At 36.2% G+C, this 124,239-nt stretch overlaps 6 protein-coding genes across 21 annotated transcripts in view; 3 read left to right on the forward strand and 3 right to left on the reverse strand.

Annotated features, from left to right (window-relative positions):
• LOC125658218 (F-box-like/WD repeat-containing protein TBL1XR1) overlaps positions 1 to 4,680 on the reverse strand; it is a 33,948-nt gene extending 29,268 nt beyond the window's left edge. Inside the window, exons 1-3 of one of the 2 annotated variants that reach the window (XM_048889382.2) lie at positions 4,391 to 4,563; positions 4,279 to 4,301; positions 3,313 to 3,428 (exon numbers count right to left, since the gene is read on the reverse strand). In XM_048889382.2, the coding sequence (XP_048745339.1) occupies positions 3,313 to 3,370 (58 nt within the window). In that variant the 5' untranslated portion in view covers positions 3,371 to 3,428; positions 4,279 to 4,301; positions 4,391 to 4,563. Of the gene's footprint in view, positions 1 to 3,312; positions 3,429 to 4,278 lie in introns of both variants that reach the window. The other variant, XM_048889381.2, reaches the window with a different exon arrangement.
• Positions 4,681 to 7,935: 3,255 nt separating this feature from the next.
• Positions 7,936 to 14,613, forward strand: LOC125658639 (low density lipoprotein receptor adapter protein 1-B-like). The gene has a single exon (XM_056150403.1). The coding sequence runs from the start codon at positions 13,552 to 13,554 to the stop codon at positions 14,353 to 14,355; it is 804 nt and encodes a 267-aa protein (XP_056006378.1). The 5' UTR covers positions 7,936 to 13,551; the 3' UTR covers positions 14,356 to 14,613.
• Positions 14,614 to 18,049: 3,436 nt separating this feature from the next.
• LOC125658601 (sucrase-isomaltase, intestinal-like) lies at positions 18,050 to 57,534 on the forward strand. Its single transcript, XM_056150831.1, has 46 exons — positions 18,050 to 18,706; positions 21,750 to 21,960; positions 22,679 to 22,833; positions 23,453 to 23,624; positions 23,816 to 23,909; positions 24,546 to 24,664; positions 30,359 to 30,484; positions 30,776 to 30,907; positions 32,192 to 32,326; positions 32,430 to 32,552; positions 33,220 to 33,304; positions 33,419 to 33,551; positions 34,239 to 34,375; positions 35,029 to 35,063; positions 35,144 to 35,278; positions 35,652 to 35,800; positions 36,411 to 36,495; positions 37,519 to 37,575; positions 39,365 to 39,492; positions 39,731 to 39,819; positions 40,028 to 40,077; positions 40,491 to 40,649; positions 40,928 to 40,984; positions 42,363 to 42,447; positions 44,632 to 44,947; positions 46,050 to 46,266; positions 47,539 to 47,693; positions 47,890 to 48,061; positions 48,306 to 48,402; positions 48,498 to 48,616; positions 49,279 to 49,404; positions 49,984 to 50,115; positions 50,429 to 50,563; positions 50,682 to 50,804; positions 50,905 to 50,989; positions 51,140 to 51,272; positions 51,646 to 51,782; positions 51,874 to 51,908; positions 52,259 to 52,396; positions 52,524 to 52,672; positions 53,583 to 53,667; positions 54,054 to 54,110; positions 54,385 to 54,512; positions 54,643 to 54,731; positions 54,840 to 54,889; positions 54,968 to 57,534. The coding sequence occupies exons 1-46, from the start codon at positions 18,399 to 18,401 to the stop codon at positions 55,259 to 55,261; spliced, it is 5,931 nt and encodes a 1,976-aa protein (XP_056006806.1). The 5' UTR covers positions 18,050 to 18,398; the 3' UTR covers positions 55,262 to 57,534.
• A 6,139-nt stretch (positions 57,535 to 63,673) lies between these two features.
• On the reverse strand, positions 63,674 to 71,411 carry LOC125659971 (matrix metalloproteinase-16-like). 2 transcript variants are annotated; one of them, XM_048891808.2, is made up of 10 exons: positions 70,961 to 71,411; positions 70,056 to 70,179; positions 68,465 to 68,673; positions 68,099 to 68,300; positions 67,815 to 67,973; positions 66,830 to 67,003; positions 66,436 to 66,572; positions 65,943 to 66,081; positions 65,337 to 65,509; positions 63,674 to 64,782 (listed from the first exon to the last, which is right to left on the reverse strand). In XM_048891808.2, exons 1-10 carry the CDS (start codon positions 71,099 to 71,101, stop codon positions 64,519 to 64,521), a joined length of 1,722 nt encoding a protein of 573 aa, XP_048747765.2. In that variant the 5' UTR covers positions 71,102 to 71,411; the 3' UTR covers positions 63,674 to 64,518. The 2 variants fall into 2 exon arrangements, with proteins under 2 accessions (XP_048747765.2, XP_048747767.2); XM_048891810.2 differs by lacking the exon at positions 70,056 to 70,179 and having other exon boundaries at positions 70,961 to 71,098.
• An 8,519-nt stretch (positions 71,412 to 79,930) lies between these two features.
• Positions 79,931 to 98,567, reverse strand: LOC125658474 (peptide methionine sulfoxide reductase MsrB-like). 14 transcript variants are annotated; one of them, XM_056150413.1, is made up of 4 exons: positions 98,442 to 98,567; positions 88,212 to 88,439; positions 85,947 to 86,119; positions 79,931 to 82,469 (listed from the first exon to the last, which is right to left on the reverse strand). In XM_056150413.1, exons 2-4 carry the CDS (start codon positions 88,427 to 88,429, stop codon positions 82,330 to 82,332), a joined length of 531 nt encoding a protein of 176 aa, XP_056006388.1. In that variant the 5' UTR covers positions 88,430 to 88,439; positions 98,442 to 98,567; the 3' UTR covers positions 79,931 to 82,329. The 14 variants fall into 14 exon arrangements, with proteins under 14 accessions (XP_056006388.1, XP_048745705.2, XP_056006383.1 ...); XM_048889748.2 differs by lacking the exon at positions 98,442 to 98,567 and adding an exon at positions 89,241 to 89,945; XM_056150408.1 differs by lacking the exon at positions 98,442 to 98,567 and adding an exon at positions 89,248 to 89,392.
• Positions 98,568 to 103,292: 4,725 nt separating this feature from the next.
• LOC125658879 (multiple epidermal growth factor-like domains protein 10) lies at positions 103,293 to 121,340 on the forward strand. Its single transcript, XM_056150402.1, has 10 exons — positions 103,293 to 103,425; positions 103,510 to 103,562; positions 113,158 to 113,316; positions 113,427 to 113,457; positions 115,460 to 115,509; positions 115,645 to 115,773; positions 116,576 to 116,614; positions 118,172 to 118,304; positions 120,323 to 120,369; positions 120,590 to 121,340. Exons 1-10 carry the CDS (start codon positions 103,349 to 103,351, stop codon positions 121,144 to 121,146), a joined length of 1,275 nt encoding a protein of 424 aa, XP_056006377.1. The 5' UTR covers positions 103,293 to 103,348; the 3' UTR covers positions 121,147 to 121,340.
• The last annotated feature ends 2,899 nt before the right edge of the window (positions 121,341 to 124,239 follow it).

The raw sequence follows: 124,239 nt of genomic DNA on the forward strand, positions 1-124,239 counted from the left end.
GTGATGGGCAATCGGACCAAAAACCATAATCGATTATCGGCAATAATCGGACAAATGTAATCGATTAATAATCGATTATAATCGGAATTGGCATTTAAGTGTTTTCCCCTCAAAATACATAACAGAATCATTAAATGTATGGAAACAGCATTTGAATTCTTCTTTGTCTCATTTGTTCACAGCTGAATAAATCAGAATTTCAATATATGAAGTAATGGAATTTATCTATAATCTCAATGTATTAAAGATATCAGAGATAGGCTCCTTTATTTGATTGTTGAATGCCGTTGTTCTTACTGTCCTTCACATCTCCCGCCATTTTGTTTGCTTATTTTTGATCGGGTTTGACATACAGCAAATAAAATTTGAAGAAAGCTGAAGTGATTTCCGGATTTGGTTTGGTCAACGATGTCGGCGACTTTTATTTTGTAATCGATTAATAGCATCGTAGGTCTCTGAACAACCGACAATCGATCATCGGTGACAATCGTTTCATCCCTAGTAACACTTATGTGGGATTTATAATTTACGAGTCAGAATCATCTGATATCTACAGATCAAAGTAGATCTATGCCAAATGTGTGTACAAGATTTCAGAAGTATATTTTCCAAAATGATGCTTTAGAAAATTAACCAGTCCCATTAGACAGACTAAAACAAAAGTCAGTCCACCAGACTTTTAACCAGTCACAGACTGACAGGCATATGTTAATGTTGAGCCCTGGAATTACGATCCTTGAAGTACAAACACTCACCAGCCAGGGCCAAAATAAAAATATTGTTTGTTTCCCCTCGCCCGACCGAGTCTGAAAATTCACACCGACCCTTAAGTTTTTATTACGCCATTCTGGTGAAGTTTTTTTTTTTATTTTAAGAAAATTTCAAGGTCGTTTCTGGTGCAGATCAGTATTTTATAATGACAAAAATTTTCTATATCTTCTTTGGTTTCGATCCAAAATTAAAAAATAATAATACGAATACAGGAGGTGTTCTGGTCCGAAATCTAGAAATTTCGCCGCCTCCAGCTGGAGGCGGCATTCTCTGGCTGATTTCAAATACTTACAAGCCGAATTCAATTTTAAGCTCATAACTAATCAATAAAACGATTCTTCTTGTACTTACTAATATCGATTTTATGGGTTCTTTCATCACATAAACAGTCTCTTGAAAACATTTTATCAAACTGTCGAGCTTTGTTTTGAGTCACGAGACTCGTTTGTTCAAATGGCAGTGAAAATTCGGTTGACTACAACTGTTGGTTTCTGTTTAATATCGAATTTTGGATTGATATTTTCTTTTAATCGATATTAATAAGTACAAGAATCATGATTGTTTTATTGATTAGTTACAAGTGAGTTTAACATTGAATTCGGCTCGCAATTCGGACTAGTGATCTGCAAGATCGAGATGGAGAAATGTTGTCTATACGAGGAGCGAGGAAACAAGAGAATTCGGGGCATCCAGGGTGCAAGTTGTGTTCTTCAGTAGGGGAAAGTGTTGATATTTTGGACGGATGCGATATTTTTGACAGTCAATCAGAAGCATTTTCAATTTAACTTATTTCTGAACTAATGCTATATTTACAAACTGGAAAACACCTAATTATATGCACATGTGTAACTCAGCTCTGATTGGTTGATGTCAGCATCCATTTTGTTTGATCGGCAAAATCAAGTCCCGTTGAAACGTTTTCTGGTAAACTAGATCTACCGATATCATTTAAAAATATAATCAAAATCACTATCATATACAAATTAAGATAATGTGCAAAAAACAAAAGCATAAAATGTCAGTGAACCATAAATAAAAGACAGCAACCGAGTTTACCAATTTTATAACACCATGTGTCCAAAACTAACACCATTGTCCATAGTTGCAACATTCTCCCTAATTTTATTTAAGTGTTAGTATGTGGCATAAATAGCAGAGAAAATTCTGATGAAACCCAATGTTCGTCGAATCAACCAATATGTATACATGTAGTCCAATGCCTAAGTTTAGTGGTTAGATAATGAGCATTTCCAAAATACATGAAGTACTGTCCGAAATATTGACACCTTCCCTAATTGCAAAACGTGGCAATCAAAGCAGAATTTACGCGAGAACTGACTATACGAGTTTGATGAGGAAACATGGATGATGTGCTTCACGACGTTTGGTATCGGGCATTGTTAATGGTTATGGGAATTTCATAATAAATAAAATTCTGCTAGCTAAAAAAAAAAAAACTTTTTACCTACCTACCGACCTTCCTCTGAAATTTAGGGTCGGGAGAGGGGAAACAAACATATTTTTAAATGTGGCCCAGTTTGTTTCTGAGTATTTTCTAGCCTCAAAATTGAAAATAAAAAAATCAATATTAATCGGGATTGGGAATTGTACTGTTCGCCGGTATCAGTTATATAAGAGGGAAAAAAATGCAGAATATTACATAACAAATTATTTTAAAAGCTGTTGATTGCCAATGTACTATATTTGGTTGATTTCAAGTATGTCACACACAAGGCCAAAAATTAAAATTGATTTGTATGATGTACTCCGACCGATTCGTCAAATTTGCTCCTACCCGATCATTTTTTTCAGCAATTTAAAATTTCATTTTTTTTTATTTTTATTATTTTTTTTGGTTCCCTTGAAAAATAGAAAATTCTCCTTTTTTCAAAACAAAATATTAAAAAAATTTCATGACATTAAAAAAAAAAAAAACACCTACCTACCGACCCACCTTAAAAAATGTGGGTCGGAGTACATCAAACAAAAATATTTTTGATGATGACCCAACACGAAAAATTGTGGGACCCAAATAGCCTCTATCAAGACCTAACAGCTCAGCCTCTCTCTCTCTCTCTCTCTCTCTCTCTCTCTATATATATATATATATATATATACTCATCAGTTTGAACACACCTACGACCAGCTCTGTAATGCAAATAAATTAGACCTGAACATTTATGTATAAATATACCCCCTTGGTCCCAAATGACTGTGTGATCAATTCTTCTAATCAAAGCAATAAGCCTCAACCTCCAAAGCCCGAGAGCACATTACTTTCAATCCTACAAAAACTGAAATAGCTAACAGGTTGTTGTGAGCCTATTGCCATTCTTTCTTTAAGAATTAATATGCTAAACTAAGATACAAATGTTGTCTGCATGGGAAGTTTCCTATGCCTAGAAGTAATGACGGTATGGAAGATGTCACAAGCCACTCCTTTTGTTCTGTCTCTATAAAACTGAATCTGTACCATAATGGGAAAGAAAAGGGTGGGTGGGTGTGCCTTAGTAAACTTTTATAGCAGCAGTTAATACAAACCTGACTCCTGAAGATATCTGTATACTAGAAAGTTGACCTCGTCGCTTGTAAAACTCATGATTCTTGGGTTTTAGAAGCCACAAATTTTCATTGCAAAGGCTGCTTTTACAGCCTGCCTGAAAAAAAAAAAAAAAAGATCTCTGAAAAAATTGGTCAGGAGAGTACAGTCTACCTGAATCATCAGGCCATGTTTAAAACATTTCAATTTGTTCTTATGTAAAAGCTTTGGTAGATAGGCAGACAAAATCTCATTCTTCCTCATTTCTATGTTAAAGTTAACATTGATTCAATTGTTTCTCTGGATGTCATTAGACTCTAAATAGTCTAGTGAAGAGAACACATGCTTCTGCAAAGTTATAAATAAATTGGCAAAAGAATGAGTTTTAAACAATGTTATTCCTAGAAAGATCAGTTTGCAAGATTAAATTTTTTTTTCCCCAGTAGAATGCCCCAAGGCAGCTAGGCTTAACAAACTTTATAACTTTTGCCTCATTCAATATCCTTTCTGATTCAAAGTCAGTAGTCACTGCTTTACACTAGTTCGATTTTGAATAGCAAAATCCTGTGTAAATTTAAATGACATGCAAGGCTTGACTGCAATCCGAGGCACAATACGTTCCTAATATATCAAAACAGACTATAAAATCACGTGAAAGAGGGTAGCTGAAATAGACTATACTCCAGGTCACCGATAGCTGAGCAATGCCTTCGCGCTTCCCACCTCTTTCGAAACACACTATAACCCAAAGCATTCAAAACATCTTTTTTAATCAACCAGAAGTGAAATCAGCAATAGAAAATTTAGTATACCTCTATAGATGAATTTACATCTCAAGGTGTTTTTAAAATTAGCATCCGCAATGCCTCTGCCATAAAGATATGTTACACTTCTTTCTTTTACTTAAATTAATTTACCATCAAAACTTATAACGCATTCTTTGTCTTTAATAATAAAATACAACTTACCAAATATAGTTGGGAATCCAAACCTTTAAAAAAAATCGATTGGAAAACTATAAAACGGACTATAACAACATTAATTTACGAATAAAGGCAAACTAGTCGATTGAAAACGTACTCCGTCTGTTCAAACAGCTTTCTTTTGAAACCTTCGATACTGAAAAATCCAAATTATAATCACTTTGATTCAGTAAACCACAATATTCTGCATAATCGTTCCAATTTCTACACTGTGTATTCCGCGACTGCTCGTCCTTCTTGTCTGTTCAATGGCGGAAGGTGTAATAAAGAGTGCACTATATTTTTCACGCGCATCTATATCGTAGTAATATCTTCATATTTATTATCATCAGCTAAACTGTCTTTTCAAATACTTTTTATATGTTATACATGGGACTACATACCAAATGCACGGCAATACATGTCAAAATTCTGCAAAATACGTAAAGAAGTATTCATGCGCATCGATACACGAAAGAAGTCCCCATAAACTGGTGTAGAGAAGAATGACGTCAAGAGTGCGATGAAAAACCAAAACAGTAAAATACATGTATCTATCTTATATATAACCATGATAAGCATAGTAACCAGATATGTCAATCTTGAAATTTTAACTTTTTAAAAACCCTTTTAGTGAAAAAGAGTTCTTCAAACGATGACTCAAGGCAGTTCCATTTTCCGGGGTGCACATAATGTGATTTAATGTTTATATGGAAAGGTAAGACTCAAATGTCCGAATCAAAGATAAATACTGTTTAAAATTTTAATTGTCAATTTGGCATATCATTGCAATTACAACTGTTTTCATATATTTCGATTAATCAGCGGGTACGCTTAACCTCCTTTCCCTTGACATCATATAAAATCGACGATTCCAAGTTGGCATAGATAGCTTTCGAGGCCCAAGACGGGGATTTCTTTTTTAATATAGCCTTGCTTACACCAAATTTGACATCTTCTGAGAAAATTGATTTTTTTTTTAATTTCGTAAGATTATCATACGAGCTATATTTGCTAGTTTTAATGATGTTCTATCTCAAATTCTTTGTGCATTACGTTCTATTTATTTAATTTTGATAACTTGTAACTTTCAAGAACTTTAATTTTAAATGCAAACATTTTATTTCATAGGCCTAGATATTTACACCCCGTATCTCTAGGAAATCCCAATTACGAGTTGTAACCCTTTTAAACTTTATAAATTACATCTAGATCCTCAATGGTAATTTAAATAGACGCGCAGGCTTCATTCGAAATTCGTTCATATTGAGTAGATTTGAATCAGTTTTATGTAGGGTAAGGACAGGTTCTTTAATAGTTTTGCTGGTCCGTAATAAAAAGGGGACAGGAGCTCTCTATTCGAGTGCACTTCCCGGTTCAGCTGGAATGGCCATCTTATTGTATATAATCAGATTTGTATCCCCCCCCCCCCCCCCACTCTGGACACTATTATTAATCAACACCTAATACAATCAAGAAATAGCGTGCGTGTAAATGCGTCCTCACACGCGATGCTCAGAGAACACCGCATCAACTTTATACTCATCAACCCAACGTCATGCTTGGTGATTTTTTTAAAGGGGGGGGGGGTGGGGGTCGTCAGTGTCATATTTTATTTGTTATTCATGAAAAAAATATTTACGTTTACATGAACTCCTAGCGAGAAATGGGCCTCGCCAGTCTTTACTGAAACCGATATTCACCTGACAAGTTCACACATGGAAATATATTACTGAAAGTGGGGCATTCGCGGAAACATGGAGGTCATCCATGATTAATTATGAAAAACCATCTGCACTATAAAATTGTGGAAATGACGACAAACGTGACTGTGTAAGCCATGCTGTATATTTATTGTCATCATTCATGTTCAATACACCGTGTATAATGTGCTCCTAACAAGTGCGACTTGGTGAAATAAATACTTGTAGGAACGGTTTTGGTGAATGCCGAGTGTTGTTCCTATTGTTACGTGCTCCTTACATTAACATAACTTGATTCTCCTTCGCCAAATAAACAGCATTTTCTAATATCAAAATAATTCAAAAAATTTAATGTTGAGAAACTTGACCAGCTAGTAGTACTTATCAGTGCTTCCCACTGTCGGGCTAGTCCCCAGGGAGAGGGGACATTTCAAAGTCTTAACTTTTACGAAATGCACTATATTGTTTTTACAAAGATTGTTCACATGGAGCGTGTAACCTAAAAATAGTTTTTTTTGCCACGCACATTGTTTTGAAGATAACGGGTTTGAAGACTGGTGGCGCATATTGGAGATCTGTCAATTGCATATAAAACTGCAAGCTGTGTGTAGATGCACATGCATGTTAACACACGTTCAGACGATATATAGGATGGTGTCGGAAATAAGAGAATTTGAAATAAAACTGATAAACAGCAAATCATTTATTCTTTTTAAAGAAAAAAAAAGACAGTTTAGTTGTAATACTAGTAATTATCAATTTAACGAAATATATTAAAACTTGAAATCATCAGGCGTTAGAGTTTTGAGTAAACGCAGAAAGAAAATGTTACACCTATTCACCCCCCCCCCCCCCCCCCTCTTAAAATTTTTTTAAAAAAACAACAGCAATTTTTCTAACCTTGTGCAGTAAATTTCAGAAAAAGAAGGAAATTATGGAAAAAGAATTGGGTTCCGCTTTATTGGACAGGCTACCCACCGGCGCCTATTCACGGGCGCGATCCCACTACTGCTCAACACGGGAACTTTTGTCTGCTGTGTTTCCACCCTGGACCAGTACGTCCCTCCTTAGACAACCTGGTGAGCCTGGGCTCCCCCGGGCCCACCATATTGATGCTGAGCTTAGCGCGGACGCCCGATCGACATAGAACACCGATAGGCAGAACCCCTACCCTCAAACAGTCCACCAACTCTAGCCTCCAAGTAGCTGGATTACAGGAGCACGCCACTACTCCCAGCTGACAACTTAGATGATAAAATTTCATTATAAACATCCATTATTCATTACCAAACTTTTATACAACCTGAATTTATTCTTTTTCAAATATTTTTCTTGACATGAAGTATGAAAAATACGTAACACATTAATTTTCTGTAATTAGCGATTTTATTTGGAACGCAGTAATCCAAAGCGCCACCTATAAATTTCCGTATATTGCACAAGGTTAATAACTCCAAACTTTTGTTTGGCCTTATATTTATAGCCAGAGTTGTCTTTCATTTCAAAATACAAATGTCTATGAATAAAAGTACGAAATACATTCCTAACAGCGTCGTCTTCAAAACTGACCAAGTCTGATGAGTAATCATGAAATATAACAAGTATCTTCTTTCTTTTTTTAAATTAAATAGGTTTCATATTTTTTCTTCTTCATTTGTGTCTGTGTGTGTGAAAGTTTCATTTTCTGTGGGCGGAGCTATCTTCCGTACTGTCCGAGCCGAATACACAGTGTGGTATTAGCAAACTACACATAACGATCTAAAATTAATTGGCTATTATTGAAACTAAAAGCTTTAGCTGATGATCATTTCATATTGCATAGTTTATCTGCAGAACACTTACCATTATTGTATTCTGTGTGTGTGTATATATATACTGATAATTGTGTGTTACATGTATTAGGTTATAAGGAGAAGAACTCGTAGGTTGTACGAACTTGCTTCTGGTCCTTTTGTATATATTAGATACAATAAAATACGTTCAAATGAAATCAAATGTCTAAAAAAAAAAAATAATAATAAAATAAAATAAAAAATAAACATAAAACAGTGTATTTGATTTATTTTACGAAATAAATATTCGAAACCACTAGATAGTTCTGTTGCGTGCGTGCGTGCGTGCGTGTGTATGTTTTTTCCTACTTGAAAATTTGAATAAAAATTGAAGTTTGAAATTTTCTCAGTTACATGTATTTTTAATTCCAGACAAAAGGATCCACACATTTACTTCGATCCAAATAAAAAGGAAAATTGGCGGTTATAGAAAACGGGTGTTGAGTTGGATGACACCCACAAAATGGCCTTCCGTGAACTGATCCCGGATCCAGAAAATTTTCAAGGAAAGGGGGGAAGCGATCCAAGTTTGAAACCTTTTTCGTCCAAATAAAGGGGATTGAAGAGACTAATTGGCAAAAATTGACCATTAAAATGTTCAACCAAAGGGGGTGGGTTTACATCCCCCCTAAATCCCCTCCCCTTAGATCCGCCATAGTGTACAGCTTTTTCGCAATAATGATTTAAATACACCGGAATCCTGCCAGCATTCTTCTTCTGGTGTATTTTCACATTCACGCGGTTCTGTGACCGTTACGTTCTGCGATCGTTACGTTCTGCCTCGGGTACGCCTCCTATGCAGTACAGCCGTGTTGCGTCTTCCAATCGCTGTGATTAGCATAATTTCTTTACAGTCTCCCCCTTTTTTGTGGCAAAATTGGCATTATAAAAGTTTTCATTTTTATAAATTCTCACATTCTGTGTGTCGTGACATACCGGATGGTTCTCCGAGGTTCCAGGGAGCAGACGTCGATAAAAAGGTCCCGTGTCGTCTAAAAAATATTCTTAACGCCGATCATCTGTAAATCTTAAAAGAGTACATATGACCCCCCCCCCCCTCCCTATCAATTAAAATATCGCAACTGAATAGTCAAAACAATACGATTAAATATTTACTTACCAGACCTATGTAATGCTTCTTTCATCGGGCCCAAACCGTCCTTGTACGTTTAAGATGCTCTCTCAAGAAACTAGATATACTGAGCGACAATTAAAAAAATGGGGGGGGGGGGGGGGCGGATCAAAGAGCTGCTTTTAATCATTACCAATGGAAAATTGTCCGCATTGTCACAATATTAATTCACCCCCTTCCCTTTCAACTTAAATTGATACATTCCACGTGTATAATCAATACATTATGACAAGTTAACTGTAATCATATGTACAGAATATTGAAAAAAAGAAAGAATCATATCAATTTTAGCAAAAGTAATTAAAAAATCAAAGATACAACGTATTTACAGAAAGTGGACAATGCACGTGATACAAATCACAGAATGACTAAATCTCTCAGACTTATAAACCTTTTGTAGAGGGCGGAGAAAAAAGTCCAGGATAGAAGAGCGTGGACATCTCTAGTCCTTGTCCTATGTGTCCCCGGGTGTAACAAGATAGAGGGGCGTGGACATCTCTAGTCCTTGTCATGTGTGTCTCCGGGTGTAACAAGATAGAGGGGCGTGGACATCTCTAGTCCTTGTCATGTGTCTCCGGGTGTAACAAGATAGAGGGGCGTGGACATCTCTAGTCCTTGTCATGTGGGTCCGGGTGTAACAAGATAGAGGGGCGTGGACATCTCTAGTCCTTGTCATGTGTGTCTCCGGGTGTAACAAGATAGACCCAGGGTGGGGGCCCAGGGGGCGAAGCTCCTGGATTTTGCAGGTTTTATAGAGCTTGAAATATGTCTCCTATTTACTCATTGGTACTATTTTCTATCATTTTTTATAAGGTGAAATTAATAAAAATGACGAAAATTTTTAAGGGTTTTTGGAAAAAATGAAGTTCTCCCAGAAAAATATTTCAAGAAATCAAAAGATTTTGTTATTCATTTCTCCGGGAGTGGAAGAAATTATTGCTTCTGTTATCGTTTAGTACATTTTTCTAAACAAGATACCACGATTTACCTTAAATTTGAAAATTTTAAATCCGCCACTGTATATTAGGCCAATTCAACTTAATTGATAGATTATCATCCCCGCTCGCCCCTTAAAAATCGGACCGCCCCAAATTTTTTTATTTTGCAAAACTTGCGATTTCCAGAAAATGTTCATGCCCAACTCCGGTATAGCAAAGTGAAAAGCTACGTGAACGGTGAAGAAAATATATATATCATATATGTATGGTTTTCTTAATTTCTCGTGTTCTAACGAGTGTAAATCTTGAAGAAGTTTGGTATCTTTCTGTGTTTGAAATTAAAGCTTAACCTGGAATTCGTCTGTGAAATAAGCATAGATTGATATCCATATAGCATTTATGATTAAATGACGCACTTCTGTTGACAAAATATTTTCTCAGAAAATAAAAATAGAAAAATAAAATCCTCCCACCCGCCCCATACTGTTTGGTGACTGTAGATGATAATCTACTAATTAAGTTGAATTGGCCTTATGATCGGTGATGTGACATTTTTAAAAACGGTTTCTATTCGAGATTTGTGTACTCCATTGAAATATATAAACTCTGAAGTTACATATTTTATCAAAAATACGTCCGAAATACCCCAAGGAATTGAACATTTAAAAATACAAGAAGGGGGGTACCGGAAGTCCTATCCACAAGCACCTGTGCTACCATACTGACAAGACGAAACGTTCACATGACGACCATCAGCAATATTTTTAAACACTCATTTTTTGGCAGGTTTACATGGAAATGGAATCTTACAAGTGAGTGTGGGTTCTGAAGAACGCATGTGCAATTTAAAACCCTTTGCATCCGATCAAATTATATGGATGCTTTGAACACTCTTCCCATTTTTCAACCACTATTCCCAATGTTCAGTTGATAATCAGGATGAACACGATTCCCAATGTTCAGTTAATGAAACAGGATGTTCAGTATTTTGAGAGCAAATTTACGCGATCGAGCGAAAACAAAAGTTGAAGGAAGAAGAAAATGCTTCTTTTTTTCTCATGTAAAGCATTAGTTCCAGTCACAACCCTACTCTAGCACCGGCGCTCACGGTGAATGAATTCACACCATGTGAGGATGCTTGGGCATTCATTTGATAGATTATGCCCCTGTGGTTCTTGAGAAGGAGACTTCAAAAAACTTGTCCTTAGCTAAACGTTACACCCCTATCGTGGTCCCGCCCTTGACCCGGGGTTTATGGACTAAATAAGCATGAATATATGCTACATGGCGATACTATATATTCACAAGTACCTTTAGATGTTGCAAGAATGCATATTTACATTTCCATTGTCTTTGCCTTTGGTATCTTTACAAATTGTAATGATAGCCATTTCCTCATGAATACGTAGAAGTTGTAAACAATGCACGTGTGATTCTTAATGAATATAGTGTGTCTATTCTAACAGCTGGGAATTCCGAGAGAAAAAAAGAATGTAAATAAAAAAAAATATCCCTTTTTTGAAAATGCACGAGGGCATGGATTGCAACGTTTAAATTTTGCCGGTACTAAGCGTTGCAATTTATACCTTCATGAAAATATATTCAGAAATGAAAATCATTTCTTAATTTAATCTTTAAAACCCATAATGTGACCCTTGCTGTCAATTTGAATGTACATTTGTACAGTAAATGAGGATGCATATCTAACTGGTGACGTCTCAATAGGAGTGAAAAACTCTCGACGGGACATAAAACAAACAACTAGATCTAATCAACCAACCATTGATATAAAAAAGAAAGACAAAAATTCTAAAATTCTATCCTTAAGAACAACCTTATTTCAATGGTTGGTTGATTAGTGGTTTGTTTCACGTTCCGTCGAGAGTTTTTCACTCATATTGAGACGTCACCAGTTGCAGGTGAAGTACTACAAATTTAGACCTATGCCTAGTGCTTACGGCCATAGCAGAGAGGGTTCTTTACTGTGTCAACGCCTGCCGCGACACAGGACTTTCATTTTTAACGTCATATCAGAAATACCCAATATTCTTACTTTTAAATGGCGAGCGTTTGGCGATGACTGATGAAGCAATAAATCAACACAGGGGTCTATGTTTACGCCATTGGTTTGACGTGGCCATGGCAGGAGCGGGGCTCGAACTCACGACCTGCCTGTTACGATCTACCACTGAGCTGGATCGACCGGTTTTACTTCAATGTGAAACTGTATGTATTCGTAGAGTGACTGTGCATATTGGCCCATGATCTTAACAAACTTCAATCTATACACGAGAATGCTTGCATATAACAATTTGTACCCTTGTGACTTTTAAGAAAATTGATAAAGTAACCCCTTAAAACAGCGGGACATTAATTCGCGAGATTGGAAATATACAGCGTTCATGACTGTCATTTGTTCCGGTCAAAACATTTGACATCACAAATGAAAAACATATTTTCGCTAGCCAAGGGTGACGCTCCACGGTGTTTCTCTTTTCGGCATATATCACGTGTCATCACGTGTCATTCTGTTTGTTTGATACATGTGCTTGTGAAGTGGGATGAAACTTCAAAATTTACAATTTCAATCCCATGTTTTGCACGGTAGTCCGTTTAAGCATTTCAATCAATTAATATTTTAAAAGCGCGTGTACGTTACGGGTATATTTGATTTTGCATTAAAAACACAATACTTAAGAAAGTTATAATATCGCACCAACAAAATAAAAAGCTGCGCTGTCATGCGCACTCGAGTTATATTCGACCTCGTATTGGTTATTCTTATTTCAAATCAAAGGTGACCACGTTAATTCGACGTTTGATGTATAACGTCGATTGAAGTTAAATTGGCGTTTTAGTATTTCAAGGTCAACGTTGATTTAACATTAAGCACAAAAGACTGTGCATACCTGAGATCTTCAAACCTTGGACAATTCTTATCAGTGACAATTTCTTGCATAATATCTTTTCACTGTCAGCTAATTAGCATAATAAAACCTAAACTTGAATAAATGCGATCAGTCATTTGAAAAGGAGAAACAAAAAGCCATATCTAAGGTTTACGAGAGAGAATTTACAACCTACTATCAATCACTACCTGAAATTTCACCTCGTCGAATAAGATTTGTAGATATACAGAAGTCCCCTGTTTAAGTTAATTCAGGGAGATTGAGGACTTTGGGATAGATTCGGGAGTTTTAGATAGTGTAAACAAAAATTAATAGCTGACCGTGTAGTGTCTTTTCGCAGATTGACAGTTTAAAAAGGACCGTTGTCTGCATGATACGGTGTTCATCATCGCTGTGTTTTTATGGCACCTATAATTACAAAATTCATACCACAGCCAGGGAGGCGGGGCCTCTTTGTTTCAGACAAACAGAAAGAACCGGTCGATTTCAGTTGAATACAAATGGTCTGTCGAAGGGTAACTGGCGTTATCTTATCAGACAGCAGTTATTGAAAAGTTTCTACCGTGTTCAAACATGCAAATTATCTTTTTCACGTCACTGAGAGGAAAATCAGTGGACAATCCCGCCTTTTGATATATGGTGCTTCAATTTCACTTAGACAGTGCAAGTGCTTTACAGCGGATCAGAGAAAAGTGACATGGCAATGCAGGATAATTCCATTTGGGGAAGTTAAAAAATATTTATTGTGCGCACTGATCGTAAACAATGTGGAGTGCTACCAAAGTTCGTGCCCGAATCACCGAAACTGACCCGGTCTTCAGGGCCAGGTACATCGGGTTTGCCGAGACGTTTGTTGCCAGTGGGCAGGGATGTACAACCGGCCCCGTCCAGAAACTCTGGGACAATGCCGGGGAAGAAAGGGAACTGAAAAAGATGACCATCATTATAAATACTAGTGGAATAACCATTAAAGGGTCGGACAAGAAAAAAGAACAAGGCAGATTTTATCCAATAGAAAACATTTCATTCTGTAATGCTGACGTCACCATCAATGAGAGAATATTCTGCTGGATTTGTAAGGATTCGGAATCCCCGTCTCTACAATGTCACGCCGTTATCTGTGGTAGCAAAGAGGAGGCCAAGTCCATGGCTCTCGTGATGTCTAGAGCCTTCCAGATAGCTTACAAAGAATGGAAAACATTGAAAAACAGGGAAGAACGCGAAAGCAAAAAAATTGGAACCAAGGGACAAGCACAAAGTAAGCAGTCAAGTTTCCGAAAAGACATCGCCTCACAACCGGATTCTGACTCGATACATAGTAGTGAATCCGGATCCGTTCACGAATCACATTCAAATGGTGGCCGGGAATTGTTCAGACGCGATTCAGAATGTCAGACGGATATGAACGACTTGACAAATGAATTGAATAGCTCACTAAAAATAATGGATTCTGATTTGGACACTGTTTCTAAAAGCAATAACTGCAATGATATTCCTACCGCTCCGGATGTCGTTACGGTTTCTGTAGGGACAGAAGTGCAATTAGCGGAACAGGAAGTGCTCTATTAACACCTTGATATTACTACATGTATATATGTATGAGACCTAGTCTAACTGTGATATTTGTACATAGTATATTTATCGTGTAGGATAAAAGATCACCTCCATACATTGAACCTCTATAAGCGTGGATAACAATGGACGAGGACTAGGAGGCGTGGGCTGTACGCTTTATAGTTTATGTAAATGACAAGGAGAGGTTGAAGTCTTTGTTAATTGTTTTAATTTGCATATCTGATATTAGAATTAAAAGACTCTAAGCAACAAGATGGTTTCAAGATGCACTGTAATTGTATTTTATGTGACTGTAGGTGGACTGAGCAAGAGGAATGCATTCACATCATGTAAAAACTGTCACTCTAATGGCGGATCTAGAGGGGTGAATATGACAGGGTTGTACATATTCGAATCTTGAGTGGCGGATGTAGAGGAGTGTTATGAGATTGTACGCAATCACTTTATACTAGCATCGTTTAAAATTGTTATTCTAGTGGCGGATCTAGGGGAGTGTTATCTGAGTGGCGGATCTAGGGAATCTAATCACGAGGTCTCTCCTCGTCATCGTCAACTTTTCCCTTCCACGATTTTTTAAGAACCATTTAGCCAATTTCACCCTAACTTGCATAATAGGAGGGACAGGTCGTCCCGAAACTTTGACAGTCTGATTAGTCATTAGGGCTTCTTATATATATCTAAAAGATTCAAGTTTATAGCTAGTCTGATGAAGTGTCCTTGTGTGTTGTAGATTCTCCATTTTACTACACCGGAGCTCGAGCGGAGTAAGGCTTCATGGATTTATATGCATGCCTCGTGTTCGTGTGGGTGTATTTCACGCAATATTTACATTACAAATTCGTTTTGTTATTCAATAAAATAACCTTGTTGTCACAATGCCAGTACGTTTAGAATTTTCAACTTGTTGAATAGTAGCACAGAAAGTTCCAGGAAATGAGATATTACAGTATCACATTAAAAAGAAAGATCATATCTAAATTTAGAGTAAATATGAAAGTTACATATTTTTATGATTATTATATCTTTTGTGTTGATAATTCGCAACAGAGTGTAATATTTAATTTATCTGCATTGTGTATTATCGATACAATAGACGTTTCTAAAGGTTTATCTAAGATTCGTTAAATGAAAATACTTTTCGTTGTTGTCCACGACTGAAAACGCGATGCTACTTTACGTGAAGTAAACAAAGGGCGAAATTCAACTGAATTAGCAAGAGATGTGAAAATGTCATTTTAAAGTCGAGATGTGAAAAATGTCATTCTATCTAAGTGGACTCGCCAACATATTTATAAATTAGAGGCAAAAGATAAAAAAAAAACCCATACTGAATAGGTATCCTATATACATTGTATATTAACACTCGGAGATCTTTCAGATTTCATAATTCATGTGACAAGGGTGTCATGTTTCTGTATAAAGTTCAAAGAACACTTAAAATTGATTTACCACAGGGCACTGGTCTAAAGTGTCGAAACTTTTATGGGCTATAATGGGATTAATTGACCATTACAAACTACATGCATGGTAATTTATTCCTATAAAATTTGAATAAAAAGAACCCAAACAAACAAAAAACCGCGCGGTACATCTATCATATATTCATAAATTGTCTGTACTTTCGTTTTTCAAGCGAGTACTCTTTGACGAAATCACCTGTGGGGATGGGAGAGAGAGTGACCTCCCCTAGTGTTGTACAGGTACACATGTAAGGACACGGGGCTACCCTCTGTACAGGAAAATAACTGAATAAATATCGCACATTTTGTTAGCTTACACGGGTATCATTCAACAATGCCCCTTAATGTTGATTGCAGCCATAGAAACTCGGCCCTCGTTAAATCAGTCTTTTTAGCTGACAGTCTTTGAAGAAATTTTATGACCTGTAATACTTGAATCCGGGCTGATTAAGTTCTATCGGTTTGAGTTTAATGTTTGACTGTTTTGTAAACATGGTGTGTAGTAAATATCTTTGTTTATTTAATCTTAAAATGACGACATCGATTCTAAATTGAATCATGAAGTAATCAAACTGAAAGTTGAATTAGCATTTTATGTTGTAAACATGTGTTTATAAAAAAATGAAATGGAATATTGTGATAAGATAGGAATCATCCCATCACTATTCTTCTATTTTATAATTGTAATTTGTTTTTTAAGTTTCAAAGCAAGCAAAATAATAATAATGATAATAAACCGCCCATTCAACTGAATATATATCAGGGACATTGGCTAAAAGACCTCTCTCCTCCTCCATTAAACATTTTCTTCCTTATTATGACATTGTTTACGGGGGGAGGGGGGGGGGGTAACACACGCACACACATGCAGACCACGCGTTCCTGTGTTCTAACACTTGACTTCCCCGTGGACGCTCGACGGAAATTAATGGATTCTCTAAGCGCCGTCTTACTCGTAAAGCTTACCTGAGACCTCGGTATCAAAGATCTTACTACACATAGATAAAATAACTAGAGACCAAAGTGGCGGGATCAATAGGAATCTAAATTTCTCCTGTTCCACAAGTTCATTGATTTAAAGACAGTTTTTACAAAAAGATGAAGTTCAGTCACCCCAGAAACACTAAAATAATATATCATGAGGTGATAAAGAAATAAGCTCTCTCTCTCTCTCTCTCTCTCTCTCTCTCTCTCTCTCTCTCTCTCTCTCATAGCAACGGAAACTCCCTTGCATAGTTATACAAACAGACCCCAGTTTGTAAAAAAGATACGTTAAGCTTTGAGTTTGTAGCTGTTCTTCCTGTGGGCTGTGTTTTACACAGGAATAACACACGTCATTCTCTAACCTGTTTGATATCGTACGTAGGGAAAACTTAAACAGGCTTATCAATGTACTAGCTAGAGGACAACATTCTGGTTGTGTAATTTTTCTAAATATTTTATGTTGGATTTGATCCTATCGCAGTATACAGTTTAATATTTAGACGTTCACTCTTACCTCTCTTAGGACAAGTTAAAGCAATATTAATGAATTTTTTTCGGGGGTGGGTGGGTTCAGGGATGATCTGGTGCCTAACCTTGCTGATAATCTTTGCTGTGAGGAAATAAGACATCGACCCGAGTGATAAACGCTGGTACGTCTACGTCACGCAGTACCAAAGTCATCGGCATTTTTTACCAACTTTATTCCAGATTGCAAACTGAACTGGGTTAATTCTCTCTGAACTGGGTTAATTCTCTCTGAACTGGGTTAACTAACTCTCTCTCTCTCTCTCTCTCTCTCTCTCTCTCTCTCTCTCTCTCTCTCTCTCTCTCTCTCTCTCTCTCTCTCTCGCTGGGGGGGGGGGGGTGACAAAATACTTAAACATGTAAACATAATTAAACTAAACGTTTTATATTTCTGCTGTGTAAGCGATTTTAGAGCCCTTTGATTTACTTTCATGTAGCAATTTATTTACCATTTTGTAAAATCAAAAACTACGCATATACCATGAACTTTAACATAATCTACAAAAATTATGATCATGATAATTTTTTTAAGGCGATTGATGTAAAAGTTCGTCACTAATACATATTGATTACAAGAGAGCCCAACACTTCATGACCGGCTCCATATCTGCTTGTAGTGCTCGTAAAAATTGTCACCTTATTTAAGTTTTCTCTCCGAGTCTCTCTCTCGTTTATCTTCTCTCTCTCTCTCTCTCTCTCTCTCTCTCTCTCTCTCTCTCTCTCTCTCTCTCTCTCTCTCTCTCTCTCTCTCTCCTTCTCTCTCTCTTTCATGAGTCTTTCTCTCCTCCAATTATTTCTTGTTGATGACAGCTTAACAAATATTGTAATCAGGTTGAATGCTGAAATGCGAAGAACAAACAGTAAATTCCGCGATCGCTCTGATGTCCCGCACCGAAGCCACCCGGTGTAAAGTTATCTAGGGCGAAAAAAAAAAAAACCCCAAAAACCCAGGACGATAAAAATGGTGGGTGATATATGAATTGGACAAGTGTTACGTAAGAGTGGAATCACGATTCATACTTTGTGTGCAAACTTGTTTTTTCGCCGAACAACTGAAGCGGAGACAAGATGGCAAAACAAAGTAATTCAGGACGGCATACTTTTTTCATGTGCGTCTTATTTTTGATGGCGGCCGGTGCCATTACGATGTCAGCTATCGTTTTACATCGCATGCTCAACGAAGACGACGATGTACCTACAGCAACGTCAGCACCCACCGGACCCCCGGGATCAGGAGCGGAGAAAGGATCTACTCCCACCACTCCTGGATCCACGCCTCTCCCGGATTCCCGCCGTGGCGCAGTGGTGGATTGTAGTCCTAAAAATTTGAAAGAAAAAAATTATGTGATCAGCAAAGAGGATTGCGAGGCCAAACAGTGAGTACGACTCGTGGTCTCAGGATATCTCAACAATTATCGCAAATGTTTGTAAATAATGCTACCTGCTGAAATGGCTTTTTCACCGCTAGTATGTAGGTTACGTGTGTACATTTAGAAGTGGCGGATTCAGAACTTTCTGAACGGGCGGGGATGGGGGATTGTTGGCGGTTAACGGCTGGGTGTCTGGAGAATGTCCTGAGGTCCCTAGTGGGTACAGGACGAAGCTCTAGTGGAGGACCTCCCTTCCTACAGGAGAATACTCTCGCCTCCCTCTCCATATCTACAGAAGGATACTCCAGCCTCCCTCCCTTCCTATAAGACAATACTCCCGCCTCCCTTCCTACCGGACAATACTCCTACCTCCCTTCCTACAGGAGAATACTCCCGCCTCCCTCCCTTCCTACATGGGAATCCCCCCCTTCCTACAGGAGAATACTCCCGCCTCTCTTCCTACAGGAAAATACTCCCGCCTTCCTTCCTTCCTACAGGGAATCCCCCTCCCTTCCTACAGGAGAATACTCCCGCCTCTTTTCCTACAGGACAATACTCCCGCCTCCCTCCCTTCCTACAAGGAAATTCTCCCTTCCTTCCTACAGGACAATATTCCCGCTTCCCTCCCTTCCTACAGGGGAATCCCCCTCCCTTCCTACTGGAGAATACTCCCGCCTCCCTCCCTTCCTATAGGGACATTCCCTCTTCCTTCCTACAGGAGAATACTCCTGCCTCCCTTTCTACAGGACAATACTCCCGCCTCCCTCCCTTCCTACAGGGGAATTCCCCCTTCCTTCCTACAGGAGAATACTCCCGCCTCCCCTTCCTACAGGACAATTCTCCTGCCTCCCACCCTTTCTACAGGAGAATACTTCCGCCTCCCTCCCTTCCTACAGGGGAATCCCCCTCCCTTTCTACAGGAGAATACTCCCGCCTCCCTCCCTTCCTATAGGGAAATTCCCTCTTCCTTCCTACAGGAGAATACTCCTGCCTCCCTTCCTACAGGACAATACTCCCGCCTCCCTCCCTTCCTACAGGGGAATTCCCCCTTCCTTCCTACAGGAGAATACTCCCGCCTCCCCTTCCTACAGGACAATTCTCCTGCCTCCCACCCTTCCTACAGGAGAATACTCCCGCCTCCCTCCCTTCCTACAGGAGAATCCCCCTCCCTTTCTACAGGAGAATACTCCCGTCACCCTCCCTTCCTATAGGGGAATTCCCCCTTCCTTCCTACAAGAGAATACTCCCGCCTCCCACCCTTCCTACAGGACGATACTCCCGCCTCCCGCCCTTCCTACAGGGGAATCCCCCTCCCTTTCTACAGGAGAATAATCCCGCCTCCCTTCCTACAGGAGAATACTCCCGCCTTCCTCCGTTCCTACAGGGGAATTCCCCTCCCTTCCTACCGGAGAATACTCCCGCCTCCCTTCCTACAGGAGAATACTCCCGCCTTCCTACAGGGGAATCCCCCTCCCTTCGTACAGGAAAATACTTCCGCCTCCCTTCCTACAGGAGAATACTCCCGCCTCCCTTACTACAGGAGAATACTCCCGCTTTCCTCCCTTCCTACAGGAGAATATTCCCGCCTCTACTTCCTTCAGGAGAATGTCAACATATCTCTTCTCCCGCCTTTCCCACCCTTCCTAGAGGGGAATACAGAGTTTGCTGTCGCTGGCTGCTAGGGTTGGGGATTTTCTCATTTACAAATGACAATCTCCTATTAGAATTTGCTGGATCCGCCCCTTCAGAGTTTTGGGAGATGGAAGCTTGTAGGGAAAGGACGTCTTGAAACCTTGCACAGTTCTATTAATCCCTGTTTAACTTTTGAGAAATTCAAAATAAATCCTCAATCCGTCAGAATTTGTTGATCTGTTTATTTTGGATTAAGACGTGACTTATTCTCTGCCAACGCTAGAATTTTATATAACTATGATATCGATTTTAAATGTATTATCGATTTGATCTCTCTGAACACAGATGAACCAAGCAATTCAAAAAGTCTCGAATTTACTGCTTACGGTATTTTTCGTTTCTCAGTATGTACGGGTATATAGAACAAAGTTCAGTACTTATCAGTAATTGAAAATAGAATACGTTTGGCAAATCATTATCATCTAATCATTTTCATCTAATCAGTATCATCTAATTCATCTGATTCAGCTCTGTTGTCATGCTCTGCTATGATTCTGTAGCTATGTTTCTGTTGCTATACTTCTGTAACTATGTTTCTGTTGCTATGATTCTGTAGCTATGTTTCTGTTGCTATACTTCTGTAGCTATGTTTCTGTTGCTATACTTCTGTAGCTATGTTTCCGTTACTATGATTCTGTAGCTATGTTTCTGTTACTATACTTCTGTAGCTATGTTTCTGTAGCTATACTTCTGTAGCTATGTTTCTGTTGCTATACTTCTGTAGCTATGTTTCTGTTGCTATGATTCTGTAGCTATGTTTCTGTTGCTATACCTCTGTAGCTATGTTTCTGTTGCTATGATTCTGTAGCTATGTTTCTGTTGCTATACTTCTGTAGCTATGTTTCTGTTGCTATGATTCTGTAGCTATGTTTCTGTAGCTATACTTCTGTAGCTATGTTTCTGTTGCTATGATTCTGTAGCTATGTTTCTGTTGCTATACTTCTGTAACTTTGTTTGTGTCGTTATGTAAGTAGCTATATGTTTCTTTTCCTATGTTTTTATTGTTAATTCTCAGTGACTATGTTTCTGCCACTATGTTTCAGTTGCTATGTCTTTTCTACTTTGTGTCAGTAATTATGTTTCTGCTGCTTTGTTTTTGTCACTATGTTTCAGTTGCTGTGTTTCTTCTGCTTTGTGTCAGTAATTATGTTTCTTTTGTTATGTTTCTGTCACTATGTTTCTTTTGCTACGTGACAGTAGTTACGTTTCTTAAGCTATGCTTTTATCACTGTCCATTGAAATCATGGCCATCATTGTATCCTTCTATCATCAAGCTACTGAAAATTCATTTTCTTTTCAAGGCTACTTAGAATAAACAGCCGTAAATGTAACACACCATCTGTGGTTTTCTTTCCAGATGTCTATGGAGGGAGGCGGCCAACAGCAGGGCGCCAAAATGTGTATTCCCGGACAGTATAGGTTACCGATTTCAATCGTTGACAGTTAACGGGATCACCCAGCAGCTAAAAATAAAGCGGACGGGCCCTGGGGAAGTGTACGGTAAAGCTGTGTATCTCGAGGTGGACGTCACTATAGAGGAATATGGGGACAACGCCCTCAGGATCTACGTAAGTTCCGGCGGAACATCAGAGACAAATTATATATGGAATTCCTCCAGCATCGCCATTATCGCTCTGGCCTGGAGGTTATAAAACTTTTACTTTATTCAAACTCAGCCATGTTTGCTCTAAGTACAACTCTGAACTCAACTATACATGATCCGTGTCACAGTAGGTGTGACACGCTAAAGAACCCTCACTGCTCAATGGCCGTAAGCGCCGAACAGAGGCCTAAATTTGAAGCCCTTCACCGGTCTTGGTGACGTCTCCATATGAGTGAAAAATTCTCGTGCGAGACGTTAAGCAAGATGCAAGGTGAAGATAACGAACAGTGATCAATCTCATAACTCCTATAAGCAATACAAAATAGATAGTTGGGCAAACACGGACCCCTGGACACACCAGAGGTGGGATCAGGTGCCTAGGAGGAGTAAGCATCCCCTGTTGACCGGTCACACCCGCCGTGAGCCCTATATACTGAGTTATCCGCAGTCAAAATCAGTGTGCCAAGAACGGCTTAACAATCGGTATGAAACACGTCAGACAGCATTTGACCCAATGCGAGGTTGTACTGACGAAGATGCAATCAATCATACATGTATGCATTGTTGAAGGTCTAAGGACTGAATATACGCTGTATTGAAATGACACATAGACAAGCAAACAGTTTCCGTTTTTTGTGAAACTATGAAAATTATCTGATTTTGGTCTTTAATTTCTTTTGAAGTTTCGCCCCACGAATTCCAGTCCATTTGAAATCCCTGACGAGGCTCTGAACATGAACAAGCCACCCCCACCTGAGAATAAAACGTACACTGTTGAGATTGTAAAGGAGCCGAGTTTTGGAATCAAAGTCATTCGGAAAAGCACAAAATCAGTTGTGTAAGTCAAAATTATCAAATCTCTCTGTAGTGTTTATATTTCTCATGTGTCATGTTTGTATTTCTCATGTGTCATGTTTGTATTTTTCCTTTGTCATGTATGTATTTCTCTTTTATCATGTTGATATTTCTTTTTCGTGTTTATATTTGTTTGTCATGTTTGTATTTCTCTTGTGTCATGTTTGTATTTGTTTGTCATGTTTGTATTTCTCTTTTATCATGTTGATATTTCTTTTTCGTGTTTATATTTGTTTGTCATGTTTGTATTTCTCATGTGTCATGTTTGTATTTGTTTGTCATGTTTGTATTTCTCTTTAATCATGTTGATATTTCTTTTTCGTGTTTGTATTTGTTTGTTATGTTTGTATTTGTTCTTTGTAATGTTTGTATTCCTCCTTTGTCATGTTTGTATTTCTCCTGTATTATATATGTAGCTATGTGCAGACAGATGTTGTGCATTTTTTTTGTCTGATTGCGTAGATTTGACAGTAGCCTGTGATTACTGAAATGTTTTGGTACAATTGACAGTAGTCTGTGATGACTGAAATGTTTTCTGGTAGATCTGACAGTAATCTGTGAATTTGACAGTAGCCTGTGATGACTGAAATGTTTTCTTGTAGATTCGACAGTAGCCTGCCTGGTCTCACGTTCTCTGACCAGTTCCTGCAGATCAGCACACGCTTACCCACGGACAATCTGTACGGATTTGGTGAACACAACCACAGGCGGTACCGCCACGACATGAACTGGCGCACGTGGACCATTTTCACCAGAGATATGGCTCCAGTAGACGTAGGGAATATTCTATCACAGTCTAGTTTATTGATGTAACAATTGACTATCTTTTAATATTATTAGTAAGAACATTTTTTGGTGTATGTACGGATATTAGTTATTTACCGCTTAATTTATGTTTTGATTTTGAGTTTTTATTTTACCACATCCTAAGAACTTTTATTAAGGAATAACGTCCAATTTTTTAGGACTGGAATTTGTATGGAGCTCACCCAGTGTACATGAACTTAGAGGATCAGGGAAAAGCCAATATGGTCTTCCTAAAAAATAGTAACGCGATGGGTTAGTATCGGTCAATATTAGAAAAAATAGTAACGCGATGGGTGAGTATCGGTCAATATTAGAAAAATAGTAACGCGATGGATGAGTATCGGTCAATATTAGAAAAAATAGTAACGCGATGGGTGAGTATCGGTCAATATTAGAAAAATAGTAACGCGATGGGTGAGTATCGGTCAATATTAGAAAAATAGTAACGCGATGGGTGAGTATCGGTCAATATTAGAAAAAATAGTAACGCGATGGGTGAGTATCGGTCAATATTAGAAAAATAGTAACGCGATGGGTGAGTATCGGTCAATATTAGAAAAATAGTAACGCGATGGGTGAGTATCGGTCAATATTAGAAAAAATAGTAACGCGATGGATGAGTATCGGTCAATATTAGAAACGTTACATAATCATGGTCATCAATGGAATGCCTGTAGAAAGATGAATTCTAATATGAGACGGTACTTGAAATGATACATGAAGGTTCTTTTATTTTTTAAAGTAAGTCGAATCAATGCACTGCGAATAGTACATGTATTTGTACTGCGAATAGTACATGTATTTGTACTGCGAATAGTATAGAAGCATTCCAATTCCACACCATGTCTTTGTTAAATTAAAGGACAAGTCTATTGTCTTTGTATTTAGAGGTGACATTACAGCCGTCCCCATACCCGGCTGTCACTTATAGAACCATAGGAGGAGTCTTGGATTTCTACGTCTTCCTGGGAGAAAACCCAAACCACGCCCTTCAACAATATATACACGTACGTAACCAAACCACGCCCTCCAACAATATATACACGTATGTAGATAACCCAAACGACGCCCTCCTACAATACACATTTATTGCATGATAGTGAGGGAGATATGAAGATTTATTATATACTTTCAATTTCATCTCTTCTTTTTTCTTTAAAAGTTTGCGGGCATATATCACACGATACATGCCCGGAAACATTCCGGCCAGCAAACATTACGTCACAATCAATACACAAGCAAATTACTACGTCGTTAATTTTCAAATTTTTCGTGTTTTTCATCTTTTACTCAGTTAAACAAATAAAGAAATTGTAAAAAATAAATTATTGTTAAGTTTCTAAATGAAATTGAAAGTATATAATAAAAAGGTTATAGACTTTGTATGGGAAAATATGACAACCTCGTTTTTTGTCGCGGACAGACCTCGCAAGCTCAGTCCGTCTACACGCCAAAAAACTCGGTCGTCATATTTTCCCATACAAAGTCTATAACCTATAATTATTATATACTTTCAATTTCATCTCTTCTTTTTTCTTTAAAAGTTTGCGGACATATATCACACGATATATGCCCGGAAACATTCCGGCCCGCAAACATTACGTCACAATCAAATTTCTACGCCGTTAATTTTCAAATTTTTCATGTTTTTCATCTTTTACTCAGTTAAACCGATAAAGTTATTGTTAAAAATAAGATTATTGTTACTTTCTAAATGAAATTGAAAGTATATAATAAAAAGGTTATAGACATTGTATGGGAAATATGACGACCTCGTTTTTTGTCGCGAACGGACCTCGCAAGCTCGGTCCGTCTACGCGCCGAAAAACTCGGTCGTCATATTTTCCCATACAAAGTCTATAACCTATAATTATTCACCCAAGAAAAATAATATTGCCCGGTCTTATTGTGACGTCACAATACACTTCATCTACCTTGACGTTAAATTTACGGGAAATGCACGAGGCTTCCCAAGGGGTAAATTAGTCTTGTGCAACCAGATGCTCTGCTTTTTCCGTAAATATCCGTCGGAGATTTACGGAGATAGCCGAGCGTCTGGTTGAACGAGACTAGGGGTAAATAAGATAGGGAGATATGATGTTTGAGAGGGAGATATGAAGTTTTATCATCCCTGACACGTGACTGTCTAGACCAATCAGATTACACGTTGCATAGAATTCTCATACTGAGGTATGATAATACATAAACGTATGTAGAAAACCCAAACAACGCCCACCAAAAATACATACAGACCCAAACCCTGATCACCTCCCCCAACAATGCATTTCCGTAGACAACTCAAACCATGCCTTCAAACGATGCATAGAGTAGACAACTCACATTACACCCTCCAACAATACTCACATGTTTATTGACAACCCACACCACGTCCTCCAACAATAACAATAGGTACACGTGTGTAAACCACCCAAACCACGCCCTCCAACAATATGATGCATGTCCGAAGCCAAACTAAATCACGCTTTCCAACAGTACAATCACGTGAAAGGTGAATATGACAAACAGTGATCAATCTCATAACTACTATGATCAATGCAAAATAGAGAGTTGGACAAACACGGACCCCTGTATTATACCAGAGGTGTATATATATATATATATATATATATATATATATATATATATATATATAAGCGCACATCCTCCAACAATATATAGACATCTATAGCAACCAAAAACCACGCCCTTCAACAATGCATACACGTATGTAAAATCTACAAAACTTATCCAAGAAGACACACATATTAAACAACTCTAGCCCAAGCTCTCAAGCCATATATTTAGGTTTGTAATCAGCCGAACCACGCCTTATAACAATATATATGTTTGCAATTAGCCAAACCATGCCCTCAAAAAACAAATGCAAGTCTGTGGCAATCCCAGACTAGTACTCTGTACAGTACATGCATGTCTGTACACAACTCATACGAACCCTCCTCCAACGACGGATAGTTATATACATACAGGTATGTACACAACTCACACCACAAGTACATGCATGCATTTAGAGAAAACCTGATTAATGATGATGGCCTTGTGTTGCCACGAGGCATTCATAGTCCTATACTTCAGTTATAAAGTGATAAAAGAATTAGATAAGTTACAGGAGGAATAGGTTTTGGTTCCAGCTGACAAAGCTAGTAACAACATTGTCTTTGTAAGGCTCATTATTGCAACTTTATTTTAAACGAACATTTGGTAATTTTACTGATACTCCAACTGCCCTTTCAAAAGATGAAATTCTTCAAAATCATGCTTCAGTTTTAAACCCATATAATATCCCAGTCAATGGGACGAATGAATATGCAATGCAGTACTTATCCTGTATTCTTAAATGTCACAAAACCCTTACAAACATTGTTACAGTACTGGATTCAGTAATTGATGTACCAAGCCCCTATCTTTGCTCCTCATGAAAATATTAACTGCTGTGCAGGAGAAACTTCAAACGTATTGTGCCACGACATATGCCAGAAGTGGTGTAAATCAAATGTGGATTAAAAAAACAACAACCATAAAGAACATTTAGTTTATTAATAAATCACAAAAATTTTCTCAAATAAACAACATTAAAACGTTTGACTTTTCAATACTTTACACGACCATTTCTCACGTTAAATCAAAGACTAGACTTTTTGACATCATAGGTAGTAGTCTTTTCAATAAAAATGGAAAAAGGAAATGTTGAGGTCTTGTGATCAGTCATTAAAACACTGCTTTGTTAAGCTCTACTCTGATTGTACGCTCAAGTACCTGAAATAAAAATGATGCTGGAATTCCTCATTCACTATATCTTCGTAGTCTTTGGTGACCAGGTTTTCTAACAGTGTGTTGGAATTCCCATGGACAGGAATTGCTGGTACCTTTTCTCGAAAAATGTCAAGCATGGTGTTTGTCTGATTAAGCAACAATCTCCTAGGCCAGTTGTGTAACTCCCATTGTCTCTCATCAATGATGACAAATATGTCCAATTGTTCAACCATCACTCTAAAATTACTCTCAATCTGGACTCTTATGTGTGAACATTACAATGTCAAAAGAGACAATTACAGATAGTAGGTCTCCAAATATCATAATGGACAAAGTGTTTCTTAATAATCCTTCAATGCACATGTCCTCCATTGCACAGCTACAATTCCCCCCAAATTCTTCTCATAATTGAAAGGTACCAAGAGGAAAATCATAAGTATTAGTATATCAAATATACCAATATTTGTGTATATTATCAAAAAAAACTACATGGATAAAACAATGATGAATTCATTTTGTAGTTCCTAGGGTGAAGTTTTGTTAAAGTAAAAACATGTCCTTTCAGTGCCTCACAGATCGAGTAGAGTGGTAGAAAAATGCGGGAAAACTTTAGTTTATTTTGATAAATCATGCCAGTCTCCCTGTTCAAAATATCGTCTGCTACAGAGCACGTGTAGAGTCAAACATCAGACTGCTGCTTATTCTGATAACACTGTTAAGCCCTGCCCTCTTGCCATATATGCTTAATTGCTGTAGGGGTGTAAATTTTTCTAGGTTACTCCCGGCCTTTAAAGGGAAACTTTAACCTGTTTTGATATTTCACATATAGATGTCTCATAAAGAGACCGTTGTTTTTGGTACCAGACTTTTGACCTAGTGACCTTGACCTTGGACCGTGACCCTCTATTCAAAATTCTATCTTTTGAACCAAAGGGAGTAGAATTTTGATATTTCATATTTAGATACCTTATGAAGATACCTTCAAGACTTTTGACCTAGTGGCCTTTACTGTGGACTTTGACCTATTTATAAAAAACCTTTAACCTGGGCCATATTTTTGGAACCAAGGAGGATAGGGTTTTGATATTTCACATATAGATGCCTCATGAAGAGACCTTTGTTGAGGTACCAAGACTTTTGACATTGTGACCTTGAACTTTAACCTACTTTTTAAAAACTTTAATCTGGACTATATCTTTTGAACCAATAGGGATAAGGATTTGATATTTTACATATAGATGCCTCATAAAGAGACCTTTGTTGTGATACAATAGCGTTTGTCTTGAACTTTTACCTACTGTTCAAAAACTTTAACCTTGGTTATATCTTTTGAACCAAGACTGATGGGGCTTTAATGTTTGTAATATAGATGTCTCGTTAGAAGACATTTCTTTTCTTACCAGAACTGTTGACCTTGAACTTTCACCTACTTCTAAGAAACATTAACCTTGGTAATATCTTTTGAACCAAGGGGATAGGGGTTTGATATTTCATATTTAGATGCCTCATGACCAGGCCTTTGATATGGTATCAAAACATTTGACCTAGTAACCTTGGACTTTGACATATTTTTCAAAAACTTAAACCTTTTGAATGATAGGTTAAGTAGAGTCATGCTTCCCGACGAGCTGTGTTGTCTTCTGACAACTCTTGTTATATTCTTGCGTGGCAGAATTTATTTTTAAAAAACCTACATGAGAAGAAAACATCTCTTGCTGTGGCCGTCTACTCGACATTTAGATATGTCAACGACGTTTTATATATTGACATATGTCGAGACGATGTATCCCAGTGACCTTGAAATAAAAGACACCACAGAGTCGTACACTTCTGCTTCATACTTGATATTATATCAAACATAGATGTTAACGGCAAACTAACAACACGACTTTATGAAAATGGAGATAATTTCAGCTTCTCCATCGCCAACTTCCCATATTTATGTAGCGGTATTCCATCTTCACCTGCATTTGGTGTTGATGTCTCTCAACTGATTCGATAGGCAAGAGCTTGTTCTGCGTATGGCCAGTTTTTAAATCGATGCAGACTATGGACAAATAAGTTAATATCACAGGTGTTCCAACAATCTTGTTTGAAGTCAGGATTTCGCAAATTTTATGGTCGTTATAACGATCTAATTTACCAAAACAACCTGTCATTGTGTAAAATGTTTCATACCAATTGAGGCCGTTCTTTGCATATTGATTTTGATTACGGATTTCTCCGTTTACCCGATCGATATATTGGACTCACGGCGGGTGTGACCGGTGGACATGGGATGCTAACTCCTCCTAGGCACCTGATCCCACCTCTGGTGTGTCCAGGGGTCCGTGTTTACCCTATTCCTATATAGGAGTTATGAGATTGATACCTGTTCGTAATCTTCACCTTTTCACCCTAAATCTTAAAGTTTTAGAAATAATACTTTGATGCTGTGTGTTGATGTTTTACAGGCTATAGGCTAATGCTGTGTTCACCTTTTACAGGCTATAGGCTAATGCTGTGTTCACCTTTTAAAGGCTATAGACTAATGATGTCTTCACCTTTTACAGGCTATAGGCTAATGCGTGCTGTATTCACCTTTTACAGGCTATAGGCTAATGCGTGCTGTATTAACCTTTTACAGGCTATAGGCTAATGCGTGCTGTATTCACCTTTTACAGGCTATAGACTAATGCTGTGTTCACCTTTTACAAGCTATAGGCTAATGCTGTTTTCACCTTTTACAGGCTATAGGCTAATGCTGTATTCACCTTTTACAGGCTATAGGCTAATGCTGTGTTCACCTTTTACAGACTATAGGCTAATGCTGTTTTCACCTTTTACAGGCTATAGGCTAATGCTGTGTTCACCGTTTACAGACTATAGGCTAATGATGTCTTCACCTTTTACTGGCTAAAGGTTAATGTTGTGTATTTTATGTTTTGCAGGCTATAGGAAAACCCGCCATGCCGCCGTACTGGACGTTAGGATTTCACATCCTACGTTGGGGTTATTTAACTTTGGATCGAATGAAAGAGATTCATGAAAGAAATGTTGATGCTCGGGTACCATTTGTGAGTATCTTTCTATACCCCTAGCAGTGTAGTCCCCGAGGTTCATTCTAATCATTCCACAATGCAGTTTGTGAGTATCCTTAACAGAAGGCTTTCGTTATGTGGAGGCTGCCAAAATTAGAAGGGAAAACAATGCCTGACTTTCAATGGGGAAGTCTATCTTCCGCCATACAGACAATTATTGAATTTGATTTCTTACGCTGTTACCAATGTTTCTTCAGCCTTGTAACCAAATTATTGACCACTTCGTCATGCAATTTTCGTAAATTTGAAGCAATGTCTCCATTACAGGATGCACAATGGGGTGATATCGACTACATGTACAAGAAATTTGATTTCACGTACGATAAGCACACGTTTGGTCGTCTGCCTCAATTTGTGGAACAGGTTCACAAAGAAGGGAAGAAGTTTGTTGTCATTGTGGTAAGAGACAGTACATTCTACGGAGGATTCTTCATACCCTAGATCTGGGATATTGTATGTGGTGGTATTGTATGTCTTCAACCTCGGTTATTACATTTGAACTATACAATTTTAACCTCGGTTACTACAGTACGTGTGAACTATGCAATTTTAACCTCGGTTACTACGTGTGAACTATGCAATTTTAACCTCGGTGATTACGTGTGAACTATACAATTTTAACCTCGGTTGTTACGTGTTAACTATACAATTTTAACCTCGGTTCTTACGTGTTAACTATACAATTTTAACCTCGGTTACTACGTGTTAACTATACAATTTTAACCTCGGTTCTTACGTGTGAACTATACAATTTTAACCTCGGTTGTTACGTGTTAACTATACAATTTTAACCTCGGTTGTTACGTGTTAACTATACCATTTTAACCTCGGTTATTACGTGTGAACTATGCAATTTTCACCTCGGTTATTTCGTGTGAACTACAAATATAAATACATTGTATATAAAAAAACATTTATGTATGTATCTAAGCAGAATACTTGATCTAGACAATATTTTATTATATATAGCAAAGCAGAATAATTTATTTAAACAATATTTATTATGTATCAAAGCGGAATAATTGATTTAAACAATATCTATTATGTATCAAAGCGGAATAATTTATTTAAACAATATCTATTATGTATCAAAGCGGAATGATTGATTTAAACAAAATTTATATATGTATCAAAGCAGAATAATTGATTTAAACAATATCTTTTATGTATCAAAGCGGAATAATTGATTTAAACAATATCTATTATGTATCAAAGCGGAAAAATTCATTTAAACAATATTTATTATGTAGTAAAGCAGAATAATTAATTTAAACAATATATCAGTACAAAGCGGAATAATCGATTTTAGCAAATTATTGTGATTATTAAAGCTGAATTTAAAAAACAGTATTTTATATCATTTCGTAGAATGTAGGAGCCGTTTTTGATGTTTTAAATTATTCATCATATAATTAAAAAAATCATTGACATGTTCCTGATCAGTGCGATACTTTAGTTACATCGACGTATAACTTTCACCTCGTCCTCCGGCCTCGGGAAACATTGTACTTCTCACGTAACTATTGTATCGACTGACCTAAATACATGTATATCAATTATTGTATTATATAGCATCAGTCAAATGTCTACTGCAGTGCACTGCTTGATATCATATGTTATTGTTAGTACAGTGCATTTTGTTACTTCTGGTTACAATGACGTTTGTCTAATTATAAATCGCAGGACGCAGGTATTGGTTCCAATGCCACGCTCTACAAAGAAGCACAAAACAATAGCCATGGCTACAGAATGTATGAAGATGGGATTGAGAGGGACATTTTTGTTAAAAACGCAAGCGGTCAACCTTTAGTTGGACAGGTACAATAATGAAAGAAATCAGTATGATAAATTTGTTTCAGTAATATTGATAATTTCGTTTTAGGTTTGGATGTGAAGTAATGTGGGTTTTTTTTCTTTTAAGGTGTGGCCAGGAGATGCTGTGTTCCCAGACTTCACAAATCTTAAAAACACAACACTCTTCTGGGAAAAATGGATCAACTATTTTATTGACACAGAGAAAATTGGTGTGGACGGGCTGTGGATCGTGAGTTCTGATAACAGTCAAAAACAGAAGTCTCTAATTCTAATCAGTTGCCTCGGTAAACGTTGTGTAAAACTACACGCATGATTTGATAATTCTTATAACATTTATCCATCTAAACATCCATCTCCACCCATCCATCCAAACGTCCATCTCCGCCCATCCAAACATCCATTCCCACCCATCTCCACCCATCCATTCCCACCCATTTAAACATCCATCTCCACCCATCCAAACATTCCATCTCCACCCATCCATTGAAACATCCATCTCCACTTATCCTCCAAACATTCCATCTCCACCCATCCATCGAAACATCCATCTCCACATCTACATCCAAGCATCCATTTCCACCCATCCATCCAATCATTCATCTCCACCCATCCAAACATTTATCTCCAAACATCCATCTCCACCCATCCATCGAAGCATCCATTTCCACTAATCTATCCAAGCATCTATTTCCACCCATCCATCCATCTCCACTCATCCAAACATCCATTTCCACTCATCCATCCAAACATCCATCTTCACCCATCCAAACATCCATCTCCCCCTATCCATACACACATCTTAAAGCCTCCAACCATCCAAAATTCATCTCGAAACATCCAAACATCCATCCCTAATGTTGCTAGATATAGTTAATGATTTTTACTCGTTTTTGTAGGACATGAACGAACCGGCAAACTTCGTCCAGGGGTCAAAGTCTGGCTGTCCAGCAAACCAATGGAACCACCCCCCGTTTGTTCCCCGTAAGCACCGATACCAAACGTCTCTAAATCATCATCACTTCAGTTAATTATAATGGAATTTAATCCATTTCTATAGTTGAAATGAGTTATCTAATAATGAAACCTCCTCTCCAGAAATCTTTGAAGGAGACAAAGACAACGGTAGTCTGTATTACAAGACTCTGTGTATGGACGGGAAGCAGCACTGGGGGAAGCACTACGATGTTCACAGTCTGTATGGGCACAGCATGAGCATGGTTACTTACAAGTAAGTCAATATTGTGTAATGTCACTTACAAGTAAGTCAATATTGTGTGGTGTCACTTACAAGTGAGTCAATATTTTGTGGTGTCACTTACAAGTAAGTCAATATTGTGTGGTGTTACTTACAAGTAAGTCAACATTGTGTGGTGACACTTACAAGTAAGTCAATATTGTGTGGTGTTACTTACAAGTAAGTCAATATTGTGTGGTGTCACTTACAAGAAGGTCAACCCTGTGTGGTGTCCATTCAAGTAGGTCAACAATGTATGTTGTCACTTACAAGTAAGTCAACATTGTGTGGTGACACTTACAAGAAGGTCAATATTGTGTGATGTCACTTACAAGTAGATCAACATTGTGTGGCTACACTTACAGGTAGGTTAACATTGTGTGGTGACACTTACAGGTAGGTTAACATTGTGTGGTGTCACTTACAAGTAGGTCAACATTGTGTGGTGTCACTTACAAGTAGGTCAACATTGTGTGGTGTCACTTACAAGTAGGTCAATATTGTGTGGTGTCACTTACAAGTAAGTCAACATTGTATGGTATGCATCTAATAAAGTCTGTAAAACTAACATTTTTAATGTCACTATTCATTTAAATATCACAGCTACCCGAAATCCATGCTGATTCATAATAAATAATCAAAGCTACATCTGAATTATTGCTGTATTGATAACTTTTTCAGAGCTTTGATAAATAGAAATTCTACGAAGAGACCGTTTGTGATGACGCGCTCCTCCTTCGCTGGAACCTCTAAATACGCCTTTAAGTGGCTAGGGGACAACGGAAGTCAATGGCGGCAGATGCACTGGTCCATTATCGGTAAGGGCGGAAGGGGTTGTTTTGTCTGGTGTTGAATAATTTTCATATATATGTCGATTGTAAAGTATGACGTATGACATACATATATATATAAAGTTTAATTAATTCATAATTATACATTTTACAGAAATTTTGTTTGGATTTTATGTGATTTCTTTAGGTTTTAAACTATTAAGAATTAAAACACTTTGAATATCAAAATTGAAATTTTGAACAAATTCGTAAATAAATTTCATTATGTAGTTAAGAAATGAATTTCATTTTTGAAAATACATGAGGGTATGAACTATGGCGCTTTACTGCGGCATAGTTCATCAAGCGCATTAGCATACAGCGTTGCAATTTATGCCCCCATGTATTTATTTCCTGTATCTACATTAAACTTCCATTTCTGTCGAAGTACCATCTTCGCTAGCCAAGGGTGACGATACACATTGACGATACACGGTTTTCCTCTTTCAAAGAGGAACACCGTGTATCGTCACCCTTGGCTAGCGAAGATGTCGGAATACCCAATCGTTAAAATAGACATTCATACCTGCATTGTTTACAACGACAAGGCATTCATGAGTAAATGCCTATAGTTGTAATTTGTAAAGATACCAAAGGCAAAAAACATTGGAAATGTAAATATTTCTCTTTATCTTAACCAGGTATGCTGGAGTTCCAGTTGTTTGGATTCCCAATGGTAAGAATTGGGGCATTTTATCCGACTTTGGGTAATTTATTTTTGAACACCTTTGACAGGTGCACGTTTCTATTTTGCAGATCGGAGCTGATATTTGTGGGTTCTGGGCTCAGGCAGAGTACGAGATGTGCCTGAGGTGGTACCAACTGGGAACATTCTACCCCTTTGCTAGAAGTCATAATATATATAAAAACGACGACGTGGTATTCGCCAGGGTAAATTCACCTTATGTATAGAAAATGACGAAACGAAAAGACTGGAGTGAAAAAAATAATTTGAATTTGTATTGTTCAAAATGATAAAGAGGTATTAAAGCGATAAGTGAAACAGAACATAACTATGTTAACCTCAAATGATACTACCATAAGTCTGAAAATTTTTGGGTAAATTTATTTTTGCGAAATTGGGTCAAATTGCTTTAGATTAATTTTTGTATTCTTAAATTTTGAGAATTCGTTTTGTCATTGGAGAGTTTAATTTTGCGAAAAATATCTTTGCAAATTTCATAGACTCGAAAATTGTCAATATTTTGTCTACGGCAAAAGTATCCAGGTTTATGGTCTGTTAGAAAATGATTTTCTGTACTAGGACCAGGATCCGACTGCTTGGAACTCAACCTTTACAGACGTTGTCAGACATTATATCTTGGTCCGCTACAAGTTTCTACCCTATATGTATACACAATTTAAAGAAGCCCACATCGAAGGCAAAATGGTTCTCCGTTCCTTGATGTTTGAGTAAGTGTTATTCACTCTTGTTAATTGGAGATGTCTAGGACGTAAGATGCCGTCTGTTGTCATTAGATACAGACTCTTTGTAACTCAGATAACCGGGACATAGAGATTTCCAATCGGAACACGCTCATCCTTTTTCGTAACCGGAAAACGGATACGGAAATAGTCGAGTAGTTACGATTGATAGACCGTCTTTTGTCAGTAGGTACATACTCTTTGTAACACAGACGTCCGGAATATAGACATTTATGTAACAGCCATTTTAAGAAATGATCCTTTATATTTGTTTCTGAAAATTTTCTGACATTATTATGTCATCAACAACATCATGTTTTCTGTTTGTGCTTCAATGTATTATTGCTTTCATTTCCAAAAAATATATAAATAGATAAACTTTATGTAAAAATAGTGATGATGACAGTAGTTTTTATTTGAAGATTTTGATGATGACGGTATTTCATCATTGATAGATTTTGTGTGGAGATTTTGATGAAGACTATACATCATTCTTGATAGATTTTACGTGACGAAAGTAAATCATTGATTCAGGTATTTCATGCTTGATAGATTTGATTTTAAGATATTATTGATGACGACTTTTTATTTTTGGCAGATTTCCAGAGGACAAGAACACGTGGTCGATAGACCGACAATTCATGTTCGGCCCCTCTCTTCTTATCTCCCCTGTGTTAGATCCCGTGAGTACTTTTCATGTTCGACCCCTCTCCCCTGTGTTAGATCCCGTGAGTACTTTTCATGTTCGACCCCTCTCCCCTGTGTTAGATCCCGTGAGTACTTTTCATGTTCGGCCCCTCTCTTCTTATCTCCCCATTGTTAGATCCCGTGAGTACTTTTCATGTTCGGCCCCTCTCCCCTGTGTTAGATCCCGTGAGTACTTTTCATGTTCGATCCCTCTCTTCTTATCTCCCCTGTGTTAGATCCCGTGAGTACTTTTCATGTTCGATCCCTCTCTTCTTATCTCCCCTGTGTTAGATCCCGTGAGTACTTTTCATGTTCGGCCCCTCTCCCCTGTGTTAGATCCCGTGAATACTTTTCATGTTCGATCCCTCTCTTCTTATCTCCCCTGTGTTAGATCCCGTGAGTACTTTTCGAATTTGAATAACACATGGCGGCTTTGAGTATATAAATATGAATTTTTCCTGATTATATTTTCTAAAATAAAATATCTACAGTAATGTATGTAATAAAATCTTATATATGTTATACATAAGTCATGTCTCCCAGTGAATCTGATTGACGAAGACAATAATAAACAATGTGAGATTTTTTTCATTGATAGATCTTTTATACTCCTTATTGAAGTTATGAGATTGATTACTGTTCGTTATCTTCACCTTTATAAGAGTTATGAGATTGATTACTGTTCGTTATCTTCACCTTTATAGGAGTTATGAGATTGATCACTGTTCGTTATCTTCACCTTTATAGGAGTTATGAGATTGATCACTGTTCGTTATCTTCACCTTTATAGGAATTATGAGATTGATTACTGTTCGTTATCTTCACTTTTATAAGAGTTATGAGATTGATCACTGTTCGTTATCTTCACCTTTATAGGAGTTATGAGATTGATCACTGTTCGTTATCTTCACCTTTATAGGAGTTATGAGATTGATCACTGTTCGTTATCTTCACCTTTCGCCTTGTAATAATTGATGTATGAGACAGTGAATTGAACGATCTGTGTCTTCTATTTACAGGGGCAGACAACTGTGGACGCATACTTTCCGAAAGGCAGATGGTTTGATTATTATGAGGTTAGCTACAACGTCATAAAACATTGGGTCAAGGTCACCAGTGACGTTTCTCAATAGTGTATAATTTGTCGTGACATTTCAGGTGCAATTCACTTGCATCCTTAATTGCTGTTGTAGGTTGTTTTTTTTAAACCAACAAGTTTTCAAGTTAGCTTATTTTGATCTAGTTCCTGGTTGTGGCAAGTATAAATGTAAAGTAAACTCATATGTATTACTGAAGGTTGTATATATAGACATTACTAAGTAAGAATAATCTTTGGATCAATCAAAGCCTTGCATTGCTAGTTAGCTGACCTAACCACTGCTCTAACCAGGCCCACATACAAAGCATGATAATATTACTACAGTTATTACTACAATATAAAACTTTAATTTTAAAAAGGTCAGAAACGTCGCTGTGACCTAAGTATGAGAGACTGGGAAGAATTCAATCTCTCATACAGAATTTATACAGAATCCTTACAGTGCTCACAAGGATCGACAACTCTGCATGAGAGACTGGGAAGAATACGGAAGTTCCGAGTTCCTCAAGAGTTATTTCCCTTTGTCGAACTCTTCCGTAAATTATGACGTAAAATATGATGACAGTGGGTACATTTGCTAATTACTATCGTTGTATTATTTCTTAAAAGATGATATCCAGAGTTTCTGAGACCATCCTATCTCAGGGAAAAGGCAACTTTAGTGAGTTTATGAGTATTGGATAACAAAATGGCTCAAACAAATATTGTTAATTGCCATCTTTCTTTGATAAAAGCGTCACTCATGTAGAAGAGGAAACGAATAATGATTCAATAGCAAATTTGATGATCTTATTCAAACAAATTATGCTTGATATGGCCAGAATATGCATACCAGTGATTGATATAAACAAAAGTTACACTTTTATTACATTAATCGTACGTAATCGTTATGTACAATGCCAGTCTACGATATAATGCATACATTGAGTACCCACCATACGTCATAAAATGCAAAAGAGTTCGACAAAGGGAAATAACTTTTGGGTAACTCGGAACTTGCGTATTCAGTGTAGCCCCCTGGATTCTGTTCGTCTTGCTTTCCGAGCTCTGTGGCTGTGCAATTCGGGCACAATTATTCTAAAGTTAAAGAAGTGTAACCTTTCATCATCTTTGTCACCTGCATATGGTGTTTATGTCTCTCAACTGATTCTATACGCGAACATGTTCTACGTATGGTCAATTTTAAAGCGAGGAAAGCTGCTGACAAAGAAGTTGATTCCACAGGGGTTTCAACAGTCTTCTTTGAATTAAGCATTTCGCAAATTCTATGGTCGTTACATATATGTATAATGATCTCTGGGTCCAGTTGCACAAAAGTTAGTTAGTTTAACTGACAATTAACTTCAAGTTAACACCATATAAATGTTAAAGTTAATGACAAGTTAACTGTCAGTTAAAGTTAACTAACCTGCGTGCAACAAATGCTGTCTGACGTGATTCATATCAATTATTAACCTGTTCTTTACATATTGATTTTGAGTACGGATAGCTCCGTTTACCTGATCAAGATAGAGGGATCATAGCGAATGTGACCGGTCAACAGGGGATGCTTACTCCTTCTAGACACCTGATCCCACCTCTGGTATATCCAGGTGTCCGTGTTTGTCCTATTTAAATTTTTATTCTGAGTGGGATTAAGAGATCGGTCACTGTTCGTTATCTTCACTTTTTCATTGGTCCCAGTAGAACTAAAATTCTCCGTATAACATCCTGGTCAACTGAAACGTGCAGTGCAGCATCTGAACTTTAACCTTTCTTCCAATTAGGGACGTGAGATTAGCTCGTCCTACGGCAAGACTGTCAACCTCCCCGCTCCTTTGACGTTCCTTCCGTTTCACGCCAGGGGCGGATCCATTATCCCTATACAAAATGCAGGAAACTCCACACAGTATAGGTAGGGATTAGGATTGTTACATCTTAGATAACACGGTGTTACTAATCTCCAACACGCAGTACTGAAACATTCCATTGCAACAGAGAAAGAACACGTGGTTGTTTTGAAAGATAATTTGCTATTGTAATGTAATTTACATGTTAAATAAGAAATTCTCCATTTATGACAATTGGAGACACGGCTTACCTGCTGATCAGAGAAGGACGGTTATAACTTTTTTTCTGGTTCTTTTCTGAAGCCGCCTGAATCCAATGGGTCTTTGGTGTGCCTTAAATGAAAGTAACGGTGCTTCCGGTTCTCTTTACATGGACGACGGAGAAAGCCTAGGTATTTCTTGTTCTAGGGTATCATTCGTATCATTGAAGGTGGATATATCATGATATTAGTAAATGCCAATAATTCTATGATATAGATATTATCATTCATGTATCAAGTATTGTATATTCATGACCATTTAGTTATGAAATATTCATTTGTAATATTTTAAAAGTTCCCTTAATTTGTCTGTTTTATAGTTGCCATTTTTTATTTACAGATTCATACACCTCTGGGAAATATTTAGAACTGAAGTTCGAACTAACAAGGGTTTGTAGCCATAGATATTTAATGAACATGCCTGGATTATGGCTCAAAGTCTTCAGGGCCGTAAATTAACCTTCAATTTGGAGGAGGCAGGAAATTAGGCGGGGGTCTGGGGGCCTGGGCGGCCCCCAGACGCTGAGCACATTTTGTGCACACTGAACACGTTTCGTGCAAAATCCTTGATTCTAGGGCCTTCTAAGATGTTACTTGACTAACTCATTCTAAAAGAAAGATTTGGAATGCTTTTTAAGGGAGGTATCATGTTCTTAGTTATTGGAAACAACATAAATTCTAATGAACTTTAAATTTTAATTTTTTTTGGCTCAAAAGTTGGAGGAGGCAGCTGCCTCCTCCGCCTCCATGTAATTTACGGCCCTGGTCTTTCTTTCATGTTTTTTCAATATTTCATTTTTTAGGGAGAGCGATTGGACATAACGGTGGTGCATGATGGGTATACACCCCCGGGCAGACTGAACTTTACCATCATAGAATTCTACGGGATGATAAGTTTCCCAACGGTTCTCTCTATTAACGGGGAATCCCAGGAAGCCCGTCACATACGTCACAAATATAACGTACGTCACTCAAACCTCCCAAAAGTAAATACAGAATTATATTCTCTCTATTAACGGGGAACCCCAGGAAGCCCGTCACATACGTCACAAATATAACGTACGTCACTCAAACCTCCTAAAGGTAAATCAGGAATGAAGATACAGGATTATATTCGAGAAAATTTTATCCAAGACAAACAGGAAATGGGCATTTTAAAAACTTCCTATTACATAACATAGATAAGAACAGATATTGAAAGAATCTTTGGAAGTTTTTCAGTATTTTCTTTTCCTTTCAGATCGTACAACTCATTGACATTAACCTGGACGTAACGAAGAACCACACCATAGAGTGGGTGATTTTCTGAAACTAATTTTAAACTTTGACCCACTGCGTCAGTTTTCTCCATTCTTTCTAAGAAATTCAACACACATGTTACCTGTATTTCAAAATGATGGATCGGTTGGTCAGTTTAGCTTACGATATTGATCGTTTATAAAGAAGATTAGATCCTCTGGTCAAAAGAAAAATCCCAGCATTTTGTTAGAGAGATGTTCAGAGTGTCTGTGTGTTATTTAAAAAATAATAAATATTCTTTTGATACATTTGTATTTGAAGTTCTTGTTCGTTAATGATATGTTTTTTTTAAATTTTCAATATGTATGCATGTATATGAAAGATTTTAGCTAACACTTTATAACATTTCTAAACCTATGCAAATACATTGACCAAAATCCAATCTATGTAATTAAACATAACATGTCAGAAGAGCGGATCCAAAACATTTTGAAAAGAGGGGGGGGGGGGGTGTAACTCGAGTTAAAAGAGATATTGAAGACCCAAAATGGCAAAAATGACCCTTTTCTTTAAAATGTTCAACCAAAGAGGAGTTTCAACCCGCATACCCCCTCTAGATCCGCCACTTTTGTCATATACATCATTAATACGATGTGGGTATACTTTCTTTCGTTTTTTTTAAATGTTTAATTTAGCTTTTTATAATGTTGAGTGCTTGAAAAGGAAGTTTTGTTATTTGATTTTTTAGGACAAAACACGGTCTGTAAATAAAAAGATACTCTTCGTTTTTGATCGCAAATAAAACACGCTCCTTGTATTGAAAATGAAACACCTGTATATGTGTATTCAGACCCAGGTGAATAAAACAGTCTGTAAAATACCTTTCGCAAAATTCATGATTAGGTATCATTTTGAGGTATCGGGAGAACTCGTACCCAGGAGAACTCGTTCCCAGAAATTTGGGTACGAGTTCTCCAAGAGAAGTCGTACCCATCAATATCTGGGTACAAGTTCTACTGGAGAAAAAACATAGTCATTTTATCTGATAAATCTGAGTACGAGTTCTCCTGGAGAAAACCTTTGTCATTTCTGTCATAAAAATTTGGGTACGAGTTCTCCTGGAGAAAAAAATTGTTATATAGTAATCAAAATTTTGATACGAGTTTATCTCATTAAGAACTGTACCATTTTAGGTATTGGAATTTGGGTACAATTTCCCCTTGAAAAAATCGAGGATTTCAAACATCATACATAAATGAACATGCCTTTCAATTGAATAAAAAATAGTAAATACAATAATCATACTTGTTTTTTTGTTTTTGTTTTTTTTGTTTTTTTGTTTTTGCATTTGAATTGCGGTTTGGCGTGAGACGATAATTAGTATAATTATCGCAATTAAACACCAATTTTAAACCTGCGACATTGTATTTTTATAGCGGACCTCTATTCTCCGGCACATAAAGGAGAACTCGTACCCAGATTTATATGACAAAATGACAGTTTTTTTCTCCTGGAGAACTCGTACCCAGATTTTTATGACAGAAATGACGAAGTTTTTCTCCTGGGAGAACTCATACCCAGATTTTGATAATACAATTGACAAGTTTTTCTTTAGGAGAACTCGTACCCACATTTCTTTTTGATAAAATGACAAAGGTTTTCTCCAGGAGAACTCGTACCCAGATATTGATGGGTACGACTTCTCTTGGAGAACTCCTACCCACATTTCTGGGTACGAGTTCTCCAGAAGTCCATTTTGATAATTTTTCAAACGAGTGTAAATTGTCGTTTCGATTTAAAACAAATCAGTATATGCATGTGCATTATACTGGAGAACTCGTATCCAGGTCGCGAGAACTCGTACCCAGGCCGCGAGAACTCGTATCCAAAAATTTGGTGCGAGTTCTCCAACTCATCAATATCTGGGTACGAGTTCTTCTGGAGAAAAAAAATCATCATTTTATCAGATGAATCTGGGTAAACATCTGGGTACGAGTTCTCCAGGAGAGAAAGTTAAGTTGTCATTTCTGTCCTAAAAATCTGGGTACGAGTTCTGGAGAGAGAGAAAAATCGTCAGTTTATCAAATGGAAATTTTTATATGGGTACGAGTTCTCCTGGTGAAAAACTTTGTCATTTTATCATATAAATCTGGGTACGAGTTATCGACGTGCACGTACCGGAAAATAGAGGTACCCTATAAGAATATTGTCAGAGGTTTAAAATTAGTGTTTAATTGCAATAATTATACTAATTATTGCCTCATGCCAAACAGCAATTAAAAAAGAAAAAAACCCAAAAACAAAAAAACTAAACCCCCCCCCCAAAACCCCCCCCCCCCAAAAAAAACCCAAAAAATAATAATAAAAAACAAAAAAAACAAAAACAAAAAGACAAAAAAAAACCCACAAAAAAACAACAAAAAACACCCCCCCCCCAAAAAAAAACAACAACAACCCACCCCCAAAAAACAACATTAACAACAAAGAAAGAAAGAAAAAAAAAAACCCAACAACAAGTATCATCATTATATATATATATATATATATATATATATATATATATATATATATATAATTTAATTGAAAGGCATGTGTATTGTAAATTATGTACATGAAATCCTCGATTATTTTCAAGGAGAAATCGTACCCAGATTTCAATACCTAAAATTGTACAATTCTTAACAAATGTATAATGAAAATGTTTTTCTCCGGGAAAACTCCTACCCAGATTTATGACAGAAAAGACATAGTATCCATTTCATAAAATGACACATTTTTCTCTCCTGGAGAACTCGTACCCAGATTTTTATGACAGAAATGACAATTTTTTTCTCCAGGAGAACTCGTACCCAGCTTTCCATTTGATAAAATGGAAAGGTTTTTTGTTCAGGAGAACTCGTATCAAGATTTTTAGGACAGAAATGACAAAGTTTTTCTCCTGGAGAACTCGTACCCAGATTTTTATAATAAAATTGACAAAGTTTTTCTCTAGGAGAACTCGTACCCAGATATTGATGGGTACGACTTCTCTTGGAGAACTCGTACCCGGGTACGAGGGGATCAAAGTTTTGCATACAAATATATAGGAACAATCTTTAAAAATCTTCTCAGGAACCGCTGATCCAGAAAAGCTGAGAATTACATGAAAGCTTTTTGACATAGTGCAGATTCAAGTTTGTTCAAATCATGGCCTCCAGGGGTAGGTTGGGGCCATATTAGGGACTAAGGTTTTACATGCAAATATATATGGAAAGTCTTCAGATATGGGCCAAGGTGACTCAGGTGAGCGATGTGGCCCATGGACCTCTTTTTTTTTTTTTTTTTTTTTTTTTTTTTTATCTCTCTCTTTCTCTGTTCCATATTTTTTTGAAAAGGCGGTGATAGGCTTTGTAATTTCGCATATGATTATAGCCTACATGTAAATTTGTATTTTTATGGGAATGCATCATGGAAGGACATGTAAAATCACCCCCGTGCGTGAATCAATATAAACAATATTAGTATATTGAAGACATACCGCAATACTGGATATAGAACTTTAAAGGCTGAGGTGTCTCGCGATTTCCCGTCAGAAAGTTGACATGACTTTGATCACCGTGAACAAATTCCCCCATCTCTTAGGACCGTACAGTACCGACAAGTCAACTCTCGCCATTTTATCGATTAGTTCCTGAATTATATTTGGACATAGTGTATATTGACTAGATTTATCTCAATCAAAAATGGCACCACAACGTTCAAACTCGGGTAGGCAGACATGTTTTATGTGTATTTTATTTTTGATGTCGGCGGCGGCAATAACCATGTCTGCCATAGTCCTTAATTGGATGTTAAACGACGACGAGAAATCGTCCAGTCCATCGCCGAATGTGGCCGGGCAGAAACTGGACACCAGCACTTCTGTGCCCTCACAAGGACCTCGCCCTGTCCCAGACTTCCGGAAGGACTCGGTGGTAGACTGTGACCCCCCAAACAGCAAAAATCCCGTCCGTGTGACCGAGGAACAATGCCAACAGAAGCAGTAAGTTCTAAAGTTAGCAATACTTTATGTACGTTCTAAAGTTAGCAACACATCTAAAGATAGCAACACGTTCTGTAAGTTCTAAAGTACACGTTCTGTAAGTTTAAAGATAGTAACACGTTCTGTGAGTTCTACAGTTAGTAACACGTTCTGTAAGTTCTAAAGTTAGTAACACGTTCTGTAAGTTCTAAAGTTAGTAACACGCTCTGTAAGTTTTAAAGTTAGTAACACGTTCTGTGAGTTCTACAGTTAGTAACACGTTCTGTAAGTTCTAAAGTTAGTAACACGTTCTGTAAGTTCTAAAGTTAGTAACACGCTCTGTAAGTTTTAAAGTTAGTAACACGTTCTGTAAGTTCTACAATTAGTAACACGTTCTGTAAGTTCTAAAGTTAGTAACACGTTCTGTAAGTTCTACAGTTAGTAACACGTTCTGTAAGTTCTAAAGTTAGTAACACGTTCTGTAAGTTCTAAAGTTAGTAACACGTTCTGTAAGTTCTACAGTTAGTAACACATTCTGTAAGTTCTAAAGTTAGTAACACGTTCTGTAAGTTCTAAAGTTAGCAACACGTTCTGTAAGTTCTAAAGTTAGTAACACGTTCTGTAAGTTCTAAAGTTAGTAACACGTTCTGTAAGTTCTAAAGTTAGTAACACGTTCTGTAAGTTCTACAGTTAGTAACACGTTCTGTAAGTTCTAAAGTTAGTAACACGTTCTGTGAGTTCTAAAGTTAGTAACACGTTCTGTAAGTTCTACAGTTAGTAACACATTCTGTGAGTTCTAAAGATTGCAACACGTTCTGCAGTTTTTCAGAAGTGGTCAAACTCCAAGGTGAAGGTCATGAGGTAAAAAAGTATTGTCACCCAAAGAAAGGTCTTATCACAAGGAATATACATGGGAAACATGAGCGCCCTCACCTAAGCGTTCAGAAATTATGGCCCAAGGTTAAAGTTTTTACAGACAAACAAACTGACATTTATATGCCCTCGTATCTCCGATTATGGAGGATTAAAAAACACAAACATAAAAAATTCGCATAATATTTATGATAATAACTGTGTAATTGACTGAACTCTTGACCTCTAGGACTTTATCTAAATCTTAAAGGTGCACATGGATAAAGCATTCTCACGAAAGAGCTCCACATTGCATATTTACAACATCCGTCGGATACACAATGTATGGAAACGTCACATCCGCAGAAAGTTCCCTGATGACTGCACGGATCGAGAGACGGGGTCCTGTGGCAGTGTATGGTAAACCTGTACATGACGTGGTAGAGGTCACGGTGGATGAGTACGGGGACAATGCTCTCCGAATTTACGTAAGATACATACAGATGTTCTGTATAATGCATAAAGATATCGAAAAAATACATATTGTATACATTCATTTGTAACAAAACGCAGAGAAATTAAATACAATGTCAGATATAAATTTAGAAAGGTACAGAACTGTACCTGAAATTGTAACTATAATATACATACATGTATGTACAACATTAATATTCAATCTGAGAGAGAGAGAGAGAGAGAGAGAGAGAGAGAGAGAGAGAGAGAGAGAGAGAGAGAGAGAGAGAAGAGAGAGAATTTACACAATCATAAAAATTTCACAATTAGAAAGTTAAAAAAAATTACACAATCATAGAGTGTAGAGATACCACACAATTAGAAAAGTAACGAATTTACTCTGGTATGTCCAGGGGTCCGTGCCTAACTCTTTATTTTGTATTACTTGTGGGAGTTATGAGATTGATCACTGTTCGTTATCTTCACCTCTCATACAGAGAAAGCAGTGTTAGAAATACAGGGAGTATAGGGGTACAGAGCATTTATACACAACGTTTTAGAAATTATAGCAATATTACAGATACATACAGAAAAAGGTAGAGGATATATCTATACAAATGTTTTTTTTTGTTTTTTTTTTTTTAATGAAACACAGAAAAATACAAAATTCCAGATTCACAGAAATTACGTACATCGTTATAGAAATATCATTTTTTGTTCCGTTTTTTTCAAAGTGACTTAAAATAAAAATTTTCACTTATATTGAGACGTCACCAGGTATACATATGAAGTGCCACAAATTTTGACCCAATCGTTGTCCTTAGGACCGAAGCTGTAAGGGTTGTCTATAATGTCGACGACTGCCACAACACGGTTTGTAAGGTCCCAAGCGAAAGATTCACGAGTCTAACTTCTAAACGACAAGCGTTCGGTAACAGAGCAGTCACTACCTAGTTTTTATGTCTAGTTCAAGGGGCGAGTAGGGCTCAGACTCACCACCCATAAATAACGCAATGTTGTAGAAACATCGACAAAATATACAAACAGTGTAACATGCAACCATGAACGGAGAGGTTATATACAATGGTTGTGGCATCTGATTCCAATGAAGTGTGTTTGCCTTTGAGATTGTTATTAAATAATTGTTTCAAACTGAGCTTAGAAATAAAAACAGCTTATCAGATATCTATATAACATTTTATTGAAGATTGTTTGTTTGGGTTTTTTCCCGCCTCATTCGAGAATTTTTCACTCAAGCAGAGGTGTCAGCTGCTTCCGGTGAATTAGAATTTCTTTTTCTTTTCAAGTTTCGTCCCACCAACTCCTCTCCCTTTGAAATACCAGACGAGGCTTTGAAAATAAATCGGCCCTCTACATCAAGCAGCAAACTTTACTCTGTACAGTTTGTCAAGGAACCGTCCTTTGGCATCAAAGTCACGAGGAAGAGCACTAATACCGTCATGTATGTACAAACTCTTTCCTTTTTCTGGCTATGGTTAGAAATCATAGCAAAATCACATTCACATACCCTGTGATGACTGAAATGTGTTCTGGTAGATTTGACAGTAACCTGTGAATTTGACAGTAGCATGTGATGACTGAAATGTGTTCTGGTAGATCTGACAGTAGCCTGGGATGACTGAAATGTTTTCTTGTAGATTTGACAGTAGCCTGCCTGGTCTCACGTTCTCTGACCAGTTCCTGCAGATCAGCACACGCTTACCCACGGACAATCTGTACGGATTTGGTGAACACAACCACAGACGGTACCGCCACGACATGAACTGGCGGACGTGGAGTATGTTTGCGAGGGACTATGCACCTAACGATGTAAGTGGGAGATTTAACGAGCAAATGATGCCTGTTCATTATCGGTTTGGTAATCAAATTTTGTCAGATTAATTAACAGCTTCATACAGAAAAAAAAAAAAGATCAACCAATCATTATGATTATAAAATTATTGTTAATCCATACGATTGATTTCTTTCAATGTTAAACATGATTGATGTGATGTAATAAAATTGTATATAAACTTTACCGCTTTATAAATGATCCTTCATTCTTTGAAATTAGGAACCCTGGAATTTGTACAGCGTCCATCCCGTGTACATGAATGTTGAAAAAGATGGCCGGGCAAATATGGCGTTTCTGAAAAATAGTAACGCCATGGGTATGAAAATGGATTATGAGTAGAGAACACAGACATGAATAATGTTAAGAGAGTGCATGTGTGTGTTGTTTATAGCCATTTTAACTGTTTTTCAGAGGTGACATTACAACCGTCCCCATACCCGGCTGTCACTTATAGAACGATAGGAGGAGTCCTGGATTTCTACGTCTTCCTGGGAGAAAACCCAAACCACGCCCTCCAACAATACATACACGTATGTAGATAACCCAAACCACGCCCTCTAACAATACATACACGTATGTAACCAAACCACGCCCTCCAACAATGCATATACGTATGTAGATAACCCAAACCACGCCCTCCAACAATACATATACGTATGTAGATAACCCAAACCACGCCCTCCAACAATACATATACGTATGTAGATAACCCAAACCACGCCCTCCAACAATACATACACGTATGTAGATTACCCACATCATGCCCTCCAACAATATTCTTCAATGATACATTAATTGTAGTATTTACTGATACAGAATTGTTGAAAATGAAATAAGTTTTCAATAGAATATGAATTATGATATATTTTGATGTAATGTCAATCGACCAATGAAATTGAAAATTGAGTGTTAGAAATGAAATTTATTGTACAAGTGAGTAGAAAGATCAAACCACGCTCTCAAACAATATGTAGAAGCAACAGTTTCCTTCAACCTTGTTAAATTTTCAAAACTGAGCATTTCATTTCTATTTTCTTATAATCAAAAATTTATATTTAACATGTGGCCCATTTCTTCCCCAGGCGATTGGAAGCTGTACTGAATGTATATTTAATATGTGGCCAATTTCTTCCCCAGGCGATTGGAACCCGTATTGATTGTATATTTAACACGTGGCCCATTTCTTCCCCAGGCGATTGGAAGACCGGCTATGCCGCCGTACTGGTCTATGGGCTTTCACATCTGTAGATGGGGGTATGGAACTTTGGCAGAAATGGAGAAGGTCCATCAGAGGAACGTTGACGCAGAGATACCGTTTGTGAGTTTTTTTTTCAGTTTTAAGTTGAACAGTAAATTGAGATTAATTTGAAAGTGAATGATTATCATAAATAAGGTGATATTATTTTATGAATTATCATGATAAATTATGCGATAATACAATCTATTTTGTGAATGGTTATAATAAATTAAGAAATATGATGATGCCTTTTGTGAATGATAATAATAAATTACACGATATTACGATACATTTTCTGAGTTTTTTTTAAATTACGCGCTACTACGATCTATTCTGTGAATGATTATTAAAAAAAAAATGCGCAATACTACGATACATTTTGTGAATGATTATAATAAATTACGAAATACTACGATCTATGTTGAATTACGCGTCACTACGATGTATTTTGTGAATGATTATGATAACTTACGCAATACTTCGATGTATTTTTTGAATGATTACAATAAATTACACGATATTACGATCTGTTTTGTATTATGATAAATTATGAATTTTTTTTAATCTATTTTGTGAATGATTATGATAAATTATGAGATTTTTCTATCTATTTTGTGAATGATTATGATAAATTATGAGATTTTTCTATCTATTTTGTAGGATACACAGTGGGGCGACATTGACTATATGTACAAGAAATTCGATTTCACTTACGACAGAAACACATTTGGTGGTCTACCGATGTTTGTAAATCAGGTCCACGACAGAAAAAAGAAATTTGTCGTCATAGTGGTATGTTAGATATCACATAAGTATCATCAATTTGTCCTCATAGTAGTATGTTAGATATCACATACGTATCATCAATTTGTCCTCATAGTAGTATGTTAGATATCACATCAGTATCATCAATTTGTCCTCATAGTGGTATGTTAGATATCACATAAGTATCATCAATTTGTCCTCATAATAGTATGTTAGATATCACATAAGTATCATCAATTTGTCCTCATAGTAGTATGTTAGATATCACATAAGTATCATCAATGAGTATTAGAAAAATGTATTTATATATGTATGGAGTCTAAAACTTGGTATACAACAGGACTCAGGCATTGGTGCTAATCGGACGCTGTATGCTGAGGCAAGAGCAAATAGTCCTGGATATAACATGTATGATGACGCAGTACAAAGCGACATCTTGGTGAAGAATGCTAACGACGCCATATTGATCGGGAAAGTATGACACTTTGTTCCACGAAGCTTTTAATTTGCAACATATCGTTTCTACTGAATTTTTCTGAAGTCAAAATGTAGAAAAAAAATATCTCTAAAATTCAGCAATTTTTTTATTCAAGGTCTGGCCGGGACAGGCAGTATTCCCAGACTTCACTAACGTCAACAAAACGACTCAGTTTTGGTCTCGTTGGTTGGACTTCTTCATTAAGAACGAATCTATTAAAGTAGACGGACTGTGGATCGTAAGTTTATCATTATCACACGATGCGTTGAACTGCAGATTTTTTTGTCAGTGAGGAGGATTTTGTACATACCCCTTTTGATTCTCTGTCTGATTTTCAGGATATGGACGAACCAGCGAGTTTTATTCCGAGATCAGAAAATGGTTGTGAGAAAAATGATTGGAATAGTCCTTCATTTATTCCTCGTACGTCACATGATAATTCTTGGATTTAGAAATGTAGTGGCTGAAAATAGAAATATAAAAGAGAACATGCTTTTGATTTGTCCTCTTTTAAGCAAAGACAACGAACTTCAGTAAAGCTTACAGCAGCGTATACTGTTTTTTCTTCTTCAGAGATTAAGGATGGGGATAAAAACGGCGGGAATCTGTATTATAAGACTCTATGTATGGACGCCAAACAGCACTGGGGTCGGCATTATGACGTACACAGCATGTACGGTCACAGTGAGAGCATAGTCACATACAGGTAATGTGATTCACGTCATCATGACTGCCTACGAACAGCTGGGGTTTGTGATTTAATTAAGAATGGAAATACAGTGAAAACTGTCTCACCTACACCTGCTTAATCCGACACCTGTGTAATCCGTTTCACTGGACAATCCGACCCTCATTTTCATTCTCAATTTCATATCTGCATTGCGTTTTTATTTTACACTGTTTATGCTGACACGCTGTGTATTCCGACAAAAAGTCTCCCAGTGCATGTCGTGTCAGGAAGGTTTCACTGTAACAGAGAAAAACCAGAGAAATGAGAATATATATCTATATATTTCTTGAATTGTAAGTAATCTAGGATTAATCAGAAACGTTCAATTGCCTGATGTTTTCTCTTTAAGGGCTCTTGCAGAGTTGAGGCCGACCATCCGGCCCTTTGTGGTGACGCGCTCGTCTTTCACGGGGACGTCTCACTACGCCTTCACGTGGCTAGGCGACAACGACAGCCAATGGAAACACATGCACGACTCCATTGTAGGTAAGTCGAGCAGTCTAATGACGAAAACACAAATCCATAATCACATACGTGTCTTGTCTCGCAGACTTACGGTGATTATTTCTAACTACAGGAATGCTGGAGTATCAGATATTTGGATTTCCTATGGTATGTAGAAAATAACAGTTTTATTTCATTAGTAGCAAACATTGTATGCTATTTTATATACAAGATGTAAAAAGTCGACATTTCTAGTTTGTATGCTACTCACAAAAGTAACCTCGTCCAACTGAAGATTTTACCAACTGTTTATATACAACTGTTTATATACACAGAACTAACTGAACGCAATATAATCACAATTTGAAAACACAAGTTCAATTGAATGAATTAAGGCAAAATATAAATGGGACATTTTTTTCTGGACAGCAATGAATGCATTCTTAGAATTGCATTTGACCGTTGATATCACGAATCAGTTGACGTACCTAATTTCGTTCATTCGAACACGCACACAGGTGGGTGTAGATATTTGTGGATTTTTCGGAGCCGACTCGCGCGAGCTTTGTCTGAGATGGTACCAGCTAGGAACTTTCTACCCATTCGCAAGAAGTCACAACGGCATTTACAGCCCAAACAAGAACTCATTTGTAAAGGTTTGACAAATCTGTGTTCATGAAATGTAAAAAATGGATAATGTTTTTGGGAGAAACGTTTTCAGTTTCAAAGATACTTCTCTGTCGCTTCCTGCATTAACGTACACATCAATATACTGAATTTTAGGACCAGGATCCAGCTGCTTGGGATGAAGATTTCATTCGCATTGTCCGCAATCACCTATTGCTTCGATACAAATTCTTACCGTACATGTATACTTTGTTTAAAGAGGCCCACACTGAGGGTAAAATGGTACTGCGATCCCTGATGTTCGAGTACGTATCAACTTTGTATACCAATATTTGTCTGTCTATCCTTCTGTTTGTCTTCTTGTCTGTCTGTCTGTCCTGTTGTCTGTCTATTTTTCTATACTGCTGTCAATCTATCTGTCTATTTTTGTACTCGACTGTGTCATATCCGTATGTCTGTCTATCTGTTGAAATATTTGCTCTGGTCAAACTTTGCACTGGAGAGATGTCAGAATTTCAGTATTTGCAGAGAGTTTGCTTATGGCTAGATGACATGTCGAGGTCATTTAACCAAGGTTAAGGTCATGAATAAAATAAAATTGACATTTCTGTAAGGGCTATAACTCTGTAATGGAGAAATGTCAGAAGCTCGAATACTTATTACAAAGGTTGCCCATGACCATATGGCGTGTCATTAATCCAAACCAAGGTCATTTGGCCAAAGTAAAGGTTACTAGCGAAAAGTTTTATTTTTATTGATTTTGTCTGGGTCATAACTTTGTGATAGAAAGACATTTTAAGTTCATACCTGGAACAGAGATTGTTAAAACAAACTTGTATCAAGGTCATTTAACCAAATTTAAGGTTGCTGGGAGAAATAGTCTGTTCCTCGCCCCCGCCACGCCTTGGTCACTCGAGGGGACAGGGACTAAACTTTAGAAGGAAGGGTGAATTTAAGTTTGAATTAGTTCTGGTCATTTACTTTTTACTGTTTCGAACTAATATTGTGCATACTGTGTACTTCAATATATATTTTGTTTAATCATTAATTAATTTTGCATCAATCTACGGATTTGTTTGTAAGCTGCTTGTTTATAAAACCATAGGGAAATGATAGTAAATAGTATTTATATAAGAATTTTTTAGTGGGAAAACAAGTGGTAATGCAGTACATGCCAACAAAAAAGTTCTCCTATATATCTATACTTACTTACAGGTTTCCTGATGATCCGAATACTCTGGATATTGATAGACAATTTATGTTAGGGCCGTCTATTCTGGTTTCACCAGTTCTGGAAGAAGTGAGTATTTGGATTTATTTTAAACATAGATTCTACATATCGCAGTGTCTTCTTTACGTCACGAACTGTCATGCCAACCTCTGGGCTGTGTACATTACTTTATACACAAAGTATTTCAGAGTTTTTATTCTGGAAATTATCACATGAGTAGATCAGAATTTTAGAGTTGGGCTAGGACTCGGTGTCTCCTTTTACCCTTTTCCACGAATTTAGTTCAAACTTTTATCACTCAAAAAACTCCTTATTCAAAATGTAAGTTATACTTGCTGAAGTCTTAGTTAATTCGTTTTTTTTTAAAGAAATGAATAAACGTTAGTCAGTGCATATGCACATATGCAGGTACATGTATATATAATTTCAAAAGAACAACTTTTTTCTATTTTCAGAATATGACGTCGGTTGATGCATATTTCCCCAAAGGAAGGTGGCATACATACACAGGGGTAACATTGATTATTGATAGAAAATAGTGTCATATATATATAGTGAAACCTGCTTAATCCGACACCTGTGTAATCCGTTTCACTGGACATTCCGACCCTTATTTTCATTCTCAATTTCAAATTTTCATTGTTTTTTTTACACTGTTTATTCTGACACACTTTGTATTCCGACAAAAAATTGTCTGCCAGGAAAGACAGGTTTCACTGTATCTCAGAATAATGTAGTTTGAGTTGTAAGAACTTAGTTAACACGGTTGTTTTCTTCATTCTGAAGGACAAGGAAGTGAACTCTTGGACCGGGAGACATTATACATTGGACGCCTCCCTGGATATGCTGAATTTTCACGCCAGGGGTGGATCCATAATTCCTCTGCAGGACCCAAGCAATTCCACTCATTACAGGTGCTGTTCATCAGAGACGATTTTGAGATCTCCCTCATCTAATTTTCACTCGTTAGACACTCATTCATAGACGACCCTTTTCATTTCTTCTTCAAAAGGTCGCTATTGACATCATAAATGTTTATTCCAGTCGCCAGAACCCCATGAGCCTGTGGTGCGCTTTGGATGAGAGTGACAGCGCAAACGGAACTCTGTTCATGGACGACGGCGAAAGTATAGGTAATATGACGTCACTGATAACGTACAATTTTCTGATAATTCGGACGAGAGTTAGTTGAACATTAATGACACCATACAAAACTGCGTGTATACATTATGTCTCCTCAGGTTCTATCTCCAGTGGACATTATTTGGAGCTGAAGTTCAGTCTAAACAAGGTACGTAAAATCGAATTAATCAGAGACAGCCAGGCAAGACGAGAGACGTCATTACTTATATCACGTTGCTTTATTAAGGGGACACAGCTAGATATAACAGTGCTTCATAATGGCTACACACCACCAGGAGGTCTGAGGTTTACGTCGGTGGAGATTTCCGGTCTTTCCGGCTTCCCCTCCGTCTTGTACGTTAATGGCAAACGCGAAAACGCAAGTCGTTTCAGACTCAAAAGAAACGTAAGTAAACGGAAGATTTCTGAAGGTTTGAACTATCATTCTATTTTTCGGGGAATATACCTTTGTACTCGTGTGAACTGCATTTGTATTTTAGCGCCGTTGCACGTGGTCTGTGAGGTACAATTAAGAGAATAAACTGAAAGTAAATTCAAAAGCTAAAGAGGAAATCTCTAACATCAAACGAACTCTGTCTTAAAGTACAGCTGTTCTTCAAAATATCATAAAAATTCTTTCAGATTCTTCAAATTGCTGACATCGACTTGGATGTAACGAAGAATCACACCCTAACATAGAATAGATCATAGAACTGAAACCGCACGGTTACCCTAACATGGAATAGATCATAGAACTGAAACCGCACGGTTACCCTAACATGGAATAGATCATAGAACTGAAACCGCACGGTTACCCTGGGGGTCTTCCTATTACACAGGGAAAAGTGTCTCACATGAAATTCGCATGAATTGCATGTGAATAATTCACGTGAGAAGAAGACGTCAAAATAAGATGCGTGATATTTGTATGATTGATTGATTGAATGTTGTTTAATGTCCCTCTCGAGAATATTTGACTCATATGGAGACGTTACCATAGCCAGTGAAGCGCTGCAAAATTTAGGCCTAAGCTCGACGCTTATGGCCTTTGAGCAGGGAGAGATCTTTGTCGTGCCACACCTGCTGTGACACGGGACCTCAGTTTTTGCGGTTTCATCCGAAGGACCGCCCCATTTAGTCGCCTTCTACGATAAGCAAGGGGCACTGAGGACCTAGTCTAACCCGGATCCCCACGGGATGATATTTGTATGAATTTTACGTAAAATACATGATCCGTCACCCGTTGCAGTCCATTTTCGGATTTTCTTTAAAGATATAGATACTTGTGATCACACTCACAATATTTGAATGAATGTTGATCGTCCGCTTCGGTAGATCAGATTCATTTTCACCAGCTATTAGCCTCCGAGTTCAAACGGATCAACCATATTTAAACTATGAATATCTGGTGAAGTTCCACAGCAGAAGTAGTTATATTGTCCGATCGCCTTGCGTCTTTTAAACTTGTGTCATTCAGTATTGAACTCCCATAATGCATTTCAATATGATCGACCCGTTTTCACTCGAAGGCAAATAGCTGTTGAAAATGAATCTGCTCTCCCGAAACGGACAATCAACAGTCATTCAAATATTGTGAGGGTGACCACAAGTACCACAATCAACAGTTATTCAAATATTGTGAGGGTGACCACAAGTACCTATGTTTTAAAAAGTAACCCTAAGATGGACTGAAATGGATGACGGATGAGGAAAAATAAACGTAATGAAGGAAAATTCCATGGAGAATATGGGATATAGTTAACGACGGCGACCTAATTTTCAGAAGTTGGACTTATTTTTTCAAAGTTTCTGTGAAATCAGGTTAACGACTTATGTATGTCAAGAAAGAACAGCATTCTGGCTTTCAACTGAGAAAACTTTTAATGCATTATCACGATTATTACCGAAGTTCTGAAAGTTTGAAGGGAACAACCGAGAATTTAACGACAGCTTTGTTAGCCCCCTTCACTGTATATACTATATATACTAGTTTTCTCAGATTACATCTCAAAACCCTGTGATATCATATGTTTTAATGCACAGTCCAAGAAAACTAAACATACGTGGAAGAGGGTTAACTTGTCTGTGGATCGCCATGTTTGTTTACGTGTATATCGATCTCGGAATGCAGACGATTGATTGAATATGCTTCAGTCATTTATAGATTTATTTTGCAACATACATTGATTAATGTTTATGATCATAAGATATCGACTTTATTGTTGTATTAGCAAAACAAGAAGTGCAAGTGAAATGAACATGAATTTTTTCATAATCTGTTATTACGTATGACGGTATATCGCAGAATAATGACCGTGGCATTCCTTTGATCTTTGCAATAACCGAGATAGAATACACGACATAAAGTGTGATTTCGAGCAGCATTAAAATAGTAAATGAAGTAATCAGAAACATATATCATAAATGATGTTATTTTAAAACAGGGAAATATACAAAGTATTGTTTGATAAGCTTTATTGGCCCTTCATTTCTTCGTCGTTCAATGTAGCATAAATTTTACAACATTTCCATGCGAATATTGTACGATTATCACGTGAAAATCGCCGAAAGCTAATATGTAGAGGCCTAATAAAATATACGAAAAAATCATGCCAAAATGATGCGAATAAATTTGCTTGTTATTTTTCATATGATTTTCGAACAAAAAGGAATGAAATTCATGTGAAGCACTTTTCCCCGTGTATGTAGAATAGTTAAGATGGTTAAATTAGACGTTTACTTTGAAAATGTTAACATACAGATAAAGGTTTTGTAGATGTTTGACAGATCTGAAATAAACAGATATATTTTCTCTCTGTTGTTTTATGTCCTTTATCCTGCTCCATACATTGCATCTGATTACTCCGGGGTGACATCCTACATTACCCTAAAAGGGATTCCACCCTGTACATACTGACAGTTCCTATCGCCGATCAGAGAATAGATTTGGGTTTACCGGTACAGTGAAAAGTTTACTTTCATCGAGCGTTTATAAGCAAATACTGCAAGTGAAATGACCATTGTCCATATACTAACTATTTATATTTCCAATATATGTGTCCTTGATTATTTTTACAAATTGTGATAATAGCCATTTCCTCATGAATGTGTTGCGGCTGTACACAATGCGTGTATAAAACTTGATAAATACAGAACGTCTATTCTAATGGCTGATATAAATATGGAATATAAATCCAAAAAGTAATACTCGAGGGTAGGGACTCCAGCGCTTCACCCCGGGGATACCTCTGGCGCTAACACGCTTCATGAAAAGTACGCCGGCGTGAAACGTCACAGCTCATAACCTCGTGTATTTTCAAAAATGAAATTTAAAAGTTTTTTAATTAGGTAAAATAAAGAAGTCGTTTCAATGAGCATTTCAACAGAATGGTATATATGTAATAAAACAACGCTTCGAGCTTAGACTTGCTAAACTGTTTTTTTTTATTTTTTTTTTTTTTTTTTTTTTTTTATAGATGTATCCTCTTGTTATTAAGACGATGTTTAAGCTGCAGTCATATTTTCTGTCGGTAAAGCACTTCAGACTAGTATACATACAATGCACCGAATAAATGCTGAATACGCATAAAATGTGTATGTTTTAGTTAGCACATGACAAGATACAGTAAAAATAGCATCCTTCAATGCAAAGGCAAAAAGTTTTTGAAAATTATATATTTCAAGTTGAAAGATTAATCTATGCAGAATTTGGAATTGGTAAGTTCAAAACTGTTATCTATTTCTGAAGCCAATGCGTGTAGACGTATCTTTATCGATGAATTGGAGAGTCATATATCAAGAAAGGTTTGTAACGTTCTCAGGTATAGGTGATATTTGTAACTTATTATATACTTTCAATTTCATCTCTTCTTTTTTCTTTAAAAGTTTGCGGGCATATATCACACGATATATGCCCGGAAACATTCCGGCCCGCAAACATTACGTCACAATCAAATTTCTACGCCGTTAATTTTCAAAATTTTCGTGTTTTTCATTTTTTACTCAGTTAAACCGATAGTTATTGTTAAAAATAATATTATTGTTAGTTTCTAAATGAAATTGAAAGTATATAATAAAAAGGTTATAGACTTTGTATGGGAAATATGACGACCTCGTTTTTTGTCGCGAACGGACCTCGCAAGCTCGGTCCGTCTACGCGCCAAAAACTCGGTCGTCATATTTTCCCATACAAAGTCTATAACCTATAAGTCTTCAGGTATAGGTGATATTTGTAACGTTCTCAGGTATAAGTGATATTTATTTCTCACATTATCACCAGTGTGAGATCGACTTATATCATATACCTAGTAGTGTATCAGCCCTGATACACCTATCTTGGCTAGGGTGAGACAGCTGCAAGTAGGTAGGGCTGTCTCGCCCTAAGGGCCGAGATATCTCTGTCTCGGCCCGTTGTCAAGGGGCTGTCTCGCCCTCAAATTTCAAATGGCTATTTCTTCTTTAATCTTTTGAAATCTAACATAACTACATGAAAAAATGATGTTAGAGACAATTTTTTTTCAAATATAATACTTTCTTCCACGACAAAATTTAATTTAAGCAGAAAAATTAAATAAAAACGTTTTCAAAAACAGCGCTAAATTGTAGCGAGTATCTAAGCAAAGGGGGGTAACCCAAGTAACAATTATTTATTTAGAACAATAACACGTTTAACTTCATTTTAAAACAATCAACGTTCTAGGCGACAGAAAACAGTAGGAGGATTATGGAGGGTGATACTAAAGCATTATTAGAAATTCCCGGTCCTAATGGAGATCAAAATGTTAATTTACGGTAATTTTGATGTAGAAAATTAAAACGATTTCTGAAATCTAAAATCCCGAGGACTTGGCAATAAAACGAGAAAAGCAGAACCAATATCTTCCGACGTTTTTCAACGACTTATAGATGCTAAACAGATGGGAAACGGTAAAAAAAAAAACTTACTTCAGTATAAGGTAACATTCCCTAAGCAAATAAATAGCAGCATCAGATCTGTAAACATTCCCGTTCATACGATGACGCCACGTAAACAAAGTTCTACAACTCTTACAAATTATATGAAAACGGGCGAGTTTGGTAAATCCGAAAAAAGAAATAAAAATAATTCACTTATTTCCAATTTTAGTATTCATTAGTAGACCCCTAGGAGCTGCTTAATAGTATATACATGTACATGAACAGCACAGCGATAGATATGACGAGTTTCTCAGCCAAGCAGTTCAGTTAATTGAAACGTCCAGATTCTAGACTACATGAGGGGATGTCCATGATTAATCATCCAATTATTGTGACCAACAGTGGAATAAAGCTACAAAACCCAGACTTTAGCATGTTTCACAATGCCAATAGTACTGGAAACATAACCATTAAAGTAAACTCACCGAAGGAATAAAATAGTCAAATATCGTTGTATAGTATACCATGTATATATGTTAGGGTCAATACCCCCCCCCCCCCCAATTTAAAAAAAAAATGTTTATCAACTTGTTGTGTTTTAGGTATATGATATAAACAATATCACACTCTAATGTTGATCTCGGACCTGGGATTGCCCCTCGAGTGATCTCGGCCCTCGCCCTACGGGCTCGGGCCGAGATCAACTCTCGGGGCCAATCCCAGGTCCGAGATCAACATTAGAGTGTGATATTCTATGGGCCGAGATCAACTCTCGGGGCCAATCCCAGGTCCGAGATCAACATTAGAGTGTGATATTCTATATGTCTCACACTGCTGCGACGTCATTTGATTGTGACGTCATATATTTTCTATGATTTACGTTACACGGTGAAGATTTACGTTACACAGTGAAGTAAAAATATTTTGCATTGTTATCTTTAAATTTTAATGTAGTATAGCTTTCTGGTGGACAACCTTGGGTTTTTTAGTTTACACTTTTAGTGTAAACCATTTTCGGGTATGCTCTTTCTGCCTATCTAATTAGTTTTTGCATCGAAGTTCAAATGAGGATTTTGATAATCTAAAATTTTCTGAAAGCTCCTAATTTTATGCACTAAACTGTAGTTAAAATGTGAGAAAAATAATCCTTCATTATTTACTCGTGCGGGATAGGGAAATTCCACCTCTGGAACAAAATTCGCTGTCTAGGACTCGGCAAAGCATCGTCCAAGACTGCGAATCTTGTCCCCTCGGTGGAATTTCCCTATCTCACACTCGTACTAATGAAGGATTCTATTAATCGTTTTCAGGTATAAGTGATATTTGTAAGTCTTCAGGTATAAGTGATATTTGTAACGTTCTCAGGTATAAGTGATATTTGTAACGTCCTCAGGTATAAGTGATATTTGTAAGTCTTCAGGTATAAGTGATATTTGTAACGTTCTCAGGTATAAGTGATATTTGTAACGTCCTCAGGTATAAGTGATATTTGTAACGTCCTCAGGTATAAGTGATATTTGTAAGTCTTCAGGTATAAGTGATATTTGTACCGTTCTCGGGTATGTGATATGTGTACCGTTCTCGGGTATAAGTGATATTTGTACCGTTCTCGGGTATGTGATATGTGTACCGTTCTCGGGTATAAGTGATATTTGTACCGTTCTCGGGTATGTGATATGTGTACCGTTCTCGGGTATAAGTGATATTTGTACCATTCTCGGGTATGTGATATGTGTACCGTTCTCGGGTATAAGTGATATTTGTAACGTCTTCGGGTATAAGTGATATTTGAACATTGGGTGTATCTTTTTGAATTCTAAGGACTATACTTAGCTAAGAACTGTGCTTTGCTTCCTTATAAATTGATTCTTATTTTTTAAAGCTAAAAATTGTTTTAATACTTAAGGTATTCAATGCATAACGATCATACTTCATTCTTTATGTCTAGTAAATGGATGGTGGGATTTTTGTAATCATGGTATCATTTTGAAGGGTTCTGATAAAAAATAATTCACCATAGTAATTTTCAGAATTTAATTTGATTACTGCTTGATTTCATCTAGAATTTCACTATTTCACATAGAATTTTACATTGAAGTCTACATGGGAAGAGCATGTTTTAACAAAATATTTTTTATAAGAAATTGTATTCTCATACAAATTTCTTGGTAAAAAGTTACATACAATTTCTCTTTATGAAAATATGAAGTAAATGTAATCATTTACCGACATATTTTTAGAAAATTGTTTTTTTTCTTATTTTAACCAAAGGCAGATAATTCTTTAAAAAGCCTTATGTGCAAAAAATACCAGTTTCTAATCCTGTACCAGTCATGTGAATTTGATCTCAAGTTCACTTTCTTCATTATTTAACAATAAATAATTATGTTGATCTATATCATTCAAAATTGTCAATTACCCTTTCGTTATACATTTCATACCTCAAAATATATAAAATCTAAGAAAATTCTTACGAATCACGGTCCTGAACGCACTTGTAAGGATATATCGTGACACCGAACAAATATAACTTTATTTTATGGGTTATATTTATTAGGTCAATAAAGGGGGAATTGCAGGATAAAATTAATCACGTAGATATGCCCTATCTATTTGACGTCATTGACCTTGGACGACATGTGGCCGACGTTCCTACGGAAATACGATAGATGATGCCCCACATAGAAGACAACTTAGCTAGACGACAAAGATATTGAAATTTTAAAAAAAATATTTGTCAAGAACTCAGCATTAATATCCATTATTATTATATAGCTAATAAATAGTCTATTATAAAATCTGCGCAAACTCCAGAGAATGTTAGCGTTCAATATCCTGAGAATTTATTGAACGCTAACTTTGTATTGCGTAAATTGTATGCGCCCGAAACATTCCGAGTATGAGCGTTCAATATTGACGTTACCGTAACGACGTAAACAAGCCAAAATGGCAGACGACGGTCCTCCGAATCTGACAGAACCGGTATTTGATATTTACTTAAGCAAAATGTTTTACTGTACATAAATTATGATGTCCCCATTTACAAAATCAGTTTGCTTCATGCATTAATGACGGATTAAATATTGAACAGTTAAGAAATGCATGCTGTTTTTGCACACCTTCACCTTAAATGCCAATATTGATGAATTTTCGTCTATTTTGGAGTAGTTTGAGTGAAAAGGGATATAATTTAACAACTAAATACTTTATCTATATAATATGTTTTACGGCGTGATCGTGTTTGAGGGCGAAGCAAAAAAGTGTTGGCATTAGTATCTATATCTAAAACAGGACAAAAATAACCCGAAGTTAGCAGGAGGACAGAGCTGTATCCTAATTTTGGACATTTGATCCGCCTATATATTGAACGCGGGAAATATAACGCAATCGGTGTACAATCAGTACATTGTGACATCATATTCAGCGTCGTTATTTAGCAAATTTATAAACATAGCGTTTGAACCACAAACAACAAAAAACATGGCGTTAATCGTGGAGTGATTATATATGATTAAGAAAATAAGATTTAGATATATATCTACATGCTTTTATGGATTTTATGTAACATCTCAGAACGACGTGAACTAGGGTAGACGAGATTCAAAATGGAGGAATACATGTCCACGCGCTAATATTCGAATCGACGCCATTGGTACCAAACTTTTCAAGTTCCATAGGTATGGTTTAATTTTTCATTATTTTCCTTTTAAACATGTATATACGTGTTACCTATAGGGAGAGATCCGCTCTCACGGCCCTTCGGGCCGTGAGAGGCATTCGCCCTCTAATAAAAGGGTTATTGAACTTATATAGGTGAATATTGGCACTCGCAAGCTCGTGCATTTTCACAGCCAACTCGTGCCAATGCAATATTCACCAATATAAGTTCAATAACCCTATATTATTGTTGAAAACATATTAGTTCAATAGCTAAAATATACTCGAGGAATCATCAACGACTTAACGCTGCCATGGTAAGACAACTCTTTCACGTGATAAACAAGAACTGTCGTGGTACGAATAACCTCTCTTTGAAAATCATCACAAGAATGGAAGATTTGATATTGTAAAATTTTAATAGTAAAAAAGTATAAAACATTTCTATGATAACGCATGTTAATCATAAACATGAGGATAAATATGTTTAAATATCTGTGAAATGTTTGTTAAATGAACAGTAAACTTCATTGTAGTGACTGTATTATTAACAACACATTTTGCACAATGGAAATACAATGTATACACATTTCAGTGTTAACAGGGCGACTAGAATAACGAAAATGCGGATTGACATATTTATCAGGAATACATTAAATGACAGGCAGACCTCGTTTGTCAAATATCAGACAGACGACTTTCATCTTGCAGCAGATAATCACACGTTCACACAAATCATTCATTCCGACATCTTAACATCACACACACAGGCTTGAAATAATGCACGCTAATCACAATGTATTTATAACACTGGTAGATAAGTTATTATTCCCCCCATAATGATTTATATTAAACTCTATTCTGTTTGGAATGATTCTTGGATTATCTTTAACGTTTATATCGTTTACATGACCTTTGTGTACTTGTGGTCGATGTGGAATTAACTATACATGTAAACAAAGATGAATTTCGTAAAATGTATGTAGCACAACTCTAGTATCACAGCTCTCTTTATTCTCACGTGACAAGGACGGATTAGGGCGTCATATTGATGGACTTTTTCCCGCGGAAAAGTTCAGTAGGAATGTACACAATCCCGACTTTCTCAATCGTTAACGACCTTTAACATACAAATGGCGGAATTGATCAACAATTCGCCCGTCTGTCTGTCTTCAGAACTTGCTGTTTCGCGTCGTACGTTTCTCCTCGCCGAAACCTTTTTTCCCCTTATCCTCGTCATCATAATCAAGGAAATCGCCATCGACTTATATGGAAAAATGCTAAACACAAAATGACAGAATAAGCAGACGATAAGGGGTTAAACAGACGATAAGAGTGGTTAGCCTGTGGTTGGGGAGGACTGACGTTTTCGTCGTCAATAATGATCCACTGTTCATCCGGGCGATTGGTTTCGATCTTGACGTAAGGGTCTTTGATGTCGGCGTTAGTTCCTTGATCCGGGCATCCCAGCCACCATGTTGATATTTCTCTGGGATAGGAGGTGTCAGTCTACAACGACAGATTAGATAAAAGTAGATTTTAGATTAGATAAGAGTAGATTTTAGATTAGATTAGAGTAGATTAGATAATAGTAGAATTTAGATTAGATAAGTGTAGATTGTAGATTACATAATAGTAGATTTTAAGATTCGATAGAGTGAATTTTAGATTAGACAAGAGTAAATTTTAAATATGGTTTCACGTGTATTTTGGTATCATATGTTGGTTATCACATTTAACTACAATGGTGTGTAGCTGTGGTTTTCAGGCAGAGGAGAGAGATGATTTCCAGAACACAGTTTTTACTTTGTTTGTGTAAAACAGAATGTCGCTTTTATTGGAACCACCTTCAACGAAGTGATAAACACGACTAGTGTATTATGTATATTTATATCATAGACTGTCCATTCTGCAGACAGGCATCAGCATAACGAGAAACCACAAACTAATGATGCATGACCATGTTATTGGACCCATGACGCACGCCCCTCGGTCACCGGTCAGTCGTGACAATATTATAGATCTCAAAATAACCCCCACACCCTACATCTATGACAACATACCATAAACAGCTGGTCGTTGAAGCGGTAATATTTTCTCCCACTAAAGAAGTACGTTCTTCCATTGGTCCATTTGAAGGCTGCCGTGATTTTCCCCGGAAGTCCTCTCCAGTGTGTTGTGGGTCTGGGGTAACCGAAATCAACACTGCGACCTGAATATCTCCAGTATTGGCCTCCTTTACACGGAAAATTAAAATTAGTGAGATAGTTTTTACACTCACGTTCGATAAACTCGGTGTTAGATGATTACAGTGATAATTAGTGAACAGATAAACGTAATATAACCCAGATCAAACCATAAAACCACACCAAGTGTTTAAAACCATGCGTGATAACTTTTATTTACTTTCTATTTTAGTTATCCAAGTCAAAAGGCCTTGAGAGTTGATTTGATTGTAGAATGCATGGAATTTTACACTATCAAATTGGAGGAATCCATTTAACAGAAAAACAGGATTTTTATATTGAAACAAATCTGAAATATTCTCATAAGATGGTCACGTTTGTTTTGGGGACAACTACATTACGTATTCGTTTGCTTGACGGTTTTGAATAGCAGAGAGAAATCTTGAAGGGACATCAATCAATCAATCAATCAAAAGTGTATACCTTTGTAGAAGTAGGTTTTGCCGTTGCCTCCCCACACCATGGCGGCCTCTATGTTGTTCGGAACTCCCTTAAACCCGTCTTTTATTTCATTCGGTCCATATATTCGCCTTCTATTTAAAAACTTCCAGTATTTCGTACCCTGTCAATTGATAAAAACAAACCCTCAACAAACGACCTTCACAGTGTCAAAAATCAACATGTATTATACACACAATTGTTGTAGAGGAAATTCTGCCATTCAATGATACTTGTTACCAAAAAAAAAAAAAATTCTATGATGTTAAAAAGTTGAAATATATTACCCCTTCCTATATAACGCTACATAATTTTTCCTCACTCTTTAATTTTTACTTAACTGAGAAATCATAGGAGTAAATCACATTCAATACGGTAAACGGTATTAATCTGACTTATTAATAAAATTAGTTTTTTATCATTTAAAATAAAGTTTATTCCTAGCAAATATCGTTAAAGCTCTGCAAGATATACATGCCTTAAATATAAAAGTAAATCCGTTTTCCCAGGTGAGGACTGCATCCACCGGACCCTGGACTCCCTTCCAGTCCCAGGAAATGAGTCGTGGGTAGCCCTTGTCTATCCCCTTCCCGTTAAGTCGGTAGTGGTGCCTCCCTAAAAACAGCTGACATTAGATATGTTTTCTCTGTATACAACACAATACGATATTCATATGAACCAAACTAGGTTATATATTTTCAAGGGTATGAAGTCAATCTAAGATATGCAAATTTTATTTCAAGGTTTTGTCTTAGAAAATGTTTTAAAAGATCGGTTTTTACCATGACTGCATATAACTGCTATCAATTCAGTGTATATGATTTTCGTGGTGTACATATTATATAATTCAATGACGACCTCCTGGTCTCTACCTTTAAATACATAGGTACTGCCGTCTTGGGTTTTTGTTATGGCGTCGATAGAGGGGTCCCTGCAGATTTCCGGAATACTAGCCACTGTCGCCTTGGTCGGCCTTGGCAGGACCGTCTTCTGGGTCGGTCTGGGTCTTGGTTTGGATTTTGGCTTTCGTCTTGATGCAGGTGTTCCTGAAAGAGATATACACAGTACAAATTATCTACTGAGCTGCATGTCAAGAATTGTATTGTTATCCTGCGTGTGCCAGGGAAGCCATTAAGTAAAATAGCGTGACAAATGGCGAGAAGGAAAGGAGATAGCTGTGTGATAACGCCCTGTACTCTCGCCTTCAACACGGCATCTGCTGCTGTTACAATAACCGGAAGTTCCATTCCGTGTACTTCATTTGGATAAATCTAAACAGTCATTTCTTTTTTTTATGTCCCCATAATCGGAGATTCGAGGGCACATAGCTTTTGGTCTGTCTGTCCACAAAAGAATTAACCTTGGCCATTACTTTTGAATGGATGGTGATATGGCTTTCATATTCTACATGCGTATTCTTTTTTGACAAGACCTTTCTTTTCGTACCAAAAGTTTTGACCTCATGACCTTGACCTTGGCCATACCGGGGCATCAAATACAAACCTATCTTGTGTATGTACATGTATTTGATTCCTACTCTGGCTTGTCCAGGGACCCGTGTTTGTCTTTCTCTTAATTTAGTATGCTTTAAAGTATTTATGAGATTTATCTTCACTTGTTCATTAAACAAGTTAACTAGCACACAGCCACATGAAGCACAATATTACAAAATGATAATACAAATGATAAAACAGAGAATTTACAGTTCTATTTCACAATTTTAGTAGAACATTATACACTAGAATTTCTTTCAAGTGGGCTACTTTTAGTATATATTTGTAGGTATTTACCAGTTAATTACATAAATACTTTATATGAGTCCTTTGATTCTAAGAAAGGAATTGCATGTATACTCACCATACAGGGTCTGTATAGCCTCGATGTCGTCTCTGTCCAGGCGGAATTGCTGCGTGTAGCCTTTGTAAAACGGGGCCATCAACGCCTTGTAATCATCCGAATGGGCGAGGCCCAGAGAATGACCTATTTCATGAACTGCTACTTGAAAGAAGTTCACACCTACAACGAAGAATGTATTCAGAGTAACCGCAGGTGACGATTTTATCAACAAGGAGATGAATATAATTTTTCACAGTTTACAATGAACTTACATAAGATAGGCGATTTACTGAATATCATATTACCTCTAGGAATATTCAGCGTCCATCTCTCATCGTCATCAAAGTGGGCGTCACCCCCATATCGAGGGAAATACGCGTGCGCTAAAGTTTGACCCTTTCCATCAAACGGGTTATTATCTCCATGATATCTTCTCTCAAATCTGATATCCATATCCGCTTTTCCTGTTACAAGGGTGAAGGTCAGAGGCGTCACATTGGCCCATTCCTGAAATTCCAGAAATTCAGGTTATCACGTGCTTCATTTCCTGCTTATACTGAGGTAGATATGATTTTGGTTAAATGCAGCGACATAACAAAGGAATTATTGATAATAATTACTATTATCTAAATACTACACCATGATAATTACACAGCCCCGTGATAGCTTACGTCAAATGCTCGTTGGAGTTCTCTTTCCACCTCCTCTTTCGTCATTTGGTCACTGTATTTAGAAATTCGGTATGTGAGGTCTTTTTCTGACCATTTGCTTCCGTGTAAAGCATAGCGGCGCTTGCGCGCTTTGTTGGCGTTTCCGACATTGTCTTTGACTCCACAACGAGGCTTCTTCATCATTTCAACTGTCGCCGTGTCCAGGATTCCTTTTGAAATATAATGTGAAAATATGAATTTTAGATTCCAGAATCCAAAATCAACAAAAGATATCCAACAAAATAAAAACTCTAGAAATTAGGAAAACTCCCCGATTCGATACTTCTTTTGGATAATAACAGCTAATTATTGAAATTGATTTTATTTTTACAATCATTGGTGTAAATACTTGATCTAAGTCTTTATTCAGATGAAGTGCCACCACACAAATATGAACTCTGAGATTACATGATTGCTAAATGATTCGTCTTGAATAAGTTTAACTTTGCAATATGATTAAATTTTGTCTCGTATTATTCCAGTTGTAAACAGGGCATGAGCTATATCAAACCCTTATGCAATGTGTCATAGTTACTAGGTGCAAGAATGTGCGAGTTTCAGGGACAGCTGTTTGAGGGGAGTTCGTTTATGTGAAAATTAGAAAGTGACGTAGTTTGAAGGCCTCGGTGGTTTTGTTTTTGTTTTGGCCATTTTTTTTTTTTTTTTTTTTTTTTTTTTTTTTTTTTTTTTACATTGGAAGGTGATTCACTGATGTTGGTAAATTAAGAGCTCATAAAAATAGATAGATATTGTAAGCGCGTCTCTAAAAAACCTGACCGATGTCAATTACACGAACACGTGGTTCTATACCAGAGAAAGATGCCAGAATTTCACCACCAGCACTGACAGTAATTGAACTGAGTTTTTCCCAAAAGGTTACGATGAAGGTTCGCGCCAAATTGTTCATTCTAAAAAAAAGTCAGATACATGTCGGCTGCGTGGGAAGCTTTTAATTTCACCTTTATCTTGTATCACGGGGCGGTAGTTCTGTCATGCATCAGACCGGCCTCTATGTTTCAAGGTTGTCATTCGCTGAAGGTCACATTTTGAACTTGTAAACACTCGAACCGTATTCACGAAGACATTGAACTTTTACTTGAAGGGTGCACCACTTTGACGGTACAGATAAGGGTGCACCACTTTGACGGTACAGATAAGGGTGCACCACTTTGACGGGACAGATAAGGGTGCACCACTTTGACAAGAAAGGTGTTGGGAGTTCGAGTGGGGTTGGTCGTATACTAATTAACGAATTTTTCACTATATAGAGCATCACCATTGCCGGTGATATAGGTCTAAGTTTGGCGCTTACAGCCTTTGAGCAGGTTTTCTTTATCGCGTCACGCACCTGTTGTGACACGGGACCTCGGTTTTTTTTGGTCTCAACCGAAGGTCCGCCCCATTTAGTCGCGTTTTACGATAAGCAAGGGGGTAATGAGGATCTATTTTAAGTTTCTAACCCGGATCCCTACGGGACGAGAGTGGGAATGTTCTTATCTGTGAGGGGGTGGGGAATGTTCTAACCTGTGTGGGGTGGGGGGAATGTTCTTACCTGTGTCAGGAAGCCCCGCGAATCTCTGAAATTGTTGGACGGCTTGTTTGATAGACTCGGGAGATCGGAGCGACCCAGACCGCTCGTCATCAGGGGGAAAGTAGCCGTACTTCATCAAATAGCTCTACAAAGACAACATTACGGAGGACCTTAATTAAATGCTGATTGTAAAACTTTAGGAGTTTAAACCAACCTCTTAGTCCTTCTCATAATTCTTAAAGCGGTTTCGTTTCATATTGTTATCTTTTTAAATAGATTTTTGTTCAGCTGTCTCCCATTATGTTCAATCAAATACCAGAAAATATCTATCCTATTCTTCTATCTGTCTTCAACAATGAAAAATTCATACAGTTTGGGTTCTCTCAGGGATCAATAACAAAGAAAAAATTGCTGTAATGTGCAAACGATGGTGCGGAGTAATTACTCATTCTGGCGCCGGAGCCAAAAGTTGGCCTTCAGTGGACGTTTATGTGTTTCCAGGGTAACGGAAATACTGCATTAACCTTGCAAGTCATCACTGGTTAATTTTCGACTGCTCTTCAGGGATATAATATTCTGCACACTCTTTTGGTGGTATATCAATTTTTTAAAGCACCGTCTGTTTAAATAAACTCTAACTGCACTTGGTAGTTATCTATCGATTGCAGACCCGTGTCTGGGTGGGTGATATTTTAACATAACATTTTATTATAGTAATAATTTACCACTATTTTCCGAATCAATGAGATAATTTCCCGTTTTATTTCTCTTTTTTTTTTCTTATTGGAAAACAACATCTATTCATTATAAATTTCTCAAAACACCAGGGTAATAAATGCACACAATATAAATGTAGGTTGCTGGTTGACAGGCAGTTTGGACTGATATAGGTATTCACGACAAGTCGAATTTAGCAATTTACTTACCGCGCTGTCCACCTTCTGCTGGATGTCGTTTTTGGCGGCCCCTGTCAGTCCAAAAAATATATTATAAAAGATAATTCCAACAAATATCAGCCTTTTCGGAACCGAAAAGCGTCGTCTGCATGCTTCACAATCGCCAGCCATTGCAGTGTTACTATGTCACCCACTATGACTGAGACTGGTAATTTGAGCTGTCACAAAAAGATACTCTTTTTAAAGAGGACTGCTTCTGTTCTTTTCAGGCGGTAGTATACTCTTCTTTACCGATTAGCGAAATAACTATTGAAATCTGTGATAGATATCCGGTGATTTTTCTTCTTTTGGACGATAGCCCTGAGGTACAGCTGAGTCAGTCTTCTATGTACATCGCGTGAAGTTAAATAATAGAGTGCGGGGTTTTCTGTCATAGGACGATAGTACTGCAGGATAACTACTGGTCCGCTTAATCATCCCCCGGTTTATTTATACCACAGCTCAACAAATGGACCTGAACGACGAAGTATGCGTAATATTTTTGTGAATGAACGTGCGAGGTAAACACAGTTAATTATCTGACCTGGACTTGAGTGCATTGATTGGTTATCAATTCAATCAAACGTAAATGCAAATTAAGTACTGGCCAATGAGCATGTTAGCGCGTTCGTCTAGACCAATATAATAAAGAAGGACATTCGAATATGAGTTCGAGATTGCCTTTTATATTTAATGTAACCATGCTTACGAAAATGCAATATTTTCCGATCATGTTTCAATAATAAAATAGTTAATAATACCCAGTATATAAAGGTTAGTTAACATCAGCTGACAGTTAATTTGTCATTAACTCTTACATTTGAATAATGTTCATTTGACAAATGTCATGTGCTAATCCAAAATGGTTATTTTTGAAAAATTAATGAACTTTCTCTATTTTCTCTCTCTCTCTCTGTTTCTTTCTCTATCTGTTTCTCTCTCTCTCTGTTTTTTTCTTTCTCTCCCTTTTCTCTCTCTCTTTTTCTGTCTCTCTCTTAAGTTGTGTATTGAGTTCAGTGGGTAAGGACTAGTACAGATTTTTCTGTGGCACTAGGCGTCAGACGCGGGTCAGTTAAGGAGGAGTAAATATGACGTAACTGTAGTACCGCTACTGCCTCTATGGTGGAGAGCTGCTCCTCGAAATAAAGTTTGTTGTTATTTTCAAAGCGCACTTTAATGAGGCAATGCACCGAAATTATCGAATTCTGAATCAGAGTGACAAAGGGTACGATATTTTAAAGGATGGAAATCATAAGAAAACACTATCGGTAAATCTCTATAGTTTCCCGAGAGAATATGAAACTTGTACAAAGGATTTCATTCTAAGTCTCGCGAGATCTTAATCTTTTTTTTGTATGATGCTGATACGAAGAATAATAGATATTTCTTTTACAACTTCGATTTTTTTCTTTGGAATTTAACTTTGATATTTATGTTTTAAAAAGAACGCAATACATGCAAGAAATTTGACTGTTCTACGAATGTAAAAAAAATATATTATAATTACGTTTGTTTTAAATGAAGCAGGAAAACTACGAGTCGAGTGTGTGATTGGTTTCGCGTGTTGTATGCCAACGACAAGAAAACTGGGTAAAAGTGAGGGAAAGTCACATTCCATTCCAGCATTTATTTAAAAAGCAGAATTTTTTTAAGGATGGAAAATACAAAAAGAATTCGAATGGTTAGGTTTTATACATGTTTTGTCAATTTCAGTTTTCGGTCACTGCGCTGATTTGTGTGTAGAATGGCTGTCAAACGCTAACTAGTGTTTACTTCGGTAAAAGAGGGCTATTCCGGATATCAAATTGAAGAATTTAAATTGCTTCCAAATCGTCCGTCAAATCATTTTCATTTGATAGCTCTAGTCGTTGGTGTGCTAGTATTTAAAGAAAATGTTCCATGATTAAAACTTGTATTTGATAGGGGCATTGCATTAGCAGTGAAGATTATGTATATTTCAAAATGAATGTATTAAAAAGTGAATAAAACAATTTACACAATTCATATTCCATAATACAACGAATAGCCATGTGCGCTTGACTCACGATGACTGCGTAAAAATGATGTCACTTAGAGGTGGTCCTTTATCTACTTTTTCTATCTCCTTATATAGAAGAACTTCCGAGAGTCAGCCCCAAGCTGTCTTACAGATGTCTTACATCTTCTCGTCTTGAGCGAGATGTATTGGCGGTTTTGTTATAGGTCGCCGTGACTGTCAAGTTTTAAGAGCTTTTAGAAACTGTGTCCTAGAGATCCCCTGTTAATAATACTCGATATGCCCGGTCAAGTTACGCGTTACGATTTTATTTATAACAAAACTTGTCATTTAGGCTATCTTACAATACACAGGGGTGGTTTCTTGTTTCATCTCATCCTTCCTTGGATTTTGTATATAAGTTTAAGATGATATGAAGTCATTAAACAGAAATTAGAGCTTACGTGACAAATTGCTTATGGGTTGTTATGTATAGAATTTGAAATACTTTCTAGATAAGATCTATATATCAGATTATAAACAGAATTTTAGTAACACGACAAGGGGTATAAGATGCTCAAGTCTAGGCCAGTGGGGAAAATATTTATCAAAAAGTATAAACGAATAGATGCTTAAAAATATTCAAATAAATGCACTCTGTTTACATTAATATCCACTTAATGTGTTTTACGATTAAATTAACACTTTGTATGTGAAAGGAAATAACGATTAAACATCTGACTTTGTATCAGAATGGACTCGGCCTATCCTGGTTGCGGCCGTTTTAATGACAGGGTTCTTGTGGACCCTGGTTGCGGCCGTTTTAATGACAGGGTTCTTGCGGGTCCTGGCTTCCGGGGGGTGGAGCCCTACCCCGTTGTACTCTGTTCTTTTAATTGTTTTATACTTCTGTAACCTTTACAAAACTTACCTCATCCGCTAGTAGTAAAACTCATTTATTAATTTAAAGAATCACGAATGATGTAATGCGATGCTTCAAACATCTAAATACATGTATCTTTCCTTGACTGGAGAGGATTTGTAATGAAGGAAGTCCACTTGATTCTAAGAATTGAGTTTTCTTGAAGCTTGACATGGTAAAATCAACAAATCGGTCTTACGATTAAGATATGTATTAAGACTAGATTCTATGGATTGAAGAAGGCCAATTTCATGTTTGATTGTTTTTGCATTTTTTCCTCATTTGAATTTAAAATTCATTTCAATATGTTAGAATGTTGAAATCCTTAAAAGAAAAAAGAAAGAAAGAAAAAAAAAAACCAAACAAAAACAACTTGTTGGTTGTACATTCACGTATAGATTAGGAATGATTTTGAGACTCGTACTATTTTTTATATAGGCTTAGATTTTCAAATGTGAAACTATCCAGATAATGATAATGAAATATACAAGGGTTGTCTGAAAAGCTCGTGGACAGTGACGCTTTTATCATTTTAAATGGTTTTAGATCTACATACTATATACCAAAATATTTGGTATGAAAATCAAGTCAAAATAAGTATTGAATGTTTTCACTTAAATCCATTAAAAAAAAAATCGGTTTAAAGGGTCACAGATAGCACGCACAGCCCAGGGTAAACATGTTACAAACGTCAAAATTGAGTAAAACATTTCTTTCGATATTATTTTGTATTTCCTACATTTACATATCAAAAGGGAAGCCGCTTTTAATACATTTCATCGTCTACCTCGTTGACTGTAGGTCCACTCTGTCCCACTTAAGTCATTCAAAGTTACACTAAATGCACCTCTTACACAGAAGAGTTCGTATCTCGAAACTGGCGTATTCAAATGATAATATTTTTCGCAAAACATGTCAAAACTATAAATAAATTTTAATTGTGACGAAACAAAAACAACTGACATCATATTCTGATGTCGTTAGTATCATTTGTTTGACGATTAAAAGAGGTACCATGTAAACGTTTCTGAAAAAAAAAACAACCCACCACACACACGGAAGTGACGTCATGGTTCCGAACGGAACAGCGTGCAATGATAAAATCCTGTGTTGAACTGGGAAAACGCCGATAGAGAAAATGTTTTGGAAATAACAGGGAACAGTCGGAATATATTCAAATTGCTGATTTACAAGTGTGGTCTAAACGGTTTTCCGAGATTTAGGAGATATTGCAAGAATTGGAATGAAGATACGAAATCTCGTACTAGTAATTTACTTCTGACGGTAACGTACAGAAACGTTAATCTGGCTTCACATTGGACTGAGCCGTGCGGCTTGCTAATTATATATATATAAAGTATTTATGCTGATAACGCAATTAAACTACGGTGTATTTGTCTGAGTTTTGTATATCTACAGTATCATGGTCTATATTGAAATATCATTTCACACTAAAAAGAGAAAAATATCGCGTGTCCACGAACTTTTTAGACAGCCATTGTACAAGTTTAAATGACAATGACGGATTTGAAATGTAATTATAGATTCACCCGTCTTTCACCAACATGATATTTATAAGGGTGTTCAAACAACGCTCTCAGCAAGTTTTCTTTACGATACTATCCTGCGGGACTGAGGTTTAGTCAAACTTTACTAATGTATATACATGTTTACATTATTGTTAAATTGATATACAAAGAACCTCTGACATGAAGCCTCGACTTGACATTTCGTCACCCCTGACCTCTTGGTGTTAAGGTGAGCGATGAAGCTCATAAACATATATTTTTGGGGGGTATTTTGCATACAGTAACCCATCTTCTTTAAATCTTTTACCAATGAAACCTATTCTGCAATTAATCACTAGTACTACATGAATATGAATGGACAATAAGTGGGTTATGTACTGGTAGATATATGTTTATAAAGGAAATACAATATTTCAGCAATGCGTTATTTCTTTTATCACAGGGACACTGTCCCTTAAAACCAACCACAAGATGTGTACATACGATTCATCCTTGGTCAGATATAGTCGGCTTTCATAGGTTACAACAGAACACTGTAGAAAAAACTTGATAGACATTGATCTGGGATCAAACTCACGGATACAAACTAAAGTTTGCGAAAAGTTATATTGGGTACTGCGATTTTCATACGTGTAAACTGTTTAATAAAGAAGATAAAACAGCCGCTATTTTATACGTGTAAACTGTTTAATAAAGACGATAAAATGGTCGTTATTTTTGGCCGTTTACTTCATTGTTGTTGTACGTCTCTTTCAGCATTTTTCACTTACATACACGTAGGATAATTACTTACTTACACGTAGGATCATTACTTACATACACGTAGGATCATTACTTACGTACACGTAGGATAATTACTTACATACACGTAGGATCATTACTTACATACACGTAGGATCATTACTTACATGTAGGAACATTACTTACATACACGTAGGATAATCACTTACATACACGTAGAATCATTACTTACATACACGTAGGATCATTACTTACATACACGTAGGATAATCACTTACATACACGTAGGATAATCACTTACATACACGTAGGATCATTACTTACATACACGTAGGATCATTACTTACATACACGTAGGATAATTACTTACATACACGTAGGATCATTACTTACATACACGTAGGATCATTACTTACATACACGTAGGATAATCACTTACATACACGTAGGATCATTACTTACATACACGTAGGATCATTACTTACATACACGTAGGATCATTACCTACATACACGTAGGATCATTACTTACATACACGTAGGATCATTACTTACATACACGTAGGATAATCACTTACATACACGTAGGATAATCACTTACATACACGTAGGATCATTACTTACATACACGTAGGATCATTACTTACATACACGTAGGATCATTACTTACATACACGTAGGATCATTACTTACATACACGTAGGATCATTACTTACATACACGTAGGATCATTACTTACATACACGTAAGATAATCACTTACATACACGTAGGATCATTACTTACATACACGTAGGATCATTACTTACATACACGTAGGATCATTACTTACATGTAGGAACATTACTTACATACACGTAGGATAATCACTTACATACACGTAGGATCATTACTTACATACACTTAGGATCATTACTTACATACACGTAGGATCATTACTTACATACACGTAGGATCGTCACATACACGTAGGATAATCACTTACATACGCGTAGGATCATTACTTACATACACGTAGGATCATTACATACACGTAGGATCATTACTTACATACACGTAGGATCGTCACATACACGTAGGATAATCACTTACATACACGTAGGATAATCACTTACATACACGTAGGATCATTACTTACATGTAGGAACATTACTTACATACACGTAGGATCATTACTTACATACACATAGGAACATTACTTACATACACGTAGGATCATTACTTACATACACGTAGGATCATTACTTACATACACGTAGGAACGTCACATACATGTAGGAACATTACTTACATGCACGTAGGAACATTACTTACACACGTAGGAACATTACTTACATACACGTAGGAACGTCACCAACTTCAGGTAAATTTACAACAATTTTGGACCTATGTTTGGGGCCTGAGGCCATAGCAATGAGGTGTGTGTTTTTGGCCTAGTTCAATCATAGTAGTTGTCTAGTTGACTTCCGAAACTTCATTGTGCATGCCTAGCTTGCTTTCGGACCCTCAGTGCGCATGTCTGGTTACTAAAGTTTAACCATTCTGACTTCGTTCGATCATTAACTATAATAACTAAAGTTGAATCAAAGTAAGTTCGATCGTCAACCATACTTCCAAAACTTCATTGCGCATGCCTAGCTTGCTTCCGGACCTTCAGTGCGCATGCCTGGTTATTAAAGTTCAGTATAGGTTGCTGTGTGGTAGATCAGACATGCGTAGTGACACATCTTCCGGTTTAGACCAAAGGCAGTTCGATTGTACTTTGGTTCAACTCTAGTTACTTCATATCGTTGATGATCGAACTAGGCCAAATCGTGCCAACACCTACAGGGACCTCCATTTGAGGTCATACCCGAAAGATTCGTGGCTTTCATTTCTAATGCCGGGCGCTTAAGCTAAGGAACAGTTACAATCTTAGGTTTGACAGAATCGAAAATCAAACTAAAAATAGAATTATGACTAAGACCAAAATTCTGTTTTTAAAATTTATTTTATTATTTATGTTGTTTAAATTGTGAATAAGAATTAATCAAGTATGATCTCATAGAATTAATTTGACGAGATTTAGAACTATGTAACATTTTTAGTCTTTTGTAAAAAAAAAATTTCATCCCCCCCCCCCACGCTTAAGTCAGTGCACGACAAGATCTAAGTATACACTGCAGTACACAGAAACGAAATCCGGTCCCCTAGTGAGATTGTCTGCGAGGGAACATTCCAATCAATAATTATCTTAATTAAAGATATATCCAAAATAATATCTCATGTCACCAGATTGATATCAATCACTAATTATCTCAATTAAAAATATATCCAAAATAATATCTCGTCACCAGTTTGATATAAACCAAGACCTTGGAATGGCGATCTAGTAGATGAAGACTTATTAAATAGGATTTTTGAAAAGAGATTTTATATCTACGTCAATCTTCCTTTTACGTGGACAAAAAGAGCAATTTTTTATCAATATATAAGTGGGTGTATATACTAAGTATTTTATATACATACATGTATTGCTTAATGTTCGGAAGCTCGGTAGCTGACAAAGTGCGTGTTAAACTGTGCTTGTAAGAGTAGATATGTCAAACGGAATTCAAAGTTCATTTCTAAATTACAGACCACCATCGACACATGTCTGCATGGGTGTTGTTTGTAAAATTACATTCATTGCGGTGCATAATACATTATGCTTTTGATAAATGATACCACGATCTTAGTTTATAAATATTTTATTCAATTCTATTTGCAGAAAAAATCGTTTCAATCTGTCTCTTACTCTTTAAGCAATTGCTTCGTTGGAAGGGGTATCTTTGACGAGGCGTGGCTCTAGAAAGGGGAGGGGTTACATCAGAGGTCATGTTCTTCAGAACACTTCTTTATTTTGTAAACATTGAGTGTTGGCAGGCAGTTTCAGTACATACATAAGATTTACGCAAGTCATCATCTCCACCCAGTTACAACATTCCACACCATGCAACACCAACACTGTCTAGCTCCGATTACACTATATCCCTTTTTGAGTCTTTGACTCTTTTGGGGGGGGGGGGGGGGGGTTACACATTTTTATAGACTAGGAAATGTGTAAACTTTCATCCTTCTATGAGTACTACCCATTAAATCACGACTATCAAAAGTCGAATATCAATGATCACCTGTACATAAAATCATTTAACCATTCTCAAGTTTTCAAGCACTTGAAAGGGAAATTTCTTAAAAACATTATCACAACACGCAAAACTGAAATTTCTAAAGGCTTTGTGTTCTTCAGTTTCGTATCGGATAGCTCTTTTAAATATCATTTCGTGTTCTTTTAATATATGGACCGAATTTTGTGAAATCCACCCCCTTATATACCTGGACTGTCATCTCGGCGATGAACGAGGTCTTCTCATTGTAAAATGAGCGTTACAAAGATCAGTATGCCGAAACTGATGCACATGAGCTCATCCAATGTCAAGCAAAATTAAGGCTAATGCTGGGCGACCTTGGTTAACATGGTTATCTCCCTTTAATTTATAGGGGTAATAAATTTATCTCTTTCACGCATAATTCGAGTTAAAAACTTAGGGATCTTAGTCATTATATACTATTACGCGGAGTTTAACCCAGTTAACAAAATAAAAGTACATCATATAAAAAAATCATCAGATTCCATCAAAACAACTTTATAAACTAGGGTGCATTAGCGAGTCACCAGCCACTCTGTACTAAGAACGCAATGTAAAATGACTCCGCCCTGCAAATCTAATCCAACCCCTTACAAGCAGAATCTCTGGAAAGCAAAACGAAAATAGGATTTGAAAAATAACAAACATTTTATTACTAAAAGAAAAAAGATATTGCCAGTTAAAAGTGACAACGTGAGGAAAATCATTTGGAGGTGAAATGAATATGACTGTTCAACCATACGGCATCATTAAAAAAAAAAAAAAAAAGCCCCGGAGCAAATATTTATAAATAGCACATAAAATCACTAGGACGAAATGTTAATGGCGAACACTCTCCTGTTGTAAATATAAATGATTTTACAGGTTTTCGAAAGAATTGAACATTACAAAACTCAAAACGTATTGAATTGAGATTCAAATAATATCATTAACAAATATACATAAATTATCAAACAAAACACCTAAATATATCACAGCTAGAAAACAAAAGTAAGAGAATTAATTTCCCGTTAAACACTACAGAAACAAATGTACAGTTAGATGAAGATAAATACAAGGACTCTTGATTACTAGGTTCTGTATAAATATTAATACCGTTATATGTCGTGTGCTTACATCACTTCCGCTCGGAGACCGAATTCGAAATTCTTACGTTCAATAGTACTTGTTCAATTTTTATACTTCATTCTACTTAGACATAAAAAAGTCCAAAGCCCCCACCCCACAATACTAATAATAAAAAACCCGAAAGAGGCAAAACAAGGGAAACTCTCGAACTTAATGCTAAAACCATAATTTTTTTTGGGTGTAAAGACAGCGATATGTGTCATGACAACTGATTAAAACGAGGTGAATATCTCCAAAATACAAAAAACACTTATGTCATAAAAAACACACACACCTACAAAAGGAATATATATCAGTGATTCTGAAATCAATAACAAAAACACATACAAACATATGTAGAGGCGTATTCTGTAAACGGCAAAACAATACTATTCCTCCTCAATTCAATTTCCCTATGCACATGAGATAAACTTGCTTTCAGAATTTTAGAATTCATTAAAAATTGTACTGTTGGTATTTGTTCTCGCTGTAGAAATTTTCGTTTCATGCAGTTCCTTGTAACAAGGAATTTATGTACATTGTATGCAATACGCTGTGGTAAATATATCTAAACTTACAGAAAATAACTGGATATAGAAGTAATTTGGTACCGTTTGAAAATATGAAATCCCTTGTTTAGAGAAGAATAGTTTTACAATTTACAATAATAAACGAAAAACATATAACAAAAATGTTTACGAACACGCCACATAATCAAATAAAATGGCAAGATATACTGTAATATTTTTTTTTCTTCACCTAAGAACAATGATTTACATTATATGTATTGATCTACAATCTCCCATAATACTTTTTCAAGCGGCAGAGAAAAAAACCTAACAAAAAGAAAACCTTTGTATGGTAAAAGTTGAAGGAAGAAATCACGTGATCAAAAACAGGTATGAAACTTCTATTCAAACAGATTAAAAAAGAAACAGATCTAATCACTGCTACAAAAGAAAACGTTTATACTGACATGTTCATAGTTCTGACGGACATTACCATCACACAACAGCGTCCCGTGTTAGTGCTTTTTGTTTCTTACCAAAATGATGCCCATTGTTATATACAAAGTAAATCTATAATATCATAGCACAGAGTGTTGGTGTATCTGTCAAACTGCGAGGCTATAAGATCTACACAAAATATGAACTGTGTTTATGAGCAATAAGATTAATAAAACATTCCATAACACATAGGTGTACACATATATTATTATTATTATTAGCTGATAATGAATCCAAAATAAAGTCCTAAGATTGCACAGCAATTGTAAATTCCAAAAGGGTAAAAATTAGAGACAGTCAATTTCAACACGCAATAGGAGACAAACGTTAAAAAGACAACGTCGTTTTAAAAAATTCCAATTGCCTGTAATTAATTGTGTGTGTGTTAATTGTCTGTAATTAATTGTGAGTGTTAATTACCAACAAGAAAAACGCAAATATGAAAAAATAACCTCTGTGACTGGCCATTTTTTAACAGTCGAGCTAAAGCATATTTGCCAAGAGAGACAACTCTTTAATGGTATTAGCTGCAGAACTGAGGCTCTCTGAAAAAATATTTATGTCAAAATATTTTTTCAGAGAGCTACAGTTCTGCAGCTATAATGGTATCACAACTTACTAGCACCACGCACTGAACATTCATATTCATAATATATTAATTTCATTTTTAGGAAGTTTCTATAACAACTGTGTGTAAATATAGTAAAGCTAAAAGAATGAGAAAAAACCTAATAAACACCGCATACTCGTCAAGGGAAGAAATAAAATTTTGAATACCAGTTTAACGTAAAAATTAAGATTGTAAGAAAAAGATTCAAACCCAATCCGTTCAACATTTTCACAAACTGCTTACTGCAAACTAGCAATACAGCTACTAAACAACATTAAAGCCAGCAGCATCAATATAATCCACATCAGACTGTTGTTTGCTTTTTGAAGCTTAAGGCAGCTGAATTGACACAATACCGCAGTCCTGTGGGCTTTGGACCATCGTCGAACACGTGACCTATATGCGAGTTACAATCAGCACACTTTGCCTCCACCCGCTGCATACCTGTAAAAATACAAATCTCCAAATATAGAAACATCTTTTGTATTCAACAAATACAGGGTTATCTTCACAGACTCTCGACGTTTTAAATATAATTTAAAAAAAAATTTGTCTTCCTGTAAACAAACTATTCAATAGTTCGATTCCAGGAAGACAACTTTATAAATTTATCATAGACATTTGAAACGTCGAGAGCCTGTGTGCTATTTTGCGTATTCAACAAATACAGCGTTATTTTATGTATTCAACTTAGTACCATTTACTGACTCGTATCTCCGCATTTGTTTTTTGCTGGAATTATTTAATAACATAACAGACCATTAACTTCTAAATAAGATTTGTATAATGTAGTTGAGGTGTTGGAAATTTACAATTTCGCCAAATGTAGCAAGAAAAAAAATTTGGCAACTTTAGTACAGAAAAAAAAAATTAAAACCCCTGCAGGACTCAAACATGCGATCTCCAGATTGTCAGCCAATTTTTTTTTTTGCCAACAAATGCACTTCCGTTTGAAAACTTGTGACACTGTGCTATTCTTTCTGAATAAAAAGCATTGACAGCTGATTTCTATGACATCACGCAAAACATCAACAGCGAGTCATAATATTAACAGTCTTGCATAATATCTAAAGAAAATTCTGAGCATTAAATTTGACGATGTGACTAAAAACACTTCTGCATTTATTTGCATATATTGGAATATTTGAGTTAACATGGCAATAAAAAGTTTGTTTTCTTCTTTCATAAGCATTGCGGGGGCACATATTGTGGCCAGTGTCCTAGATAGAAAGAGCCAAAATGAAAAGATGTCATTAATACGTAAAGAAATAATATTCATGCAACATGTATATCTAGACCCGAATTTCATGTACACAAGTGTATTTTGTCTTCAATTAAAGTAAATTACATCAATGATGTTTAGTATGAAACTCTTCAGTATAGAGTCCTATTTTTGCCTATCTTTTCCCTACATATAAATATATAATATATTTGTCCCAGTGACAGATGAAGTGTTTTTGGAAACAGGTTAAAACTTGCACCACAGTACAGGATTTTTGTCAATTTGATTTTAGAAAAAATGCTTAAGGAGGAATAAATGATATGGATTAAAAGTGGAGGAAATGCACAATCATATTCTGAAATTGAAAACTTTCAAATCTACTTTATTTAATAAAAGAAAAGCAGGTTTAGTAGAAAATACATTGTAATTTGAAGAAAAAAAAATCAAAACCCCCGATGGACGATGTACCCACGATGTACAGATTAGCAGTCGATGTATTAACTGACTGAGGCTACCCAGCGAGGCAATTAAATTTAAAAGGGATATACAAATATTTCTGATATTTATACTTCTTCCATGTAAGTTTGCAATAAATTTTTCTTCTTAATGATTTCAATGTAAGCATATAAAAATTACAAATTATATTGCTTCTCAGAATTTCAATCTCTGTTAATTTTGGTTTTTATTTTATATTCTCATAAAGAAATCTTAAGATTACAATCAAATTACCTGACTTCAAAACAAATATGACTGAAAATGATTTTTGGTCATTTTTATGACATCACAACGCATATAGGTGAAATGTATTAGGATTTAAAAGTGATATAATTCTATGATAATCTGGAAAATTTAAACACTTTAGACATACAATGTGTATGCTGCTTTAGAGCACCCTCTTTTCTTGGAACAGAAGCATTGTTATTCAAATGCAAAAAAGGTCAATAAAATTGACCTGGTATATACATATAGAAAATTATTTTGTGGATATAAAAGAAAAATGACTGATGTTTTTTCCTCATCTTTATTTCAGCTTTCTGTCATTTACAACTTTGTATGTATTTCATAAAGTTCATGATCAAAGTTCCGATTTGATTTTGACATCTGATTTAGGTTGAAACTGAAGGGCAGCAGAATTGATGCAGTATCGAAGACCTGTTGGATTAGGGCCATCATCAAAAACATGCCCTAAATGGGCCCCACACTTTGTACAAACAACTTCTTTCCTGTGCATGCCTGTTAATAAAAACCGGACCGTCAGGATTCAGAATATACACAGAACCTAATACTTGATCCCCTGAATTTTTACCTTTTTTTTTACCCTGCAAAATTAAAAAATTTACAAAGTTACAGTTTTTTCTTCTTTTTTTTTCACCCTGTGAATTTTCAAAAATTACAAAATTACAATTTTCATTTTTTTTCACCCTGTGAATTTTCATTAATTTTAAAAGTCCACGATTTTCACTTTTCAGGGTATGATTTAGAAAGTATAGTGTGATTAGAGCATCACTTCCATGGTGTAAATCTACAGTAGTTATGATGCCACAAAGTGCTTCATTGCAGCTATTTTGTCCAATTTTACTTCAGAATAATCAAAAAAGTAATTTCTGGTATACAGAACTTGCATTCTATTATTTATAGTAATATTTGTCAGTCAGCATGCTTAACTGATGACTAACACGGATTTTCTACACCTACCCAAAATTCATCAATCAATTTCCACCCTTTGCGACTTATTTCCCCCCATTCATGTACTCTATAGTTAATTATCATCCAGTCTTAAAGTTCTAAAATCTGCTTTGGTTTAAAATATGTACAACCAGTCAGAAATTTCTCATGTAACAGCATCAGCAACAGGCTGGTACATATGTTGCTATCTTTAGAACAATATAAACCTGTATATTTCTATGAATGGGGACCTACAGTTATGTTGCCCTAATTCGATTAAATTCGTTTACCTTGACAATTATCTAAACAAAGTAAAGTGGTGGATCCTGGATCTCACAACAGTTTTAAATTGTTTTTCCCAATATTGAAAAAGCTGGGGGTAGGGATAGGAAAAGCACGGGTGTAGAAAGAGCAGGGGGGAATAAGGGTACAAGAAAAAAAAAAAGGGGGGGGGGAGAGAATGAGGAAGGGAAAGAAAAGCGAGGGTGTAGAAAGAGCAGGTGGTAGGGCAATAGGGGTACAGGGGGGAGGAGGGAGAGAATGAGAAGAGAAAAGTGAGGGTGTAGGAAGAGCAGGGGGTTGGGGATAGGGGTACAAGGGGGGGGGACGGACTCTGAGAGAGAATGAGGGAGGGAGATGAGGAAAAGGAAGGTGACTAAAAAGGAGTGAAGGCAGGAATGATCAAGGCAGAGGAAGGGAGGAAAAGGAGGTGGAGATGGAATTTACAATACTCTTATCTAATTCACATCAAAATTTTACTTTACATCAAACCTTATGTGTTGAAGATATCAGTATAAAATCACTGTGAATGGATACTAACAATTTACTTTAAAAAGTACAGTAACCCATGAACAACTAATAGCTTGCAGTTATATATACATGTATATATACATGTGTATCTACATATCTACACATGTTGTTTACTACACATATTTTCCATCATTTCTTCCTCACATTCCGTTCCTGATGCTTTAAGCACCACATGTCTACTAACAGGTACACAAACATTTTAAAGATTGTATAAAATAGATTACCATGCGACACATCGTCCTTAACGGTGATCTGCTTTTTGCTGACGACATCATAGAAGGACGGCCAGCCTGACTTGGAGTCGTACTTGGAGTCGGAAGAAAACAGCTGATTTCCACACACCACACAGGTGTACAGTCCCTGCTCCTTGTTATTCACATATTTACCAGAAAAAGCTCTGTCAAAAATGAGAAAAACTCAATGAAAAATTCATAAATCTTGATAGCATTTGCAGATTCAACACAGTAGTGGAATTTGAGGTCAAAGGTCAAATGTTTTCTTTCTACTTTAACTGGACTACTATATGGTACAATATGGTGTGGATTTAATAGGGTTCCCTGAATTGACTTGTAATTTTTCGAAGAATAGTTTTACATGTATTACTTTATTTTGATATAGAAGTATTTTAATGCATGTTGATTAAAAAAAAAATTGCTGGTTATCTGTAAACATACAAAGTAATGGATGTTTAATTTTTGAGGGATTTTTGAAATTTGGCTGAAAATAGTGCAGTTTATCTAAATGATTTCCCTTTCCACAAAGAGAGAGCACCTTCATGAATAATATTCATTTATTACATTACATGTATACAAATGGATAACCTGTTTTAACAAGTATCTTAAAAATATCCCCATCTGTTAGAAATTCAGTGTTTTTAAATCAAAATAATGTTTTCAGTCAAAATATGACTAAAAAATTGCTTCCTATCCGATTTCAAATGTTGGTAGATATCAACATCATTTATCACACAGGAATTGAAACTTCTCAAAATTAAATTTCTATCTCAGAATATTTCATTTGAATTTTTTACTTTTTAATCCTATATTACACATTATAATGCACGTCTACAATCCTTCTCTGTGATGACAAACGACTTCACAGACTTTCACCATAGTTAGGATATAGACAGAAAGCTAGACTGTCAATTAGGTAAAAAGAAAACGAGTTAAAGGTAATGTTTTCAATCTAAACTATATATATATATTCATATTGCTTGTCTAAAGGACCATCAGTCATTCTAGTCGCCAGCTTGAAGAAATTCTGCCTTATAGTTCATCATACTGCATTGATGTACATGTATGCATTTAATTTGTCAGTGAAGTACGAAAATGTATGAGGTTTCAACAATTAATTGGACTTTAACTCCATGACTGATTGGACTCAGTATAAGAACGACAATGATTACTATCAACACATTACAGTAACACATCCTCAGGAAACATGTCTCACATACACAGGTCAATATCAGTCCTTGTAAAATCGAGTGTTTATCAACTTAGCTCGGCGGATTTAGTTGTAAGACCGCTGAAATGTACATGGTTTGATTCCCAAAGGTATTAAAAATGTTTTGTCTATTGATTTTCCAAACTGGAAAATTGACAAGTCACAAAAGACCCCATGATAAATTTGAAAATTGAAAGACGTCTTCTTCTCATTAATCCAAGTACTACATGTAGTATTAATTAATTTAAACAGTATTTCATTATTATAAATCATGACAGGATCGGACAGTAGGCACTGCCTATGTAAGTCCTCTCCATAATAGTTCTAGTATCATGTAATATATACGATTTTCTGATCTAACCTCTCCGTGCCTATAGCATGATTTTCTGATCTATAACCTCTCCGTGCCTATAGTACGATTTTCTTATCTAACCTCTCCGTGCCTATTGTACAATTTTCTGATCTAACCTCTCCGTGCCTATAGTATGATTTTCTGATCTAACCTTTCCTAGCCTATAGTACGATTTTCTGATCTATAACCTCTCCGTGCCTATAGTACGATTTTCTGATCTAACCTCTCCGTGCCTATAGTATGATTTTCTGATCTATAACCTCTCCGTGCCTATAGCAAGATTTTCTGATCTATAACCTCTCCTTGCCTATAGTACAATTTTCTGATCTAACCTCTCCGTGCCTATAGTACGATTTTCTGATCTATAACCTCTCCGTGCCTATAGTACGATTTTCTGATCTATAACCTCTCCTTGCCTATAGTACAATTTTCTGATCTAACCTCTCCGTGCCTATAGTACGATTTTCTGATCTATAACCTCTCCGTGCCTATAGTACGATTTTCTGATCTAACCTCTCCGTGCCTATAGTACGATTTTCTGATCTAACCTCTCCTAGCCTATAGAACGATTTTCTGATCTATAATTTCTCTGTGCCTATAGTACAATTTTCTGATCTATAACTTCTCCATGCCTATAGTACGATTTTCTGATCTATAACCTCTCCGTGACTATAGCACGATTTTCTGATCTAACCTCTCCGTGCCTTTTTCCTGAGTCACATGGTATTCTACAGAAGAGAGGCGTTTCTTCAGCTCAGCTTTCGGGAAGTGGACCGGACACTCAGCCCCGCTGCTACATGTGGATTTCAACTTCTTTATTTGAGGAGCAGCCTCCCGCTTGGCTGAGGTCACAGCATGGAGGATATTCATCCAGGAAATGATCACAACAAGGTCAAAGGTCAACACATTCATAGGCTTTCATCTAAAGGAAAAAAAAAAAACCAAACACCATTAAATAATGAAATTCACTCCTGAAATTTAATTCTACAAAAAAAAAAATTTCATGATAAATTCTAGTAAGGAATAACAGGTAGGAATCACAACCATAGACTTAAATAAGTTTCTATCATTTAAAAAATGAGCAATTCAAAATTCTTACAAATTTCATACCACCACATTTCTGACAGCAATGTAAATGAAATCAACAAACCACAAAACCATGAGGCGTATCGCTTTAACCAGAGAATGATATTTTCATGTACACACAAGGGGCTCCTCTCTTCCTCGATTGAACTAAAACCCCACACAAATTGCTCAATTCCTCCTAAGAAAAGCACCCCTGCCTACAGTTCTGTAGATGCAATCTCTGTGTTGGCTGTGGAGGTACAATATTATCATATAATCCCACATTTACACAAACAGCACACAAGTCAACATTGTAGCTTACTTCTTCTCAATATCAACAAACAACCACGATATGAAGAACTTTCCCCTATCCAAACACCCTTCCAAAAACCTCCCTGCGTATAATGCCAGTGACACTTTCTGCTTTTTGGTTTGTTCATTAACAGAGATACACATGCAATTACACCTGCACATCTGAGCCAGCGCATCAACAAACAGGTCGTAGTGTCTGTAAAATTAATGGATGAGAAAACGAACACGCCAACCACTATATTACATGTACAGCAGAAGCACAGCTTGCCAGTACACCAAAAAAAAAATCTGCTGAGAAAATAATGTTCCTATAAAAACTAGTACAGAATAGTAGAGAAATATTTACCCCGTGCCTTCAATGTTTATAAATCCCACTATTAATCCACTGAATTACATGTAGTTTGTATCGTGAACTGGGAATTTCTCATCTCAGATCAAGGACAGCCATCAGTTGAACTGACACTTGATAGATGCACACATAACACTGAGTGGGTGTGAAAGCAGAGACTATAAGGATTTAGAGAGGGCTATTATCAGTCATAGTCTATCCTGTCTCAAGGTGATTAGTCATTTATTAAGTGTTTAAACCTCAATCTATCGTACTGTGTCTTCCTAGATAATATACAGCCATTATAATGTCCTTATCTTGAGATTGAAAAAAAACCAAAATCCACGAAAAACATTTGAACTGCTGCTAGATGCCTTGTGAGATAAGGTTAACCTGCACACTTCCCCTCCTCTTCCACAGACTCTCTCAATACAATGTCAGTATTTAATTCTCACAGCAGATTTTTGTTGATATTAAAAAGATGTATAAATCACAGTGAATGGACTCCTATATAGATGTATAAATCACAGTGAATGGACTCCTATATAATGCACCAAAGTTCAATTGCATGCATGTTTAAAAAGAAAAGCACAAAACATATAGCATTTACACTCGGATTGATTGATTAATTATTGTTTAACGTCCCTCTTGAGAATATTTCACTTATATGGAGACATTATACACTCAGATAATAAACGATGATTGGAATGTTACCTACAATAATATCTTACAAAACATAAATATGACCTTGACTTTAATTCCCCCATTAAACACTTTCAGAAGTTGTTCTTTTATTGGGCCTGTCCTCACAAGACTAACATTCACCTAAGGGTCTCATCCAAAGCAGGGGGTGTTCTCTAATACAAATTCCTACAACTCCTACCTTACAGAACCAACTTCTTCTGACCTTAATGTCCCCCATTACAAAGTTACTGCCTAGACAAGACTTTCTCTTTCTCTTTATTTTACCAGTGACCTTGACCTTAGCAAAATTACTTAAGTTCAAGGTCAAGATACACTACCTCACCATAAGCAACCTTTGTGCCATGTACGCGAGTTCCTAATGCCTCTTATTTAAGTATGATAGACAGCCAGGCAGATTAATGACCTGCATTCCTCCACACATTGTTTAAGGAGGCTGTAGAGTTTCAATGGTAAAGCACAAACAGAATTCCAGATTTAACAAAACTGACACCTGGATATCCACATGCCATTCTGTATCAGCATCACAATAATTTTCACACAATAGACTAAATAAAATTAACCCACAAAAAAGGACATTCATACCAATGTGACAAACCATTTATGTTTAATAAACTTTTAGTTGCCTGGTGAATCCTATGTAGATAATATTCAGAATATACAGGGCGTCAAGTGAATTTTGGTCCAAAAAATATAGGACATACCTCAATCAAAAATAGCACCTTTTTCTCAGAAATATAGGAAAATATAGGACAAGAAAAACAAAGAACTTCTGGACTTTTAAGCCTCCTCCTCCACTCGCTACACTCTCCTTTTATTCACAAGTTAACAGGAATTACAACTTTTATTGTTTCAATAAAATAGTGTCAATTAACAAACTGACACATTTGGCAAGCTAACATCTTACGACTGTAACCTGTGTTAGTTTGAATCTACTTCAGTTAACAGCGTTCCTGAAACTTTGTTTTATCCTAGACATTTTCACACTAAGTTTTGTTAAAACTCAACCTGAAACAAAACACTTGTTAGAACATGGGACAGCTAGAGCTCTTCATCTGCAAGATTGTTTGACTTCCCGCAAGGAAAAGAACAACAAATCCAACAGCTAAAGCTGGAATAGCTGGGCAGGGTCACTACATCCAGGCTGTCCAGCACTCTCTGACAAAAAATAAGGGCTAATTTTAGGGCTATAATTAGGAATTTCATAACTAAATTAGGGCAGTTTTAAAAATTTAAATGGTCTTACTTTCACAATTTTAACAATGAAGAAACCCACAAAAAATACTCTCTGTGCAGGAATAATTGGTTATAACCTCAGTCATACCTTTGTCACAAAGTCACAAGCAATAAACAGCTTAATTGACACATGGATTCACTGGTAAAATTTAGTTTGATTGCATTTTCAAAATTGGTAGAATAAAAATATAGACAGCCTGCTGACACCTGAAAGACAGGTGAATTTTGAAGTAAATGTTGTATAGTTACAAAGAGATGACACAAATTGTTTGTAATATACAGTAATGGTTTTGCTTCAGAATCCAACATTTCTTGCTTACCCTAAAACATAGGAATAGATAGTAATTTCACAGAAATATAGGAATTTTTGGGGAAATATAGGAATTTATAGGAATAACCCCCAAATATAGGAATTTATAGGAAATTTATGCAACCAAACAGGCTAGGACATCCATGGGTCACAATGCTCTCCTGAGCTACAATGGTCACCTGATTACAAATTAATGCTCACCTGATCACAATGCTCACCTGATTACAATGCTCTTTAACAGAATTCTTTGGGGGGGGGGGGGAATTCAGTTAACTGTGTGAATCAATAGTCATTTAAGAATTTGTACTCTTGCTTTTCTTTAGAACAAACGCTTCAAGGACATTTCATATTATACGTTGTATGAATATGGCAACTCTGGATTCCTCCTGTGACACTGCCCCATTCCTATGCAGGGTCAAAGGTTAGGTTTGAATAACATTACATCTCATACAATTTTGTCAATTCTGGTCTTGGTGGTGGTGAGATTTTTTTTTCAAATGACCAATCTCGTTTTCACTATTTACAAATTATCTCCCCTGAGAAAGAGTACTCTGTATATTGGGAAACTTTTACCTGAACAGATTCTAAAACAAATTGGTTTCCATTTAGAATTGCCCAGAGCTAACTTGCTTCTTTAGAATTATCAGGGATTTATCCAGCTTTTAGATGTTACTACCCATTTTTGAGAATGCAGTCGTGAGCCTCCAGGGGAGGGTGTAGGGTGGAGGACGTCCTCAAATTATAATATCTCAAAACTGGCATTGATACACGGAGGTACATGGTACCTACATGGATCAATACAGAAGATTTTCTTCCGGGATGATCCAGGGAAAAAAATTAAGAATGTTTAATTCCCCCCCCCCCTTTTGGCTTCACCAAGATGGTCCCGGACGCTGCTGGATGCATAAACGGTTTGTACATGGTGATGACGGATTATCACAGACCATCGTGGATTGACAATACAGGATGATCCAGCGTCTCATCTGCGAATGTGTCGAAGGGGTTTTAATGTTGAAAATGGACAAAACTCAATCCTGCCTATCATGTTAAACTTTTGTTGGATTTTACGTACATTTCCTGTTGAATTTGAATATTTTCTTGAATTTCATGCACTTTATTTGGAAAGAATCTATTTAAAGGACAATATTAATATTTGTATTAATTGTCCCAGAAATATTCAGTCATTCTTTTTGCATTTGTAATTTTACCTTGTGTAATAAACAATATGCATATCGCAATATAAAAATGGAGGTTACTTGATTATTTCATTAATGATTCACTCTCTGTAATGAAAACCTGTCTGGTGACAAATAACAATGCATAACTTAAATCCAAGTAATGAAACTGCCATTACATGTTGATGGTACTCATATAAGTTACTCACACAAGAATGAAAATGATCTGGACCTGTCAACTAAATCTCCTTAGTATCTCCCACAACAAGTCCAAGTTGGACGTACTCTGGGGATATGACAGACAGACTACACATACTACACCACCAGCCAGCCTACTCTTGCTTTTTCTGATATTTTAACAAAATGTGTAGCGAAGACCTGGATACACACCAAACGTTCAAATAGACTATGCAAAAATACCTCAAACCAGACAAACAATCAACAAATATTGTATACATATATGTATACATGTTCTTGAACGTAATCAGCTTAATGGTTTTGTAAATTCATACTGGTGGGTTTATGGTGTGATGCTTGTGTATTTATTTGACAGACAGTATTACCTTGTGATTCTTGAGAAAAGGAAGAATTTTTAAACAATTATTTCCATTGTGTTCCCATTCTGCTTCCAGGAGTGATATATTAAAAACTAACTCAAAAGTTACATGTACACAGGAGTGATATATCAAAATCTAACTCAAAAATTACATGTACACAGGAGTGATATATCAAAATCTAACTCAAAAGTTACATGTACACAGGAGTGATATATCAAAATCTAACTCAAAAATTACATGTACACAGGAGTGATATATCAAAATCTAACTCAAAAGTTACATGTACACAGGAGTGATATATAAAAAACTAACTCAAAAGTTACATGTACACAGGAGTGACATAGTAAGAACAAAGTTACATGTACACTTCATGAAGGTGTTTGCACATATCCATTTCACAAGCACAATACCCTTATAAGGAGATTTACTGAAAAAAAATTCCAATACACATGTATTCTTGTGTAATCCCTGAACCCTCACTGAGGACCTGACTTGCCCCTTCTGTAATCCCTGAACCCTCACCGCGAAGACCTGACTTGCCCCTTCTGTAATCCCTGAACCCTCACCGCGAGGACCTGACTTGCCCCTTCTGTAATTCCTGAACCCTCACTGTGAGGACCTGACTTGCCCCTTCTTTAATCCCTGAACCCTCACTGAGGACCTGACTTGCCCCTTCTGTAATCCCTGAACCCTCACTGAGGATCTGCCTATAAATGTCCATTTTGTAATCCCTGAACCCTCACTGAGGACCTGACTTGCTAAATGGCCCATGTTTGGAAAATATGGCTCGAATCAGACATCCTCTGTAACACTTTAAATCCCCACTTTGTCCCTAGAGAACTTGAATCTTCATTAATACCTAAACTTTAGGAGGATCTGAGAAAAATCTATATTTCGTTTTAGATATCACCTTCAGCAAAGGAGGGTGTGTACTTTCATTTGAACGAACTTAAACCCTCTTTTCCCATAAATACTATTGTGGCAAGTTTAGTTACAATTGCATGAGATTGATCACTGTTCATTACATTCACCTTTTCATAGTCTTGACTGTAAGAAGTCAAAAATGTGAAAAACTTACTAACAGACAACATACTAACTAACTACTATCATTTCTGCTCAGATGAGCAAAAATAAGTTAAAAGATGATACAATAATTATTCAGTAAAAGCTGGCTTTTAATTTGAGATAAAGTATCTTAAAAATATGAACAGTTAATGGATTCACAGAGTGTCGATCTACCATACTTACAAAATCCCACGTAACACCAATTGTATACCAACAGAATCCAATCATGCATTACAAATCAACACACGGTTTGTTTGCTACCAAAGGCTTTTTTGATAATGAACCCTCGTTTTCTTTTGTGCTATACAGTAAGGATTATTCAATAACAGAAACTAATTAACCAATGAGATTTTCTGGGCTCAATGCTAAAAGTTTTATCTTATGACCAAAACCTTCCTGACCATGCCCACTGTGAAATATTCAGTAAGCATTGGGTGAATTTGAGAGTTGCTCAGATGAAGTAATCACTCAGAAGGACTGAATCTAATATAAATAAAAACCAGTTCTTTCTTCTAATCCCTCTGATACTCATATTGCTCCGATTCTCTCATTAAATATTTGTAGAATGTAGTTACACAAGAAAACAGTGTTTGAAATTCATAACTTTTTGCCATGGGACCAAAGGACCCATAGGATAAATGACCCAAAGGATTAAAGGACCCATAGGTTAAATGACCCACGGGATTAAAGGACCCACAGGACTAAAGGAGCCCTAGGTAAAGGGTCAAATTAGTCCTTCCATGCAGTATAGGCCAAAGAGTTACCATCACTGACACATATTTGGAAAAATAAAGATGACTTAAAAATAGTTTTTATCACTTTATTAAAATATCTCTGTGAATTACAGCGCAGATTAATAATAATTCCCCCCCGAGATCGTCAGCTTTATACCTGAGAGGGAGGTTGTGACAAAATGTCAGTGCAATATCTGACACTATAATGAGAAAAAGTCGAGGAAATCATTTGGCCTACTTTTAGCCCTAAAGTAGGTCATGGTGCACCAATTAAGTTGAAATGTGAACTGATTATGTATTTCTCTGAGAAGGAGGTTGTAGTAAAATTTTCAGGCAATACCTCTATCCATGACCCCAAAAAAATCTGGAAAACTGACTTACTTTTACCCATAAAGTAGGTCATGGTGCACATAAAGTAGAGATGCTCACTGAACTTTAACTTCTCCGAGAAGAAGTATGTGACTAAATTTTAGGACAATATCTGTATCCATTATGAAAAAAGTTTGGAAAACTGTTTGACCTACTCTTAGCCCTAATGTAAGTTATGGACGGATTGACCAATCCAGCTGGAATACAAATTGGACCCAATAGTAACACAGTCAAATTAAAGAGAGAGAGAGAGAGAGAGAGAGAGAGAGAGAGAGAGAGAGAGAGAGAGAGAGAGAGTAAATTAGTTCTTGGATTATTCCAATGTCAAATGCTTCTGATCTTAAATCATGTAGTTAATTTGCCCAAACAAAGATCTGTTTTTACAATGTAAAATGTACAGAGTTATGACCTTTGCTGCCAGCTAACAACATGCAAATATCTTTGTTGGTTGTATGTGGTAGTGCGAGTGATATGGCATTCCTACTAGCTCTGGCTAGTGGGTTAACCATTTAGCTCAATTGGTAGAGTGCTGGACTTGTGTGCCATAGACCTGGGTTCAAATCCCATCAGACACATAAAAATGTCTTTATAACTATAAGCATTTAATGTCATTAAAACCATCTATTCATTTCACTTGTAAAGCTTTTCCAGACTTTCAATTTCTTGAATAATTACTTGAAACTCTCTTTAATCCAAATGTTTGGATGACTTGCAAACTTTTGTTTTGATGCCATCAAGTTTTTTTATATCCACAACCATGTACAAATGTAGCTGCTGGTGAGATTTTTGCAAATCTGTAATTTATGCCTCCATTTCATTTTTGGCAAAACTGGGTCAAAATGCTATCTAGATTAAGCGTTGGTGTATTAGAATTTTGCAAATCATCATTGATAATAAAGCATTTTATAAAAAAATTTATCTAGCTAAAAATAGTTCTTGGAATATCTAATTCTATCTAAATAAAAAAAATAATCTGATTATGGCTAATCAACTAATTGCATGGTAGATCATTACCATTTTAACCAATGTCTACATCCACATTGCACGTTGAGCCATCAACCACATTGATGACTCTTCAACAGATTGTTAATTATTTTATATAGCGTACAAAAACTAAGACTATGTATGCAATGTTTACAGCATTTTCCCCCCTTATATAACTGGTACTGATAAACGGTACCATTCCCAATGCCAAAAAATGTTGATTTTTCCTAATTTTGAGGTCTGACTAAAAATTCCCAATTCACTTGCTGAAAAATAGACTGCTGACATCGTAATTTACTCAAGTCTGAAATGTTGTACAAGTTAACTAAAACGTTCACTTCTGGTATTTAAAAATTGTACAGATCATGGCATTGTGTTGTAGAGCTACGACAATTCTATAACGAGCTTACAACAATTCCTAATATCTCTTGTTCTTTATTTTTTCTTTTAGTTGAAATCATTTGCCAATACATTGGTAGGAAATTCCCAATTTGTACGATTTTGACGTTATTTTTCCCAATTGAATGGGTACCGGTACCAGTGGGTAGAAAAAAACCCCGCTGGTTCAACTAAGAGGATAGAATACTATTCACATTTGTCTAAATTGAGATAAAAAAAATGCTAGTTCTGGACCACAGCTCTGAACTGTTCCAGAGAGATTCTATTAATGACTGAATTTGGTAGGAAGTTCCAAAGACAACTGTACAGGTGACGAAGCCATATTATTGTAGTTTGTTCATGTCCTGGTGAGCATTTGTGCTGCGTGTATAATGTTAATTTCAGCGAGATTCGTCGAGACTGGATATTTGAACTGACGCCTCTTCCAAATTCACTGTGGGATTTATACTATGAGATTCGGATGAGGCGTCACTCCAAATATCAAGCCTCGACGAATCTCGCTGGGACTACCATGATTACGTGTATGTGTGCAGTCTATGCGAAAGACATCGGACCGTCGGACCTGACCGATGTGCAGTGCCTCAGGTCCGACGCATCATTTTTTACACCGGACCGGAATGTCCGATGTCTCAGTGTCCGGTTTTGAGCTTTACTATTTTGATGCGGAGTCATTTAAATGTTTGTTATAAGTAAAAAATAGCACACAAATCCAAATACGTAAATGAATGTGATTAAAACCGCATGGACTGTCTAAAGTATTATACGGGAGGGATCCCTGGTATAGTATTACTAGTATAATAAATTAAGATTCCCTTGGTTTTGCATTTTCACATGTTTCACTTTTTTACATTAGGTTTTTCGGTCTGACAAAATTTGGTTCGGTCCGGTGTGTTCATTGATTACACAGGACCGAATGTCCTGTGTGGTCCAAAAAACTTTCGCATAGACTGATGTGTGTACAGGTAAGATGTAGTTCAGGTTAGTTACCACTAGATTTAAGATTGTGAGATACTACTGCGTCCAATACACCATTTCATTCAAGGAAGTATAGTTTGATTAAATAACCAATCATTTAAAAGGGCATATAAGCTGTGAAAGTGATGGCAACCTTTTTTTTCTCAAATGGGAATATACATTAATAATTAATCAAATCATTTAAAAACAAGAGAAACCTAATAAAACTAAGTTAGACAACCGCTTTAATCATATTGTAAAGAAATAGAAGGAAGATTGTCTTGCAAGACAATAATTATTTATCAACAAAATTACATATTCGTGTGCCTGTTTTGAGTTATAAAAGTCTTTGAAATAATTAAATACTGGTGTTATTACTGAAATATACATAGCAATTTTAATTGAATTCAATTTTTGGTGACAAAATGACAGCTAATGCCCCTTTAGAATAATTTTGTCATAAAACCCTCATTTAGCCCATTTGTAATTAAATATAGGCCTAGATTATTTACAATTAACACTAATAGTATTAATCTATTATGAACAAGTTGTTTAAAACAGCTGATGGAGAGCCAACATTCACTAAGATTACAGCTTTAACTTGTAGCTGTTGTCATTTTTATAGAAAAGTTCAGTAAGCAGTAAGAAAACCCAAATCAACATGAATACAGTCCAATATCAATGAAATAAAACACTATTTTAATTTAGGAACTCGAAGAATATTTCTTACTTACCGATATTCTATCCGGAAGTTCTAAAGATACTATGACAACTAAAATGATTAACTGTGTCTTAGTTAATTCCGGATAGTATTCGACTAAATTATCATGATACGCTCATGTCATAAATATCATCAATTCATTCTGCTAAGAAAGGGGGAGGCTTATAAAAGTTGAGGAAGGACACACGTATTGTATACACATTTTCAAAAGGGGGAGGGGCTTGAGAAAACTCGACACTATTCAAAGCATTGATAGGCCTAAAGCAAACTAAATAAATATGACCATGATTACTCATATTCTTGTCAACAGTGTGCCACAGCTTGGTGATCTCGTGCTAAATAAGAACCACCTAATCTATTATTTTAAACGAATTTTACATGCAAGGCACACATAAAAAAGTGACATACATGTAATACGTCAAAAAAGAAAAAGGGGGGGGGGGGATCCCTGCCTGTTATGCATGTACATATATTATCATAAAATAGTCTTCACAACTGAAATATACATGCGTTTGTAAAAGAGTAACTCATTCCAATTTTATCAGATAACATATGATATATGCGATAACATGTTTTTAAAACAGTGTGATATGATTTCATTATAAAACAAGATAAATTTTACTAATTTATCGATATTCGTTTTATGAGCGTCTAATAAATGGTAATAGGTACCATGCACACATGCAGAAATATTCTCAGTGAAAAGGGCTATAATTTGTAGTCTACCACTTCATTTCCCCAGATATTATGATACTTTGCCGGGGTTACATGTACTGTATTGTATTCTCGTGGAGGAATCAATGCATTGTCATAAATAACTTACAATTAAGACACAGACAGAGGTCTACACGTGAGCGGAGCAGACTATATGCCGACAAAGAATGGCTTAGTTTATATACATTGACCCCGGGCAAGATCATTTCCCAATTATTTTTATTTGTATTGGGAATATAAAACATAATTTGTATTGTTATTTTTTGCGTACTCTTGGGAATATAAAACACAATTTGTATTGCTAACTTTTGCGCACTTGGTTGTAATTCTTTTCGTTTGTCCTGGGGAAGGGACGGGTCGTCCAGAAAATTTGACAATCTCGTTGTTCGTGTCGTTGGTCATTTTAGTGCTTTGTATAATTTTTTTGTATTTGACCTTGTATCCATGTTGTGGATCCGACACTCTGAGGTATCGGGTGTTGTTGGAACTTTAGTGCTTATATATATATATATACACATGCTAACAGAATAAGAACCTATAGATGGCTGGGGTAACTGCATCAGCAGCGGAGGAGATCGTTTTTGGAGAATATCTCTTTTATGTTGTTTGTTCACGATTTCAATGCAATGAAAATACAATAATAATAACAGTAGTAAAAAAACAACCAAAAAACAAAAGTAACGCAAACGGTATGTCTATCAGACATTGAAATTCCCCCTAGAAGCATATTATGCACTCTGAATACATATTCTGAATAGAAAAGCTTTAAAGTGGGTCATGGCGCACCAACCCATCTGACGTGAACTAATTATGTGTTTCTCTGAGAGGGAGGTTGTGGCAAAGTGTCAATGCAATATCTGTATCTATGCCGAGGAAAAACTCCAAGAAACCATTTGATCTACTTTTAGCCCTAAAGTAAGTAATGTTGCACCAATGAAGTTGAATTTTTGAGATGTGAACTGATTATGTATTTCTCTGAGAGGGAGGTAGTGTTCAGCTGGATTGGTGCACTAATGTCAAAAAAATTCTCGACGGGACGTAATTCTACCAATTTTAAAACCCTTGTGACAAGACCTTTGTTTGAGTACCATGATGACTCTGCTGCCAAATGGGGACATCCATGTTTCACAAACACATCTTGTTTTGAGTATAATACACCTAGAAATATATTATAACATTTCCTCCGACCGAATGGTTTAACGATCTGTTATCAAACTGTCTACTATCAACGCTAACACAAGAATCACGTGCCTGTGACGTTACACAGTGCTAAAACACGTCATAACGGCATTCACACAAAATCAGTTCATCATAATAAGGCTCCGACCGTTATGATTCAGTATTTCCATAATATGACTTTAATCAAAATCAATGTACGGACCGTGATATACAGACTTCTTGCTTTACTTTGGATATTTTATTATGAAGGGCAAACTAACAACTCATCTTTATGACAAACAAGACGATTTCAGCTTCTCCATCGTCAACTTCTCATATACCTGTAGGCCTATTTATGTAGCTATATTCCATCATCATCTGTATTTATGTAGAAATATTCCATTATCATCTGTATTTAGTGTTTATGTGTTTTAACTGATTCTACACGCAAGAGCTTGTTCTACGTATGATCAAGACAGGGTACAGAAAAACAAGTTGATGTTACAGATGATTCAAAAGTCTTGTTTAAGGTCGATCGATCCTCATGTGACTTATCAAAAATAATGATTAAAAGTGCAAAAACTGTATTAATTTCCATTCAATATAGTTAAATTTAAACAATAACCATAGAAAATGTGTATGTTGCCACATTTTTAAAGATGTCAGACATAAAAAAAACCCAGAAGTATATGTTGACATCAGAAAATCACACATTTTCGTTGTAAAGAATAATTAGAATAGATAAAAACTTTTTGAAATGACAAATTTTAAATGTCAACAGTTAAAAATAATTGTTGATTCATAAATATGTATAAATTAATTGTGGATATTAGGGAAATCATGCATAATAGACATGCAGTAGAAGAAATACCAGCATAGGAGTTATTGCCCTTGACAACATTTTTTTAATTATAAAGAATTCATTATCACTAGAAAATATACGCTTTTTCAATATCAATAGTTTACCAAACTTTTTATTTTATGCAGTGAATAAAATTCCTCTGAAATATATATTTCTATCATGCGCAAAGTTTAATTTGATAAAGGTTTTGCAAAAACCTATGACATCACACGAGGATCGATTAACCTTAAAGTCAGCATTTTGCGAATTCTGTAGTCGTTAGAACGATCTAGTTTGCCAATACAATCTGTCATTGGGTGAAATGTTGTCTGACGCGTTTCATACCGATTGCTAGGCAGATTTTGACTACGGATGATTCTGTTTACCTATACTAATCAAGATGTAGGGCGCACGGCGTGTGTGATAGGTCGACATGAGATGCTCACTCCTCTTAGACACCCGATTCCACCTCTGCTATGTACAGGGGCCCGTGTTTGCCCAACTCTTAATTTTGTATTCCTTATAGGAGCTATGAGATTGATCACTTTTCGCTATCTTCACTTTTACTTTTACCAAATACTGGACTTTTAAGTTGTGACTTCATTTCTTTCCGTTGGTGTTAGTTATATTTCTCTCTTGAACATATTCTTTGGATTGTTTGTCAGTAACTGGACTCTTTGTTGAGGTACAGGTGTTTGTCGATGGAATATTTGTTGAGGTACGGGTCCTTGTCAGTAACTGGAATATTTGTTTTCGAGTGTTTGTCAATAACTAGAATATTTGTTGAGGTAAGAGCGTTTGTCAGGAACTGGAATATTTGTTGAGGTACTGGTGTGTATCAGTATCTGGAATATTTGTTGAGGTACAGGTGTGTGTCAGTAACGGGAATATTTGTTGAGGTAAGAGCATTTGGCAGTAACTGGAATATTTGTTGAGGTACTGGTGTGTGTCAGTATCTGGAATATTTGTTGAGGTACAGGTGTGTGTCAGTAACGGGACTATTTGTTTTCGAGTGTGTTTTGTGTGTCAGTAACTGGAAATTTTTTGTTGAGGTAAGAGTATTTGTCAGTAACTGGAATATTTGTTTTTGAGTGTTTGGCAGTAAGGGAAATGTTTGTTGAAGTACGAGTGGCATGTTTCTTAAGGTACATATTTTTGTCACTAGGTTTAAAAACGGAGATCCAGTTGAATGTGAGAATGGATTTCATTTGCCATTCCTTGAAAATTTTGACGATCGTCCTCTGTTCTCCCCTCAGATTCCAAAAATGTCATGAAAATAGCAAAGATACAAATCTGGTTGCTTTTCCCCGCATTCTTCCATGTACATGCATACATTATTCCGTTCCAGCTTAGACGGATGTAGAAATTATATATAGAAACGACTGCCTCCAGTTCTCCTTAAGTTACAATATCAAGTCCTAGTCACTAAAACACATTCCCTGAGTATCATACTATCATTCTGACGCTACAGGAGACCAGCATACGTTAACGAGGAACGGGAGGTCAGTCTATTTTATTCCATAATGCGATACAACATGCTTATATTGTACAAGAAAACATTGTTGGTGGAAATATCACATGTTTAGATGATAGTCTTAGTTGAATTTGACTTGGAAAACGACATTTTCCCTATATTACCTTATTTGAATATGGAGAATGGGTACAAAAACCCCCCAAAACCTGATATGATTTTTTCCCCAAAACCTAGACAGGAATCTAAATTACTTAAATACAATTGTTGAATTTGATGTGTTGTTGGTAATTTGACTCTTGATGCCCCTTCAGAAGGAAGATCAAACCAGAGAAATCAAATATGGTGGAAAATGGAGTATATACAATAATATTTTAGAATTCAAAAACTTTCAGATTGACTTTATTTAGTTAAAAATGCAGTTTTAGCAGAAAGCAATCTGAAAAGAAATAAAACCCTGCTGATATTTATATTTTCATTCACGCTTTCAAAAGCAAGTCAGCCATCATGGCGATGGGTTATTCGTCCTTAAGTTGCCAGCCTTTGATACTACGATTTCCCTGTTTAAGTTTTTCTGACACAGGATTTTCTATAGAAATGAATTGGGTCCAATCAATGCGTGCTTTCTGTGGATGTACGTGTGATCCACTTGTATTTAAAAGTGGTCCTCTTCAAGTGTCATATTCGATAATATTGGCAAATTTCAATCATTTCAGTTGATATTGTCCGCAGCAAAATGCGTTGTCTTGCTTTTCTTCTAATCTCGTTGGACCTAATAAAAGCAAGAGAATCGGGTGATTGTGGTGTGAAAGGGTATGTATCTATTGGTTACCATTCTATCAGATCTGATAGCCTATATTGTAAGAATCTATTTAAAATATGCAATGTTCTCTGTAGGGATCAACTGCAATGTTGCGACAATTACATGTTAAAGAACGGAACGTGTATCGGTAAGTTATATCTATTTTAAAAGAATGTATGCATGAGGGAGAAATTTAACACAAGGTTGCCTCATTGTAAATATCGGAATTACAAAGATTATAAGGAGATTGCTTCCTCATTACAAGTATACTAACATCCATGAGTAGATTTGAATGAAATATCACATTCGAAACGAGAGAGAGAGAGAGAGAGAGAGAGAGAGAGAGAGAGAGAGGTCAAGATCGCATAAATCATGATATGAAATGAAAGGTCTTGTCATAAAAATTCTATAACAGAATATGATCATTCTCTCTTATATACTTCAGGAGATAATTTTAAAAAAAACGAGTCATACTCAAAGGTCAAGGTCACAAGGTCAAACACCATAAAGAGTCTATATACTTAAAGGACACATCTCGTGTTTTCAAAGTATACAGAATTATATGCATTTTGTCTTCCTTATGCTTATAGAAATTAATTGTAATAGTTCGTTCGCTGAAGTATTGCGATAATTAGCCACAATACGGACTTAAATCTAAACCCCGATTTCAAAAAGCCTAGTTAATTAGATAGGTAGTCACGTGGTACAGTGACGTCATATGCGACCTTCGTCGATCAACTTGTTGTAAAAGTAGTGTTAGATATTTTTAAAAGCTCGGGTTTTAGGGGCCAATAATTATTTACCATGGATAACATTTATTTCGATGTTGACAAATTTCCCGAGTCTTATATCTTTTAGCCACCAGTGCATACAAATAGCGACCCAAATGTAGCGAGAAAAGCGAGTATGAAATCTGCATAAATTTGCGAGTAAATAATGTTTACATGGGATCACTGTCTAAACACAATTTGGTAATGCCATTTCTGTAAACAACTGTAATTAGCGTTGTTGCTTTTCTAAAATAAACAGTGCAATTATTATTAAATTTATTTTTGGAGAAGTTAGATAGGCCTAAATTATGATACGAAATATAGGCCTACTGTCACGGGTACATTTCGAAAAATAAATAAATAATAATGATCAAACTTATTGTGAAAATCACAATACTTCTAAATTATTTTATTAAAGCAATTTTATTAGGCCTAATCATTATTTTTTGTTATCAACACGTTGTTACTTAGGAAGTGGGAGCGCGGCGTGCTGTTGTTGTAAACACGTACGCGTTTCTTAAAAAAAATGAAAGCATTATAATTCAATTCAAAGTCGGGAATTATTATATTTTATTATTTATAATTGAAAGTTCAATTATCTTTTATCTTTAAATTTCTTTTTTAAAACTACCAGTTGGTATACACTGCTAGCAAAGTTCTGCCTATATGTTGTTACAAGGTGAAGGTCAGTTGGTGCGAGTGTGTACTGCATTCGAGAGCAGAACGGAAAGCATATGCCGTAGGCCTATATGTAACAGTGCGTAGCTTTGATAGAACCATTTTCTCGCATTTTATCTACGTCTTTGTCCAAGTGCTTGTTTGAAAAAGTACAGGGACAAATTCTACTAGGGGTTTTTATGGCAAAGTCGTTGTGCCGACAAAAAATATTCACGTCTTGTCCCTCATACCTTCCTTCGAAAATTGAAAAAAACACAGTCCAAATCCTCTCTACTGACAGCAAGTACACCCTTAAACGGCACAAAACACCCTAATGCAGTGTTATTTACAAGCTGTTGATGTGATAATTGTTTGTTTGTCAATTAAATCTAATCTGTTTATGAAATGGCTATCAACTGTTTTCAAATCTTCTCGTTCGAGGTCGCATATGACGTCACAGATAATGGCGGGTAAACTATCGAAGAAAATATGCATATCGCAAGATTTGAATTTCATCACTTTCAAACTCGAAAACTACGCAAACTGTTTCATTTAGAACACATGTAAAGTAGTTTTAGGCATGAAATGAATTAATTTTGCTGAAAAAATTAAAAAGTTTAAAAACATGCGATGTGTCCTTTAATGAAAGATGAAAGCATCAGTTTGATTTAACTTTGCCTTTTGGACACCCCCAATCCTTGTTGGTACATGCCTGACAAATGTAAAACATATACGGTACCAATTTTGATGCTTATACCACATGCTATTTTCCCTCCAATTTTTGGATTTGCGCATGCCTAATTAATATTTAGCTCTTTTACACGTGATCTAGCGTACTGAATTTGGTATAATAGGTCTTTATTCCTCTATCTGCAGTTGATGAACTCGATGTAGAAACTAACCATGATTTATTTATTGTATATTTTATCTTTCTGTAAATTAACAAATAAAATTCCTAAATATTACTTGCAGAAATTAAAGATCCTAAAAGATCTAATGCTAAGTAATGTAAATTTGTACGGTATAAAATTTTATGATTAATTCAAATATTTCTTATAACTTCTACTTATACGAGGGTCTCTACAACCCAGTAGCTAAGTACTTCGTTACTAGCTTGAAAATACGGATGTATATTTAATTGCTGTTATAAAATTTAGAAATTCATTTCAAAATTAAGGATTATCTCCCTCATGCATAGCTCTTATCCTTGGACGAATTTGGCTCCACTTTTTGGCACGCTGTTTTTGGCTATATTTAGCTCTAAAACTTCATAGTTATTTCGGATTTCAAACATTTCGGTTGAGCATCACTGAAGAGACATTATTTGTCGAAATGCGCATCTGGTGCATCAAAATTGGTACCGTATAAGTTTTACATATATTGAATGATAAATGTGGTGCTAGCATTCTTACCTGTTTTAAAAGATAGGTTTTCCCAAATCAGGTTAGTGGAAGATGTCCGAGGTTTCATTAGTCAAGAATGAACTTAAAATTTCGACCTATTGCTTTCACCCTGGATAAAATGAAAGATTTTGCTCTACGTAGATTATTATATAACACCATTACAGATACATGAACTATGTCACTTTGGAAACCATTTTTTAAAGTAAAATGTACCTTTAAACAGCATTGAACAAACTTTAAAACACGTGTTTTCGAAAATTTGTATAGTAATTGGATCCTTGAATATATTTCCTCAAAAATCGAAGACAGACTCATACATTTTGATATAAAAATCACCATCACGATTAATCAAAGACTAGATTTTATGACATCAAAGGCAGTTGCTTCGTCATTAAAAATGCAATATCTAGTCATCAGTTATTCAAAAAATTCCTTTGTTAAACACCATTCTGATTCCACGCAGAAATACTATGAAGTTGAAATTGAAAAGTTGCTAGAGTTCCTCATTTACTATATATTCATAGTCTTTGGTGATCAGGTTTTCCAACCAACTTATTGGAATTCACATGGACACGAATTGTGTCCCTTTAAAAGCTGACCTTTTTAAAGATATTCTGATGAGGCAGAATTTATTTATTCAAATAAAAAAGATTTTTTCAGTTTCTCCGCCATCAATTTCCCATATTTATGTAGCAATATTCCATTATCACCTGCATATGCTGTTTATGTTTCTCAACTGATTCGATACGCAGAACTTGTTCTGCGTATGATAAGTTTAGAAACCGAGCAGGTTACTCACAAACGAGTTGGTGATGCAGTGGTTTAAAAAGTCTCGTTTAAAATAAGATTTTCGCAAATACTATAATCTTTATCTCGACCTAGTTTGCCAATACGACCTGTCATTGGGTGAAATGCTGCCCGAGGTGTTTGATTGTAATACCGTTCTTTACACACAGTTTCAACTACAGAATACTCGCGTTTACCAATCAAGATCTAGGGCTCACGGCGAGTATAATCGATCGACAGGAGATGCTTACTCCTCCTAGGCACCTGATCCCACCTCTGGTATGTCCAGAGATCCGTGTCTGCCCAACGCTTAATTTTATATTCCTTGTAGGAGTAAAGAATAGTCACTGTTCGTTATCTTCACTCTTTCTGCTAAACTTTTTTTTATCAGTTTGGATTTGTGTGTAGGATGTGTATTGCCTTGGGAAGATACCTTTTGAGAAGGGTTAAGCTGATCTCGGAATGTATTAAAATCATGTCAAGTAGGCGGAAAACAGCTGAACAAATTCCACAATGAGGAAGTCCGTGAATATCTGTTGAAATATTCCTTTGTTTCGCAAAACAAGCGGGAAGCAATTGAGCATTTAACCTGAAACCTGCCTGTTCTGCTCTCAGCTCCTTGAGAATTTACACGTGTGGATGTTTTTTCCTGTCAATAAGGCATTTTGACTTGATGGATTCTTCTCGTTTTTATTGGACACTTTGAGATGTTTTATTTTGTCTGCAACAACTATAGAGTACCGGTACATGTATATACAGTCTTTTGACTGGCGCAAAAAGTGAGTACCATGGTGCCTTTTCGTGTGTTAATGTCATTTCAAGGTCACACTCTTTTTCGAATAAAAAGACCCTAGAAATTCCAACAGAGCAGATATGAATTGTATATACAAGTGATTCATGACAAATTTGTCTGAATTTGCAGCGTAATTCATACATACATATTTATGTCTGTTTGTATAACAGAATTAAAATGAAATATTGGTAAACTCAATAAAATATATATCATACACCAAATTTCCTCTGATGGTTTTAGATTTCTTTTGGCATATCAATCGTTTTTTCTGACATATTTCTACTACTTAGATTTTTGAAAGGTTTTATATAACACTGGTGTAATAAGATAAAGGTTTTATATAACACTGGTGTAATAAGATAAATGTTTTATATAACACTGATGTAATAAGATAAAGGTTTTATATAACACTGGTGTAATAAAATAAAGGTTTTATATAACACCGGTTTAGTAAGATAAAAGGTCAATATCTATTGGGGTTGGGACCGATACATTCCATATTTCCATTTTTAAAAACTCTATGTCCTATCTTTTTAGAATACAAAAAAAGTTGATGCCCTACATCAGATGTGTAATAAAAAGTGTTTGTCCTATCTAATACATAAATATTTATGTATGATTGAACAACATTTTTACTTCATTTTGAAAATCTTTGGAGTTCTTCACAATTATCATTTGAAATGTTATATCAACTGAGGGATTCAATTTCCTCTGAAACTTTTGCTCACTTTATCATGTTTGTTCCATAATTGATCTAGTTAAGTTACAAATCTTATTATTTTCATCTTACTTTTTTCTCTTTTAGGTTAAGTTGTTTAAAGTGCTACATTTTGCATATTTCTAAATTACTGTTTTACTTGTATTTACAAGTATTTTTCACATCTTGGTATTCTATATGAAAGGTGAAGGTAACGAACAGTGATCAATCTAACAACTCCCATAAGCAATATAAAATAGAGAATTGGGCAAAGACGGACCCCTGGATATACTAGAGGTGGGATCAGGTGCCTAGGAGGAGTAAGCATCCCCTGTTGATCAACCGGTCACACCCTCCGTGAACCCTATATCTTGATCAGGTAAACGGAGTTATCCGTAGTCAAAATCAGTGTGCCAAGAACGCCCTAACAATAGCTATGGAACAAGTCAGACAGCATTTGACCCAATGATAGGTTGTATTGGCAAACTATCAAATTATCAAATATGTGTTTAAACTTTAGTTAAATTCTGGTTTGTATCCTTCAAGTTATGATATACCATTTTTATTTTCTATAATTGAAATTCATACTCCATGTAAAACTTACATGTAATTTTTGCAATTTTATTCACAGCTGAATACTCATTTTGTGATTTTTAATTACATGTTTTGGTATTAAATATTTTCAAAGGTCCAGTTTTTATTGCAAATTGTCTCTAGTATATTCAACTTGGATATCAAATAAAGCATGCATACAATTATCAATATATGTAAGATAGTTGAATTAAAAGTTTGAAATACAATGTACTTTATAATCTTATTTTTTCAGTGACACATTTCCAAAAAAATATAGCTGTCCTATCAGTGTTGAAAATAAAAAAAGTTGGGAGTCCTATTAGTATGTAAGTCAAAATGAATGTGTGTCCTAGTGCATTTTGAACCGCCCCCGACCCCCCCCCCCCCCCACAACCCCCAATAAATATTGACCGGTCCCTTAATACGGAACTTTCGGGATGTGCCGGAACGACCGATTATATTTGACGTTTATACATCACGGTCACGTGATAATAACCAATTGTAGGGCAAAGTTGACATTGACACAAATGGTGTTTCGCTAGCGGACAGCCCGTAAAGAGCTAATCGCTGTCTTACGATGACGATCCAAGTCACTATTGGTGCTTAGTACCTGGGAGTAAGTTAGATGGAAGGGGAAAGGCGTATATAGACGCGTATGACTGGATGCAAGGCGTGAAGTTTTACCGACATCCTCAAGATATTCCCTATATTTATTTCCCTCGCCAACTCACATTATTTAATCAAATGCATTTTCCTATAAAATGGTTGTAGTGATTCCTTACTTTCAAAGATAGCATTTAAATGCAGGAATTTGATAGTAAATGAAGTATTCCATGCTTGTTTACTTAGTTGTTATTGTAATCCGGAAGTGACATGCCCTACAAATTACGTTCAACGCGCGATAAAAGTCAGAGTGGATCCGTATCTCGAAAGTCCCGTATTATATAACACTGCTGTAATAAAGGTTATATAAAACACTGGTGTAATAAGATAAAAGTTTTATATAACACTGGTGTAATAAGATAAAGTTTGTATATAACACTGGTGAAATAAGATAAAGGTTGTATATAACACTGGTGTAATAAGATAAAGGTTTTATATAACACTGGTGTAATAAGATAAATGTTGTATATAACACTGGCGTAATAAGATATATATTTTATATAACACTGGTGTAATAAGATAAAGGTTGTATATAACACTGGTGTAATGAGATAAATGTTGTATATAACACTGGTGTAATAAGATATAGGTTGCATATAACACTGGTGTAATAAGATAAAGGTTTTATATAACACTGGTGTAATAAGATAAAGGTTGTATATAACACTGGTGTAATAAGATAAAATAAAGTAAAAAAAATTTCTTATGTTTTCTTTATGAAAAGATCAGGTACAGAGAATGTAAAATGACCCTAGAGTGATAGTAAGTTCAATTTATTTTCTCCCTCAGTGCCCTCGTCCGAAAATAAATATTTTCTTGACTATTTGATAATAAAACAAAACAGAAAAAGTGAATAGGTTGGTTGCGTTCTTACAAGATCGCTTTTAATAAGCAAAAATCAAATCAACAAAGCTGAAAAATCACTAATGAAAGCATATGAATTCAAAGCTGAAAATGGGTTGGGAAGGAGGGAAAGCTAAGGCACAGAAATACAAAAGCGACCTTTTTGCTGGTAACGAACTTAGCTCTGCCCGAAAACTGACCAGTCGTAGTTTATATACTAAGCGCAAAAGCGCTCGTGCATGAGCTCAAACATCCGCGAAATGCATTTACGGAAAATAACGAAAATTGACGAAATTTAAAACGTAAAGAAATAAATATATCTTAAGCTCAAATTTACAAACAAAGGAATGGATGCCGTCAACATAAGCAAGGTGAAGATAACGAAGAGTGATCAATCTTATAACATTCTTCGTCATAACAGAATTCAGTCGTGTATTCCAACTTATTTCAAGTTCAAATCTACACCCAGTATTTCCTACAAATATACTTCTACTATTGCATCCAAACTTTTTAATTCTAAGCAAACTTTGGAGTGCTTAGATATAGACCACCTTATACTTAATCCACCTACGTGTTCTTGTTCTTCATCTTCTTTCAACTATAGTCCAGCTGGACATGTTATTACTGGTGATGTTGATATAGTTGAAAATGAGGACTTCAAATTACTTATTCTAAAAGGTCCTAAATACAGAAAACCTCGGTCTTTCAGTTGGCGACAGAACTTCATCTCTATTATGAATTATGTCAAGGACTATGCCAGACGATGTGCTAAATATGAAAAACAAAAACTTGATACATTGTCAGAATGGATTAAAGTATAAGATAATTATCAAAATCCCGCATTAGACATATTAAAACAAAAGTACATACCATATATCCTTCTGTGTTAAGTAAACCAGAAGTGATCAAATAATTCCAGCTGATAAACTTGTAAAAACATTGTCTTTGTTTGTGAGGCTCACTATTACAACTGTATTTTAAACGAACTTGGCATTAATTTCACTTTTGGTAATCGTACTTATACTCCAACTGCCCTTTCAAAAGACGAAAGTCTTCAAAACCATGCCATTTTTCAGTTTTAAACACATTTAATATCACAGTCAATGGGTAGGATGAATATGAGTTACCGTACCTATACTGGATTCCTAAACTTCAATAAAACCCTTACAAACAAAGATACATTGCTGGTTCCAAACAATTCTGAAGAACGTTTAGTAAACTTGAAATCGCAAAACTTTTCTCCAATCAACACCAAAAACGTATGACTTTTCAACACTTTACACGACCATTCCTCATTAGAAATTAAAGACTAGATTTTTTGACATCATAGACAGTTGCTTCTTCAACAACAATGGAAAACGCAAATATTCATATCTAGTGATCAGTCATCCAAAAAAATGACTTTGTTAAACGCCACTCTGATTCCACGCACAAGTACTCTGAAGTTGAAATGATAAAAAATATGCTGTTCCTCATTGACAATATTTTCGTGGTATTTGGTGATCAGGTCTTCTACGTGAGAAGAAAAAATCTCTTGCTGTGGCCTTCAATTCGACATTTAGATATATCGAAGACGTTTTATCTATTAACAATGTTAATTTTTATTCATATGACGATTCCACAGTGAACTCAAAATTGAATACACCACAGACTCGTCAACTTCTGCTTCATACCTAGATATTTTATTGAAAGTAAATATTAACGGCCAACTAACAACTCAACTTTATCACAAACGGGATGATTTCAGCTTCTACATCGTCAACTTTACATATATATGTAGGAATATTCCATTATCACCTGCATATGGTGTTTATATCTCTCAACTGATTCGATACGCAAGGGCTTGTTCTTTTATGGTCAGTGTTTAAATCGAGGCAAGCTACTGACAAACAAGTTGATGGTGCAGGGGTTCCAACAGTCTCATTTATAGTTAGCATTTCGCAAATTCTATGGTTGTTATAACGATCTAGTTTGCCAATACAACCTATCATTGGGTCAAATCCTGTCTGGCGTGTTTCATACCGATTTTTAGATCGTTCGTGGCACACTGATTTTGACTCGGGTAATTCCGTTTACCTGATCAAGATATAGGGCTCACGGCGGGTGTGACCGGTCGACAGGGGATGCTTACTCCTCCTAGGCACCTGATCCCACCTCTGGTATATCCAGAAGTTCGTGTTTGCCCAACTATCTAATTTGTATTGCTTATAGGAGTTATAAGATTGACCGCTGCTCGTTATCTTCACCTTTCATCATACACATTTACTATTTCCCGTTACTCTCGTCAGTTACGACTTAGTCTGGTAGGTTTATAAGTCTTTTTTGGTTGATTTTGTTTTACTTGAGACAAAAGTCAATACTTTCATATTTTTTCCCGTTGATTCATCGTAAATATTGTTCCCTACACATGTAATTACACAATACTACTTCATTAGCATGATGATCCTGGTCTCATTTGATATTCTTGGCTATAACAACTGGTAAGGGATAAAGTTGTTGATTTTCTTTTCTTTATTGTCTCTCAGTCTTCCATTAACATATGTTCAAATGTTATACAGAATGTCCACCTGGTAAATTTGGCGAAAGCTGCTCGGAAAATTGTCCAGATGGGTACTATGGAAAGTTCTGTACCAGTAAGTGCACTTGCTCTGAGGGAGATATTTGTCACTACGAGAAAGGCTGCATCCAGAGTCCAGAACGTTCTAAAGCAAACTATGGTAATGTAAATTATACATTCATTTTTTAAATTAGATGTATCTTTCTTAGCATGAATCAGTCAAAAATATTTTCAGATAACATATTTCTAATTCCTTCATCAACATTTCAGATGATTGTTTACAGAACGAACCGAGGATGGGGTTAGATATTTTCTCTCTTTTAAATGAATTTTTTATAATATGTACACTATGATTGAAAACATGTTTTTCTGTTATTTTATAGAACTTTAGTGCGAAACTTGTAAAAATTTTGAAATGAAATTATTTGCGAAATTACTTTGAGCATATGTAAGGGAGTGAGATCAAAAGTTAGATATCTGATAGAAACCTCAATTTACATAGTTTTCATCAAGACACACTTAAAACAATTATAATGTAATTACACAATAATTCTGATTGAATATGCAAATATAACAAACAGTGATCAATCTCATAACTCATTTAAGGAATACAAAATTACGAGTTGGGAAACACGGATCCCTCGAAATACCAGAGTTGGGATGAGGTGCCTAGGATCAGTAAGCGGACACACTCGCCGTGAGCCCGATATCTTGATAAAGTAAACGGAGTAATCCGTAGTCAAAATCAGTGTGTAGAAAAGAACGGCCTAACAGTTAATATGAAACCCGTTTGACAGCATTTGACCCAATGATGATAATTATACCATTATAATGACAATAGAATTTGCGAAATACATGAACTGAATTTAAACGAGAATAGATGAATGAAACCCTAGTAACATCAACTTGTTTGGCAGTAGCCTGCCTCGATTTAAAAACTGATCATATGCAGAACAAGCTCTCACGTAACGAATCAGTTAAGAGACAAAACACCATATGCAGGTGATAATGGAAAATAAAGCTACATAAATATAATAATGATGATGGAATATTGCAACATAAACATGGGAAATCGACGACGGAGAGGCAGAAGTCATCCCGTTTGCCAGAAAGTTGAGGTGTTAGTTTGCCGTTCAATTTTCAATAAAAATATCTAAGTACGAAGGAGTTTTGGAAAACTCCGTGGTGTCTTTTATTTCGAGTTCACTGGGATATATCGATTGATTGATTGTATATTATTTAACGTCCCTCTCGAGAATTTTTTACTCATATGGAGACGTCAACATTGCCGGTGAAGGGTTGCAAAATATAGCCCTATGCTCGACGCTTACGGCCTTTGAGCAGGGAGGGATCTATATTGTGCCACACCTGCTGTGACACAGGGCCTCGGATTTTACGGTCTCATCTGAAGGATCGCCCCATTTAGTCGCCTCCAATTACGGCAAGCAAGGGATACTGAGGACTATTCGAACCCAGATCCCCACATGATGGGGTATATCGAATCGACATATGAATATCATGATTGTTAATACACTGTAGATAAAACGTTGTCTTTTGATTGAATGAATCTTGCATAAATATATGCATACTGGTGCTTGTGCAGAAAAATACTCTGAGCAGATGCCCCTTTCTCGTTTTGATTTTCTCTCATGTGGGCAAAATATGCACCACCCAAACTCCACCGGAGTACTTTGCGACAAAGTTTGACACTGCGCAATCAAGAACTCAATCAAGAGTCATCCACCTTCCCTCTCACCTACATACCTTTTGCTGGACCATGCACGTTTTCACCAAGCAATTGACCATGTGTCTTAGTTTCGTAGTTGCACCTATCTATATGCTAGGAGTCATGGTGGAACCTCCATGTTGTATATCAACTTTCAGCTACACTTGACATATATTCTAAAACTATTTTATTCATTTTTACACATTTAATATCACTTCAATCATGGGATATTTCCATTTCATAAGAAAAATTAACGGGTCATTCTACATAAGAACGTTTCAAAAGGTTATCTCGTACCGAAAGGTATTTGTATTATAATAAAATCCATGTCGGATGACCAAAACTTCCGGGAATTTTTACTCACACCCCACCCCCAAACTATCTGAATTAAGATTTTCCCTCGACATTGATCTTTTCATCTCGCCCCTAATACATTCACTTTCTATCGCTTAGAAATATTTTCAATACATGCATATTTAAGTCAATCATTTTGAAATTTTGATAATGAAGTGTGTTTTGGTAATGAAACAAAGCCATCATTCTATTCCAAATTAACCTAAACATTGATATCTAACAGGAACAGAAGCTGTTGCGTGAACGAGAGAACTGTGGGAAATCAATGTCAAGGTATCAAAGTTACATAAAACACTTCTATATTTAGAGTTAAATTTGATTTGTTTAACCGTTAAATATATTCAGGAATGTAATATGAATATAGAATTAAATTCTATCATCTTTGACAACTTACTTTTTATATCTTAGAGTGTTGGAGAGGGCGGTATGGCAAAGACTGTAAATACCCATGTCCTATACGTAGATATGGGCGATTCTGTCTGGGGACGTGCAACTGTACAATGAATGAAATCTGTAACCGAGAGACGGGTTGTATAGGTAACAGTTTTGTTGTTTAAAGGTGAATCATTCTGATTTCGATCGTAACATAATTTGATTGGGTGATTGGCGTTCATCAAATTGATAACGTACATAACGTATAATACATCCGGTCGACAGGGGATGCTTACTCCTCCTAGGCACCTGATCCCACCTCTGGTGTGTCTAGTGGTCCGTGTGTGCCCAACTACATGTATGTATTTTGTATTGCTTTTAGGAGTTATGAGATTGATTACTGTTCGTTATCTTCACCTTACATTTTTGCGCCATAAAACGAGAAGAATACAGATTTTCAGAATATTGCCAGCATAGTACTAGTAACTATATTGCTCCGCGTTACATCAGATTAACATTTTCATGTTGATAAGTATTACATCAGATGTTTAAAAGAAAGCACATTATAGGAAAGTGAAGATAACAAACAGTGATCAATCATAATTCCTGTAAGCAACACAAAATAGAGAGGTTGAGCAAATACGGACCCCTGGATATACCAGAGGTGGGATAAGGTACAAAGGAGGAGTAAGCATCCCCTGTCGACCGGTGACACCCTCCGCGAGCCCTATATCTTGATTAAATGATTAATTAGAAAACGAAGTCTACATATGTATTCCACATTTTAAATTTTTTAAAAATGTTGACATCCAGAATAGATTTCATTTCCATATGTTGCAATTACTTTAGAAACATTTTTAAATGAAAATTAAGCTAAATGAAATATTTGTCTAACACTTTCTTTACAGTACGTGTAGTGCATAAAATGAAGCACTGAGTTTCTGAACAGTTTTTATTCATTTTACAGATACAACAGATGCTACGACGAGTAAAAGCCCGGATGTAGGTAATATGATGGTGTTGTTGACTGGGGTTAATGGAAGTAGTTTGATCCCGTGGGAACGGGGTACATTCTGCATTTATTATTACTTTCTACTGGTGAATCCTGTAACACATCTCCAGATAAAACCCAGAATGTGGTTGTAAGCGACCTCAATCTAAAAAGCAAAGATTATTTGTTCCGTAGTCATCAACCTCTGTAGCTATTGCTAACTTGTTGTACTTTTATTACTTTCAGACGTCAACAAACAAATCACTATTGGTTTACGTCAATCACGCGGAGACTACTATATCTATTCCGTACACATTTAGTGGTAGCGATTAGTCAACAGACGAGTTATTTCCCTTTTCATGCTTACTTGCGGACTGGACAGTAACTCCCTTAGAAATTTTTAAAAAAAAAAATCCATAAATGCACACCACACAATGAACGGAAATCCGTAAGCTACTCAGTTTCTGATGTTACTCGTGTATGACGACGTCATATAGTTTTTCAGGTCACAGCGTATTCTACATGAGTGAAATCATACAAGGGACAATCCCAATGAAGATTTCCTATCAGTATAGAAACATTCTGATCCCAATATGTTTCTATGTTTTGGTATAGAAACATGTTGATCCCAATGCGGTTTGGTATAGAAACATTCTGATCCCAATAGGATTTGGTATAAACATGTCCTGATTCCAATAGGGTTTGGTACAGAAACGTTCTGGTCTGGAGGTTACAAAACTTTTACCGTACTCATACTTAAACTCAACCTTGTTTGTTTTGAGTACAACTCTGAGCAAGCTTCCAGCACGTACTCCATATGAGTATGAGAATGATTTTATAAAAGTTTTATAACCTTCATGTTTGAGTATGAGTAGGATTAATCATTTAGAGCACGGAGTTTGAGTATGAAAATGTGCTTTAATAAGCTTTATAACCTCCAGGCCAGATCCCAATGCGGTTTGCTATCAAAACGTTCTGATCCCAATATGGTTTAGTAAAGAAACGTTCTGATCCCAACACCGTTTTGGTATAGAAAGGTTTTGATTCCAATGTGGTATGGTATAGAAACGTTTTGATCCCAAGACGGTTTGATACAAAAACGTTTTGATACTAATAAGGTTTGGTGTAAAAGCTTTTTGATCCGAATACATATACATGTAGCATTCCAGATTTCCTAACCCCCTCTTGATCTAACTCAAATTTGGTATTGACAACGTTTGTGAAGATTCATTAAATTTGTGAGAGCTAGTTTTCGTGGATTGTCAAGATTTGATACTTTTGCTGCATGTAATTTCCCATTTATGATGTTTAGACTGAATTGAAGTATTCACGAAAATTGAGCCCCACCAAATCTAATGATACCACAGTAATGAAACAAAAGTAATTAAAGATCTTATCGCTTTTGCTGCTATAAATTTCTGTTAGATAATAACATTTGGTACGATTTCGTTATCTTCACCTTTCGTATTAACTTTTGGTGTATTTTAACTCAATAAGATTTGATAAAATATTAACTTTCCGTAGGATAATAACACAAGATAGTAACTTTTCGTACGATATCTTTACTTGTAGATCATGAAAACACCACAGGAAGTTTTGCAGATATGAAACAAGGATTATCTGAGAAATCCTTCTTGATTGTTATCATGGGTGTCAGCATTGGGATAATTGTCACTGGCATAGTGGGGATTGTTGTACTAAAGAGGTTTGTTACCTTTATTAACTACAATAGAGTTACAAAGCAGATACGAATGCGATTGTGTGATTGTTTGTGCCAGTACGTTAGACTGATACGTCGTATGATACAAAACAATTTTATTGCACAATACCGTACTTTGTATATATACGAAAATGCGAAGGCAACAGTGATCAATCTCATGAATTATTATATATTAAGAATAAAAAAAACGAGATTAGGGCAAACACGAACTCCTAGAAACAACAGGGATGTATCAGGTGTCTAGGATGACTAAGCATTCCCTCTCGACAGGTCACGCCCGCCGTGGGTCCTATATCTTGATCAGGTAAACGTAGTCAAAATCAGAAGAAATGGTTTAACAATTGCTATGAAACACGTCAGACAACATTCGGTCTAATGACAGGTTGACGACAATATAATTTACGAAATGTTGACTTTGAAAGATACTGTTAAAACCCATGTAACATCAGCATCTTACCTAGATTTATCAACTCAACATCATGATAAACAATATTACTTCAGCTGCCTCTGTGTATGTAGCAACATTCCATTATTATCTGCATATCATGGTGTATATGTCTCTCATCTGATTCGATATACAAGGGAAATTCTGCGTATGATCAACTTAAAAACCAAAATAAATTGATATTACATGGTTTTTCTCATATTATGGATATCACGGATGCAACGACAGTGTATATTGGTTCACTAGGAAAAAGCATGAATATGATGGCACTTTTCCCAAATGCACAAAGACGTAAACACAGTCATGGACATCGTTCATATTAAAGACCAAATATACACGATGTCACACTTAATAATAGATAAATAGGTCCACATCATATACACCAAAAACTTTAATCTGTTCCATTGAGACTTTGAATACGTTATTTGAAGAAGCCAAAGCTATTCCATACTTGAATTTTCTACAAATATACTTCTACTATGAAAGGCGAAGATAACGAACAGCGGTCAATCTCATAACTCCTATAAGCAATACTAAATAGAGAATTGGACAAAAAAGGAATCCTGGATGTACCAGAGGTGGGATCAGTTGCCTAGGAGAAGTAATCATCATCTGTCGAGCGGTCACGCCCGTCGTGAGTTCTATATCTGGATCAGTTAAACGGAAAAATCCATAATCAAAATCAGTATAAAGAACGGCCCAACAATAGATTGGAAACACATCAGAAGAGATTGATCTGCGTATGATCAGTTTTTAAATCGAAGTAAGCTACTCACAAATCACAAATTCCACCTCTGGTATGTCCAGGGATCCGTGCTTACCCACCTCTCTATTTTGTATTGCTTATAGGAGTTATGAGATTGATCACTGTTCATTATCTTCACCATAAAAATAAGTTGATGTTACAAGAGTTTCAATAGTGTCGTTTAAAGTCAACATTTAGCAAATTATATAGTCGTTTTAATGACCTAGTTTGTCAACACAATCTATTATCAGGACAAATGCTGACTGTCTTGTTCATGCCGATTATTAAGCCGTTCTTGGCACACTGATTTTGATTTCGGGTTGCTCCGTTTACCCGATCAAGATATGGTTCTCAAGGCGGATGTGACCGGTCGACGGGTGTGCTTACTCCTCCTAGACACCTGATCCCACCTCTCACATCTAGTATATATTCAAGGGTCGGTGTTTGCCTAACTCTCCATTTTGTATTCCTTATAGGAGTTATGAGGTCAATCACTGTTCGTTATCTTCACCTTTCATTGAGAATAATAAATATTCCTGTCGACATTAACTCTGTTGTTAACATACATTTATGTATTATAAGAGTTAAGTTTTAACACACAGAATAGCATGACCTTGAATCGAAGTAATCATACCGTAAGATTAGTATGTCATGTTTCAAACTGAGGTTATTTGTTATGTGTTGTGTACAGGTGACTGTTAAGGCCCATGGGCCTCTTGTTTTGAAACTCGTGGTGTCTATTGGTAAGATTTTCAACTAATATTAAAATTTGCATGGTGATTCTTGTGATTTTTAAAAAATATTTTTATTCAGATTGACAATGTTCAGATGTGGGGAGACAGTTTCTAAAGAGCATAAAGGTAGAAAAAACTATAGTAATCTTTGTGATCATTTTTACTGATTTAAAAGATAAAAAGATTTTTACGCTTATGCGTCATGCAGAATTGGCATCAATTATCCTTCATTATCAAAACAGTATTTTGTGGTGTACAAATATTGTTCTTACGTATTTAGGTTTACAAAATATTCATCCTAGAGAAACATTTGTACAACATTTGCGTCGTGTATATTTTCTCACAGATAAGCGTTTGCCAAGCAGGGACGAGCTTACAGCGACAGCGTTATCGTCGACAACCATTACCGACCACAGAGAAAACCCAGCAGTGAAAGTGTCTAATGAACCTCGTCTGACATCAACAAAGAGCCGCACATTAGGTCCTAGTACATATAGCACATTGCAGAATCCCTCAAGTTCACAAGACCTCAAAAACACGAACAAGCAAAAAAGACCCATGCTTATATTGGAAGAAAGTTGCACGCATCGAATGAATGGGAAAGCATCCACCTTGCCAATATCTGGATTAAAAGAAACAAGAGTTCCATTTAACATCCAAGATAGGCGACCAAGGGAGGATTATTTGGAGGAAATGCAATCAGAAATTTTGAAACCTGAAGGGGGAATACTAACCTTTGAGACTGATGTCGAGAGTAAAAAATATAATCGTTCAAAATACACAATTGATAATGAGATCAGGGTAAATTGTGAACTGCACGATTTTGTTTCTACAAAGAATGAAACACCCAAAACGTCTGACGATCTGAACTCCAACAGATATAGCCTAGTGAAACGCATGTAAGGTTCCGTTGTTATTCTCTACACATTGGAGGACTTTCACAGCAATGTATTTTCAAGGATAAAATGTCCTAGTGCGAATTTGGGAGCAAATCTGGTTTTGGAATTCTATGTAAATTAAAAAAAATGTTTTCAAAGGAGTAAGACCTTTATTATATATATGCATTGCATACATTAAATTTCATACATTTGACAATACCGGACCTCTACATTTTTCCTAGGAATGGAATACTAGATTATGATATGATTTTGATATGTGTCTACCTTGAGTTTTCAAATTGTACCATTATTATATTATTCCAAATTCTTTCATGTAAAGTCTTTCAAAACAGTGTTTCAACATGTAACTCGGTTTATTTCGATTCAGTCTTGAGTATCGATAGACCTTGCGTTTCTAAATCGTACGTTATTAAATCTTTTCCCGTATTTCTGTTTTTTTTAAAAACAACATTTCAACCACAACTCATTTAACTTCATTTCGGCGTTTACAAAACATATCCAATATTGTAATGTTCCGGATTCTTGCACGTCATTTTTGTACTCCTAAACATTTAGGGGTAAATTTAAATCAACGTTCGACTTATCTTATCTGGCTCACGGCCGGTGTGACCGGTCGGCAGGGGATGCTCATTCCTCCAAGATATCTGATCCCACCTTTGGTATATCCAGGGGTCCGTGTTTGCCCAACTGTACATTTTGTATTCCTTATAAGAGTTATGAGATTAACCACTGTTCGTTATCGTCACCTTTCACACATAATGCAGATATTTGGGAAATGATACTTTTAGTTCCCTATGCATGCGTAAAGATCGATCTGTAGCGATACCAATACTAGAATGTGTAAAGATCGATCTGTAGCGATACAAATACTCAGCTCACTACGTTTACACATAAATTCTAGTTCTCCAGTACAACCTGTCATTGGGTCAAATGTTGTCTGACGTGTTTTATACCGATTGTTAGACCGTTCTTGGCACACTGATTTTGACTACGGATAACTCTAGTAATCTACGGATAGCCCATCGTCTGACACAATCCTCGTACAATAGTGTGTAGCATTATCTATATCTTCTCAGTATAGCAATGTTATACACATACACAACTTCCCATGTTTATGTAGCACTATTCCATTATCACCTGCATAATGTGTTTATACATTTGTATCTCTCAACCAATTCGATACGCAAGAGCTTGTTCTGCGTATGGTCAGTTTTTAAATCGAGGCAAGCTGCTGACAAACAAGTTGATGATAATGGGGTTTCAACAGTCTCGTTTAAAGTCACCATTTTGTCAATTCTATGGTCGTTATAAAGATTCAGTTTGCCCATACAACCTGTCTTTGGGTCAAATGCTGTTTGGCATGTTTCATACCGATTGTTAATAAGTCCAGAACTATATAACCACCACTGATTATTATTACATGGTTTATTGTAAACTTACAAAGAGGTAAATATATCACAGAAAACGTTTTGTTTTAAAACTAGATGGACATTGTTTATAGTGTTTAATCCTGAAAACATTTACAATATTCATGGATTTGAGAGAAGAAATATATATACTTGTGTGCATATATATATATATATATATATATATATATATATACTGAACATAAGTTTTGACCAATGTAAAAACTGGTTCCTATGTAAAGACTGGTTCCTATGCCATAAAACTTGGACAACTCTGATTTCAGTTTCACTTTTTAATCATATGTTCCTTCTGTTAAAGTGAGATTTAGTTCAAAAGTCTGGCTGTGATGTTGACATATTTAACAATTTTTAGAGAAACCCCCCAAAAAATCACCAACTCTGTGATGTCATATTCCAGAAGAGGAATTATTTTTGGGAAATATATAATTCTCATTTCTGTTTCCGACTAATTTTTCTCGGGAAACTGATTCCAAGAAATCAAAAGAAAGTTTGAATTTTAGGGCCAGACATACATTGTAGCTATCATCAAATCTTCAGACTTTCCAAGTATTGCTTGCAAACTATGTACCACAAATATACAACATTTTCAGTTTTATAAACTTTGCAAAATGAAATCAACAAGTTTTATTTTGCACAACTGATAATGTAACAAATCTGCTCTCTAAATTTCTCTCATAAAACACTTTTATACACTCACAATCCCACAATCTGGGCGGAGCTGAGTTTTATACACACTCACAATCCCACAATCTGGGTGGAGCTGAGTTTTATACAAACTCACAATTTCACAATCTGGACAGAGCTGAGTTTTATACATACTCACTATTTCCCAATCTGGAAAGAGCCGAGTTATCAACACACTCACAATCTCACAATACACAGAAAGTGGTACATCAGTTCTCCGACACATCACCTCAACGTAATCACATTCACAGGCACCTCAATGTAATCACATTCACAGACACCTCAATGTAATCACATTCACAGACACCTCAATGTAATCACATTCAGTCTTGTTTAAACAGGCACCTCAATGTAATCACATTCAGTCTTGTTTAAACAGGCACCTCAATGTAATCACATTCAGTCTTGTTTAAACAGGCACCTCAATGTAATCACATTCAATCTTGTTTAAACAGGCACCTCAATGTAATCACATTCAATCTTGTTTAAACAGGCACCTCAATGTAATCACATTCAGTCTTGTTTAAACAGGCACCTTTATGAAACAAAATCGTCAATTTTTTTGTCTTTACAATGTTTCCTTCCTTCACACTTTATTCCATCAGTACATGTCATCCACAGCAATGTTTATAGTCGGTGGCTCCCCCTGGTGTGTTCCCTGTCCTGAATTATTCCCCTTTATTCCTCCTCCTCCTCCCCAAACCCACGAGGCGTAGCCTGCGCACCGTACAGGATTTCTGACAGTGTGTCCTTACTGTGCTTAAAGACTTGCAGACAGCTTGGTGAACAGGCTCGAAAAAGAAATGGAAGGTTCTTGATTCCGTGAAGTTTGCTAACGGGACGGATAATTCGCAGACCCGGTCCATACAGGGCTCCATGGCAACAATCACACACTGATCGACTGTAAAGACACAGCGATACATGTATACAAAATAATTCATGTTCCTATCTCGTATATTATACTGCTCATTTATGTTTTTCAGTCA

The sequence above is a fragment of the Ostrea edulis genome, chromosome 9 (genome assembly GCF_947568905.1).
Source record: "Ostrea edulis chromosome 9, xbOstEdul1.1, whole genome shotgun sequence".
Lineage (NCBI taxonomy): Eukaryota > Metazoa > Mollusca > Bivalvia > Ostreida > Ostreidae > Ostrea > Ostrea edulis.

Bases quoted from the DNA above. Each gene is read 5' to 3' on its own strand.
- LOC125658639 (XM_056150403.1), top strand. From the start codon at position 13,552: ATGTGGAGTGCTACCAAAGTTCGTGCCCGAATCACCGAAACTGACCCG.
- LOC125658601 (XM_056150831.1), top strand. From the start codon at position 18,399: ATGGCAAAACAAAGTAATTCAGGACGGCATACTTTTTTCATGTGCGTC. The intron at 21,961-22,678 runs GTAAGTTCCGGC...TTTCTTTTGAAG, and splicing joins ACAACGCCCTCAGGATCTAC to TTTCGCCCCACGAATTCCAG. The intron at 24,665-30,358 runs GTACGTAACCAA...TATGTTTTGCAG, and splicing joins CCCTTCAACAATATATACAC to GCTATAGGAAAACCCGCCAT.
- LOC125659971 (XM_048891808.2), bottom strand. From the start codon at position 71,101: ATGGCTGGCGATTGTGAAGCATGCAGACGACGCTTTTCGGTTCCGAAA. The intron at 68,674-70,055 runs GTAAGAACATTC...ATATTTCAAAAG, and splicing joins CGCGGGGCTTCCTGACACAG to GAATCCTGGACACGGCGACA. The intron at 67,974-68,098 runs GTAATATGATAT...TCTTCGTTGTAG, and splicing joins GACGCTGAATATTCCTAGAG to GTGTGAACTTCTTTCAAGTA.
- LOC125658474 (XM_048889747.2), bottom strand. From the start codon at position 88,429: ATGAATGTGTTGACCTTTGACCTTGTTGTGATCATTTCCTGGATGAAT. The intron at 86,120-88,211 runs GTTAGATCAGAA...CATTTTTGACAG, and splicing joins CAGGAAAAAGGCACGGAGAG to AGCTTTTTCTGGTAAATATG. The intron at 84,481-85,946 runs GTAATCTATTTT...TTTTATTAACAG, and splicing joins TAAGGACGATGTGTCGCATG to GCATGCACAGGAAAGAAGTT.
- LOC125658879 (XM_056150402.1), top strand. From the start codon at position 103,349: ATGCGTTGTCTTGCTTTTCTTCTAATCTCGTTGGACCTAATAAAAGCA. The intron at 113,317-113,426 runs GTAATGTAAATT...TCAACATTTCAG, and splicing joins ACGTTCTAAAGCAAACTATG to ATGATTGTTTACAGAACGAA. The intron at 113,458-115,459 runs GTTAGATATTTT...GATATCTAACAG, and splicing joins CAGAACGAACCGAGGATGGG to GAACAGAAGCTGTTGCGTGA.